The following is a 130,543-nucleotide window of genomic DNA, read 5'->3' on the forward strand; positions in this document are numbered from 1 at the left end:
TTCAGTGTCTTGGGATGGGACTGGACATGGAGGATGGTCAGCGGATGGGGCCGGGGCTGGGCACAGAGGAGGGTCGGCGGATGGGCCGGGGCTGGGCACGGAGGAGGGTCGGCGGATGGGCCGGGGCTGGGCACGGAGGAGGGTCGGCGGATGGGCCGGGGCTGTGCACGGAGGAGGGTCGGCGGATGGGGCCGGGGCTGGACACGGAGGAGGGTCGGCGGATGGCACCGGGGCTGGACACGGAGGAGGGTCGGCGGATGGGCCGGGGCTGGGCACGGAGGAGGGTCGGCGGATGGGCCGGGGCTGGGCACGGAGGAGGGTCGGCGGATGGGGCCGGGGCTGGGCAAGGAGGAGGGTCGGCGGATGGGGCCGGGGCTGGGCAAGGAGGAGGGTCGGCGGATGGGCCGGGGCTGGGCACGGAGGAGGGTCGGCGGATGGGGCCGGGGCTGGACACGGAGGAGGGTCGGCGGATGGGCCGGGGCTGGGCACGGAGGAGGGTCGGCGGATGGGCCGGGGCTGGGCACGGAGGAGGGTCGGCGGATGGGCCGGGGCTGGGCACGGAGGAGGGTCGGTGGATGGGCCGGGGCTGGGCACAGAGGAGGGTCAGCGGATGGGACCGGGGCTGAGCACGGAGGAGGGTCGGCGGATGGGGCCGGGGCTGGGCAAGGAGGAGGGTCGGCGGATGGGGCCGGGGCTGGACGTCAGGACACCTGGATTCTAGTCCCACTAGAGTTGGGCCTGGGAAGGTCTCAGGTTCGACAGCCTGTCAGGGGGTCGCAGGCCGGGGTCCTGGCAGACTGCAGGGCATCCTGGGCTCCCAGGCCTGCAGATCCGGGCAGCCCTGCCAGGCCAGGCCTTCCCGCTGCCTGCCGGGGAGCCGGCCAGCCCTGAAGCCCAAGCTCCCTGGAGGCAGAGTCTGGCACATGGCAGGGCCCCCAGACCCTGGCAGCCACTGCGTGAAACTGACACGATTCTTGTCAGTTTCAGTGTATGTATTCACTAGGGGGGCCCTGATTCTTGTCTGGGCAGTGCCCTGCGCAAGGGGGGGCTTGATCTCGGCCAGGGTCCGGGCAGAACAGAGCACAACAGGGTCGGCTCTTCTGGGAAACTCCCCATCAAACAACACGCTTAGGCTCCGTGCTGCAGCTCCCTGCACAGCAGCACACACTGTGCTGCAGGGCAAAGGAGAAACTGAGGTAGGGCCTCGCCCAGCGGAGAATGACCAGCTGCAGAGCTAGAGCCCAAAGGAGATACCGAGCCCCCACAAGCTGCCTTTGGGGAGCAGGGAAAAGCCCTGGGGAGGGGGACCCAGGCAGGTGTGAGAGGCGCCATCCGGAGTCTGCCTGTGTGGAACTGAACCTACTGCAAATAGACTCCGGTCCTGTTAATTTCTGAGGAACCCAGGCGTCCAAGGTGCGGAAAGCTGATGGAGGGAGACAGGCAACGAGAGGGGCTGAAGGAGGGGTGCAGAGGGTGACTAGGAGAGAAAGAACAGACACAGAGGGGGTGAGACAGGAAAGAGGAGGAGTGCGGAGGTCGCGTGGGATTTATTTATTGTTTCACTGACACAGTCTGGTCAACCAAACCACAGCGTCCTATCAGCCATGCTCAAGGCGCGAAGACCCGCAGGAAACGGAGTCATTTTACAGTCCTCACCGACGTGTGTCCTGGTTTGGGGCACGGAAACAGAGCAGAAGGAAGAAGGAGACAAGAGTGAACGGGCCGGGGTGGGGAGAGGGGTGAGGGGTGTGAGTGGGAGGAAGAGATGGAGAGAGAATGAAAGTGGGTGACGGAGGAAAAAGACAGTAACAAATTGTAGAGTGAGTCAAAGAGCAGAGAGTGAACGAGGCAGGGGCCGAAGGAAGGGGGCAGAGGGGAAGGGGGACCGAGGCAGGGGCCGAAGGAGGGGGACAGTGGGGTAGGGGGAACTGAGGCAGGGCCTGAAGCCGGGTTGGGGGGTTCACTCACCCAGCACCAGAAGAAGGCCAGTTAGCTCCATACTGGGTTGAACTGGCCGAGACTGGGAGCTGCATCCCCCACGCCCGGCCCTGGCTCTCTGCTGACAGCAGCCGGGGCCCCGGGGCCACTCTCGGTGCAGCAAGAGGAAGTGCTGTCCGAGGGACGCAGCCACCGCCCCGCCCCAGCACCGAGGCGTCAAGCGCTGCGGGTTCAGAGCCAGGCCGACCAGCCCAGCCTCAGGGCTCCCAGCATGCCTTGCAGCGGAGAGGGCTTTTTGGGGAGGGGGTCAGATCCTGTTACATCCTGTATCCCAGAAATGCAGCCAGCTCTGGGGTGGGGTGGCTGGGGAACAGCCGCAGGGTAACATTATCTAGGGCCCCCTCATTCCGGGGTAGCAGGCGGCGCTCCCTAGTGCCATGCTGGGGCACAGAGGGCAGCACTGACACCAAGGGCACAGTGCCCCCTACTGAGCCCCTTGCCCCTCCCTGCAGCACGGCGCCCCCTGCCGAGACCCCCCAGCCCCTCCCCCGAAGTGCCAGGCAGGGTCTCAGTCCAGCCCCGCTCCCCACTTCCTGCAGCGTTTCCAGGAGCTGCTATTTGGGTCCGGGGGACAGTACAGGGGTGACTAGCAGCAGGTCTCCCCAGCACCAGGCACCCAGAGCCTGCAGCCAGCTCAGCTGAGCTCTGTGGCTTGAGGTCGGCTCTCGGCTCAGTCGCGGCTCCAGTAACGGCCACATCCCCTCGGCCCGGCCTCCAAGTGTCCCCAGGACAGGGACTGCACCGGCCACGGCCCAGCCCCTGGCCCCAAATAGCAGCTCCTGGAAACGCTGCAGGAAGTGGGGAGTGGGGCTGGACTGAGACCTGGCCAGCGCCTGCGGGGAGGGGCATGGGGCTCAGTAGGGGTCACTGTCCCCTTGGAATCAGTGCCCACCTCCGTGCCACAGTGTGGCACCAGGGGGCGCTGTCTTTTACAGCAGAATGAGGGGGCCCTAGGCAGTGTCGCTCTGCGGCTGTTCCCCAGCCGCCCCACCCCAGAGCTGGCTGCATCTCAGCCCCCAGTGGGACAGCCTGTGCAGCGTTATGTGTGGCTGGAGCTGTCAGCCCGGGCGGTGCAGAGCGGCTGGTCACTGCAAGGCATGCTGGGAGACCCGAGGCTGGGCCGTGGTCAGCCTGGCTCTGAACCCGCAGCGCTTGACGCCTCGGTGCTGGGGCGGGGCGGTGGCTGCATCCCTTGGACAGCACTTCCTCTCGCTGCACCGAGAGCAGCCCCGGGGCCCCGGCTGCTGTCAGCAGAGAGCCAGGGCCGGGCGCGCGGGATGCAGCTCCCAGTCTCGGCCAGTTCAACCCAGTATGGAGCTAACTGGCCTTCTTCCGGTGCTGGGTGAGTGACCCCCCAACCCAGCTTTAGCTCCTGCCTCGGTCGGACTTCCCCTCTGCCATTCTCCCTTGGCCCCTGCCTCGGTCCCCCTTCCCCTTTGCCCTCCTCCTTTGGCCCCCCCTCGGTTCCCCCTTCCCCTCTGCCCCCCTCCCTCTGCCCCTGCCTCATTTCCCTCCTTCCCCTCTGCCCCTCTCCTTCAGCCCCTGCCTTGTTCCCCCCTTCCCCTCTGCCCCCTCCTTCAGCCCCTGCCTCGTTCCCATCCTTCCCTTCTGACCCCCTCCTTCAGCCCCTGCCTCATTCCCCTCCTTCCACTCTCTGCCCCCTCCTTCAGCCCCTGCCTCGTTCACTCTCTGCTCTTTGTCTCACTCTACAATTTGTTTCTGTCTTTTTCCTCCGTCACCCACTTTCATTCTCTCTCCATCTCTTCCTCCCACTCACACTCCTCCCACCTCCCCCTACCCAGCCCGTTCACTCTTGTCTCCTTCTTCCTTCCACTCTGTTTCCATGCCCCAAACCAGGACACATGTTGGTGAGGACTGTAAAATGACTCCGTTTCCTGCGGGTCTTCGCGCCTTAAGCGTGGCTGATAGGATGCTGTGGTTTGGCTTGATCAGACTGTGTCCACGAAACAATAAATAAATCCCACACGACCTCCGCACTCCTCCTCTTTCCTGTCTCACCCCCTCTGTGTCTGTTCTTTCTCTTGTCACCTTTGTTACCAGTTTTGCCCATTACTTTGGGGTACACTCATTTATTAGGGTTACTTTTCTGGGGGGGGACGTTCTGTATTTCTATACGGAGCTCTATTTCTCCCTGCTACAAGTCCCCTCCCAGTGGAGCCATCCTGCAGGACCTAGGTTCCCCAGGGCTAGGTTCTTCCAGCCCCAGAATCAGACGAACACACACAAACACACTAACAGAGCGCGTCTGAGAGGACCAGGTTAATCAGCACTCCCGAGCTGACCCCTTATATGTCCCTGGACTCAGCAGACTGGGTTGAGCAGCACTTCCAAGCTGCCACCCTCATGTGTCCCAGGTTCAGCACATCCCTATCCCCACTTTCACGTTACAATCGTTCTGGCAGTGACCCACTTGATGAGCAAACCCCGCAGGCTTTTTGCGCGCTGCAGGGATCTTTCAGCTTAGGTACAAGGAGCGTTGCTGCAGAGCGAATGAGGAAACCAAAAAAAAAAGCCACCCACGAGGGGAGAGAGAGACAGAAAGAGAGAGAAGCAACCAGCTTAATCATGAGAGTTATTTACTGCCAGGTAATAGCCATCGGGGAGCCAAACAAACAAAACAGTGATAATATTAAATCTAACTTAAACTTGATTATAAAAGTCAGGTTTACAAAACTATAACTGATCACACAAGTCAGGGTCAAAAGGCTACACTGAGAGAGAGAGAGAGAGCTGGGTTCTCACCACTCCATGAAGCTTGAATGGATCAGGGGTCCCAGGTGTTGGTGGTAGCTGAGGCTCCAGAGGGCTGGAGACAGGCAGAGCCCCCAGCACGATCAGTCCGGAGAAGATGAAGTCCCAGTGGAACTGATGCAGTTTGGATCCAGGCATCAGAAGATTTACTTGAGCATGGGTAGGGGGGTTTCTAGGGAAAGAACAATGGTTCAAGGGAGAAGACTAGATTTGTTTGTGTGTAAACTGATGGCTCAAGGGAGGATACCAAAGTTGTTTCGTTCAGGCTAGACAATGGGAGCTGATCATTCCTGACTATGGGCCGTGTTCCTTGGAGGGAGCTCACAGTGCAATTAGGGAGCTTCGCTATTTTGCATACCAATAAAGGATTTATTACTAGAGTTGGTCTGATAACCACTGAGCTGGGTGTGTGCAGGCGTGGGTCCATTAACATCTGGAGCAGAGATCCCCCATCGTGCACTGCACTTCCCTGCTTTTCTGGTCCCAGAGTTCAGTGCGGTTCTTGCCTTGGAATCTCTCTTCTTCATTCTGTAGGTTAATGGAGCCTCCCTGTCCCGTCTTCGATACGAATGAGCCTAGGGGAGTTTCCTTAATCCTGTCACCCTTTTCCCAGGGGTTTAGGTGCATCTCCCACGGCCTTTTCATTGCTTTTTGTAAGCCTTTCTTCTGATGCACATTTGGTTCAAGCAGAGGCTGGGGGGTGGTCGTTCGTGAGTCAGACAGGCTGGGTACTGCGCCCTGGTTCCCCAAGAGCACAGAGCTGCTAGGTAACACCTTCTGCACCCCTCCTTCAGCAGCTGTTTGATTCCCTCTTGTGTCTGTTCTTTCTCCCCTAGTCACCTTCTGCTCCCCTCCTTCGGCCCCTGTCTCATTCCCTGTCTCCCTCCGTCAGCTCTCCGCACCTCGGACACCTGGGTTCCTCAGAGATTAACAGGACCGGAGCCTGTTTTCAGCATGTTCAGTTCTACACAGGCAGACTCTGGATGGTGCCCCTCACACCCACCTGGGTCCCCCTCCCCAGGGCTTTTCCCTGCTTCCCAAAGGCAGCAACCCCTTCCTTGAGCTCATGGGGGCTGGCACCCCCTTCTGCAGTTGGTTATTCTCCACTGGGTGAGGCCCTGCCTCAGTTTTCCCATTGCCCTGCAGCACAGTGTGTGCTGCTGTGCAGGGAGCTGCAGCATGGAGCCTAAGTGTGTTGTTTGTGGGGAGTTTCCTAGAGCAACAGGCCCCATCAGGCCAGGCACTGCCCAGACCCTGGCCACGATCAGGGACCCCCCGTTGTGCTGCGCTCTGCACAGACATGGATCAGGGCCCCACTAGTGAATACACATAGTGAAACTGACAAAAATTGTGTCAGTTTCACACAGCTGGTCTGGGGGCCCTGCCAAGCACCCGGCTCTTCCCCCAGAGCTCCCGGGCTCCAGGGCCGGCTGGTTCCCCGGCAGGCAGCGGGAAGGCCGGGCCCGGCGGGGCTGCCCCACATCTGCGGGCCTAGAAGCCCGGGATCACCAGCAGCCTGCCAGGAGCCCGGCCTGCAACCCCCTGACAGGCTGTCGAACCTGAGACCTTCCCAGGCCCAACTCTAGTGGGACTAGAATCCAGGTGTCCTGACGTCCAGCCCCGGCCCCATCCACCGACATTCGTCGGTGTCAAACCCTGGCCCCTTCTGCCGACCCACCTCCGTGTCCAGTCCCGGCCCATCCACCGACCCTCCTCCGTGTCCAGCCCCGGCTCATCCACCGACCCTCCTCTGTGTCCAGCCCCGGCCCATCCACTGACCTTCCTCCATATCCAGCCCCGTCCCCGTCCGCCGACCCTCTTCCATATCCAGCCCCGGACCATCGGCCGACCTCCGTGTCCAGCCCCGGCACCGTTCACTGAATCAATCAATTTTTCTTTCTTTCCGCTCCTCCCGATAACATACCGGGAAGGACTGTAAATCCAGTATTCTGAGTCCTTTGCCCCACACCCCTCCATCCTGCCCCTTATCACCCATCCCACCACAGAGCTCTCACCCCCCTCTTGTCTCTTCTCTTACAGCCTGGCTACAAATCCTCCCCTGGCTGGTGTCATCTGAGGGGACCGAGGAACCCGGTTCATTACCTGGTCTGTGCATGGGGGTCTGTGGGTGTCGTAGTTAGACTGGCTGACTCGGGGGGGTGGGGAACAGGGCATGGGGCCTTTCCCTTTTAGGGGGCACCAGCTCCAATATGACCCCATGGGGAGATCTGGCTGGCTGGGGGGGTGCCATCTCTTGTCCCCTCCCCCCATTTCTCATCTCTCTCTCTCGAGCTGTCTCTTCTGACCACAGCCCCTGAGTCAGCCCCTTCTCTGGGACTCCCAGGTCATGGGGTGGGGTTAGTGGTGGGGATGGGGGAGGGGGGCTGGGCCCTCCCAGCAGAGCCAGGCCCCAGGATGAGCAGACTCTCTCCTGGGGATGTTGGGCACAGACAGACCCTGGGAGTCTCACCATCCTCCAGTCAGCAAACGGCTGGGGGAGCCATACCAGGACTGCAGGCTGTGGCACTAACTGGGTGCCGGCCTCTCACCATTGGACCTGGCACCACCTGCAGGCCATGAGTTCAAGGCCCATCCGGGAGGAAGGATCCCCTAGGAGCAGGGTGGGGGGCCAGGGCAGAGAGCTCAGACAGTGGGTGGAGATCCAGGGTGACCCTGCCAGCTGGACTTGAGGTGTCTGCCTTGGATTTACCTCCACCCGCTCTGTGCCCACAGATCTAACCCCACATCCCAGCCCCCACCCCCACCCCCCCAGACTCCTCTATGCCCGAGAAAACCTTATGGCCAACTCTGCGGCTGCACCCACCGGGGGTCCTGGTACCTGACAGGATCCTCCGTCACCCTGACGTGCTCGGCCCCGCTGCAGGCCGGGCGGCTGGGATTCTGGTTCTTCCATCGTATAATGTCCGTGTGTGATCTAAGGGCCACCCCTCAGGCCTCCCGCAGATACCAGATCCCCCGGCTCGGCCTGGAGCACGCGGCAAGCACTGGGTAGAGCAGGATGGCCAGGAGAGCCCATCCCCCAAGAGCTGCCCTGTCTCCATCACAGTGACCGGTGAGGCCCCGTTCTCCTGGCATGTGGGGCGAGGGGGCTGGGAGGTCTCTGCTCGGGTCTCTCATGCCCACAAGCACCACCTGGTGCCCTAGATAAATGGTTTGGGGAGACAACAGACACCCCCCAAAACCACAGATACCCTCCCTTCCACCCCAGCCCCCAGTGGCAGCAGGTGGTACTGCAGCCCCAGCCCCACCAGGACCCCCAGTGGCAGCAGGCGGTACTGCAGTCCCCAGCGGTAGTGGGATGTCAGGGTGGTGGGGGATGATCTGTTCTGTGGGTTGTCTCCCAGGCTGGGGGATCGCAGCGGGCAGGGAAATGTGGCTGGTTTTTATCAGTTTTCAGGATCTCACCAGCTCCTTTTTCCCTCCCCCAACTCTCCCCCTCTGCCTCTGTTCCAGACCCCCTGCCGCCCCCCATACTCTCTCTGGGCTCCCAGGACCCTGTGTATTACCAGGGGGAGCGTGTTAACTTCACCTGCTCAGCTCCCAGTGGCGAGGCAGTGACGAGATACAGATTCTACAGGAGAAGAGGGGACCAGACCCTGGAGGAGCTCCAATCTCCCCCCGGAGCATCCCGGCTGGAGCTCAGGGCCGAGACGGGGAACCAGGGACCCTACACCTGCCAGTACTGGAGAAAGGAGTCTGGGCAGGAACTCCCATCCACGGAGAGTAACAAGGTCTATATAACCGTGCAGGGTGAGTGCCCTTAGGCCTGGTACATAAAGGGCTGTTACCCTCACCCAGGGGAGATAGGGCTGGCAGGGCTGATCCAAGGGGAAGGAAGAGAGGGGTCCAGACCGGCTCAGCAAGGCTGATCTGGATTATGGTGGGGCCCAGTGATTATACCAGAAGGTGCCTCATGCCGGTCTTAGACCTGGGAACCGGGTCCTGGGCCCCACAGCCTGCCCCAGTGATACCAAGGTTCTGAGGTCTCCCCCACAACTCACTTCCAAGCAATGTTCAGCCCCCCACCAGCTATTGCTCTCCGCAAGCCCCCCAGCGCTGCATCCTGCTGCCCCCCAGCATGGCTGGTGCTCAGAGCCCAGTGGGATGCTGCCCCACAAGTGCAGTGACTGAGTGCTTATGTCAGGTACACATGGGGGGCCGGGTGTGAAGGGGGTTATGGGACCATCAGTTGGAGGCACAGGGGCTGGGGGGGCCAGACTCACTGTGGGAGGGGGCAGCTTCCTCAATGGAGGGTGCCATTGGCTCTTCAGCTAGGTATTTCTCACTCCAAACTCTTCCTCATTTCCCCTCCCCCTGTCATCTCCTCTCTCCCTATCTCAGCCCCCCTGGCAGCCCCCACACTCTCCCTGCACCCCCTACACCCGTTCTATCTCCCAGGGGAGCGTGTGACCCTCAGCTGCTTGGCTCCAGGGGGCAAGAAGCTGCAGGGATACAGGTTCTACGGGGAACAGGAGAGGTTGATCCATGAGGAGGTCCCCGCTCCAGATGGGGGTGCCAGGCTGGAGATCGTCGTGGCCAAGATGGGGACAGCCGGGCTGTATACCTGTGTGTACTGGACCCTGCGATCAGGAAGACATATCCTGTCAGAGGCAAGCCGCCCAGTGTCCCTGTCAGTGCAAGGTGAGGCCTCTTTCCCTGAGGGGGATGTAATGGGATATGGGGGGGATCCTCTCCCCTGGGGTCTCTCCCCACCTCCTTAGCCTTGGATCCCCCCCATTCCCTGCAAACCTCACCCCCAACTAGCCACCTGCCTCCCTCTGCCCCCCATATGCATGGCAAGGTGTCCCCCTTCCCCCAAGGCAGCCACTTTCTCTGCTAGACCCTCTCTTTGTGCTTCCCTTCCTGGCGGGAGTGCTGCCTAATGGTTAGACTGGGATCTGCTCCACTCTCGGCTGCATCACATCCCCCCACCCCCAGAATCGGGACAACGCCCCAATCTCCCGTGTACAGTGCTGAGAGCTCTGCGGCTGGACGCTGAGGGCAAGGGATTGTTCCTCTCTCTTTCAGCCCCCCCGGCAGCCCCATCCCTCTCCCTGAGCCCCCTGCACCCCGTGTACCTCCCCGGGGAGTCCATCACGCTCACATGCTCCCCTCCGTGGGGGACGCCGGTGGCTGCCGGATTCTGCTTCTCCAGGGATGGGGGACAGAGGATCTCATCCGGAGGCAGCAATGCCCAAGCCCTGAGCATCACGGGGCCGGAGGACTCCAGGTCGTACACCTGTGCGTACTGGATATGCCCGTCTGGGCGGAGGATCCAGTCCCCGGACAGTCGCCTCGTCTCCATCAGTGTCACAAGTGAGCTCCATGTCCCCCTCCGACTCCTGGGACATGCGTTATGGGGAGATCCCCTTTCCAGCAGGGACGCCAGTCCCTCCAGCTCTTGGGAGGGATATTGACTCCCATACAGCCCCCTAAGGAGCCCCAAAGATCCAAAACTGAGCCGGGTTGGGGGATGCTGTCCCCATTGGGGTCTCCGGGGCCTGTACTGCCCTCTGGGGTGTTGCACAGGCTGGGGTGGGAGCTCTGGACCGGGAGTCAGAAGGGCCCCCCCATCTGCACAGGGAACTCCCCAAACTAGTTCCTGGGGGACAAAAGCAGATTCCTTCAGAACCCCACAAGGCTGGATTGAAACATGGCCAGGGATGGAGAAGCCCCTGCGCCCCTTGGTCAAACCCTGCCCCTAAAACCTGCACCTTGGTTCCACCCTAAACTCGTGCCCCTTCGACCTCTCTTCCAGCCCCCCCATCGGCTCCCACGCTCTCGCTGGACCCCCCGAACACCGTGTATCTCCCAGGGGAACGGGTCAACCTCAGCTGCTCGGCTCCCGGGGCCCAGGAAGTGACAGGCTACAGATTCTACAAGCGACGGTCGGAGCAGGGCTCCGAGGAGCTGCCATCGTCCTGGGGGGAACCCTGGCTGGAGATCCTGGCTGCGGTGGGGGAAGAAGGATTGTACACCTGCCGGTACTGGAGCAGGGGGCCTGGACGAGAGCTCCCCTCGGGGCTCAGTCAGCTCATCGCCATACATGTGATGGGTGAGGCTCTCCTGCTGGGTGCCGTCAGGGACGGCAGGTGGTACCCAGGGTCTGCATGGGTCCCCCACCGTGAGCTCTCCATCTGTCCTTCCATCAGGCCATGGCTGATCCCCAAAAATCAATGGAGGGGCTGTAGCACCAGAGACCCCCCCGCAAGCCACAGCCCTTCCTTCCCCCCCCGCCCCGACGTGACAGGGTGGGCCCCCACCTCTTGCGAGCCCCCCCTGTGGTTGGGTGGGTTTGTGCCCTTTCAGTTCTGGTAACCCCTTTCGGGGGCTCTCGGGATGTGTTTTCAGCCACTCAGCCCTATGGCCACGTCATGCACACGGTCTGCACGTGAACCAGAACAGATCCCTTCCGGGGTCCACCGTCCACCAGGGCCTGTCTCCGTACCCGTCTGGTGGTGTCTCTCTAGCCCTCCCTGGGCTCATCTTTAAGTAGTCCCAGCCCTGGTATGGGGCTGTAGGCCCAGGGCTTCCTCCCTGGAGACACGATCTTCCTGCAGCCTCCCCGGGCTCCTTCCCCACTCAGTCCCAGCATCCAGCCAGGAGCTCCTTCTAGGGCTGCCAACTTTCTAATTGCATAAAACCAAAAACCCCTGCCCCACCCCCTGCCCCGCCCCCTGTTCACTCCATCCCCCCCCATTTCTCGCTCTCTCCTACCCTCACTCACTTTCACCAGGCTGGGTTGGGGTGCAGGATGGTGGGTGAGGGCTCGGGCTGGGGGTCTGGGCTCAGGGGCGGAGACAGGGATGAGGGGTTTGGGGTGCAGGAGGGGGCTCAGGGCTGGAGAGCAGGAGGGGGATTAGGGCTCGGGCTGGGGGTCTGAGCTCTGGGGCGGAGACAGGGATGAGGGGTTTGGGGTGCAGGAGGGGGCTCAGGGCTGGAGAGCAGGAGGGGGGTTAGGGCTCGGGCTGGGGGTCTGGGCTCTGGGGCGGAGACAGGGATGAGGGGTTTGGGGTGCAGGAGGGGGCTCAGGGCTGGGGCAGGGGTGCAGGAGGGGGTTTGGGGTCCCAGTGACAATTACTGTGGCTCCCAAGAAGCAGCTGCCAGGTCCCTGCAGCCCCTAGGCATAGGGGCAGCCAGGGAGGCACCATGTGCTGCCGCACACTCACAGGCACCGCCCCCACAGCTCCCATTGGTCATGGTTCCCGGCCAATGGGAGCTGCAGGGCCGGCATTCAGGTCGGTGGCAGCGCGTGGAGCCTCCCTGGCTGCCCATGCGCCAAGGGGCTGCAGGGACCTGGCAGCCGCTTCCAGGAGCCACGCAGAACCAGGGCAGGTAGGGAGCCTGCCTTAGCCCCGGGCCTCCGGTCGGCAGAGCCAAACGGAGCCGCCAGGTTCCCTTTTCAGCCAGGCTTTCCAGCCGAAAACCGGACCCCGGCAACCCTGACCCCTTCATTGCTCCTCCAGTCCCTGCCAGCACTCCCCACCCTCCCCCAGCTGCCCCGTGACGGACCCGGAGCCAGACAGCAAGAGGCGCTGGTGTAACATGGTGCCCACGGGTGGGGACAGGCAGTGGGGCTCAACCCTGGGGTCTGACTCCACCAGCTCCCACAGCCTGACCCATGGCGGGTGGTGCTGATCATAGGGACACACCCAGCTCTGCGTGTGGCCTGGCATGGCTCGGGAGGGACGAGGGCTGTCCGGAGGGCGGGCGGGGCGGGGGGCTCTCACCTGGTGATCAAACCGGATGCTGCCGTGACACCAGCTCTGGCGCTGGCCACCCTGGGGAGCTGGGCTGCAGGGGGCAAATGAGGGGGGTTGGGGCACACACTCACTAGGGGGAAGGGCCCCATCGCTGGGCTCACTGGCTATGAGCTGGGGGGGTCTCATCTGAGCTGTCTCTTTCCCTCTCCCCTGCCCCGTTCTCTCCGTCTACCTCAGAGCCACTCCCCGCCCCCCAGCTCGCTCTGGCTCCCCTGCACCCCGTGTACGTCCCAGGGGAGCGGGTGACCCTCAGGTGCTTGGCTCCCCAGGGTGAGGGGGTGGCCAGGTACAGATTCTACAGGCAGCGAGGGGGGCTGATCGCTGATGGGGTCCCTGAGCCGACAAGGGACGCCCGGCTGGAGCTCACGGCTGAGACGGGGAGAGCTGGGCTGTACGTCTGTGTGTACTGGGCACTGCGCTCCGGGCGAGAGGTGCCATCCAGGGAGAGCCAGCCCGTCTCCATGTCCGTGACAGGTGAGCTCAGTCTGGTCTCTCACACCCCTCCCCCTGCACCCCTGCACCGCATCCCCCTGCACCACATCCCTCTGCACCCCTGCACCCCCTGCGTCCCTGCACCTTGTCACCTTCACCCCATCCCCCGCACCCCAACTCCTAGCACCCCTGCACCCTGTGGCCCCTGCACACCTGTGTCCCTGCACCCAGTCCCTAGGCTCCCCTGCACGCCGTCCCCCTGTACCCCATATCCCATACCTCTGCACCTCTGTTCCCTGTCCCCCATTCCCCCTGCATTTCATCTCCTATCACCCCTACACCCCATCCCCCATACCCCAATACCAGTCACCTCTGCACCCCATCCCCCGGTATCCCTGCACCTGTTGCCCTGTGCCCCCTGGGTCCCTGGCTCCCCTGCACCCCATCCCCCTGCACCCCTACACACTGAACCCCAGAGAGGCTGGGATGAACTGCCCCCCAGCTGAGCTCCACCGAGCCGGGTCTGGGGGGAAGGTGACCCCATTGGGCTCCCAGGGGCTGGCCGAGCTCAGCTGGAAGCCTGACTCCTGTTCTGGGCACCAATGTTGGGAGACGCTGGATCCCAGTTGGAGGTGGGCTAGGGAAGGGCTGGGGGAGGCACCCAGGGGCACGGCGAGCCGGTCCCAACAGAGAGGACTGGGGGAGCTGGGCTGGTTCACCCCAATCGCCGGCCGAGCGGGGTCTGATGGTGCTGTAACCATGCGGGGGGTGGGGTGCGAGCAATGGCAGCCAAAGGAGGCAAGAGAACAAAGGGGATGAGATGTGCCAGGCTGGGCTCGCTGGAGGACGGACCTGGGGAGAAGGTTTCTGACCATTGAGGGTGGGATGCCCTAGACTGGCCTCCAGTAGGAGCAATCGGGGCAAAGACCCACTGTCCTCAGCTCCCCCCTGGGCTGCTCTGAGGCTGGGGCAGGAGCCCGAGATTGAGGTACGTTTTCCCCCCAGATCCCCCCAGGAGGCCCTCAGTGTCCCTGTCGCCGAACTATCCAGCCTATGTGGCCGGAGAACGGGTGGACATTAACTGCTTGGCTCCCCCCGGTGCCTCCCCGGTGCAGTACGGGCTCTACAAGACTGGGGAGCTGCTAGGATCCCTGCTGGGAAACGCTGGGACTTGGCTGATGGATCTTCAAGCCAACGGCATCAGAAACGCCACCCACTCCTTCTCCTGCACCTACATGGAACTGATCCAGGGAAGGGCAGTGCCCTCCTATGCCAGCGACCCCATCTCCGTCTCCGTGTTCCCAGCGCTGGCTGCCCCGTCCCTGCAGCTCATCCCACCCCTCCCACTCTACGTGACAGGGGAGACGGTGTCGGCTGAGTGCATCATTCCCAATGGGCCCTACGTCCCCTGGGCCCACTGGGTGCTGCGAGTCGGGGAACCCCTTCCAGAACCGCCAGAGCCCCAGCTCCCCCTGAACGTCACCCCCAGTGACAGCGGGACCTACCAGTGTGGGTACAGCACAGAGCTCCGCGGGCGCCACCTCCACTCACCCCCCAGTGACCCGGTGCCACTGAGCGTGACTGGTATGGACACCCACAACGCCCGTTCTACATTATAGACAGCCCTCCCCCGCCCCCTGCTGCCTTACTGCCCATTATACAGTACAGCTGCCCCTTCCCCACCCTCTGCTGCCCCTAGTGTCCATTATACAGTATAGCTGCCCTTTCCCCACCCCCACCCTCTGCTGCCCCTAGTGCCCATTATACAGTACAGCCCCACTTCCCCACCCCCACCCTCTGCTGCCCCTAGTGCCCATTATACAGTACAGCCCCCCTTCCCCACCCCCACCCTCTGCTGCCCCTAGTGCCCATTATACAGTACAGCCCCCCTTCCCCACCCCCACCCTCTGCTGCCCCTAGTGCCCATTATACAGTACAGCCCCCCTTCCCCGCCCCCACCCTCTACTGCCCCTAGTGCCCATTGTACAGTACAGCCGCCCCTTCCCCGCCCCCACCCTCTGCTGCCCCTAGTGCCCATTGTACACTACAGCCGCCCCTTCCCCGCCCCCACCCTCTGCTGCCCCTAGTGCCCATTGTACAGTACAGCCCCCCTTCCCCGCCCCCACCCTCTGCTGCCCCTAGTGCCCATTATACAGTACAGCCCCCCTTCCCCGCCCCGCCCTCTGTTGCCCCTATTGCCCATTATACAGTACAGCCCCCCTTCCCCGCCCCACCCTCTGCTGCCCCTAGTGCCCATTATACAGTACAGCCCCCCTTCCCCGCCCCGCCCTCTGTTGCCCCTAGTGCCCATTGTACAGTACAGCCCCCCTTCCCCCGCCCCACCCTCTGCTGCCCCTAGTGCCCATTATACAGTACAGCCCCCCTTCCCCACCCCCACCCTCTGCTGCCCCTAGTGCCCATTGTACAGTACAGCCCCGCTTCCCCACCCCCACCCTCTGCTGCCCCTAGTGCCCATTATACAGTACAGCCGCCCCTTCCCCGCCCCCACCCTCTGCTGCCCCTAGTGCCCATTGTACACTACAGCCCCCCTTCCCCGCCCCCACCCTCTGCTGCCCCTAGTGTCCATTGTACAGTACAGCCCCCCCTTCCCCGCCCCCACCCTCTGCTGCCCCTAGTGCCCATTGTACAGTACAGCCCCCCTTCCCCACCCCCACCCTCTGCTGCCCCTAGTGCCCATTGTACAGTGCAGCCGCCCCTTCCCCGCCCCCACCCTCTGCTGCCCCTAGTGCCCATTGTACAGTACAGCCCCCCTTCCCCACCCCCACCCTCTGCTGCCCCTAGTGCCCATTGTACAGTACAGCCCCCCTTCCCCACCCCCACCCTCTGCTGCCCCTAGTGCCCATTGTACAGTGCAGCCGCCCCTTCCCCGCCCCCACCCTCTGCTGCCCCTAGTGCCCATTGTACAGTACAGCCCCCCTTCCCCACCCCCACCCTCTGCTGCCCCTAGTGCCCATTGTACAGTACAGCCGACCCTTCCCCACACTCATGACTGTGGTTTCTCTGTTCACCTCTCTCCTATCCTGCTCCCCTCAGATCCCCCTCCCCAGCCAAAGCTGAGCGTGGATCCCCTGTCCGGAGTGGTGAGCGAAGGGCTCCCCCTGCTCATCACCTGCATGGCCCCCGAGAACACCAGCGAGAGGAGGTTTCAATTCTACAAGGATGGAGCTGAGATCGGCCCTGGGGACAAAGGGTCTGAGATCAGCACCACAGAGCCCAGCACTGGCTCCATGAACTTCTCTGTGCTCAGCATCCCACGGGCCGGTCCCAGAAACACCGGGGAATTCAGCTGTGGGTTTGAGGTGAACATGGGCGGGAGGTGGATCCCATCCCCCAGGAGCCAGGCTGTGAATGTCACCATGACAGGTGAGGCCTGTAATCGCACCCCACAATAACCCCAGCACCTCAATACCTGCTACCCCTGGGGCAGACCCTGGAGCCAAGACACTGCATGTGTTAGCGGGGGGTGGGGGGGGGAGACAGAACCACACGCAGCCCCAAGCGTGCTGTATCTGAGCCTGACACCAGGACGCAGCATTTCACCACGATCGGTACCAAGAGCACCTGGCAGCCAAAAACTCCCTCCTTAAAGGGAGGGCCCAGATTGTCCCCTGCCCTAGCTGGGGTCTGGAGCAGTTAGTGGGTCCCCAGACGCTGCCCCCTCCCTTCTTCCTGGCTGTTAACTCATCCCCTCCTTTTACCAGCCTGGTCTCTGCCCATCCCCGTGGTGGCTGGGAGCGGTGGGGCTGCCACGGCTCTGGCTCTGCTGCTGTTGCTTGTCTGCCTCTGCAGGAAGAAGAAGGCAGGTGCGTAGGGTGGGGAATGGGACCCAGGCGTCCGGGACGGCAGCACAGGGCGTTCACCCCTAGGGGGCGCCGCAGCTCTCAGTGCCTGTGGGGGAATGGGACCCAGGTGTCCGGGACGGCAGTGTTCTCACCTTGGGGATGCCTTCAGCGCTCTCAGCCCCCACAAGGAGTGACCTGGGATAGCAAGAGCCAGTTGCAAAGGACTGTGGGTATCCGGCTAGAGCAGGACTGCCATGCAAGGGATCATGGGATCAAGGGATCATGTAGTTGGGTACCACAGGACTCTGGTGCAAAGGACTGTGGGTAACTTGGCACAGCAGACTCCCGATACAAAGGATTGTGAATGATTTGGCTTCGGGGAAGGGAATGCCAGGATGGGGCTGAGACCCAGCCAACTTCGCATGGGGGCAGGATGGGGGATGGGACCCAGGCATCCAAGAAGCAGGACAGTCACCTCACCCCTGGGGGAGCCGTTCACCTCCCAGATCCGGGGGTGGAAAAACTGGGACGGGGGCTGGGACCCAGGCATCCGGGATGGCAGGGTGCTTCCCCTTAGGGGGCACTGCAGCTGGGGAGAGATGGGGACAAGGGACTCCATGGAATCTGGCTTTAATTCAATCTCTTTCCCTTCCTTCCCCAGCTACCCACCGGCTCTCCACGTAAGTTCCTGCAGGTACCCAGGCCCCTCTGTGGGGCCGGGAGCCATTTGTCCCTCGGAGGCAAATCTGTTCCAACAGGTCCCTCCATCCCCTGAGATAGAACCCAGGAGTCCTGGCTCCCGACCACGCCCCCCCCCCGCCCTATAGGGCAAAATTCTCCAATTCCCTCCTATTCTCTCCTCCTGCGCCTCGCAGCCCCTTGGTGGTCACATTGGGAATTGCAGCCACCACCCCCTGGGCCCAGCTAATCCCAGCAGTGCCCCCCACCAGGCTCAGGCCCATATTGAACCCCCCACCCCCATTTCCCTTCTAGGTCCTACTGGAAGACCCAGGAGCTGCGCCGGTCGCGGATAATGAGACAGTATGTAAGGGTCACACAGCCTGGATGGGAGCTGGGCGTTGAACTCAAGTGATAGGGGCTCCCTATGGATCCACATGGCCGGGGGGGTCAATCTATGGGGGCACATGCCCCATAGAAAATAAAAGGGGGGATTTCTGTGGCTGGGACACTGTGAATGATAAGTAGGAGCTGGGGCCCGTGTGGGGCATTGGATCTGGGGTGGGTTTTGTTCAATATCTTCATTAATGATCTGGAGGATGGTGTGGATTGCACCCTCAGCAAGTTTGCAGATGACACTAAACTGGGATGAGAGGTAGATACGCTGGAGGGTAGGGATAGGATACAGAGGGACCTAGATAAATTAGAGGATTGGGCCAAAAGAAATCTGATGAGGTTCAACAAGGACAAGTGCAGAGTCCTCATTTAGGACAGAAGAATCCCATGCACCGCTACAGACTAGGGACCGCATGGCTCGGCAGCAGTTCTGCAGGAAAGGACCTAGGGGTTACAGTGGACAAGAAGCTGGATATGAGTCAACAGGGTGTCCTTGTTGCCAAGAAGGCCAATAGCATTTTGGGCTGTATAAGTAGGGGCACTGCCAGCAGATTGAGGGACGTGATCGTTCCCCTCTATTTGACATTGGTGAGGCCTCATCTGGGGTACTGCGTCCAGTTTTGGGCCCCACATGACAAGAAGGATGTGCGAAAATTGGAAGGAGTCCAGCGGAGGTCAACAAAAATGATTAGGGGGCTGGAACACATGACTTATGAGGAGAGGCTGAGGGAACTGGGAGTGTTTAGTCTGCGGAAGAGAAGAATGAGGGGGGATTTGATAGCGGCTTTCAACTACCTGAAAGGGGGTTCAAAGAGGATGGATCTAGACTGTTCTCAGTGGTGGCAGATGACGGAACGAGGAGTAATGGTCTCAAGTTGCAGTGGGGGAGGTCTAGGTGGGATATTAGGAAACACTATTTCCCTCGGAGGGTGGTGAAGCACTGGGATGGGTTCCCTAGGGAGGTGGTGGAATCTCCTTCCTTTGGGGTTTTTAAGGTCAGGCTTGACAAAGCCCTGGCTGGGATGAGTTAGTTGGGGTTGGTCCTGCTTTGAGCAGGGGGTTGGACTAGACACCCCCTGAGGTCCCGTCCCACCCTGAGATTCTAGGATTCTATGGCTGCAGTGGGGCTGATCTCAGTGGGGAACACCAAAGGGAGCAGGGATCGTTTGGAGGGTGGGGGAGACCGGGATGGATCTCAGGGGAAGATGGGGGGCAGGGAGACCAGGCTGGGGCAGAAGGGGGTCAAATAATGCACAGGACAAGAGGGAGGTTGGGGGGGAATCGGGGGAGGCTAAGGAAAAGAGAACAAAAGGAGGGAACTGGAGTGTGACCAAAGGGAACGAGAGAAGGGAATGGAGCGAAGTCAGGAGAAATCGATGGAGGAAATAGAGAGGAAAAGGAGGAGAGGAGGAAACGGGGGAGGGAGGCAGGAGAGAGAATGAAGGAGACGGAGGAGGACAAAGAGAATGAATGGCTAGGAAAGGAGGAGAGAGGAGAAAGTAGTGACCCAGAATCCTTTGCAGCAGCATGGGGCATTGGGGGTTGTATGGGCTGACCGGTCCCCGCCCCCATAGAGGACAGGAGCCCCCAGCAGCCTCCCGCCCCACCACTGACCCTCCGCTTCTGCCTTCGCAGGTCGACCGACATCTCCGGGGTCAATATATGTGAGTAACGTCTGCCCCACCCCCACTGAGGGCAGCCCCCTCACCTCTGGGCCTGGCGCCAGGGCCTCAGGTGCCCGTCCCAGCATCGACGGGCACTGTGGGGGAGGGAGGCACCGCCAGCCTCCCCTTTAAGAGGGGAATTTCTGACAGCCACGCCCTGGCTTCAGTGGGACACGATGTTGGCACCTAGAGGTGAAATGTGAGAACTGCACCCGGAGGGGGGAACATCCATGGGGAGACCCCAGGGTAAGGGGGGACCAAGCTGGCTGGGCCAAGGGTCTGATACGGGGGGGGAGGGGAGAGACAGGGCCAAGGGGCCAAGCCATGGGGCAGAGACGGAGCTGAGGGGCTGATATGGGGAGGCAGAGACGGGCCCAAGGGGGCGATATGGGGGTGAGGGGGGAGCTCACTCTGACCCCCCCTGTGGTTAGGTCTCCGGCAGACGACCGAGGGGGGCTGGCCCCAGGACTGGGGGCTGCTCCCCAAGCTCCCCGCGGAGGGGCCCAGGCCGGGGCGAGCAGCCGGGGGGGCAGCGCCCCTTAAAGACCAGAAGGAGGAAGATGACGCAGACTCCGGGGCTGAGTTTGAATTCCCAGTAAGGCCCACCCCCCTCTGCCCAGCCCCCCACTCCTTGCCCCATGGCACCCCTTTCCCAGCCCCCCACTCCTCAGCACCCCTCTCCTCAGCCCTGCTCCATGGCATGCCCTGCCCAGCCCCCCACTCCACAGCACCCCTCTCCTCAGCCCTGCTCCCTGCCCCATGGCATGCCCTGCCCAGCCCCCCACTCCACAGCACCCCTCTCCTCAGCCCTGCTCCCTGCCCCATGGCATCCCCTGTCCAGCCCCACACTCCCTGCCCGATGGCAAATCCCTGCTCATCACCACACAGCATCCCCTGCCCACTGCCCCACCTCCAGCCCTACTCTCTGCCCCACAGCCCCCCCCGTCCAGCCCCCCGCACAGCACTCCCTGCCCAGTCCCCATCACAGAGTGACCCCTGCCCAGGGCCCAACCCCCCACCCTGCTCCCCAGCCCATGGTGCCCCATGCCCAGCCCCCCAATCCTTACCCCTCTCCCCATCCCACAATGGCCCTGGCCAGTCCCCACTCCCACCCCACAGCACTCCCTGCTCAGCCTCCCTCCCTGTCCTGCTCCCTGCCCTGCAGCACCCTCTGCCCACACTGCTCAGTGCCCCACTCCCACCCCGCTCCCTGCCCCATTCCCCACTCCCTGGTGCCCCCTGCCTCCCCCCACCCCACAGCACCCCCTGGCTGCTATAACAGATCCACCTTCTCTCCACCCTTCCAGGACATCAATCCAACGTATACGCAACTCACGTTCTCCTGCTCCACCTTCCGCCAGGGCCAGGGGCTCTCGGCCTCCCTGGAGCACATGTGCAGCACCCCTGACCTGTGACCATGGCACCCCACAGCCCCGACCCCTGCCACTGGGGATCGCTCTCCAGCAACCTTCCTTCTGCACCCCCACAGGCCGCAAGGGGCCGAGGGGTTACAGCGGCTGGGGGCCAGGACTCCTGGGTTCTATCCCCAGCTCTGCAAGGGGAGTGGGGTCTAGTGATTAGAGCGGGGGGGCGCTGGGAGTCAGGACTCCTGGGTTCTATTCCCAGCTCGAGGAGTGGGGTCTAGTGGTTAGAGCGGGGGGCGCTGGGAGTCAGGACTCCTGGGTCCTATTCCCAGCTCGGGGAGTGGGGTCTAGTGATTAGAGTGGGGGGGGGGGCGCTGGGAGTCAGGACTCCTGGGTTCTATTCCCAGCTCGGGGAGTGGGGTCTAATGGTTAGAGGGGGGGCGCTGGGAGTCAGGACTCCTGGGTTCTATTCCCAGTTTGGGGTCTAGTGTGGGGGGGGGGGGGCGGGAGTCTGATCCATTGGAGTCTCTTCATCCACCAAAGGGGGGCATAACTGGGTTATCCCCACCCCCTGCCTTTCCTGGGGGAGCTGTTCATACCCCACAGGCCCCTTGTAACCGAGGAAGGAGCCCAGAGATCCGACGATGGTTCGGGAGCCGACTGACCAGTAGGGGCTACGCCACCAGCTGCCCCGGAAGCCGGCCTGGTGGGCCACTAATAAAAGTGTCTTTGCAATTTGATCTGGTTCCTCCCGCCGCTTAATGAAGGATGCGGGGGGGGCGCAGCACATGGGGCGCACCCAGCCTGTCCCAGCACTGGGGGATAGAGCCACCTTCCTGCACTCCAGAGAGCAGGGGGATGGGGCTGGGAGCCAGGATGCCCAAGTTGCATCCTTAGATCAGGGAGGGAAGCGGGGTCTAGTGGTTAGAGTGGCAGGGACTGGGAGGACTGGATGCCAGGACTCCTGGGTTCTCTCCCTGGCTCTGGGAGGGGAGTGGGGGCTGGTGGTTAAAGGGAGGGGTGGGTCTGGGAGCCAGGACGCCCTATCCCATCCCCAGCTGTGCCTCAGTTTCTCCCCTTACAACACAAGGGGGAGCTGTGGGGTCTAACACATCACTGGTGGTGGTGACCTCACATCCTGTCCCCGTACCCACCTCCCTCCCCGCCCTGCCCTGGGGGACCTTGGAGTTTGCCCCCCTCCCCGCTATGTGTCACCCTCCCCATTCCCTGCCTCTGAGCTCTGGAGTCCAGAGTCCAGGCTGGCTGGCGGCAGACGGACGGGGGAGCTTAACACCGGACAGACGCCCTGACCCCTAGGACAAGGACCCCCCCAAACCCTGCTAACGCCATGGACTACGTCAGCGCCCTGGCCCCCTCCTCCCTACTGCAGTGAGTGGGCTCAGACCCCCAAACTGGGGGTGTCACCGCCCCCATGGAGGGCCCCACCCCCACGACATAGGGTGTCAACTCCCCCTACCCCGAGGAACGGGCCATTCCACCCTGACACCCCCCCTTCTGTGATATGGTGCGTCCCTGCCTGACCCCCCCCCCAGCAAGGGACTGGTTTCTCCCCCCTCCCTCCATGGGGGTGGGCTCTCTCCTCCTGCTCCCCCCCAAGGAGAATGGTTTTAGCACCCCAAGAGGTAACCTGTGCCCCCCCAGGGATGGTACCCCAGAACAGGACATTGGACTCCCCCACCCCCTCCAACCATGACAATTGTCTGCCCCACCCCAAGCACCCCCCTCACCCCACGTGTGTCCTCACCAGGACAGTGCCCCCCACTCACCCCCTCACCCCCCAGGTCGGTGTCCAGCGCTGGCTCGGAGCTGACCCGTCGGGTCTGGACCCCCCGTGCCCCCCCCCAGCGCCCCTTCCGCGTCTGCGACCACCGGCACGGGGGCCGCACAGGGCTGATGGCCGGGACCCTGCAGGAGCTGCTGGCCAAGGTGAGCCCCCCCATGCTCCCCCTAGTACCCCTGACTACATCCCTCACTTCCCCCCCAACCTCCCCATACTCCCTCCACTCCCAACTCCCCCACCCTGCCACCCCGACCTGCCATATTACCCCCAGATACCCCCTGCTTCCCCACCCCCAACTATACCACACCCCGAGCCCCTCGCTCTCCCCAGACCCTCATCACTCCCCCGACCCCACCTGACTCCTTGTTACCCTGACTCCCCCACCCTGCTACCCCCAGACCTCCTTGCTCCACTCACTACGCTGACCCCCACTCGCTCCCCCTCAGCCCCCCATGATCTCCCCACCCCACTCCCCCAGCCCCCCCATACCACTCAGCCCCACCCTGCTGCACCTCACCCAGCCCTGCCCCACTGTCCCCCAACAGCCAGCCTGCTCCACCCCCCCCACCCTCAGCAGCCTGCAGGACCTGGTGGCCAAGCTGAGCCACCCCCACCTCCCTGCTCCCCACCCCCACCCCCCTGTTCCCCCTACAGCTCCTTGCTTCCCCATCCCCTGCTCCCCACACTCACTCCGCCTCCACCTCCTTTCCTGCTCCCCCACCCACCAGCTGCTCCTGTGCCCTACACCCCTCATTGCTTCCCCCCCGCACTCAGGGTGCCCCCCCTCACCGCTCTGACCCCCCCCAGGCGATGGAGGCACTTCTCGTGGCTGGGCTGGCGGGGCTGGTGCTGGAGGAGGATGGGACGGCAGTGGAGAGCGAGGCCTTTTTCCAGGCGCTGCCCCCCGACACGGCCCTGATGCTGCTGGGCCCTGGGCAGAGCTGGAGCCCCCCGCGGGTGAGTGAGCCCAGCCCTGCCCCACCATCCAGCCCCTGCAGGGGAGGCCCCACAAACACATCCCAACCCCCACAACGGAGACCCCATAAGTCCCCAGGGCCCCCCCCACACCCTGGTCCCCCGTCCCCCCCACAGGGGAGATGCTCAACACACCAACCCAGTACCTCCCCTAAGGAGACACCCCCCCCCACATACACCTCCAGGGGAGACCCCCCCACAGAAACCCACCATCCTGCCCCCCATACAGCTCTGCAGGGGAACCCCCACTTCACCCTCCCCACGGTGAGACCCCCCCTCATACAGCACACACAGGAGAGACACCCCCCTCCCAAAGTGAGAGAGATCCCCCACATCCCTACAAAAAGAAACTCCCTATACACATACACATCCCCAGGAGCCCCCCAGTCCCTCCTCCACCCCATGAGAGAGACAGACATCACACCTGCCCAAGATGAACCCCACCCATAGGACATCTGAGCCCCTGCACCCACAATGCCCCTCCCCAAGATCCTCCCCATATACCCCCCAAACCCTAGATACAGCCCCAGGGATACCCAACCCCATAGTGCACGCATCTTGTCCTCACAGGTGAGACACCCCATATGCACACCCCCACCCAACTTCCTGCCCATACACCCCCCAAGTGAGATCCTCCCCACCCCAGGATCCTGCCCCAGGGGCAGCAAAGGGGGATGGGCACCGCTCACCCCCTGGGACAGGGGGAGCCCCACAGAGGGAGGTGGACAAAGGGGGGAGGGATCCTGGGAATGGAGTGGACTTTGTGGGGCAAGTGAAGGGGCACAGCCAGAGCTGGAGGGGGGACTCTGACATCATTACTCCAAGGGGTGTCGCCAGAACTCATGGGGTGACATCACTACAGGGAAGGGATGGAGCTAATGGAAGTGGCCCACCCAGGGTGAAGGGAATGCTGACATCACTAGCCCCACCCCCACAGAGGCTGGGAGGAGTTGGGGGGCCGCTGGGGATCCCTTCGCCCCCTGACCCTGCTGTGCCACAGGGAGGGGCCCGGGCCTACAGGTGGAGCCAGGAGCGGCCGCGCCAGGGGCAGGACATCGCCCGCATCACCTTCGACGTCTACAAGCTGGGCCCCCGTGACCTCTTCGGGAGCCTCAACGTGAAGGCCACGTTCTACGGGCTCTACTCTATGAGCTGCGACTTCAAGTGCCTGGGCCCCAAGAAGGTGCTGAGGTGGGTGAGAGCCCCCCCTTTGCCCCGATCTCCCCAGCACCCTCCACTGCCAGGGACCCCGCCCTGCTCCCCCTGCACTCCCCACTGGCAGGGCACCTGCCCTTCCTCCCTGATCCCTCCCCCGCCAGCAGCCCCCCCCCCAAACCAGGCCCCTTGCCTCTGTGCCCCCCAAACCCTCTGCTGGTAGGGCCAGCCACCTACCCCATCCCACTCTCCAAAGCGCCTCCTGCCCTGTGAGGTTGCTCCCCATTCCCAACCCAGGACATCCCCCACTGGGCAAGGCAGGGGCTGCAAAAATTTGGAGCTCCCGCCCCACAGGCGGCACCACCTCTTACTCCCTTCTCCCCCCACAGGGAGGTGTTGCGAGTGGCCTCGGCCGTGATGCAGGGAATGGGGCAGCTGCTGCTGGGAGCCTCCAGTTACATCCGGCGCCTCCTGGAGGGGGTGGAGACCTGGCACCAGCCTGCCCGGCTCAGCCACTATGAAGACTGAGGCCTGGACCTGGCCCCATCCCTACCCCGTCCCGGTGAACTCGGTGCACCCGTGGAACTGCTGCTATTACAATAAAAAGATGATTTTAGTCCATTTCTAGTCCCCCTCTCTTTCCAGGCATCAACAGGAGTTGGAGAGGGGGCAGCTAAGGGGGTAGGAGGGTTACCGTGGGGCTAAGGGGGCTGTCTCGGGCATGACAGTCCCCCTGATGGCTAATTGTCCCACACACACTGAACACGCAGTGAAGCATGAAGGGAAATAGAAACCTTTATAGAAAATCAGGGGTGTACCCACCTCCGCGCAGTTGGGAGCAGACAAGAGGGAGAAAGGGAGTCCAGAGCAGCCCCTACTGTGGGTGAGTCCTCCAGGATCTCTATGGTTCAGAACAAATGGTGGGTAGGGGCAAGGACCCCAACACAAACAGCCCCCCATCAGTCCTCCAATATCTCTACTGTTAGGTGCCAACAGGGACATAAAAATTCCACAGCACCCACTCTGGCATTCAGTGCTCCAGGATCTCTATGGTTAGGAGTCAACAGGGACATAAAGCCTACAACAGCATCCCCTCTGGTATTCAGTCCTCCAGACCCTCGGGTCAGAAGCAGATGAGAGTTTAACACCCCCACACAGCACTCCTTCTGGTATTCAGTTCCCCATAGTCTCTATGGTTAGGAGCCAAGAGAGGCATAAAAACTCCACAGCACCCACTCTGGTATTCAATCTTCCACAATCTCTATGGGGAGAAGTAGATGGGGGCAGCACCCACTCTGGTATTCAATCCTCCAGGATCTCTATGGTTGGAAGGAGAGTCTCTCCTGGTGCCAGAAGCAATCCCATTGCCGCCCCCCAGCGTTCAATCCTCCAGAATCTCAGCGAACAGCTCCCTGCGTTTGGTCTCTGCCTCTTGGTGCCGGTCCCAGTCCCGCCGGCGCTTCAGGAAATGGGTCAGGGCGAAGTTCCGCACCAAATGGTGCCCAAAGGCGTCATTACGCAGATGCTGCTCCTGTTCGGCTGGGGGAACAGATGGATTGGGGTGAGAGATGGGTGGGGCACGGGCGCTTATAACAGGACAGGAAGTGATCAAGAATCCTGTATCCAGTCCAGGGATTAGGATGAACTGGCCTGAACTGGGATTCAACCGGGACACCAGGGTCGGGAGAGAAGCTAGGGTTGGAACTGGGGTGATGGGAGAAAAGGGGGCTCCTACCCAGTTCCTGAGCAATCTGTCTCTTGGCTGGCAGGGTGGCCCGGCTCCAGATGGCGTCCAGGACTCTACTCCCGTGTTTGTTGCAAGCCAGAGACACGTAGTGACCCTGAGGACGAGGGGGGAGAGTCAGATGCATAGCCCGGGTGCTGCAAGCTTCCCCACAACAGTGCCCCCAGCCCTGCACTCACCTGGAGCGCACGCAACACCTTGCGCCTGGGCTTGCAGGGCACGGAGGGGCTGGCCAGGAGGGCATCATAGACATGGCTGCCGGCAGGGCTGCAGGCCAGGGTCACCAGGTCATGGGGGGGGAGGGTAGCCAGGCTGCGCAGCACAGGGGAGGGGTCGGCGAAGTGCAGCAGGTGCTGGAGCAGCAGGGAGCCATGGAGGGAAACCGAGGCCAGGGCAGGTGGGGGATCCGGCTGAGAGAGAAGGGGGGAGGGATAAGAGGGGAGGGCATCCCTCCCAGCTCCCCCCTCCAGTCACTGCTCCAGCAGTGATCCACCCCCTCCCAGCCCCACCACCCCGTTCCCTCCTCCCCTGATAACCCAGTCCCTCCGAGAGCCAGCCCAGCCCCCCACAACTCCACCACTGCCCCCCTGCTGCTTGATCACTGCCCAGGGGAGTGACCCCTGCCCCCATCTTTCCCCATACTCACCTGCTCTTCCAGGGCGGGCTGCACCTCTTGCCCCTCCCCCAAGGCATAGTACACCTCGTAGGGCAGCAGGGAGGCAAAGAGGGGGGCGCAGGCCATCCGCCGGGTGGGGGGCTCCCAGCAGTGGAAGGCCTGTGGGCAGGAAGGGGGAACCTGAGATGAGAACCAGGCGAGGGAGGAGGGGGGCAGGAGTGGGGGGAGGGCAGACACTCACCTCCATGAGCAGCTGCAGCACCTCCTGCTGGCCGGCCCCGCATCGCCGGCAGGCTCCCAGCAGCGCCGTGGCCACGCCCGTGTGCCCCTGGGCCAGCACCTCCTCCAGCCCCGGGCCCAACTCTGCCAGCACCTTCCCTAGCTGGGCGGGAACAGAGGGGCATCAGGGGGCGTGGCCAAGCCCCACCCACTGGCTGCCCCCCCATCAGGTCCAACCTCCCTCCATACGGCCCCCCATTCACCCCCTCTACCCCTCCCTACCTGAGGGCCCCCACAGCTCCACCCCACTCCCCACCATCTGCCCCATGCCCCCTCCCTCCCAGCCCCACTGACCAGCTTGGGGGGCGCGGCCCCGATGAGGCGCTGGAGGGTGAAGTTGGCCACCCCGTGGCCCGCCAGGGCCCGCAGCTGGCCCCGGAAGTGCTGGCGGTAGAGCACCCGCAGCGCCCGCCGCGCCGACACCTCCAGCACCTTGTCCAGCACGCGGCTGCAGACCGGGTCCTTCAGGAACACCAGCAGGGGGCTGCAGGGATCGAGGGGGCGTTAGCCAATCAGACAGCCCACTGAGAACGCACCCCCAACCACCTTACAGCCAATTAGAGTACATCCATCCAATGCACAGCCAATCACCAGCCATCTGGCTCAGTGTCTGGCAAATGGGAAAGCAGCTGCTCACAGCCTCAGCCAATCATGATCCAGGCAGGCACAATTACAAATCAGAAGCAAATCACCAATCACAGCCCACTTGCCCTTCTACTGACCAAACTAAAAAAAATACACAGCCAGCTTCTAGCCATCCACAACCCACCTAAGACAGCTGCTGACCAATGAGAAAGCAGCCTCCGTGCCCCATCATGACACACCTTGTAGCCAACTTGCTGGACTCCATTCCTGACCAATCAGAAAGCACCTGACCACACCTCAGCCAATCACAACCCACCTACCCAAGTACAAAGCAGCCACCTTACCAAGCCACACGCCATTCCCCCATGGCCAATCAAAATGGGTCCAACCCACAGCCAATCGCATGTCCCCAAACCTACCATCCAGCGAATCAGGAAGTACCCACTACTCTGAGGAGGAGGGCCACCTCCACACCCAATCAGAGCCTACCCAAATAGATCCCACAGCCAATCAGACCCTCATGGCCATAGCCAATCACAAGGCTCACCTGCATCCAGCGGAGGGGTTGCGCGAGCTCAGGTAGCCAATCACAGAGCTGCACAGCTCAGCACAGGCCTCAGGCAGCTTCCTGTGCAAAACCTCCAGCGCCACCTGCAGGCAGAGGCTGGCCACTCTGTGGGTGATGAACTCTGGGGAGGGGAAAGATGGACAGGGTGAGTTGGGGGGACGCCTCCAGCAGCTGCAGCCCTGGCCTCTCCCAGTAGGGGTCGCTGTGGGGAGTGGGGCAGGAGTGCCAGCAGCTGCAGGGGTGCTCCCAATCCCGTGGGGGACGCTGGGGTCAGCTCACCTGCAAGGTTCTCCTGGAAAGCAGCAATGAACTCCTGCAGGAGGGCCAGGAACGAGTCCGGGACCTCAAACTCCGCCGGCCCCTCGCTCTCGGCTTCGGCCCGTTTCTTCCGTGGAGGAGGGGGCCCTGGAGGGGCAAGATAGGAAGAGCAGGATGAAGGGGACCATCAGGCAGCAAAGGGGACGATACTGTGAGTCGTTAACCCACAGAACTCACGACCAAAGGATATTCAGAGGGCAGAAACGATGAAAGGCCAGAGATGCGAGGGATCAGTTCTCCCATTCTTTCACACCCCCTTGTGCTGGACCCTCATACCCCTTACATCTATGTGGGGCATCCTGCCACCCCTCTTCTCAGTCTCAAACCCCCCACACACAACGGGTCCCATCTTACCTTCCCCCTCACAACCTCCCCTTCCCACCTGGACCCCACTGTCCCCCGCAGCTGTTGTACATCTCCCCACTACTGAGTCCCTTGTCCTCTGCCCCATCACAATGTGCCCCCCCACGTTTGTTCTCTCTCCCCACCCCCCCAGGTCCTTTCCCCCACAGTCCCCCACTCCATTTCCTCCAATCTCTACCTCCTCTTGAGTCTTCCCCCTGCCTCCTCATCCTCCCTGCCCAGTGCCCCCATCCTGCTGCCCAGTCCCCAGTCCCATCCCTCCCAACAGTACCCCCAGTGGTAGTGTGTGGAAATGACACCAACACTGATCAATACTCACCTGACCCCAAGAGCCCCCGGGCCGCATCAGAGCGGACACGGACCCCCCCAAGCACCTGCAGCAGGGTCCTCACCACAAAGCTGGCATGGGGGTCCCAGGCAAAGGTCCCCAGCTCCTCTCTCACAGCCCTCCCCAGCTGCAGCACCAGCTCCTCCAGCGTCCCAACATCCTCCCTTCCCAGCAGCCGGGGAGCCCGGAGCAGGGCAGCCTCCAGAATGTGGGCACCACAGGGGTGGCAGGCAGCCTGGCGCAGGGCAGGCAGCAGGGGGCACAGGAGCTGGGCCAGCTGGGTGGGCGAGGCCTCAGGCAGCAGGGCCTGGAGCAGCAGGGAGCCAGAAGGGTCCAGGGCCAGGGGCAGCGCGGAGCCCACTGCCTCCTCCAACACGTTGGTGACGAACAGATCTGGGGGGGAAGAACAGAGTGAGACGTACAGCACCATGCACCCCGCAGCGACCCCACTACCCTCCATTATCCCCCCGCCGCCGCCGCCTCCTCCAGCGCCTTGGTGACGAACAGACCTGGGGGGAGGATACAGAGAGAGACATGCAGCACCGCGGACCCCACTACCCCCTTTATCCCGCCGCCGCCGCCTCCTCCAACGCCTTGGTGACGAACAGACGGGGAGCACAGTGAGACACGTACAGCGCCGCGCACCCCGCAGCGAGGCCCCCCACTCACCCCGCTCGCTGCCCGGCCCCAGCCCGGCACGGAGGCTTTCGGCGGCCCGGCGGAAGTAGCCCGCGGCGTCGGGATCCAGGCGGGGTCGCGCCCCCAGCCCGGAGGGGTCCGACCCGGCCCGCCGCCGCTTGCGCCCATCGCCGCCGCCTCGGGGCGGGTCCGCCATAACCGAGCCCGGAGCGCACGTGGGGCCCGCTAGAGGGGCTCAGCTACGCCGGCACGCCCCGCCCCCGTCCCAGCATGCCCCGCGCCCCGCCCCACCCCGCCCCTATCCCGGCATGCCCTGCACGCTAGAGCCATGTCCTATGGCTCGGGGCAGGACCACATCTAGGCTTGTCAACCTTCTAATGACACACACCAGAACACGCTGCCCCGCCCCCTGCCCAAAGCCCCGCCCCTTCTCTGCGACCCCGCCCCCGCCCGCTCCATCGCCCTGCCTGGAGCAGGGGTGCAGGCTCTGCGGTCGGGCCGGGGATGAGGGGGTTTGGGTGCAGGAGGGGGCCCGGGGCAGGGGCTGGGGCAGGGGGTTGGGGGGGCGAGGGCTCCGGCTGGGGGTGCAGGCTCTGCGGTCGGGCCGGGATGAGGGGATTTGGGTGCAGGAGGGGGCCCGGGGCAGGGGCTGGGGCAGGGGGTTGGGCTGCGGGGGCCGAGGGCTCCGGCTGGGGGTGCAGGCTCTGCGGTCGGGTTGGGGATGAGGGGGTTGGGGTGCAGGAGGGGGCGCTGGGGTGCAGGGGCGGGTGTTGGGCGTGCAGGGTGGAGGGACTTTGGGTGCAGGAGGGAGCTATGGACTGGGGCAGGGGGTTGGGCTGCAGGAGGGGGTTCAGGTTCCAGGCAACGCTTACTGCGGCTGCCAGAAGTGGCCGCCAGGGAGGCTTCACATGCTGCCTTCGCACCCACAGGCACCACCCCCGCAGCTCCCATTGGTCACGATTCCCGGCCAATGGGAGCTGTGGAGCCAGCTCTTGGGGAGGGGACAGCATATGGAGCCTCCCTGGCCGCTGGGACCTGACAGCCGCTTCCGGGAGCTGCCTTAGCCCCAGGGCCCGCTTTGGAGCCACCTTGGTCCCTTTTCAACCAGGCGTTCCTGTCAAAAACTGGATGCCTGGCAACCCTAGCCTCATCCTGGCACAGTGCCCCCTGTGGCCAGGCCGAGAGGTGGGTCAGGGCTGGGACCCTGAGCCCCACAGACACCCACAGCCACGTCCCGTGCCCTGGGAGCACCCCAATGACTCTGGACTTTGACATCACCCAGCCCTTACTGCATTGGCTGTGCAAAGCTAATACGTCACATCTACGTATCCACCTGGGCCCAACACTGACTGTGCGTGGGGAGTCGGCATTCCCCGGGGCAGACGGGGAGGAACCCAGGTGTCCGGGTATGAGAGGATACTCAGGAATGCTGAGCTGGTGCCAACGGGACAGGCTTCCCTGCCCTGTGTGACTCACAATTCCCTTCCCAGCTGGGATGCCAACACCCACCGAAAGCAGCAATTAGGATGCGTTCGGCCTGAACACTCAGCCTGGCTCAGAGTGACAGGGCCAGGCGGGGAGGAGAACCCAGGACCCCAACCCACAGGTCCCCACTCCCCTCCCCAAGCTGGCATAGAACCGAGGAGTCCTGGCTCCCAGCCCTCTGCTCTAACCACTAGCCCCACTGCCCTCCCTGAGCTGGGAGAAAACCCACGAGTCCTGGTTCCCAGCCCCCTGCTCTAACCACTAGCCCCACTGCCCTCCCTGAGCTGGGAGAGAACCCAAGAGTCCTGGTTCCCAGCCCCCTGCTCTAACCACTAGACCCCACTCCGGTTCCAGAACTGGGGATAGACCCCAGGAGTCCTGGGCCCTGATTTCACGCACCAGCCAACTAGACCCCATGAGTTTTGAAACATTCTCCCCGCCCAACATTTACTCAAAACCTGCCCCTTTAAGAGTGAAGCAGCCCCTTTAAGAATGGGGACATTCTCTCCCGCTTGGCGGTCTGTTCTCTATGCTCTGCGCAGCGTCCTAGCTGGCTCTCCCCTCTCTGTGAGCGGTGGTTGGTATTGCCCGCAGGAGCCCTGCGCGCAGCCCACCGGACGGTTCCATCTCACGCCTGCCCCTCGCCCGCTTTGGGGGCATCTTGGTGCAGCCCGCCCGGCCCCCGTGGCCCTCCGCAGGTTGGTATCGCCGCATTGGGAGCCTGGCCAGTTTCCCTGGGAGAGACCATTCCATGTACTGGGCGGGGGGAGACCTCAGAATCCGTATCGGGGGGGAGGATGCCTCCGGGTTCAGCGCCCCTGGGGCGGGGCGAAGCGGGCGGGAGGTGGGGGGCATGCAATGGCCTGGTCCCGTGGCTACTCTGACTCAATCCCAGAATGCACCTGGGGAAATGATCTGGGGTTAGCATGAGCGGTAATGTGACCCCACTGGGCCCCCTCCCTCGGACGCCTGGGTCCTCGTGCACGCAGCCTCGGACGCCTGGGCCCCTCCTCGTGCAAGCAGCCCCAGGGCCCCTGGACGCCTGGGTCCTCCTCGTGCACGTGGCCTTGGGGGCCTAGGTTCCCTGAGTTTGGGATGGGCGCCCCGGGGCTCACTCAGTGCTGGGTTGGGGATCCCCCCTAACCCTCACCTCTCCTCTCCTTTAGATCCAGTCGGTTCAGAGTCTGGACCCTGATTTCTTGCCTTTGCCCCCCCCACAGCTGAGTCGCCATGGTGAGTGGGGTCCCGTCAGCTACCCCAGCCCCCACCCGTTGCCCCCTCAGGGGGTGATCCGAGTCCCCACTCCCCAGTTACTGCCCTGGGGTAACCGGACTTCTCCTTGTGCACAAAACCCCAGGGACGCTGCATGCCTGGGTTCCTGGCCCCGTGCCCAATAGAGGGGCAGTCCCCAGTGATCTCCCGGGGGATTACTGCTACCCCCAAGGGGTGTCCCTTGCCCCCTAGAGTTGCCCCCTGGGATCTGGTTTCCATATTCAAGGTTGTGGGTGAAATTGCGTGGCCCCAACTCCTGCCCTTGCTCAATCCCATAATGCACCTGGGTGGGGAGCATGGCATGAAGGTCTGGGGCAGCAGCCACCCCTCCCCATTTACACAGTCCCCCCCCCCCTCCCCCCAGCACGGCCGTCTGAAGGTGAAGACAACGGAGGAGCAGGCTGAGGCCAAGCGCCTGGAGCGGGAGAAGAAGCTACGTCAATACGTAGCTGCCACGACCGCCATCTTTGAGAAGGTGAGATGGGTCGGGAGCATGCCCTGCGCCCCAAAGGCTCGGCACGAATGGGGGGAGCTGGCTTCCTGCTGACCTTTCACCCTGACCCTTGCACTCATCCTTGCTTCCTGGACTGCAGCATGACCTTTGACCCTGACCATTATGATCGGTCACTACACATTGACCTTTGATCCCATGGCCTTTCCCTCACGCTGCGTGGTCAGGCTGTGCTGTAACCTTTGACCCCTTATGCTATGCCTTATTTGGATTGGTTGCACACTGATCCTTGAACCCTGGCCTTCCCCATCATGGGTGATTGGGGAGCATGCTGACCTTTGAACCTTGACCTTTTTTCCAATGGGTGGGGTGCGTGATGACCTTGACCCAGTGCCCCCTTAGCCTGGATCCCTCCTGGTCAGAGTGAACTTTGACCTGACATCTTCCTCTCCGGTTTGTGGGGTGTCCTCTGACCTTTGACCTTGGCTCATTGATGATGTAGTCACCCCCAAATTCTTCCCTTAGAGGCATGAATAGTTAAGGTGCATGACAACCTTTGACCTCTGTTGGAAATGGTTGGATGAATGTAAAAAAGAAAAGGAAGACTTGTGGCACCTTAGAGACTAACAAATTTATTTGAGCATAAGCTTGATGAGCGTGTGACTCTTGGCCCCTGACTGTTCCCCTCTGGGCCAGAAGCAGTTGTGTGCTTGGTGGCCTTTGACCTGTCTAGGATGACCTTTGACCCTGGTGTACTCCAACTGGGTGACTGGAGATAGCTGAGGTTGAAGAATTGGGTCAATATTGACCCTTGACCTTCTTCTGGCTCATGAGTGGTCATGACGTTATGCCCTTTGCTCCTGGCCTTTGACCCTTGATCAGAGGCAGATGTGCTCAGGTGACCCTTGACCCCTGCCTGTTGGTCAATTGTTGGCATGGGCGGTAGACTAGTTGCCCTTTGACCTCTGAGTTCAGCACCTCTGACATTTCCCCCCACTGCGGGAGAGACATTGATGTGAATGGTGACCCCGACCTCTTGATCCTTTGCTGGGTGAGATAGGTTGGCTCCAGACAAGGACGTGGCATGACCTTTGACCCCTTTACCTTTCCTCTCCCCAGAGGAAGATGGGGCAGCTGGACAAAGAGGCGCTGGAGCTGACCAATCAGATCTTGGGGGTCAACCCCGACTTTGCCACCCTCTGGAACTTCCGCCGGGAGATCATCCTCCGCCTGGAGGGGGAGGGGTGAGGGGCGAGGATGGGAGGTGGAGGAGGGTCTGGAGGGGGTCTAGGGGGAGGGGGCCAGAGGGGCAGGGAAGGAAGGTATGAAGGGGGAGGGAATGGGGGAGCTGGGGAAGGGGGTATAGAGGATATGGGGTAGAGGGGGGCTTGGAGGCCGGGGGAAGGTGAGGGGGAGAAGGGGTAGTTGGGGGGGGTTGCAAGGAACCTGGAAGAGGGGGAGTCTCGGGGTCCATATGGGAGTGAGCGTGGTTTGGAGGGTCCCTGGCTCTGACTCTCCCCCCCCCCCCATGGCAGGTCCCCGGGGGAGTCGGGTTGGGGGGGATCCTTGACTCAGACCCCCCTGTGGCAGGTCCCCGGAGGAGATGCAGTCACTATGCCGCAGGGAGCTCTCGTTCCTGGAGACCTGCCTGCGGGTGAATCCCAAGTCATACGGGACGTGGCACCACCGCTGCTGGGTGATGGGGCACGTCCCCCACCCCGACTGGGCCCGCGAGCTGGAGCTGTGCGCCAAGTTCCTGGAGAGTGACGAGCGCAACTGTGAGCTGGACCCCTGACCCCAGATCCCCACCAAATCCCTTCACCCCTGATCCACCCCAAAAAACCCTACCTTTGACCTGGATCCTCCTGACGTCTATCCCCAGATCCACCCCGGGTCCGCCCCCGAACCTCTGACCCCGGGTCCGCCCCCGAACCTCTGACCCCGGGTCCGCCCCTGAACCTCTGACCATAGATCAACCCTCAAACCCCAACCTCTGCCCCCAGATCTCCCTGAAACTCCCAGACCTCTGACCCCAGATCCTGCCCAAATCCCTCGACCTTTGACCCCAAATCCACCTTGAGCCCCAACCACTGACCCCGATCCATCCTGAGCCTCTTACCCCAGGTCCACCTCTGACCCTGGATCCATTCCCCGGACCCTGCTGCCCTCACCACAGATCCACTTCTGATCTCTGACCCCAGACCCACCCTGCTGCCCTGACCCCGGATCAACCCCAAACCCCGTTGCCCTCACCCCAGATCCACTCCGGCCTTTGACCCCAGATCCACCCCCTGAAAACCCCCCGACCTCTGACCCCGGTTCCACCCCTGAACCCTACCGCCCTGGCCTCTGACTCCTGATCCACCCCCGAACCCCGCTGCTCTGACCTCTGACACCAGATCCACCTCTGAACCTCACCTGACCTCTGACCCCAGATCCACCCACATATCCTCCACCCCAGATCTCCCCCTGACTTCTGACCCCAGATCAATCCCCAAACGTGTTGCCTTTACCTCTAATCCTGGATCCACCCCTGAACCCCCAGAATCCCACTGCCCCAACCTCTGAACTCTAGCCCCACCTGTGACCCCCAAGCCCTGATCCCTGGCATCCCCCCAGCACACACCCCAGGTGCTGGATGGTGCGAGGCATGGGCATGCGGCATCTCACGCCCCGCTCTCTGGTGTCCCCACAGTTCACTGCTGGGATTACCGGCGCTTCGTGGTGCAGCACGCCAGGTGCCGGCCACGGACGAGCTGCACTTCACCGACCACCTCATCACCCGCAACTTCTCCAACTACTCGTCCTGGCACTACCGCAGCCGCCTACTGCCCCAGCTGCACCCTGACCCCCGGCAGCCGGGCCGCCCCACCGAGGCCGTGCTGCTCAAAGGTCAGGGCGCCAGGCGGGGGCTGGGAGCTAGGGACTCCTGGGTCCTCTGCCAAGTTGGGGTGGAGGCTGGGAGGCAGGACTCCAGGGTTCTCTTTCTGGCTCTGGGAGGGAAGTGGGGGCTAGTGGGTACGAGTGCGGGGCAGGCTGGGAGCCAGGACTCCTGGGTTCCTTGCCAGCCAGTGGCCCAGCCCAGGGTGGACTCATTTATGGCAAAGCCCTCACCTGCTCAGAGAGATCACTGAGCCCTGCCCTGGAACTTGGCGGAGATGCCGTTCTGGAAGCTTTACCCAGTTGGACATCACTGACAGGTTCCGCATGCCAGAGGAGACACCAGCCCACCTGGTTCCCTGCTGCCCTTGGCACTACTTCCCCCAGCCAAGCGCTGCCAGCCTGAGAGACACGGGACGGCAACTTGGGTACCTGCCCTATGGCAACTGTTGCCTCAGACTGCTCATGGGGAGGGCCGCACCTCTATGGGGGACAGGCCCCATGTCCCATTCTGTGCCCCCCTGAGCCAGCCTGTCCCTGCCCTGGGCCCAGACCGGAGCCGGTGCCTCCCAGAGGAGACAAGGCCCCACGCCCCATCCTCCACCTTTCTTCTCTTGCCCTGCCAGAGCTGGAGCTGGTGCAAATGCTTTCTTCACCGCCCCAATGACCAGAGCGCCTGGTTCTACCATCGCTGGCTGCTGGCAGAGGTAGGCGCCTCCTTGCTGGCCAGAACGGGTACTGGAGGGGACAGGGATGCATCCCATAATACCCGGGCGCTCTTTGGTGAGCCGAGGATTGAGTGATGCTGCCGGAGTACTTGAGAGATCCCATCTGGAGTATCATCCGGGCTACCTGGCTGTGGAGACCAACTCTGGACTATACTCCATTGGTACCCAAGTACTGTGAGCAACAATAGCAGTCTGGGGTATTGCTCAGTGGTACCTCACACTGTGGGCACAGCCTGCAACTACGCACCAGTGGCACCCAATTACTGCATGCTGGAGGATAACGCCCCCTGGAGCCTGAGTATTCTTTTGTGCTATGGCTCTCCCTGCAGTATGATTGCATGATGCCTGAGTACTGCATGGGGCAAGGAAGCCATATCCCTTAGGGTATGGGCCAGCAATACACAACTACTGTTTAGCGAGAAGAGAGTATTGTCTGATGATAGGAGATCCGCTAGGCTGTACTCTGGATGAAACCTGAGTATACTATGCTGTGGTATACATCTCCTATTGTTACCCAGGTACTGGGTGCATTGGGGCAATACCACCCGGGGGTGTAGTACAGCAGTACTCAAGTAGTTTGTAATACTAAATTTCTCACTGGATTACAATCGGCTAATACCCGAGTATTGTATGAGGTAAGGCAATATCCTTGTGAAGGGTAGACCACTGATACCCAAGTACTGCTTAATGAGGGAGAATTGTCCCATGGTGCCTTAGTATTTGGGAGACTCCTCCCTGGCATATTGTCTAGTGATATCCAGGTACAGGAACTCCTCCCTTAACGTCGTCCCGGTTAACGATGTTTCGTTGTTATGTTGCTGATCAATTAGGGAAAGGCTCGTTTAAAGTTGCACAATGCTCCTGTATAACCTTCTTTGGCAGCCACCTGCATTGTCCACTGCTTGCAGGGAGAGCAGCCGGTGGAGCTGGGGGGCGGCTCGGAGCCAGGGTGGGCCAGCAGCCCCCCCATCAGCTCCCCTAAGTTCCCTGGGCCGCAGCCACCCAGCAGGCTACCAATTTCTGGCAGTTCAGGTGTCCCTCCCCCCACTGCCCTGAGCTGCTCCTGCCCTCTGCCTTGGAGCTGCTCCCTGGAGCCTCCTGCTTGCTGTGCAGGGGCGGGGGGGGGGCTAATATCAGGTGGCATAAATGTTAAAGGGAAGGGTAACAACCTCCTGTATACAGTGCTATAAAATCCCTCTTGGCCAGAGGCACAATATCGTTTTACCTGTAAAGAATTAAGAAGTTCAGCTAACCTGGCTGGCACCTGACCCAAAGGACCAATAAGGGGGCAAGATACTTTCAAATCTGGGGAGAGGAGGGGAAGGCTTTTGTCTGTCTGTTCTGTGTGCTTGCCGGAGAGAGATCAAGAAAGCAAGCAATCCAACTCCATTAGAATTAGTAAGTACTAGCAAGGAAATGCGTTAGTTTACTTTTGTTTTGGCTTGTGATTTTCTCTGTGCTGAGAGCAAGGTGTATTCCTAGTTTTCTTTTTGTAACTTTAAAGTTTTTGCCCAAAGGGAAATCCTCTGTGTTTTAAATCTGATTACCCTGTGAGATTAGCTTCCCTTCTAATTTTACAGAGGTTCTGCTTTTACATTTTTTCTTTCTAATAAAGTTCTGTTTCTTTTAGGAGCCTAACTGATTTCTCTATTGTCCTAAGACCCAGGGGTTTGGGTCTGTGGTCACTTTGTAACCAATTGGTTAGGATATTATTCTCAAGCCTCCCCAGAAAAGGGGGTGTAAGGGCTGTGGGGGATATTTTAGGGGAATAGGAACTCCAAGTGGTCCTTTCCCTGATTCTTTGTTAAATCACTTGATGGTGGTAGCGTACCCTCCAAGAGCAAAGAGTTTGTGCCTTGGGGAAGTTTTACCCTAAGCTGGTAAAAATAAGCTTAGGGGGTCTTTCATGTGGGTCCCCACATCTGTACCCTAGAGTTCAGAGTCGGGAGGGAACCCTGACATTGTCCCACTCCCCCCTGCTCCTGTATCCCATCTCCACAGAGCAGGGGGGTGGGGACGCGACAGGGCTCAGGACAGAGGGAGCTTGCTGGCTGCAATTGCTGTCTGAACTTGCTGATCTACTTAAAAAGGCAATGTACTTAGAGTGAGGCCAGTGTACTTAAAGGGGCAATGCACATCTCTCTCTCACACACACATACAGAGTGTGTGTCTCTCTGTCTCTCTCCACCATGCTGTCTCCCCTCCCTCCATTCGTGCTGCTTTATAGAGTGTGAGGCTACCTTAACAGCGTGTTAACCCTTGACGGCTCAGCCGAGTGCTAGTTCATCATTTAGCAGCAAGGCATCCCCTGGGAAATATCCCACCCTTTTCCACCCTCTGACTTCACCACCTCAACCAAGCTTCACAGTCATCATTGCTGTGGACGGTATTCAATTGTTTGATTAAAACTTATATTTGGTGTATGTCTTTTGTTTGCGAAAAAAATGTCCGTGGAACCTAAGCCCCCCTATTTACATTAATCCTTATGGGAAAATTGGATTCGCTTAACATCGTTTCGCTTAAAGTCACATTTTTCAGGAACATAACTACAGCATTAAGCGAGGAGTTACTGTATAGTAGAAGGTTACTACATAGTCTAGGGCTGGTATACTGCATTGATACCACAGTACTTCGTGCAGAACAGTAGTACAGGCCTAGGGGAGAATGCAGCTATTACACAAGTATTGTATGAAATCTGCTACGTCCCCAGAGTTCAATGAGATACCTGAGTACTATGTAGTATTGTCCAAGAGCGTAGGTGAGTGTTCGCTGTGATGTATTTGAATACTGATTGGTACAGCAGGGCTGCTTCCTCAAAACGCCCCTTGATGTTATCTGAGTACTGTGTGGTACTGGTTTTACTCAAGTGCTGAGTAATATTGCTCCAGAGTTTCCTCTAGTGGTACTCGAGTACTGCTTGATCCATGGAAATGTTTCCTGATGGTACCCGAGTACTGTTTAGTACTGGCGAGCAACGTCATTGCAGGGTGTTGTCCGTTTGACCCAAGTGCTGTGTGATGCATGCAGATTCCTTCCCCAAAGTATACCATGATGGTACCCGAGTAACCCGATAGCACTGGTAAGGTTGTAACCCTGAGTTACTCCAGAGCATTGAGCAATGATACTGGAGTATTATATGAGTCTTTGAGATCTCCCCGAGCATACCCTAACAGTGCTCCACTGCCCGGATAGCATGTACGATACTCAAGTTCTCAGTAACGTTACTGCAGAGAATTGGCCAATGGCACTAGACCCGTATGCTGTCTCCCCCAGATGGCACCCAAGTGCTGCTGCTACTCAAGCACTGAGTAACGTTACTTCAGGACATGATCCAGTGATGCATGGGGATCCCCCCCACTCAAGCATACCCTGAAGGTACCCAAGTACCACACCGCACTGAGTAACGTTACTCCAGGACTTGGTCCCATAACCCTGACCCCCCTTCTCTCCCTGCAGCTGAGCCGGAGCCGACTATCCTGTGTGTTTACGTGAGCCGAGAGGACTCCTCGCTGGCGGTGGCTTTCTCCCAGCCCGTGGTGGTGAGTACCCGCGAGCTGGGGCGGAGGGAGGCAGTGCTAATCCGAGGCTCACAAGCTTCTCCTCCGGCAGGTGACGCCAGGATCCTGCGACCTGCTGCTCTTCGCAGACGAGGCCCCCCTGGCAGTGAATTGGTGCACACCCAACAGGAGAAACCGCCCCGGCCTCATGTGGGTATCCTCCCAGATGCCTGGGTTCTCGTCCCACTCAAGGAGAGGAGTGGAGTCAAGTGGGTTAGAGCCGGGGGAGGAGGGGCTGGGAGTCGGGACTCCTGAGTTCTCCGGGAAGTGGGGTCTAGTGGGTTAGAGCAAGAGGATGGTGGCTGGGAGCCTGGGCTCTCTGGATGGAGAGTGGGGTCTAGTGGGTTAGAGCAGTGGGGCTGGGAGCCAGGACTCCTGGGTTCTCTGGGAGGGGAGTGAGGTCTAAGGGATGTGGCGGGGGAGCCAGGACTACTGAGTTCTCTGGCAGGGGAGGGAGGCTAGAACCTTTTTCCTTGACCCCCCCACCCCACCCAGCTGTGCGACCTGCCAGCCTCGGCCCTCAACGAGCACTGGCCCCAGCACACCTTCCGGGTGCAGTGGGCGGGCAGGGAGTCCCAGAAGGAGTGTGTCCTCTTCAAAGGTAACCATACACCCCCCCAACAGCCCCCCCCCGAAAATCCTCCCCCCAGCTCCCTGACTCTCTGCCTCTGCCCCCAAGGCCGCAGCGACGGCTGGTGCCGGGACTCAGTCACCGAGGAGCAGGTGTTCAGGTAGGGGACCCCTCCCCACACCCTGGGTCATCTGCCTCTGAGAGGGCCTGTCCCCTGGAGAGAAGTCCCGCCCACTCCCCCAGAAGCTCCTCCCCTCACAGAGTAGCCCCTTTCCCTAGTGTGCATGTTCTAGACAAGCCCTCCCCACTCAGAAGGGCCCCACCCCAGGCTATCTAAGTAGCCCTGCCCCTGATATGTTCCCTACAGAGCAGCTCTGTCCCTTTCCATTCAAGACTAGCACCGCCCCTCAGCTAAACCACACCTCCTGATTGTGTAGGTGGATAGGCTCCTCCCCCGGGGGGTTGCCTCGCCCCCTTAAGTGCCTGTTTCACAGTAGCCCCCATCCATTGACTATCTTGAATAAAACATCCCCCCCAGGTGTGTAGTAAGAGCTAGCTCCGCCTCCCCCATTTGAGTGCAGAGCAGGCCCCCCCCCAGATTGGCCCTGCCCCCACCCATCTCAGGTGCTGGCCAGCCCCCTAACCTCCCCCCCACTCCCCCAGGTGCGAGCTCTCTGTGGAGAAGTCGACCGTGCTGCAGTCGGAACTGGAGTCCTGTAAGGAGCTGCAGGCCCTGGAGCCGGAGAACAAGTGTAGGTACCTCCCGGACGCCTGGGTTCTCTCCTGGCTCTGGGAGGGGAGCAGGATCTGGTGGTTAGTGTGGGGGAGGGTTGGATGCCAGGACTCCTGGGTTCTCTCGGTCTCCACAGGGTGTCTCCTCACCATCATCCTCCTCATGCGGGCCCTGGACCCCTTGGTGTACGAACGCGAGACCCTCAGCTACTTCGACACCCTGAAGGTAAGGGGCAGGGAGAGGGGAAGGGGGATTCTTGGGGGGAGGGGGCTCAGAGCTGCTCTTCCCAGCCCCCTCCACCCCGTCTCTCTGCCCCCACCCCCAGGCCGCCGACCCCATGCGCTCGGCCTATCTGGACGACCTGCGCAGCAGATTCCTCGTGGAGAACAGCATCCTGCGGATGGAGTACGCTGAGGCCAGGGTGGTGGACCTGTCCGGCCGGGTACGGGCCGGGGCAGGGCCAGGAGAACAAAGCATGGGGTCAAGAGAGGACTAGTGGGCGGAGCTGAGAATAGGGAGAGGCAGGGGGTGGAGCTAGAGGATTGACGGAGGGTAAGCACTAATGGGTGAGGCCAAGTGAGAAGGAGAACCTAGATACTTCAGAAATGCATAGGGGAAACTGAGGCACCCATACAATATTCAGAGAAAACATTAAGAACATTCCCACTTTGTCACACTGCAGGAGGGGCAGCTCAGTGCAGCGAGGGACGAAGAGAATAGGCTAGAACCAGGGAGAAGATAGGGACCCACCCTATGTGGGCAGGAGTGGGGAGAAGTGGGCAGGACTAGAGGGAGCAGGGGGCGTGGCTAATACAGGAGGTGGAGCTAGGGGAGGAGTCAGAGCAGGGGTGGAGCTACGAGAAGAGGGTGGGGCGAGAAATGCAGGGAGTGGAGCCAGGAGGGTGAATGTGCAGGAGGGGGCAGCTGGGGTGGAACTGAGGAAAAGTGGGTGGAGCCAGATGAGGTGGAGGAATAGAGGGCGGGGCCAAGTAGGTGGGTGGGGCTGAGGAGCAGAGACCCCCTCCCTCCAGCTCTCTCTGCCCCCCAGGGTCTGACCGTCCTCTGCCACCTGGAGCAGCTGGTGCTCATCACCCACCTGAACCTGGCGGGGAACCGGCTGCGCCACCTCCCTCCCACCCTGGCCATGCTGCGCTGCCTCGAGGTGAGAGATCCTGGAGCGGACAGGGACCCAGGCGTCCGGGCGCCCAACCCCCCTCCCCTGGTCTAACCACTAGCCCCACCCCTGGAACCATGAGGGCCCCAGCTCCCCTACCCTGTCTCACTTCTAGCCCCCCACCCATGGCGCAGGAGCAGGTGGAGGGACCCAGGCGTCCGGGCCAGGGGCGGCCCGTGTCACGACTCTCTCTGTCCCCAGGTGCTGGAGCTGGAGGGGAACCAGATCGAGACCCTGGAGGGGCTGCCCCCCCTCCCCCGCCTGGAGGAGCTCTCGGCCTGCAGCAACCGTATCCTCCAGCCGCCCGCCAGGGGCAGGGAGCCCCCATGGGCAGCGGGGCGGGGCGGGGGCGGGGCAGAGGAGGGCTGGGGTGGGGGAGGGACCGGGGGTTGGGCCCCTCCAGCCATGGCACCCTCCTTGACTCGGCTGTTCCTCCCCCAAGACATCCAGCGACCTTCTGACCTCCGACCTTTGGCCTCCTTCCCCAGGCTCCGCCTCCTCGCCCTACAGGGGAACCCCCTGGGCGGCCTCCCCAACGCCCAATCCCAGCTGGCTGCACTGCTGCCCCGGGTGGAGATCACCCTCGCCTGATTGGCTGGCAGGACTGGCCCCGCCCCCCCGCCCGGCCCAGCCCCGCCCACCCACCAGTTATTTATTGGACCTGGGAAATAAACGGTTAAAAACGCCCTGGTGTGAATTGAGTTATTGGGCGCCCCTCCCCCCCCACCGGTGCCCCTCACTCCCGACCCACAGCCCCTCCTGACTTCCCCGTCCTGCCGGTGCCCTACACTCCCAAACCGCAGCCCCCAGCCCAGCCAGCCCCCCCAGCCCAGCCCTGCCCCCACCCGCCCAACTGGTGCCCCTCACTCCCGACCCACAGCCCAGCCCGGCACTGCCCCCTGAGCTCTGCCGGTGCCCTTCACTCCTGACTCGCAGCCCCCCCAGCCCAGCCTCTGGTGCCCCCTTACTTCTGACCCACAGCCCCCCCAGCCCTGGCCAGCCCGGCCCCCCCCACGCAGCCGGTGCCCCTCACTCCCGACCTGCAGCCCCCCCCACCCAGCCCAGCCTCTGCCCCTCACTCTCAACCTGCAGCCCCCCAGCCCTGCAGGTGCCCCTCACTCCCGACCCGCAGCCCCCCATGCTCAGCCCTGGGCTCCCCCTTCCCCACCCTGCCTGTACCTCCACTCCTGACCTGCAGCTCCCCAACCCAGTCCTGCCCCCCTCCGCCCTGCCAGTGCCCCTCACTGTCGACCCGCAGCCCCCCCATGTCCAACCTTGCCCCCTCCACCCTGCAAGTACCCCTCACTCCCGACCCGCAGCTCCCCCCCGCCCTGCCCAGCCCTGCGCAGCCGGTACCCCTCTCTCCTGACCTGCAGCCCCCCATGCTCAGCCCCGGGCTCCCCCTCCCCCACCCTGCCTGTGTCCCCACTCCTGACCCGCAGCCCCCCAACCGAGTCCTGCCCCCCTGCCCTGCCAGTGCCCCTCACTGTCGACTCGCAGCCCCCCATGTCCAACCTCGCCCCCTCCACCTGCCGGTGCCCCTCACTTCCGGCCCGCTCCCTGGGCAGAAGGAATTTGCTCTGACGTCCCCCCTGGGGTGGGGCCCTGGCTGTTGCACCAAATTCCTCGCACTCGAAGCTCTGTTGGGCTGTTGCATCCCAGCGGAAGCCGTGACAGCCGCCGCTCGCCCGCGGTTGCCTTGTGGTCTTTGTGGGAACGGTGACACCCCGATGTGCAAGTGGAGCCACTGCAGGCATTACCACATCCCGGGTGTTTCCTGACCCATCAGGCCTTGAGTGATATGGGGCAACACCCGGCCGGCCCCTCCACTCCCCAGCCCCACGGTGCCACGAACCCTGGGATGGGAGCCAGGTTCAAGGGGGAGACACTTCAGAGCCTCCTCCCAAATTCCTGACGGGGCGGAGGGGGCGCCCAGGGCTGGGCTGGCAGGGGCTGTGGGTGGGGAGCGAGGGGCACGGGCAGGGCTGGGCTAGCAGGGGCTGCAGGTTGGGAGTGAGGGGTGCCGGTCGAGCTGGCGGAGGAGGCCCCGTGTCCCATTTTCAGCCCCCCTGAGCCAGCCAGGCCCCCACCGTGGGGCTGGCTCTGAGCCCTCGCCGCAGGGGGAGAATCCCTGGGCTCTGTGGGGCAGGTTGGGCTGGTTTTGTCTGTTCCAGCGTTGGCCCAACTGCACCAGGGAGGGGGGCATTTGGAGCCCTAATGCGCATCTCTGGGACTTGTGGGAAGAGGGGCAGGCTGGGGGGTTCTGGGTGGGGGAGATGCCCCAAGCCCCTCGCCCCCCACTGAGCCAACACCCGCCCTCCAGCCTCACTCTCTTCCCAGGGCCTGTCCCGATGCAGCCCCGTCAGCTCCTGGGGTTAGCACGTCCCGGATGCCTGGGTTCTGTCCCTGCTCTGGGAGGGGAGGGAGGTCCAGTGGTGAGAGCAGGGAGCCTGGCAGGCTGGACTCCTGGGTTCTCTCACAGCTCTCTTGGCAATGTGGGGAATGGTTGCTGGGGGCCATTCACCGGCTCGGCAGCTTCGGGGAGCAGGAGACGCTGCCTCGCCCTCAGGGAGCTGCTTACAGCAGGGAAGCCAAGGGCGTCAAGGTCCCCCCAGCCACCAGGGGACTGGGGGACTCCCCACAGCACATCCCCTGTGGAGTGGAGTGGGGTGGATGCATGGGGGAGGGGCGAATGGAGCTAGATTAGCTGGTGTCCAGCGGAGAGAGAGACTGGGGGGCGTGTACGGGGACAGAGGTAGGTGATAGACGGGGAGGTGGGGCTGCGGAGGGGGTGTCTGTGGGAGGGGTGCAGGGATTGATGGGGATGTGGGGTATGTAGGGGGTGGGGATGAACCGGGGGTGTGGGGTGGGGATGACCCAGGGGTGCAGGGTGGGGAGGGTGTCTTGGGGCAGGGTGCGGGGATTGATGGGGTGTGGGTATGTAGGGGGTGGGGATGAACCGGGGTGCAGGGTGGGGAGGGGTGTCTCGGGGCAGGGATGAATGGGGGTGGGGTATGTAGGGGTGGGGATGAACCGGGGGTGCAGGGTGGGGAGGGGGGTGTCTCGGGGTGCAGCATGGGGAGAGGGTGTCTTGGGGGAGGGGAGTGGACAGGGCATCTGTGGGGATGGAGACACAAGGGTGGGGGTGTCCCCGGGCCCCGCTAGAGGAAGCGCCTGGGGGCAGCTGAGATCACCCGGCTCCTCCCGCCCCTTCCCGGGTGACTCGCGGGTCGCTAGGTGGGGACCCTCCCTGACCCCCCGCCCCCCTGGGGCCCCGCCCCCGGCCCCGCCCCCTCCCCGGGCTCCTAGCTCCGGAGTGCGCAGCGCCTGGCCCCAGAACTCAGCGAGGGAGCGAGCGCCCGGCCAGTGAGTGCGGGCTCCGGGGCTGGGAGTTTGGGGGGCTGGGGGAGAGGTGCTGGGAGTTTGGGGGGCTGGGATATTCGGGGGGCTGGGGAAGAGGTACTGGGAGTTTGGGGGCCTGGGGAAGAGGTGCTGGGATATTCGGGGGGCTGGGGGAAGAGGGGCTGGGAGTTTGGGGGGCTGGGGGAAGAGGTGCTGGGATTTTGGGGGCCTGGGGTGTTTGGGGACTGGGGAAGGAATGGGGTGGAATTTGGGAGTTGGGATGCTTGGGGAGCTGGGCGTTTTGGGGAGATGGGGTTGTGGGGTGCTTAGCCTGGGGGTGAGTTGGGCCCTGGCAGACTCTCCCGGGTCCTCAGTCACTGAAGGGAGGGGAGGGGTGTGCAGTGCCTTAGATGGAATTCGAGTAGGGGGGTGGCTGGGTGTCAGGACTCCTGGGTTCTATCTCCAGCTCTGGGAGGGGAGGGGGACTAGTGGCTAGATGGGGGGGCAGGACTCCTGGGTTCTGTCCCCGGGTCGGAGAGGGGAGGGGGACTAGTGGTTAGAGCACAGTGTGGGGGGCAGGACTCCTGGGTTCCAGCGGCGCCATCGAATTCCTCAAACCCCCATTAAATTTCCACTCCGTGAGCAGGTGGGACTGGAGCCCCCCACCATGAAATCACTGGGGCCTGCTCCCATTGGGCGCGTTGGGGTTCCTGGGGCAGAGGGTAACCCCTTCCGACCCCTCTGCCCCAACCCTGCCCTGCGCTCCCATTGGCTTCCCTGGGCCCTGGCCACGCCCCCACATCACAGCCCCCCCAGTGCCCGACCCGGGTACTGCAGCCTGGCTGCCTCTGGGCTCTCCTCGCACCCAGCGCCACTGCCATGCCTGCCCCCCGGCTGCTGGGGGACCCCCCGAACCCTCCCAGGGCCACCACAACATCACCTCCCCGGCTGTCTGTCCGTCCCCATACACGTCACTCCGTCCATCCATCCATCCCCCCCACAGCCCTGCCTGTCCGTCCGTCCATCCATCCCCCCCACAGCCCTGTCTGTCCGTCCCCATACACGTCACTCTGTCCGTCCATCCATCCCCCCCCCACAGCCCTGCCTGTCCGTCCATCCAGCCCATCCCAATACACGTCATTCCGTCCATCCATCCCCCCACCACCCTGTCTGTCCATCCCCATACACGTCACTCTCGTCCGTCGATCCCCGCCACAGCCGTCTGTCCGTCCGTCCATCCCCGTACACGTCACTCCGTCCGTCCATCCCCCCCACCACCCTGCCTGTCTGTTCCTCCTTCCTTCTTTCCCCATACCCGTCCCTCCATTCATCTGTCCCCCCATAGCCCTTTCTATCCATCCCCATATACGTCACTCCGTCCATCCATCCCCACCACAGCCCTGTCTGTCTGTCCCTCCTTCCGCCCCATACCCGTCCCTCATCCATCCGTCCACCACGCCACCCACAGCCTGTCTGTCTGTCCCTTCATCGTCTGTCTCCATGGCATCTCTCCGACTGTCCCATCCATCCACCCCACAGCCCTCCGTCTGTCTGTTCCATCTTCCCTATACCACATCCCTCCAGCACAGCCAACCATACCACCACCAGGTCGGTCTGTCTGTCTGTGTTTCCATCTGTCCATCCCCATACACATCCCTCGTCTGTCCATCCATACGTCCATCCACCACCCCCCACACACAGTCTGTCTGTCTGTCCATCCGCTCCATCCCCATATACACCCCTCGGTCCATCCATCTCCACCACAGACCTCCGTTCCTTCCACACATCAATCCATCCAACACACACAGTCCTGTCTGTGTCTGTCTGTCTATCCATCTCCATGCACGTCTCTCCATCCATCTATCCATCCACCCCACAGCCCTCTGTCTGTCCGTCCACTCATCCTCCCGCAGCTTCTGTCCATCCATCCGTCTGTCCCCTTACATGGCCCCTATGTCCATCCATCTACCCCACAGCCCTCTGTCTGTCCGTCCATCCCCATACATGCCCCTCCGTCTGTTATCCATCCATCTCCCCCTGCCCCCACACAGCTTCTGTCGTCTGTCCATCCGTCCCCATACAACACCCCTGTCTGTCTGTCCATCCCCATGCAACATCCCTCTTTCTGTCCGTCCACCCATCCATCCATTGCCATACAAACCCTTATGTCTGTCTGTCCATCCGTCCATCTCCCCATGCACAACCATCCATACCTGTATGCTTCCCTGTGTCTGTCCGTCCTTCCCCTACACAAACCCTTGCTGTCTGCCTGTCCATCCCCACACCCCCATCTGTCTATCTGTCCCCCACATCCGTCCATCTATCTAGTCCTCACACACATCCCTCTGTCTGTCTGTCTGTCCATGCCCCCGGCTGGCCCTGGGGCAGGGGCAGGCGTGGGCGCCTGGGAAAGGAAACTGATATTGGCTTAGGAACCGTCCTTCCCCTCCCAAAGGACAGGCCGGCACCCAGCTCTGCATGCCCACTCAGGACGCCTGGGTTCTCTGCGTGAGGACGTGCGCTCTAGTGGTTAGAGCAGGGCTGGGGGGTCGAGTCAGGACTCCTGGGTTCCCTCCCCGGCTCAGACTGGGCATTCTGACGCAGAACCAGGGTGGTGAAGCATCTGTGACTAGTTCTCACTGTCCCAAGGCCGATTTCCCCATCACTTGGTTCGTGCTGCCTGCCTGGCAGCCCTCCCCCCCAACACATCAGGAAGTGATGTGCCCAGTGCTGAAATGCAGCCACCTCTGGGGTGGGGCATGGCTGGGGGAACAGCGCATATAACAGCACCAGGGAACTGTGTTCACTGCTTGTCTCTCTTCCACCCAGGCAGGATGCCGGAGCCCGATACCCGGATGGACGTGGGGAGGTGGGCGAGTGCAAGCTACCGGGTGCGCCAGCCTGGCCCCCCAGATCCCCAGCCTGAAAGGAGGAAGCGATCCTTCTTCAGCAAATTTGCAGATGCTGCAAATGCTGCGCGGGGCCCAGGGACGACACGGACTGGGGGCCGGCCTGGGGAAGTGCGGGGGTCCCGGCGGCCCAGCCAGTCATCCGGGGTGAGGGGGGTTCCCCAGGGGCGGGAGGGGTCCCCCATGCTGCTGAACCAGCACTGGGCTTGATCCAGGCACCGCTGCAGGGAAGCTTGCAGCCCCTGGAGCAGGGGCTCCCCCAGGTGGGTGTTGAGGGCAGCAAGGAGTGGAGGAGAAACCGGATGCTACTCCCCACTGGAGTCCACTGGGGCCCCCCATGTCCCCTCATGGCACCCCAATTCCCCACCAGGAACCCAGCCTCTGCATGGACTCCCTCACTCCTCTTTTACCCCCCAGAGCAACCTGCCCCATCTGATCCCCTGTCCCAGGGTTCCCTTCCCCAGAACAGTCTTCCTGCTCCGGGGGGCCCTGCTGACCCTCCCCCCCATACAGCTTCTGGGCATCTGGCCCCTGCCCCACTTACCTCCTTCCCCTCCCCCAACTGCCACTGGGGTTCCCGCTGCATGTCCTGTGGTCCACATTCTGGACTTGGGGTGTCCCCTGCCCCTCCACCTTCTGGAGTTCCCCTTTCTAGGTCTGGGGGATCCCCTGCCCCTCCACCATTGGAGTTCCCCTTTAAGGGTCTCGGGGTCCCCTGCCAACCCTGCCCAACCCCTGCTGGGGTTCCCCTTTCTAAGTCCGGGGGGCTCCCCACTGACCAGAGCCCTGTCCCGCAGAGGGGATGCTTGTGGTGAGCAGTGTGGACCTGATGGGGCAGCGCTCGGGGGCAACACGCCGAGCCCACCACACGGACGAGTTCGAGTACGACGAGCTGATCGTGCGCCGGGGGCAGCCCTTCGACATCCGCCTGCAGCTGCGGCAGCCCTACGACCCCGAGCTGCACCGGGTCTGCCTGGAGCTGCTCATTGGTGAGAGACGCCCCCCCCCATGCTGCCCCAGGGCTCCCCGCTGCCCCGGAAGTGCCCCCCACTGCTCCCCAGCACCTCCCACTGCTCCCCCTACGACCCAAGCGCACCGGGTCTGCCTGGAGCTGCTGTTGGTGAGAGACACATGCTCCACCCCCCTCCCCCCCTCCCCCTTCGGGGCTCCCCGCTGCCCCCTGCAGCACCCCCCCACTGCTCCCACCCCCCCTGCTCCCCCGACGACCCCGAGCTGCACCGCGGAGCTGCAGTTGGGAGAGACGGAGCCCCCGCTTCCAACCTGCTGCCCCCTGCTGCTCCCCAGCGCCCCCGCTGCCCCAAGCCTGCACCAGGTCTGCCTGAAGGCCGCTCCCTTGGTGAGAGCTGATTCCTGGGCCCCCCTGCAACGTCCTGCTGCCCCCCAGCACCTCCTGGCTACCTCCCTGCTGCCTCTTCCTGCCCCCACTGTTCCCCTAGCACCCCATGATGCCCACAGTGCCACCCTGCTGCTTCCTGGCACCCCCAGTGTCCCCTCGCTTGCCCCAGCAGCCCCCGGTGCCCTGCAACTCCCCCTGCTGCTCCCCCCTTCCACCCCATAGTGCCCCCTGCCTCCCTGTGGTTCTCCCCAATGCCCCATGGGATCACCTGATGGGGGACAGGACCCCCGCACTGCTGGATCTCCAGCCCCACTCCCCACAGCCCCCCCTGCCTGAATCCTGCATGCAGGTCTGATCACCCCACCTCAAAAAATCTATTGGAATTGGAAAAGGTTCAGAAAAGGGCAACAGAAATGATGAGGGATCTGGAACGGCTGCTGTATGAGGAGAGAGTAACAAGACTGGGACATTTCTGCTTGGAAAAAATGACTCTGGGGGGGGGATATGATTGGGGTCTATAAATCATGAGGGGTGCAGAGAAAGTGAATAAGTGTCATTTACCCCTTCTCATAACACAACAACCAGGGGTCACCCAATGAAATTAATAGGTAGCAGGTTTAAAAAACAAAAGGAAGTATTTTTTCACACAATGCACAGTTAACCTGGGGAACTCCTTGTCAGAGGAGTTGTGAAGGCCAAGACTATAACAGGGATCAAAATAAAACTCCATGAATTTATGGAGGACAGGTCCATCAATGGCTATTAGCCAGGATAGGTGGCCCTAGCCTCAGGGGAGACAGGGAGGATCACTGGATGATCACCTGTTTCGTCCATTCCCTCTGGGATACCTGGCGTGGGCCACTGTCAGAGGACAGGACACTGGGCTAGATGGACCCTTGGTCTGACCCTGTCTGGCTGTTCTTATGAGAAGCCAAGGCTGATCGGGGGGGGGGGGCTGGGGAAGGAATTCTGCCTCTCCATGGGGCTGGCTCCAAGGTGTGGCCCATTCCCTTGGTGCCGGCCCAGCTGGCTTTGTAATTAACCCCCTTCCCACGTCCCACACCCTGGGGCCACAAACCCACCCCATCATTAGCGGCCGGACGGCACCGGCAGCTCCCCATATGTGGTAGCCACATTCCCACACCCCTCCCTGCTTGGCCAGACCCCGAGGCCACATGGCACCAGTGTGGGGAAGCTCACAACACTCGATTCTCCCACTGTCCCATCTGAGGGCACTGCTGGGGGGAAGCTTGCAGCCCTGGAGACCCCACTTTCCCAGCCAGGGGGCACTGCTGTGGGGAAGCTCGCAGAGTGGCAGTCCCAAGCTGGCTGAGAGACAGGCTGTGGGAGGCAGCAGGGTGTGTAAGGGAAGCGGGGCAACCGCACCCCACTGGGCCCCACCCCTGCTCCCCCACACTCGGGTCGAACAGGTTTGGGAGGGGCCTCTCCTGCCCAGACCTGCTGATGGAGCTGAGATCACACGGCTGGGACGGCCCGCCAGGCCTGTGAGCTTCCCCCCAGCAGTGGCCCCAGCCAGGGATATGCTGGGCCTGTGAGCTTCCCTCCAGCAGTGCCCCTAGCTAGGGACAGGCTGGGGCTGCAAGCTTCTCCCCAGCCGTGCCCCTCCAGTCCTATGCTATGTGAGATCAGATACCTCTGGGTGTCTGGGCCCAGGGATGGGGGCACATGGGGGTGACTGGTCCCTCCGTAGAGAATGGTGTGTGTGTGGGGATAGATGGACAAAGTGTGGGGGGATGGATTGTTGGTTTCTCCTGGAAGGGGCTGGCCAGAGGGGGGAAGAGTTGATGTGGGTCTGGCTGGCTGGTTGGGGGATGGGGTGTCAGGGAATAGAGAGGGGCTGGGCAGGGAGAGGCAGGGGTCTGGCCAGAGGGCTTGGGGAGTGGGGTGTTGCGGAATAGAGAGGGGCTGGGAAGGAAGAGATGGGGGGCTGGCCGGAGGGCTTGGGGAGTGGGGTGTCGGAGAATAGAGAGGGGCTGGGCAAGGAGAGGCGGGAGGCTGGCCAGAGGGCTTGGGGAGTGGGGTGTCGGGGAATAGAGAGGGGCTGGGCAGGGAGAGGCAGGGCGCTGGCCAGAGGGCCTGGGAAGTGTGGTGTTGGGGAATAGAGAGGGGCTGGGCAGGGAGAGGCGGGGCGCTGGCCAGAGGGCCTGGGAAGTGGGGTGTCGGGGAATAGAGGGGCTGGGCAGGGAGAGGCGGGGGCTGGCCAGAGGGCTTGGGGAGTGGGGTGTCGGGGAATAGAGAGGGGCTGGGCAGGGAGAGGCGGGGTGCTGGCCAGAGGGCCTGGGAAGTGGGGTGTCGGGGAATAGAGGGGCTGGGCAGGGAGAGGCGGGGGCTGGCCAGAGGGCTTGGGGAGTGGGGTGTCGGGGAATAGAGAGGGGCTGGGCAGGGAGAGGCGGGGTGCTGGCCAGAGGGCCTGGGAAGTGGGGTGTTGGGGAATAGAGAGGGGCTGGGCAGGGAGAGGTGGGGGGCTGGCCAGAGGGCTTGGGGAGTGGGGTGTTGGGGAATAGAGAGGGGCTGGGCAGGGAGAGGCGGGGCGCTGGCCAGAGGGCCTGGGAAGTGGGGTGTCGGGAAATAGAGAGGGGCTGGGCAGGGAGAGGCGGGGGTCTGGCCAGAGGGTTTGGGGAGTGGGGTGTTGGGGAATAGAGAGGGGCTGGGCAGGGAGAGGCAGGGGCCTGGCTGGAGGGGGGCTGACCACAGGGCCGGGGGGGTTACCCTGTGGGGGGGTTTAACTCCCTGTCTCCCCCCCACACCCAGGCCCCACACCCCAGGTGTCCAAGGCCACCCACATCCTGGTGCCGGTGGGGGCCCCACTGCCTGGGCTGGGCTGGGCAGCAGAAGTGAGGGACTCCAGCAACAACAGCCTGTCCCTGCGGGTCACCACCGCCCCCACCGCCGTCATCGGCAAGTACCGCTTCAGTGTCAAGACCCGGAGCCGGGCAGGCGAGTACCAGATGCCCTTCGACCCCCGCAACGAGATCTACATCCTCTTCAACCCCTGGTGCCGTGGTGAGCGGGGGGCACAGCAGCTGGGGGGAAGCACATGGGGGTCAGGCTCGCAGGACGCGGGGACACGGCCGGAGGGAAGCTTGCGCCGCTAGAGGTCAGGCTTGCAGGACGTGGGGGCACGGCCAGGGGGAAGCTCACAGTACATGGGGGAGCCTGGAGCGGGAGGGTTTGGGGGTGGAGCCATGGGGGAAGGGTGGGACTATGGGGCCGGTGTCAGACTGATGGTCCCTGCTCCCTAGAGGACTCGGTGTACCGGGTCAGGGAGGGTGCAGCGCACCTGATGTGGGAGGGGCAGAGGGCGGGGCTTTGGGCAGTGGGCGGGGCCTTGGTGGGTCTGACAGGATCTGCCCCCCCACCTCAGGGTGGAGTGGATCTAGGGGAGGCGGGGCCAAGGGGCAGTGCCTGGGGCAGTGGGCTGGGCTGATGGGCTCCTCCCCCCAGGGGCAGGAGTTGTGAGGCAGTGGGCAGGACCAAGGGGCTGACGGGCTCTCCCCGCAAAGAGGACACAGGCAGGAGGGGCCAGAGCCGAGGAGCTGTGGGCGGGGCTGTGAGCAGGGCCGAGGCCAGGGCTGAGGGGCAGTGGGCGGGGCCGAGGGGCAGTGGGCGGGGCTGACGGGCTCTCCGCCCCCCAGAGGATGCCGTGTACCTGCCCCGGGACGACTGGCTGGAGGAATACGTGCTCAACGAGAGCGGGCGCATCTACTACGGCACCGAGAGCCAGATCGGGGAGCGCACCTGGAACTATGGGCAGGTGGGACCGGGGACAGGGATGGGCGGGTCCTGGAGCAGGAGCAGGAGGGGGATGGGGCAGGGCATACCCCAGAGGAGGGGTCCTGGGGCAGGACGGGGAGAAGGGAGGGGAATGGAGGAGGGGGCACCCCAGGATAAGGGTCCCCGGGCCGGAGGGCGCTATTCGGCGCTGACCCCAGTCTCTTCCCCCCGCAGTTTGACCGGGGGCTGCTGGACGCCTGCCTGTACATCCTGGACCGGCGCGGGATGCCCCACTCGGGGCGCGGGGACCCCATCAGTGTCTCCCGCGTTGTCTCCGCCATGGTGAGTGGGGGAGGGGCCCGTGGGCGAGGGGGGCACCTCCACCCCCCCATCCCATCCTGACCTCCACCCTCGGCACCCGTCTGCCTCTGCAGTCCCCCCCCCTCACCACTCTCTTTCCCCCCCCCCCGCGTGGGGCAGGTGAACTCCCTGGACGACAACGGGGTGCTGGTGGGGAACTGGACGGGTGACTACTCGCGGGGCACCAACCCCTCGGCCTGGGTGGGCAGCGTGGACATCCTGCGGCAGTACCACCGCACCGGCTACCCCGTCCTCTACGGCCAGTGCTGGGTCTTCGCCGGCGTCGTCACAACTGGTAAACAGGGCGCGCCACTGCTGAGGGTGGGGGCACTGCCCCCCACTGGCCACTGCGGGGACACCACCTTTGGGGAGCACCAGGTCTGGCTGGCCACCGGGGGGCATTGCTGGGGGGGGCGTGCTAGACCAGCAGACCACTGCCGGGGGGACACCACCCCTGGCCAGCTGCCGGGGGACACCACTGGGGGGATGTGCTGCCTCCAACTAGCCATTGGGGGGCACTGCTGGGAGGGAACGTGCTGCCCCCACTGGCCACTAGGGGGCACTGCTGTGGGGGAACACGCCAGGCCTGGCTGGCCACCAGGGGGCACCGCCCCTTCTGGCCACCAGGGGGCACTGCTGGGGGGAGGTTCTGGTCTGACTGGTCACTAGGGGGCCAGGGAATGAAGAAATGGGAACAAAAGAGGGGACGCGGGAAGGAAAGAATGGGGGGAGAGAGAGAGAGAAGCACTGGCGGGGATGTAGGGAGAGGAAGAACAGAGGGAATGAAAAGCAAGGAGAGGAGATGAAAGCGGGGCTTGCGAGAAGGAGGGAATGGAGGAATGCAGAGAAAGGAGGACTAGAAAGAAAGGAGAGAGGCATGGGGGGTGGAAGGAGAGAGGGAATGAAACAACCAAGGGAAGGGACGAGAGAGCGAGACAGAGGGGATGGAGACAGATGGAGGATGAAGGAGGGGAGGGAAGAATAGAGGAACGAAGCGATAGAGGGGAAAGAAGAGGGAGGGAGGAAATGAAAGAATGAAGAGGCCGGACAGGGATAGCGCTGGGGGGATGCTGCAGGGGGTAGGGGAGCTGTGTCCCTCCCCACAGCCCGACACATCTCCATTCTGCCCCCCTCCCCAGTCCTGCGGTGCTTTGGGATCGCCACCCGCACGGTCACCAACTACAACTCGGCCCATGACACGGATGTCAGCCTCACCATGGACATCTACTTCGACGAGAACATGAAACCACTGGAACGGCTCAATGCCGACTCCGTCTGGTGAGGGGGCAGCCACCGCGGGGAGCTCCTGGCTACTCCAGTAGGAGGCGCTGTGGGGGGAGAAGGGGGGCTCTGATGCAACCGGTAACCCCCTCTCTGCCCCCCAGGAATTTCCACGTGTGGAATGACTGCTGGATGACCCGGCCCGACCTGCCCTCAGGGTATGACGGGTGGCAAGTGGTCGATGCCACCCCCCAAGAGACCAGCAGTGGTGAGTGGGGGGCAGAAGGGGGGAAGCAAGGGGGTGGGGGGCAGAGGAAGAAGGGGCAGGGAAGAAGAGGGGGAGCCTGAGGGATGTGGGGGGTATTGGACAGAGGGGTCCCCTTCTGCTGGAGCGTGAGAAGCCCCCTCCCACAATGCACCTTCCACAGGGCGCACTTCTCCTCTGGTGAGTGTGATCCAGTGTCGGGGAGTTCCCCAGGACACCGGAAACGTTGCTTTTGGAGCCCCGAGCCCCACAGGGGCTGTTGGGTGTGACTGTGTGTGTGTGTCTCCCACCCCCACTGCCTCTTCCCCCAATCCTGCCCGTACCTCACCCCCTTAACCTCTCCCCCCAGGTATCTTCTGCTGCGGGCCCTGCTCGGTGGAGGCCATTAAGAAAGGGCTGGTGTATCTGAAGTACGACGCGCCCTTCATCTTTGCTGAGGTATTGTGGGGGGAGGGCAAAAAAGTCTGCTCCCCCAAAGATGAAAATCAATATTTGGGGGAGGGCTGTGAAGGGGTGGGGGCAGGGTCTCTCTGTGGGACCCTGTGTTGGGGCAGGGTCTCTACGTAGGGGCTCTGAAGGGGCGGGGACAGTCCATGGGGGCTGTGAAGGGGCGGGGTCTCCGTGGGGCGCTGACCCAATCCCTGCCCCCCCCCGCCCCAGGTGAACAGCGACAAAGTGTACTGGCAGCGCCAGGCCGATGGCACCTACAAGATCATCTACGTGGAGGAAAAGGCCATCGGGCACCTGATCAGCACCAAGGCCGTGGGCTCGCACCAGCGTCATGACATCACCGATCTCTACAAGCACCCTGAGGGTACGTGTCAGGGACGGGGTGGGCAGCGTCGGGGGGGCCAGGCCCCCCGCCCACACCACCCGCCTGGCCTGCCCCTCAGCATCGCACCGCCTTACGCACTCGCATGTGCACGATCGGCCATACAGGCTTTCATACTTGCCGTGCACACTTGCTCATGGCACCTCGGCTGCATTTGCACACTGGCTCTGGCACGCATCACACACCCTCTTCTGCACAAGCATGCTCACTGTTGCATACTTCACATGCCCTCTTCTTCTTTTACACACTCACTCTTGCATGCTTCTTTGGTCTCTCTTACATATATATATATATACCCACTCACTGGGCACATTAATTCTTGCACTTGCACACACTCACTAGCACTCTTGCCCTTCTCTCTCACCATCCTGTTTGCACGCTCAAGTGTCAGTTTTCAGAGTAGCAGCCGTGTTAGTCTGTATTCGCAAAAAGAAAAGGAGTACTTGTGGCACCTTAGAGACTAACAAATTTAGTAGAGCATAAGCTTTCGTGAGCTACAGCTCACTTCATCGGATGCATTTGGTGGAAAAAACAGAGGAGAGATTTATATACACACACACAGAGAACATGAAACAATGGGTTTATCATACACACTGTAAGGAGAGTGATCACTTAAGATAAGCCATCACCAACAGCAGGGGGGGGAAGGAGGAAAACCTTTCATGGTGACAAGCAGGTAGGCTAATTCCAGCAGTTAACAAGAATATCAGAGGAACAGTGGGGGGTGGGGTGGGAGGGAGAAATACCATGGGGAAATAGTTTTACTTTGTGTAAAAAGAAAAGGAGTACTTGTGGCACCTTAAAGACTAACAAATTTATTAGAGCATAAGCTTTCGTGAGCTACAGCTATCCGATGAAGTGAGCTGTGGCTCACGAAAGCTTATGCTCTAATAAATTTGTTAGTCTTTAAGGTGCCACAAGTACTCCTTTTCTTTTTGCGAATACAGACTAACACGGCTGCTACTCTGAAACCTGTGATTACTTTGTGTAATGACTCATCCATTCCCAGTCTCTATTCAAGTGTCAGTGTTTGCATGCTCATGTCTGCATGTCTTCTGCACTACATTTGCATGCTTGCCTACTGGTTTTGTTTGCACGCTCGTTCTTGTGCCCTCACCCATCCGTGTTTGCGTGCTCCCGTCTCCCTGTGCTGTTCAATTGTACACTCCGTTGCTGGACCCCCACCAATCGCTGTCTGCTTTCTTGCTGCGCACCAGGAGGAGTTTGACGCTCAGTATGACCCTGCTCTCTGGGAAGCTGGCCCGTGCAGAGTTGTGACACTCCCCTAACAAGGAGGCTGGGCTCCCCGTAGTGCAGGAGCATTTCCAGGAGGATTTGACACCCTACCAACCCACCCTGTCATGCCAGTTCCCTTCGTGTTTGTTCTGGGTCTTGGCTCATCTCCGATTTGGAGAATGGCATTCCAGGGCCAGGCCGGCCCCTCCTCGGCACATACCGAGACCTGGAATGAGTGTGGCTGGATCTGGACACCTTTCCTCGCTGCTTGTGCCAAACACTGGGCTGGGCTAGTGTCGGGTGTGTGGGTGAGCGGAATTCATGGGGGAAAGAGCCCCAACAAGCTCCTGTAACAGCCGAGCGTTCATATACCGAGGTACACTCTAATCTGACACAGATGTGTTGGCTAGTTTTGCACACACAACCATGTTTGCACACTCACTTTTCCATGTGTGTACACTCACCTGTGCACCCCAAACACGTTTCCATGCTCGCTTTTTGGCCTTCCCACTCCCTCTTGTTCACTCACACATTTGTGTTTGAGCACTCACTTTTCTGTTTGCACTCATACGTTCATCTTCATGCTTGCTTGGTCATTGTTGCACACTCACTCATGCACGCGCACACGTCTGTTCACATGCTCCGTTTTCTGCACTTGAACTCTCTCATTCTTCCACAGACACATTTTGGAAAATCATTTTTCTGCATTTCCACACTGTCAAACACCTAAGCCTGCACCCTGATTTGCCACGTTAGCACACACACAATCCTGTTCATGATCCGTTTTCCTGCATTTGCACACTCATTCCTGCACACTCACAACTGCAGACTTTTGTTTCTGAATTTACGCACTTACACTCGCCCATTTCTGTTTGCACACTCACCTTCTTATACGCCCTGGTGTTTGGACACACATGCATGCTCAGGCACTGCTGTTTGCGCACAAGCGCCCACCCTTGCACAAGGCCGCTGGTCCCAGTGGGGGAGGCCCGGCTGGGATCCCCTCCTGCTCTCACTGACTCCTTGTGGCCCCCCCCAGGCTCGGAAGCCGAGCGGCAGGCAGTGGAAACGGCGGCACGGCATGGCACCAAGGCGCATGTCTACAAGAACAAGGAGTGGGGCGAGGACGTGTCGCTGAGCGTGGAGACCTCAGAGGCCATCATGGGCCAGGACGTGAGCATCCAGGTGGCCCTGAGCAACCGGGGCAGCAGCAGCCACAGCGTGGCCCTCAGCCTGCACCTAGCCCCCATGTTCTACACGGGCGTGACGGGGAGCACCTTCAAACAGGAGAGCCGGCAGGTGGAGATCCCGCCGGGAGGAGGTGAGCCCCGGCCCCCTGGACCCCGCGGCCCCCAACCCACCCCCCTGAACCCCGATCCCCCTGCAGCCCTGACTCCACCCCCCTGAACCTCGACCCCCTGCAGCCCTGATCCCCTGACACCCAGTCCACCCCCGCAAACACCAACCCCCTGCAGCCCTGACCCCCCGGCCCTAAGCCCCCACTCCCTTGAACCTCAATCCACCTGCAGCTCTGGCCCCCAGGTCCCTGAATCCTGGCCCCCTGCAGCCCTGACCCCCAGTCCACCTCCCCGAACCCTAGCCCCCTGCAGCCCTGACCCTCCACCCTCAGCCCACCCTCCCAAACACCAACCCCCTGCAGCCCTGACCCCCAGCCCCCCAAACACCAGCCTCCTGCAGCCCTGAGCCCCTGGCCCCATAGCCAACACCCCTGAACCTCGACCCCCTGCAGCCCTGATTTCCTGCAGCCCTGATACCCCAATCCCCAGCCCACCCCCCAAAGTGTCTGCAACCCTGACCCCTAACCCATCCCCTGAACCCCAACCGAAATCCTCCAGTTCTTGAAGCCACAAAACCACCCACCCACCTCCCAAACGCCTTGGAAGCCTGACTTCCTGGCCCCCAGATAATACCCCTGAATCCTGACTCCCTGCAACCCTGATCCCCTGGGCTCCATGTTCCCAACCTACCCCCAAATGCCTCTGAACCCGGATCCCCTGAAACCCTGGTCCACAATCCATTCCCCTGAGGCCGGATCCCAAATCCCCCCAGCTCCTAAACCCCCAAAACCTCAATCCACACCCCTAAATCTCCCTGAATCCCAATCTCCTGAGCCCCACAGTTCCCAAACTCTTATTTCCCCATCGCTAACCCGCAAATGCACCCCCACATCCCTGTGAACCCCAATCTCATCTATGCAGCGAAAACCCCACCTAGTCCCCCAAGTCACCCTGAACCTCCAGCTTCTGAACTCCCCAATCCCCTGCACACCGATGCCCAGCCCCCTAGAACCCCAAACTACACCGATGTGACCCAAAGCGACTTCAAACAGGACCAGCTCCTGCTTGCCAAAGGTGGTACCTCCAAACCCATCCCTTCCGGGTCCCCCAAACCTCCTCCCCCAAGTCTCCCTACCACTACATATCCCCCTGAACCCTCAAACCCAGCCCCCCCACCCCCATCCTGACCCATTGATTCTCTCAGCCCCGGCCCTCCATGACCCTGGGTGCCCCGGCCCTTGGGCAGCTGCCCCCTGCCCTCACCGGGCTCTCTGACCCCTTCCTTGCCCCCTGCAGCCCAGTCCGTCCGCATGGTGGTGTCCTATGCTGAGTACCAGCCACACCTCATGGACCAGGCCGCCCTCATGCTCAGCGTCTCTGGGAAGGTGGCTCAGACCGGGCAGGTACTCGCCAAGCAGCACAGCTTCCGCCTGCGCACACCGGACCTGACGCTCACGGTAAGGGGCCCGGACGCCTGGGTTCTCTCACTATGGGGGGGGGGGGGTCTGACGCTCACGGTAAGGGGCCTGGACGCCTGGGTTCTCACCTCTCTCTCTCAGGTGCTGGGCCCAGCTGTGGTGGGGAAGGAGACCCAGGTGCAAGTCGTCTTCAAGAACCCACTGCCCCAGACGCTGACGGGCGCTGTCTTCCACATGGAGGGATCGGGGGTGTCCAGCCCCAAGGCCACGGCCATAGGGTGAGTGATTCCCCCCCCCCCTTCCATCCTCCTCCTCTCCCACTCCTCTCTCAGAGCCAGGGATGGAACCCAGGAATCCTGGCTCCCAGCCCCACACCTCTAACCACTAGACCCCACTGTCCTCCCTGAACAGGGGAGAGAACCCAGGAGTCCTGGTTCCCAGTCTCCCCACCCCTGCCACTCTACTCACTAGACCCCCTCCCTTCCCCTCCCCTCCCCGAGCCAGGGATGGAACCCAGGAATCCTGGCACCCTACGCACTTCACCCTGCTCTAGACCCCCTTCCATGCCAAGGGCTGGGATGGAACTCAGGCGTCCTGACCCCTTCTTCTCTCCCCACAGGATCATCGGTGGGCACCAAACGATCTCCTTCCGCCAGACATTCGTGCCGCTCCGGGCCGGGCGGCGCCAGCTGGTGGCCAGCCTGGACAGCCCACAGCTCTCCCAGGTCCACGGGGTGGTGACTGTGGATGTAGCCCCAGCCGCAGGGGGCCAGCCAGCTCCCGCCCGCAGCTCCCCGGCACGGGGCTCCCCAGCCAGGGGCTCCCCGGCACGGGGCTCCCCGGCACGGGGCTCCCCAGCCAGGGGCTCCCCGGCACGGGGCTCCCCTTCGCGCCAGCCAGACCCCCGGAACTCTCCTGCCCGTCACCGAGACCCAGGCCGAGCCGGCCGGGCCGGCTGAGCCCCACAGGAGCCAAAGGGGTGCTCTGTGCCGCAGGCGGGAGCGGGGGCTGGGGGTCTGCCCACCCCCATCGCCCACACCTCCAGCCGTGTTGAAATGCGGCTCCATCCATCCACACTCCCCCTCCTCCTCCGTCCCCCGACACCTGCCCCCCTCTGTCTCCATCCACCCAGCCCCGCAGCCCCTCTCTGAAGTCCCCCAAGCTGCCGTCCTGCCCGCTGCTGACCCATCGCCCCTGCTTTCCACCCCCACCTCAGACAGACGGAACAGCTCTTCCCGGACTCCTGGGTTCCCCCCAGCAGGCCCCCCCTGCTCTCTGCGCCGCACCCCGGGGGCTCCGCCCGGACAGCGGAGGCGGATCCGGTCCGGGGTTGAGGGGGGAAGGGGGGGCAGAGCCCCAGCGCGGGAGCCCCCCCCCCCATGGCTGGGCCGGGTGGTTCCCGAGCCGGGGAGACCCGGGGGGGCCGCGGGCGCGGATCGTTATTTGCAATAAAGGGTTTGCCCCCAAATCCCGCTTCCAACTTTTTATCCGCGCGGGGGGGTCAGAAGCGGATCGGCGAAGCGGGGGGGGGTGCCGGGGGGGTCCCAGCACAACGGGGTGGAGCCACCCAGACGGGGGGCGGCGGGCACGAGGAAGGGGCGGGGTTTCACGGGGGCGGGGCCTCCCATAAGGGGCGGGGCTGCGGCGGGAGCCACGTAGATTCGGCCGCCTCCGGCCCCACTCGCGCAGCCCGACCCGGAAGTGACGTGGGAGAGCGGCCTGACGGCGGGCGGCGCGAGCCGGGAAGAGCCGCCAGCGCCGCGGGCCGGGGCCAGCCATGGCCGGAACTGACGTGGGAAAAAACGCGTGAGCGGCGGTGGGGGCAAGAGGGTCCGGGGTGCGGACACGAGGGGCGGGGCCAGCGCTGGAAGCGGGACAGGGGGCGGGGCTAGAAGAGGGGCGGGTCCAGAGGCTGGAGCCGGGCGGGGCTCGGCTATTGGGGTTGGCAGTTGGGCAGGGCAGTGGAGCTGGAGAGGGGCGGGGCTAAAGAGGGGGCGGGGCAATAGGGATGGAGGCGGGGGGAGAGGCTAGAGAGGGGCTGGGGCGGGGCCAGAGGGGGGCAGGGTAGAGGAAGGGCGGGGCAGCGGGGCTGGAGGTGGGGAGGAGGAGGGGTGGGGCAGGGCAGCGGGGCTGGAGGTGGGGCGGGCGAGGGAGGGGCTGGAGGAGGGGGGCGGGGCAGCGGGGCTGGAGGTGGGGCGGGCGAGGGAGGGGCTGGAGGTGGGGAGGAAGAGGGGCGGGGCGGGGCGGGGCAACGGGGCTGGAGCTGGGGCGGGCGAGGGAGGGGCTGGAGGAGGGGGGCGGGGCAGCGGGGCTGGAGGTGGGCGGGCGAGGGAGGGGCTGGAGGTGGGGAGGAGGAGGGGCGGGGCGGGGCAGCGGGGCTGGAGGTGGGGCGGGCGAGGGAGGGGCTGGAGGTGGGGCGTGCGAGGGAGGGGCAGCGGGGCTGGAGGTGGGGCGGGCGAGGGAGGGGCTGGAGACGGGGAGGAGGAGGGGCGGGGCGGGGCGGGGTAGCGGGGCTGGAGATGGGGCGGGCGAGGGAGGGGCTGGAGGGGCGGGGCGGGGCAGCGGGGCTGGAGGTGGGGCGGGCGAGGGAGGGGCTGGAGGTGGGGCGTGCGAGGGAGGGGCAGCGGGGCTGGAGGTGGGGCGGGCGAGGGAGGGGCTGGAGATGGGGAGGAGGAGGGGCGGGGCGGGGCAGCGGGGCTGGAGGTGGGGCGGGCGAGGGAGGGGCTGGAGGTGGGGAGGAGGGGCGGGGCGGGGCAGCGGGGCTGGAGGTGGGGCGGGCGAGGGAGGGGCTGGAGACGGGGAGGAGGAGGGGCGGGGCGGGGCGGGGTAGCGGGGCTGGAGATGGGGCGGGCGAGGGAGGGGCTGGAGGAGGGGGGCGGGGCAGCGGGGCTGGAGGTGGGCGGGCGAGGGAGGGGCTGGAGGTGGGGCGTGCGAGGGAGGGGCTGGAGATGGGGAGGAGGAGGGGCGGGGCGGGGCAGCGGGGCTGGAGGTGGGGCGGGCGAGGGAGGGGCTGGAGGAGGGGGGCGGGGCAGCGGGGCTGGAGGTGGGCTGGGCGAGGGAGGGGCTGGAGGTGGGGCGTGCGAGGGAGGGGCAGCGGGGCTGGAGATGGGGCGGGCGAGGGAGGGGCTGGAGGAGGGGCGAGGCAGTGGGGCTGGAGATGCTGCTAGGGGACCTGGAAGTGGGGTGGGGGGAGACAGCCTGGCTGCCCCTCTCCACTCTGACCTTTCCTCTGTCTCTCTCCCCCCAGGCGGGTGGCAGGGGGCAGCATGCCAGCCCCCCCCAGCCAGGACCCCTGCGCCCCCCTGCGGCTGGCCGCAGCAGCTGCCTGGCAGGTGGTGCGGGCGCGGCAGGTGCGCGACTTTCCGCGGGTGCTGGGGCTGCTGGAGGCCGTGGGGCAGGCGGCCCCCGACATCGTCCGCTTCCGCCACTACGCCCGGCTGCGCCTGGGCCTGCAGGCTGCGGTAAGGGGGGGCCGCTGCCCCCGCCCCCCCACCTCCCCCCCCAGCTCCGGCCCGCTAGCACAGTGTGCTCTGCTCCCCCGCAGGTGATCATGGGGATGCTGCAGGAGGAGCAGCCGGACGGGAAGATCTACCACGCCGTGGACACCTACTTCCCCGAGGGCGAGCACCAGCGCCACCCGCTGGCCGTGAGTCCCGCCCTGCAGCGGGGGATGGCTCTCCGGGCACCACACGGCACTAGGGGGCGCTGCACTGCAGGGAGCGGGGCGGGGGGATCATCAGGGGGCGCTCTCCCCTGGCCGTCCGACCTGGCCCCAGCATGGCACTAGGGGGCACTGTGCTGTGCTGCACGGAGCGGAGAGGGGCGGGTCTCAGTGGGGCACTCTCCCCCCACACTCAGTGCTGGCACTAGGGGGCGCTGCGGGGAGGGGCGGGGGTTCAGTGGGGCGCTCTCCCCCACACTCAGTGCTGGCACTAGGGGGCGCTGCGGGGAGGGGCAGGGGTTCAGTGGCGCGCTCTCCCCCCACACTCAGTGCTGGCACTAGGGGGCACTGTGTGGAGGGGTGGGGGCTCAGTGGGGCGCTCTCCCCCCCCACTCAGTGCTGGCACTAGGGGGCACTGCGGGGAGGGGCGGGGGTTCAGTGGGGCGCTCCCCCCCCACTCAGTGCTGGCACTAGGGGGCGCTGCGGGGAGGGGCGGGGGTTCAGTGGGGCGTTCTCCCCCCACACTCAGTGCTGGCACTAGGGGGCGCTGTGGGGAGGAGCGGGGGTTCAGTGGGGCGCTCTCCCCCCCACTCAGTGCTGGCACTAGGGGGCACTGTGGGGAGGGGCGGGGGTTCAGTGGGGCGCTCTCCCCCCCCACTCAGTGCTGGCACTAGGGGGCACTGTGGGGAGGGGCGGGGGTTCAGTGGGGCGCTCTCCCCCCCCGCTCAGTGCTGGCACTAGGGGGCACTGCGGGGAGGGGCGGGGGTTCAGTGGGGCGCTCTCCCCCCCCGCTCAGTGCTGGCACTAGGGGGCACTGCGGGGAGGGGCGGGGGTTCAGTGGGGCGCTCTCCCCCCCCGCTCAGTGCTGGCACTAGGGGGCACTGCGTGGAGGGGTGGGGGCTCAGTGGGGCGCTCTCCCCCCCCACTCAGTGCTGGCACTAGGGGGCGCTGTGGGGAGGGGCGGGGGTTCAGTGGGGCGCTCTCCCCCACCACTCAGTGCTGGCACTAGGGGGGCACTGTGGGGAGGGGCGGGGGTTCAGTGGGGCGCTCTCCCCCCCACTCAGTGCTGGCACTAGGGGGCGCTGCATTGCGGGCAGGGAGCGCTCTCCCCTGGCCATCAGAGCTGGCCCTGCATGGCACTAGGGGGCACTGCGTGGAGGGGTGGGGGTTCAGTGGGGCGCTCCCCCCCCACTCAGTGCTGGCACTAGGGGGCGCTGCGGGGAGGGGCGGGGGTTCAGTGGGGCGCTCTCCCCCCCTCTCAGTGCTGGCACTAGGGGGCGCTGCGGGGAGGAGCGGGGGTTCAGTGGGGCGTTCTCCCCCCACATTCAGTGCTGGCACTAGGGGGCGCTGCAGGGAGGGGTGGGGGCTCAGTGGGGCGCTCTCCCCCCCACTCAGTGCTGGCACTAGGGGGCGCTGCGGGGAGGGGCGGGGGTTCAGTGGGGCGTTCTCCCCCCACACTCAGTGCTGGCACTAGGGGGCGCTGCATTGTGGGCAGGGAGCGCTCTCCCCTGGCCATCAGAGCTGGCCCTGCATGGCACTCGGGGGCGCTGTGGATGGGGAGGCTGGTTCCCGTGCTGTGTTGCTGCTGGGCGCCGCGCTGCACCCTAGAGGTGGCTGCATTTCAGCAGCTGCTTGGACCCAGGGGCCTCACGTCCTGCTGCCCCCCGCCCAGACCGCCCGGGACCTGCGCCTGGTGGGAGAAGCCCAGGAGACCTTCCGGGAGCTGGTGCTGGGGCTGCTGAGCGACCGGCAGCATCGGGAGACCTACGTGGAGGTGAGCAGGGATGGGGCGTGGCCTGGAGGGGCTCTGGAGGATACAGGAGGTGGGAAATTGGGTGCTGCAATGTGGGTGTGTTGGGGGCACAGGTGGGGCTGGTGGGCTGTGCTGGGGAGCGCAGAGGGTTGGAGGCATGGGGGGCTATCCTGGAGTGCAGGAGGTTGGGAGGCTCAGGGAGTTGAGGGGCTGTGCCAGAGGATGTGGGGCACAGGGAGCTGGGGAGCTGTGTCAGGGGGTTGGGGGCACACAGCTGGGGGGCTGTGCCAGGGAGCACATGGGGTTGGGGGGCACACAGGGTGCTGTGCCAGGGAGAAATGGGGGGCTGTGCCAGGGGGGCACAGGAGGTTGGGAACACAAGAATCTGTGTCAGGGGGTTGGAGCGCACGGAGAGTTGGGGGGCTATGCCAGGGGGCACCCAGGGTTGGGGGGCCCGTGGGGGGGGCCCAAGGGGGCAGGGACTGTGGGCACAGAGCTGGGGGCCTGTGCCGAGGGCACATGGTGTTGAGGGGTCTCACGCTGACGTCTGTGCTCTCGCGGCAGGAACAGCTGGAGGCCGAATATGGGGAGCCCTTCCTGGGGGGGCTGGAGGGGCTGCTCTACGAGTATCTGGTGCGCCTGGAGAGCTCCCTGTCCCCGCCCCAGCTCCAGCAGGTATGAGGAGGGAATGGGGGGGAGTGGGAAGGAAGTGGGGGTCACTTCTGGATCCCACACTCTAATCCCCCCTTCCCTCAGCTGCAAGAGGCTGCCTGGAGCGAGTGCCCCCTGGCTGGGAACCCCCAGCGCCCCCCAGAGCTCAGCGTCCTGGCCCAGTACCTCACTGACATGGGCCACCACCAGCACACAGGTAGGCAGGGCTTTGGGGGGGCACGCCAGTGGATGGGGGGGCTTTGGCGGTATGGGGCACATGGCTGGGGGAAGTGTTTAGGGGGCGGGGTACATGGGTGGGTGGGAGCACCTAGGGGTGTGGCATGTGGCTGGGTGGGAGCGACTGGGGGGGGCAGGACTCATGGGGCAAGACATGGGGGGGCAGAACTCATCCCAGGCTCCACCCACTTCCCTTCTCCCCCCCCCCAGGCTCGGTGACCAGCACACCCTCCCTGCCCCAGCCGGGGGCGGAGCAGCCACTGTCCAGGACGCTGGGGTCCCACCAGAGGCAGAGCCAAGAGGGGGCAGCACCCGTGCAGGAAGAGTGAGTCTGTCCCCACCCCACTCCCTGTCCCCTCTCACCTTCCGCCCTGCTCACCCCCTCCCCTCTCTGCCCCCAGGATGCCCCCCAACCTTGGCCTGCACTGCCAGCCGCCCGGAGAGCAGGACCTGGGTAGGTATCGGCTGCTCGGAAAGGGGGGAACCCAGGCGGCCAGGTGGGGTCCCCCAACGCAGCGACCAGGACAGGGAGGAATCCCGGGTCCGGGGGGGTGGATGTTGTCATTCTCTGGCCTTTTTCCCCCCGCCCCCACAGGAGCAGGGGCCAGTGGTGAACCCAGGAGTCCGTGTGTATGTCCCCACCCCCATGCCAGGAGGAACCAGGAGCCTGGGTGTGTCCCAGTGGTGAACCCTGGGGGAGGGGTGCACATGTGTCCCCATCCCCACACACCCCTGCGAGACCGAGGATGGGTTGAACCCAGGCTTCCGGGGCTACATGTGTAACCCCCTGCTCCCCCCAGACACAAGCAGGGACATCGTGTGGGAGTCGGAAGAGGAGGAGAGCTGCTGCCCCCGCAGGAAGGTGAGCGAGTGGGGGGGCAGGAAATACTGCCAGCACTCAGGCTAGTGCAGAGCGGCTTGGGGGTCTGGGGGCTCAAGGGGGGCGGTTGAAGCTTGGGGGCGGTCAGGGGTCACTTGGGGGCCAGGCTCTCAGAGGGCTTCAGGGGTCACTTGGGAGAGTTCAGGGGTCACTCAGGGGGCCAGGCTCTCACACTGGGGTTCAGGGGCAACTTGAGGGGGCAGGCTCTCAGGCTGGGCTTCAGGGATCACTTGGGGGCTTCAGGGGTCACTCAGGGGGCCAGTTCCAGGCTAGAATTCAGGGGTCACTTAGGGGGTTCAGGGGTCAGTCAGAGGGTCTGGCTGTCAGGCTGGGCTTCCGGGGCCACTCAGGGAGGCCAGGTTCTCACACTGGGGTTCAGGAGTAACTTGGGAGTTCAGGGGCCCCTCGGGGTTCAGGGATTACTTGGGGGGCCAGGGTTTCAGGGGGCTTCAATGGTCACTCAGGGGGGTTTAGGGGTCATGTGGGGGGTCTGGCTCTCGGGGTTTCTGGAGTCACTCAGGGGGCCAGTTCTCACACTGAGGTTCAGGGGTCACTCGGGGGCCCAGGCTTTCACACTGGGGTTTAGGGGTAACTTGAGGGGGCAGGCTCTCAGGCTGGGCTTCAGGGATTTGGCGGGGGACCCAGCTGTCAGGGGTCACTCAGGAAGTCCAGGGGTCACTTGGGGGACCAGGCTCTCACCCTGGGGTTCAGGGGTCACTCAGGGGGCCAGGCTCTCAGGCTGGGTTCAGGGGTTACTAGGGGGGCCTGCTCAGACCCCCTCACTCACACACGCCCCCGTCGCCCCCAGGCCAGCTACCAGCGCACACGGCACAACACCCTGATCCCCACCTTCTCCAACCACCTGGACCCCCCGGGCAGGTGAGTGACCCTCCGTGTGCCCTGGGGACGAGGGACACTCCTGAGCCCCCCCACCCACTCTCCCTCTCTCTCTGCAGGTGCCCTGGCTGCTGCGCTCCCGGGGCCCTGCCCCCTCTAGGGGGGGCAGCTCCCCCACCCCACGGCACAGACGCATCAGCCTCCGGAGCGTGCCCCACAAAGCCTTTTATTGGTGACACCAAATAAACATGATTCAGCCTGGTCCCCCCCCCCTCAGTCTCCTTCATTTGGAGGGTGCCCCATAGCCCTCCTCTGGCGGAGCAGGGGGAGACACCCTTTGGGGGGATGGGACCCCTGGAGGAGACAGGGAGGGAATTACAAGTCCCTTCTGCCCCCCTTAACGTCAGGGGCTGCTCCGGGGAATGGAATGATCCGGGAAAATTCGGAGATCCCTTGGCTCTGTCCCCTTCATCCTGGGGGGGCAGGGCTGAGCGCTGCTGCCCCCATGCTTTCAGGAGGGAAATATTGGGGTGCCCAGAGCAGGGGGTTCTTCATGGCTGGGCCTCAGCCTCTCAAAGAGGAGGATCAATAGGCAAAACTCCTCAGGGTGGGGCCTGACCCTCGAAGTTGGGGTTCATTATGGGGCCCTGATCCCCTGGAGCTGGGATGCGCTGGGGGATCCCTGCCGCTGGAGCTGGGGTGTGCTGGGGGCCCCTAGTCCCCTGCCCCGAATGGGGGGGACCCTAGGGGTGATGCGGATGAAGGTGGTTCAGCGGCTCCTCTCCTTCAGCTTCGCTGCGCCCACATAGGAGCAGGTGGAGCGGAGCCCGCCCAGCATGTCCTGTAGCGTGTGCCCCACGGAGCCCTGGAATGGCACCTCCTCCGCCCGGCCCTCCGACGCCCTGCGGGGGAGAGCGTAAGAGCCCCACGGCGCCCCTCAGGAGGAGAGCATGAGAGCCCCCAGGCGCCCCCCGGGAGAGAGCCTGGCCTGCCCCACAGCGCCCCGGAACGGCACCTCCACCATCCGGCCTTCCGACGCCCTGCAGGGGAGAGCATGAGAGCCCCATGGCACCCCTCAGGAGGAGAGCCCATCCCCAAAGCCCCTCCCAGGGACAGCCCAGCCTGTCCCACCTCCACCTCCTGCCCCCAGTAACCCCCTGGGGAGATCCCAGCCCTCCCCACACAGGCCCTGCCCCACTCTCACAGCGCCCCCTGCAGAGCGAGGCTGGTCCATACCTGTACTCTGCCACTCCCCCAGCATATTTCTTCATAGCCACATCGGAGCTCATCCCATAGAAGAGTTTGTATTTCTTACCCCCCCAATCAGCTCCCCCCCCCGACTCCATGTGTCTTGCCAGCATCCCCCCTAGCATGACAAAGTCTGCGCCAGCACCTGCAACCACAAGAGGGGGGCTTGTGAGGTAACAGGACCCCCAGCTTGCTCAACCCAAGGTGGGAGGTGGGCTGCACTTACCAAATGCCTTACCCATGTCCCCTGGACAACAGCAGCCCCCATCCTACGGGAGAGAGACAGAGAGAGCAATCAGGAGGGGAAACTGAGGCACTCCCCTGCTCAGGCCAGCCATGGAACCCAGGAGACCTGGCTCCCAGCCTCCCTGCTCTAACCACAGGACTCCGCTCCCCTCCCAGAGCCGGAGAGAACCCTGGAGTCTTGGCTCCCAGTCCCCTGCTCTAACCACTGGACCCCCCTCCCCTCACCGTGCCCGATAGAACCCAGGAGTCCTGGCTCCCAGTCCCCTGCTCTAACCACTGGACCGCCCTCCCCTCCCCTTGCCAGATAGAACCCAGCCATCTGGTGCTGCTCACCGAGATGATGTGCCCGTTGAGGCCATGGGCTGCATCGGCACGTGCCAGGACAGCGCTCAGCTGGGGGTACCCCATCCCTGTCTTCTTCCGAGTGGTACAGACCGAACCTTGACACAGCAGCGATGGGCATCAGTGCCCACCAGTGGGCGAGAGCACCCCACTGATGGGGATCCCCTATCCTGCTGAGATGGTCCAGCCCCCTGTGGGGGGTGTATCCCCCCCTGCCTCCCCATCAAGCTGAGATGGTCCAGTCCTCCCATCCCCCGGGGTGTGTGTATCCCCCTCATCCTGCTGAGATGGGCCAGCCCCCACAGGGTGTGTGTATCCCCCATCACGCTGAGATAGTCCAGTCCCCCCCCGCCCCCCACTCCCTGGGGTGTGTGTATCCCCCTCATCATGCTGAGATGGTCCAGCCCCCCCAGGTTTTAGCCCCGCCCCTGGTCCGATGCCCACTATGAGAGGATCAGCTCCTCCACCATCTCCCGTCACCACGTTCCCAGCCTGCAGGGAGAGCAGAGAGTCCTCAAGCCCCCACAAGCCCAGGGGTGGGGGGCAGTGGAACGTACCATCATGGTGGGGAGGGCTGTACATACCAGGGGTGGGGTGTGTGTTCATGGTGGTGGTGTTCATACCATGATGTGATTGACAGGGGAGTATGTACCATGATGGTGGTGTTGGTCAGGGGAGCGGGGGCAACGGTGTGATTGACAAGGGGTACATACCATGAGGGTGGTACCAGCTGGGGGCAGTATGTACCACCATGTTGTGACTGGAAGGGATGGGGGGGTACGTACCACAATGATGCAATTGGTGGGGGAGAGGACAGTACGTACAATGATGGTGGTAATGGCCCGGGCTGGGCTGGTACATACTAACCCTGTATGACTGACGCGGGGGAGGTGGAGCGGTACCAACCATGACTGTATGACTGACGGGGGTGAGGCGGTGCGTACCATGATGGTGTGGTCGGGGAAGCGTTTGCGCACCTCCCGCAGGAACTGGACAAAGTGCTCCGAGTAGCCATTGGCCACGTCCAGGCAGATGTAGCACACCTGGGGTAGGGCCTCCAGGATCTTCTCCAGCTGCTCCAAGTCTGAGGGGCTGGTGCCTGAACTAGCCACCACGTGCTGGGGAGAGACACTGATGTGAGGACACTCCGAGACAGACCTCCAGAAGTAAGATCTGGGGAGGAGGGAGTTGGGATGGCTTCCTGGGGCAATCCGGGAAGAGTAGGGTGATCTGTGGGGGAAGGGAACTCCCTGGCAGTGGGGTACTGGGATTGTTTTCTGGGGAGAGAACATCCCCCCGAGGCAATAAGGAGGAAGTGGGGGCAGGATGGGATGGCTCCCCATAGAGCAGGAGACCCCCCTGGGGCAGTTTGGGGGAAGCGGGGGCTAGGATGGCTCCCAGGACAGCATCGGGGTTCATTCCCCTGGAGGTAGTTGGGGGTGTGGGGGTGGGGCCAACACCCCACCCCGTGCACCTGCAGGCAATCGGGCTCCCGGGCAGCAAACTCCTCCCACTCCTCCAGCTCGTAGTGCTTGTAGATGGCAGTAAAGAGTGAGAACTGGGGAGAGAGGGGGATATGGGGGTATGACACTGAGTACAGGGACACCCTCACCCCAACATCCCATCATAATGGAATGATCCACCAAGAGAAAAGATTCCCCCCCCCATAATGGAATTGCCAACCAGGAACAGAGATATCCTTGCACCCCATGTAACGGAGCAACCCACCAAGGAGATATAATGGAACAGAGAAAAGAAAATTCTTCCCTTTGCTATAATGGAACAGCCCAAAATCATAGTCATGAACTCCCCTTCGTATAGTGGAAGATTCCAGGGGAGATCCTAATTGTTGATTGGCTGTGCACTTAATCAGGTAGTTTACAGTGCTGCTTCAGCCTTGAGGGGAGGGGGGGGATCCCTCATGCTGATTGGCTGGGAAGTCAATCACATGGCTTATAATGCTGTGTGAGGAAGCGGGACTGTTCTTAATGTTTCCTCTGAATAGTGTGGGGGTGCCTCAGTTTCCCTATGGCAGTTCTTAAGTCTCTAGGTGGTGGGATAAGGGTGTATGATCGTTGCAGAGCCCTAGAGGGCAGGTGTGTGCAGGGGTCTGGACACAGAGAAGGGCTGACACCCTGTTTCCTGGCAGCTGATGGACTGGCCCTTCCCCCCTGCAAGGTGAGAGCTAAAGGGTTGGAGAACAAAGGAATCAGGTGACCTCCTGGCCCGGGAAAGGGACAAAGCCCAGAGGAGGGGGGACTGGAGGGGGAGTCAGTTTGGGGCCGGCTGGGGACAAGGAGTGTAGTGCAGATGTCTGGCTCACTGCTCCCCCAAAACGGACCCAGCTGAGGGGTCCTGTTCTCTACACCTACAAGCTCTGTTTTAGACCATGTTCCTGTCATCTAATAAACCTCTGTTTTACTGGCTGGCTGAGAGTCGCGTCTGACTGCGGAGTTGGGGTGCAGGGCCCTCTGGCTTCCCCAGGACCCCGCCTGAGCGGACTCACTGTGGGAAGCGCACGGAGGGGCAGAGGATGCTGAATGCTCCGAGGTCAGACCCAGGAAGGTGGAAGCCGGGTGAGCTGTGTGTCCTGCAGACAGTTGGCTCCCAGAGAGGAGACTTCCCCAGAGTCCTGACTGGCTTCATAGGGAGCAGTTCCAGAGCATCACCTGGGGACTCTGTGACCTGCTGCTACAATCCTGCAGGGAGGAGGGGGGAGCCCTGATGCTGAATGGCTGGGGCAGTTAATCACATGGTGTATGACTTGCCCCAGGGTTGGTTGGGGGGACCCCCAGTGCTGACTGGCTGGGAAGAAGAACACATGGGTGTGTGTGGATCCCCATTGCTGATTAGCTAGGGAATCAGTGATACAGGAAACGGCTGGGGGATCCCTGGGTCAGGTACCTTGCAAAGGGCTTTGGCCATCTCGAAGGTGCCCACAGTGTCCATGTTGGCAGCGATGATGGGGATCCCACTATACGTCTGGTGCAAGTTGCGGAAGGTGAACGATCAGAGGAGATCCACCTATGCCAGAGAGGTGGAGAGGCGCTAGCAGGGTACCCAGAGGAAGAACCCTAAGGGTGCACCATATCTGCCCCCAGGCACTCAGGGATAGGCTCTGGGTCTCCCCCCAGGAAGGCCTGGGGGCTCCTAGCAGAGCAAGAGATTTCAGTGTGCTGCTCTTGGGTCTCAGCAAGACGTCCTTGAAGTCCAGCTTTTTATCTATGTGCGGTAGGGTTGGGGAGGCAGAGACTGTGGCTCAGGACAGGCTGGGGAGACTTCTCCACAATCCCAGGGGACCTGGCGCCCTGCTCTAGGTGCCTTACGGGGACTGGGCTTGAGGCTCAGCAACCAGGCGTCCATCATGAATCCACTGTGGTGCTCTGAAGGAGAAAAGCAGAAGGGTGACTGGCTAATAATAAGACAACAAGCCCCCAGATCTGATGGCCTCACCTGAGGCGACTCCCCATGGTCTCGTGCACGGTGGGTCCTGGCTCAATGTGCTGGAGGGCAAGTTGCCAGAGATCCCAGAGTTAAGTCAAGTCTAACAGTCCCAATTTTGGGTCCTTATCCCCACCACAACCTCTGACCCCATCATGACTTCCGACACCACTGCTAACGACAGTTCTGCCTCGGCAGCCGACCCCCACTGTATCTCTGGCCCTACAATGACCCCCATCTAGTTCACGACTTCTGTCCCCTTCATAATCTCAGCCCCCGCACTGAAACCCCTGACCAGGGCGTAACCTCCATGTTGTGGCCTGCCACCTGTGACCTCTGACCCCTTTGGAACGCTGATTCAGATACCGCCATGACCTCTGACCTCTGACCCCCTCCCAGCCTCCTTCCTGCCGCGCAAACTGTCCTAACCGCTGACCCCAAGGCTGCCTCTGTGACCTCTGACCCCATCACCAGCGTCTCAACCTGGCCCAGCCCATCTCGCCATTGGGGGCTGAGCCTGGGCGCTGACCCCAGCACCACCCCCGCCAGGCCACCCCTTAAAGGGCCGGCATGACCAACGCCAACCCTGTGTCGCCACCCCTGCCCGCCACCCCCACTCTGCGGCAGGCCTGGAACCCAGACTGGCAACGCGGGGTTAATTTTGTGGGGGGCCCATAGGTGCGCCGGTGGGGGCCCCACTTCCGGTGCGCCCCTCCCCCTCCACTTCCGGTGGTGGCTACCAGCGCCGCGCAGAGATCGACAGTCAGCCTCAGCGGCGCGATCGAGCGCCCCGCCCCTTGCCCAGGCCGCTGCCGGGCGCGGTGCCTTGCGGGAGGGGCGCGGGCGGCCGGCGGGACTACATCTCCCGTGAGGCTAGGCAGCCATTTGTGTGCGCGGCGCCTCATGGGAAATGCAGTCCCGCCCCTTGCCGTTCTCCAGGACTAATGGGTGTGAGCGGACTACAACTCCCATCATGCACCGCGAAGGCGAGGCCCCCTCAGACCCGCCGGTTTTATTTATCATGCTCCTTTGCGCCTCCCGCGCTCTTAGCCCCGCCGAGCCGCTTTGCGTCATGGGAAATGTAGTCCGGTCCCCGGTCGTGCTGGGGTAACAGCTGGGCGGCCTCTGCGCTGCCGCATGGGAGCTGTAGTCTCTCGCCTTGTTCTGACCTGGGGGCGGGGCTGAGGGGACCACAGCTCCCGTCTTGCCCCGCGGGGCCGGGCTGGACCGGTGGAGGAAGTGACGTCAGGGAGAGGGCCGCGCGCGCGGAGGCTGCTGGGTAAAAGCCTCAGAACGGCGGGGGGCTCGGTTCTGGTTCCGGGTCAGAGGTGAGGAGTTGCCGGGACACGATGCTGATCAAAGTGAAGGTGAGCAGGGGACCCCGGCGCGGGGGCTGCTGGGAAGTGGGGGCGGCGGGTGAGCAAGAGTTGATGCCCCAGAGCATCCTGGGATAGGTGCTGCCCACTCCCTGCCCTGGTGCATGCTGGGAGAACAGGCTGACAGCAGGGTGTGACCCCCCCATATCCTTGGGGGCCAGGGGCTGGCCCTGCCCTGCCCTAGTGCATGAGGGGTGAAGGGGGGGCTCTCAGGGGTTTGCATGGGGAGGCAGAGCAAGTGAGCAAGAGTTGGTGCCCCAGTGCATGATGGGAAAGCCGGGTCCCCAAGGGCATTGTGGGAGAAGCTTGCAGTACCTCTCTCAGCTCTGGTGCACGATGGGCTAGAGGGGCAGGGAGCGTGGGGACAGTCCAGCCCCTGTGCACCGGGGGAATCCTGGGGGAGCTGCTGCTAACCGGGGCTTCCCCTGCTGCTTCCAGACGCTGACTGGGAAGGAGATCGAGATCGACATTGAGCCCACAGACAAGGTACCTGTCCTGAGGGGGTAGGGCTGGGGGAGACCCTGCCCTTCTGGAAACCCTTCCCCCATCCCATTCTCCTGGGATCCAGCATTCAGACCTGCCCCCTCCATCCCTTCCCCGCTCTCCTGGGATCCAGACCTTGGTCCTGTCCCCTCTGCCCCAGAAGCCCCTGGGGGAGGGAGTTATTCATGGGGGGGAGTTCTCCCAGCTTTCACCTCTCTCTCGTACCCCAGGTGGAGCGGATAAAGGAGCGTGTGGAGGAGAAGGAGGGGATCCCACCCCAGCAGCAGCGTCTCATCTACAGCGGCAAGCAGATGTGAGTGGGAGGGAGGGGCGCGATGGTCGATGCAGCCCAGGGCCATTCTGGGATATCGGAAGTGCAGCAGCCCCTGGTGCATTGTGGGATAGGTTCTGCTCCCACTCCCAGCAGAACATTCCCTAGCGCATTATGTGATAGAATCCAAGCGATCTGGCTCCTAGCCCCCTGTGCTCTAACCACTAGACCCCACTCCCCTCCCAGAGCTTGGAACAGAACCCAGACATCCTGGCCCCCACCCTCCCTCCTCAGCAGTAGCTTTGCCTGCCTCCCCTGCCAACCCCTCCAGGCTCTGCCCCACCCTGGCAGGTGCCGTCCATCTCCCAGACCCCCCAGTGGGATCTCCTGGCAGAGAGAGAGAGACGGAGGCCACAGCAGGGGGCTGGCCCCACTGAGGACGCACCCTCTGCGCAGAGCCGGTTCTAGGGGCACGGACCAGCTTTTCCTAGCCATCAAGCTGTTGGCATGGCCAACTCCTGGCACGCCGGCAGAGAGTCTCGCCCCGTTTGGGTACCCCGGAGACGCTTTACCGTGTATCCCCGTTGCCGCCGGGCCGGCTGCTGCCTCCGCTGGGCAATGGGTACCGTTGCTTTGCGTGGCGTGGATGGATATGTCCGTGCTCCAGGCCAGTAAAATCCCCATTCCTGCTGCCGGGGCCAGCTCGGTGGCCTGCTGCCTCCGGGACATGTTGGCAGCACCTGTGAGGAACGATGTGTTTGGGCTCTGCACCGTGCCACGCCTCTCAGGTCGCCAGGGGTTTCAGGGCACCTGACAAGAGGCTCTTGGGCTGAATGTTCACACTACGGGGAAGGGGGTGCCCTTTGCCAGCTGGCATAAAGGGCTGTTAGGGCCACCACCTCTAACCCACTAGCCCGCACTCCCCTGGGGTAGAACCCCGGAGTCCTGGCCCCACCCCCATGGCTGGCAACTGTGTGGTGGCTATGCCTGGCTCATGGCCCCTCTGTCTGTGTGTCCCTCCATCCGCCCTGCAGGAACGACGAGAAGACTGCGGCCGACTACAAGATCCAGGGTGGCTCCGTCCTCCACCTGGTCTTGGCTCTGCGGGGGGGGCAGCTACGGTGATGGGACCCCCCTCCTGGAGCAACAGAGCCCCCCACACGTACCCCCTGCTCTACTAGCGCTGTCCGGATGGCTGCTTCCCCCTCCCCCATGGACTCTCAGTGTGGGTGGCCGTCCGTGGGGGGCTGGGGTGGCGTGGCTGTAGCAGTGGCCGGCGCTCGGGGGTCGCCGTTGGTGTCTTGTTCCTTGTGTTTGGATCGCTGAGTGTTAATAAAGGTGTCTCAGTGCAGCAGGGTGTGGAGATGCAGCTGCTTCTGGGGTGGGGAGGTGGGGCTGTTTACAGGGAGACCCCTCGCCCGGTGCTGAGACATGGCCCCTCTGTGGGGAGCTGGTTATACAGGGTCCCCTTGCCCAGCATTGAGATGCAGCTGCTGGTGTGGGGTACGGCTGCTGGTATTTGGGGACCTGGTGCTGAGACGTGGCCCCCTCTGAGGTGGGGAGGGGCTGGTTATACAGTGAGCCCCACTGAGAGGGGCCTGTCTGGGTGGGCGGAAGGGCTGGTTATATGGGGTACCTGAAGAGGCGCGGTCAGGGCGCCATGGGCCACCCACTTTTTACCAGCGTAAGGGCAAGCCGCGGTGGAGGGGGCAAGGAGGAGAAAGCGGGGGCCAAGGACTTGCAGTGAAGAGAGGGGGCGGAGAGGTAGGGCTGTGGTTTGGGCACCAATGGGTCCCCTCCTCTGTTAGGGAGCTTCCCTCATTCCTGCGGGGACCCCTCACCTGGCCCTGACATGCAGCTGACTCTGGTGGGGCGCAGGAGCCAGTTACACGGTGACCCCTCGCAGGGTGCTGAGCTGCAGCTGACTCTGGGGTGGTGGTGGGGGGCTGGTTACAGGGAGACCCCTCGTCTGGTACTGAGCTGCAGCTGGCTCTGGGGTGGTGTGGGGGGGCTGGTTACATGGGGACCCCTCGCCTGGCACTGAGCTGCAGCTGGCTCTGGGGTGGTGTGCGGGGCTGGTTACATGGGGACCCCTCGCCTGGCACTGAGCTGCAGCTGGCTCTGGGGTGGTGTGGGGGGGCTGGTTACATGGGGACCCCTCGCCTGGCACTGAGCTGCAGCTGGCTCTGGGGTGGTGTGCGGGGCTGGTTACATGGGGACCCCTCACTTGGCACTGAGCTGCAGCTGGCTCTGGGGTGAGTCTCTGCACTGGGCTCTTTAGCTCTGTCCCCTGGCTGTGCCCTGGCACGGGCGGGGTTAACTGCAGAACAGCCCGTCTAGCCTGAGTCTCTATGGCCCAACGCGTGAGGCCCAGCTGGCACAGCCCAGCCCACTCCAGCAATCCGACGGGTCCGCCCCATCCAGCCCAGAGGCTCCCCCTGTTCCCCGTCTATCCCTCTCTCCGGCCCCCAGACACCCCCCATCTCTCTCTGTTACCCTCCCTCCGACAAAGGGGACCCGATGTGCCACCTCCCTGGGCTGGTTGTGTTTGACCTGGGTGAGTTTGAGGTACAGGGGGAGGGGTTTGGGGGTCCCTGTGTAACAGCGGCGGGGGGAATCGAACCAGGGACCTCTGGAGCTTAGTGCATGAGCTAAAAGCCAACTGCCTGTTAGCCAAGGCTGTGGCAGACCCATTTAACTCTCTCTAGAGGTCTCAGTGCCATTAGAGCACCACCCCCAGGGGATGTGTGGGTTACACGTGTCCCCCGACTCTGGCTGGGATGCTGGAGGGGCAGAGGGGAGGTTTCAGGGGGGTCTCCCTACCGCCCTGCCTTTGGGTCCTAGCTCTGGGTGAGTTTGGGGCAGTTGGGGGGGTGACTGGAGGGTTTGGGGAGATCCGGGGGGGTGACGGGGTGATGGGGTCTGTGTCCCCAGAGATTGGGCTGGGATCCTGGGGGGGTAGTGTGGGGCACCCCCCAGTGGGGCATTTGCTAGGTGGGGTCTACCCAAAGCCCTGGGTTTGGGTCCTGCTGACGGGGGTCTCCATGGAGGGTGACGCTCCTCCTTTCTTGTTACAGATTACACCTTGTGGCCCTTCTGGGTTGACACCCACGTGGACCCCCCCTTCCAGCGGGGCAGGTGGGCAAGGGGAACATGGGGAGGGGGCAGGAGGGAACAGAAGTTGGCCTAAGAGGGAGGAGTGTAGGGGTAAGGTGGGGAGGGGCCAGGGGGCTATGGATGGGGATATAGGGGTTGGGGGGCTATAAGGGAGGGATATAGGTCATGGGAGGGGCTTTAGCAGGGTTGGAGGGGAGGGACTATAGGAGGTCGGGGCCATGGGGTTCAGAGGAGGTTATGGGGCTAAAGCAGGTCTGGGGGGCTATAAGGGAGTGATATATGAGGTCTGAGAGGGCCTATAGGGGGTCAGGAAGGTTATGAGGGAGGGGTATATGGAGTTAGAGGAGGTTATGGGAGCTATGGGGGGTTAGGGAGGCTATAAGGGAGGGATGCATGGGGTCGAGGACGGGCTATGGGGATCAGAGGAGGCTATAAGGGAGAGATATATGGGGAGGGGCTATGGGGGATGGGGCTATAGGAGGTCAGAAGAGGCTATAGGGGGTCGGGGAGGGGCTATGGGGGATGGGGCTATAAGGGGTCAGGGGAGGCTATAGGAGATCAGGGGAGGGGCTATGGGGGTCAGAGGTGGCTATAGGGAAGGGCCCTACCAAATTCAGGGTCCATTTTGGTCAATTTCATAGTCATAGGATTTTAAAAATCGTTAGTTTCATGATCCGAGATCTTGAAATCAGAAATGTCCCCTGCGGTGACCAGGGGAGTCCCGACCCAAAAGGGGGCTGTGGGGGGGGGGGTTTACACGATTCTTGTGGGGGGGGGGTTGTGATGTTGCCACCCTTACATTTGTGCTGCTGCTGCTGGTGGCAACACTCCAGGCCAGCAGCCCCCGCCCCCCATAACCCCTTTAGGGTCGGGACCCCCAGGTTGAGAAAAGTTCCCGTCCCCCCGCACAGTAAAAGCACGCAAGAGACCAGCTTTCACGGAGGAGACCAGACTTCACAGTCTGTGATACCTTGAATTTGGTAGAGTCCTAGCTATAGGGGTCAGAGAGGCTAGGGGAAGAAGCTATGGGGTCAGTGGAGATTATGGGGGCTATGGGGCCAGAGGGAAGGGGCTATAGGGGATCGGGCTATAACGGAGGGATATATGTGGCTTGGGAGGGGTTATATGGGGTCAGAGGCAGTTATGAGGGTTATAGGGACTATAGGGGGTCAGGGAAGGGATTATAGGGGATCAGAAGATGCTATGGGGACTATAGAGGGTAAGAGGGGTTATGGGGGATCAGGGGCTATGGGGGTCAGAGGGGAGGGACTACAGGGGATTGGGGGCTATGAGGGTCAGAGGAGGCTATAAGGAGCCATAGGGTGTGGAGGGGAGGGGCTAATCAGGAGCCATGGGGGGCTATAGGGGATCAGGGGCTATGGGGGTCAGAGGAGGCTATGAGGGGCCTTGGGGGGGTCAGAGGGGAGGGTACTGGGGCTCCAAGGAGTCGGGTAACCCCATCTGCCCCCAGGGCTGGCTCGGTGCTAGATGCGCGCAGCCACCCCGTCCGGCTGTATGCCGAGGTGCTGGCGGTGCTGGAGCAACTGCAGGACCTGGGCGTCCCCATGGCAGCCGCCTCCCGGTGAGTGTCTGACCCCCGCCCCCTGCACCCCCCTGCACCCCCCTGCACCCCCCAACACCCGAGCCCCTCTGACCGCCCCCTCCCCCCCAGGACAGGTGAGACCCGCGGTGCCACCCAGCTGCTGGAGCTCTTCGGCGTGCGCCACTTCCTGCGCCAGGTGGAGATCTACCCTGGGGGGAAGAGCGCCCACTTCCACAGGTACCCGCTGCACCCTCAAATCCCTCCACTTCCACAGGTACCTGCTGTACCCCCAAACCATGCTGCACCCCCAAGCCCCTCCACTTCCACAGGTACTCGCTGCACCCCAAACCCCTCCACTTCCACAGGTACCTGCTGCACCCCCAAACTGTGCTGCACCCCCAAGCCCCTCCACTTCCACAGGTACCGCTGAACCCCCAAACCGTGCTGCACCCCCAAGCCCCTCCACTTCCACAGGTACCCACTGCACCCCCAAGCCCCTCCACTTCCACAGGTACCTGCTGCACCCCCAAACAGTGCTGCACCCCCAAGCCCCTCCACTTCCACAGGTACGCGCTGCACCCCCAAACCCTGCTGTGCCCCAAACCCCTCCACTTCCACAGGTACCTGCTGCACCCCCAAACTCTGATGCACCCCTAAACCCCTCCACTTCCATAGGTACATGCTGCACCCTCAAACTGCATTGCACTTCCAAGCCCCTCCACTTCCACGGGTATGCACTGCACCCCCAAACCCTGCTGTATCCCCAAACCCCTCCACTTCCACAGGTACGTGCTGCACTCCCAAACTGCACTGCACCCCCAAAACCCCACCCCTCCACAGGTACCTGCTGCATCCCCAAACCCCCACCCCTTCACTTCCACAGGTACCTGCTGCACCCCCAAGCCATGCTGCACCCCCAAACTCCCACCCCTCCACTTCCGCAGGTACCCGCTGCATTTCCAAACCTGCTGCACCCGCAAGCCCCCACCCCTCCACTTCCACAGGTACCCGCTGCACCCCCATACCCCCACCCCTCCACAGGTACCCGCTGCACCCCCAAATGTCCTGCACCTCCACTTCCACAGGTACCCACTGCACCCCCACATTCCGCCAAACCCACCTCCATGGGTACCCACTGCACTCCCCATGCCTCCAAACCCCCCAACCCCCACCCCACCTTCTTTCACAGGTACCCCCAAGTCCCCAAAGCAGCAGGCACCCCCTGCAACCCTAAACACCACTCCCCCGCTGAGATCCAGCCTAGGGGGAAGAGCACCCACTTCCCCAAGTAACCCCCCAAAACCCCAACCACCACTGCACCCTTAACCCCCCCTGAACCCCTATACTGCCAGCCCTGAGTCTGCCCCTCCCTCACCCAGGCTGCAACAGGACACCGGGGTCCCCTTCGCCCAGATGCTGTTCTTCGACGACGAGGAGCGCAACATCCGGGATGTCAGCAAGCTAGGTGGGGAAGGCGAGGTGACCTCAGATTGCACCCCCCTGGCGTGCCCCCAGCCCTCCTGGGCAGGACTCCCCTGCCAGCCCCACATGGGTGAATGTTGGGGGAGGGTCCTGGGAGGGAATGGGGGGAGGGGTCAGGGACTGGGATGTTGCGGGGGGAGGGGAGCAAATGGAGGGGTGGAGGTGAATGGTGGGGGTCACCCCCTGTCTCTTCTTCTCCTCCCCCAGGTGTCACCTGCGTCCTGGTCCCCGATGGAATGACCCAGGCGCTCCTCACCCAGGGGCTGGAGGCCTTCACTCGCTCCTGCCCCCCTCACCAGTGTCCCCCGCAGCGTCCCCCCAAGGGGCAGAATAAACTTCAGAGTGACTGAGCCTCTGTGTCCCTCCATGTGTGCGGGGGGGGGGGGAAATTACAACTGCAGGCAAGGGTGTGTGATAACAACCTGCTGTGAGGGTGGGGTGGGGGTGTCCGAGACAGATAACAGCCTACTAGTACTGGTGGGTGGGTGTGTGTGCGTGTGTGAGACAGAGAACAACCTCCTACTGCTGGAGGGGGGAGGAGGAGAGAGAGAACAACCTACTACTGCTCTGTGTGCGTGTGCGTGTGCGTGTGCGAGAGAGAGAACCTGGTACTGCTGGTGACAGGGGGTGTAAGAGTCTGATAACAACCTACTACCGCTGTGTGTACATGTGGCTAAGTGAGATAACCTACTGCTGCTGGCTGTGGGGTGGGGGCTACTCCCTGCCCCAGCTCCGCCCCCACCCCAGTCCCTCCCCGGGCCGGCCCTGCTCTGGATCACATGCCCAGGTTCGAGCCCAACCCATGCTGTGGGGGAGGGGAGATATCAACCCACTGCTGCTGCCAGCAGTGCCCTGCCACTCTGAATGTCCCCACCCCCGCAGCTGAGCCCCCCGCCCCAATCCTCCCCACTTGTACTGAACTTTGGGGGAGGGGCTGTGCCATCTCGCAAACTCTGGAGTGTTGGGGCCCCAGGGAGCACCCCTCCATAGGAGTGAACGCTAAGGGGGACTCCCTCTGCCCCCCACGCCTGTGGGGAGGAATTTGGGGGTGTCGCTGGGAGTATGGGAGAGTCCTGGCCCCAGAGATGTGAAGGTGGGGGGCTGCACCCAAAAAACAAAGGGTGGTAGAGAGGTCCCTCTCTCTAGGTGTGAACTTCAGGGGGGCTGTTCTGCCCCCTCTGTGTGGGGTCAGAGTATTGGGGTACAGTGTTGTGCTCCCCATTAGGTCCCAACTGCAACCACCTCAGGGTTCACAATTCTGGGGGGTTCAGCCCCAGCCCTCCTTTTCTAGCTGCCTTAAAATCAGGGTTCAGGTGGAAGACCCCAAAATAAAAGGTTGAGAATATAGAGTGGCATTCTTGACCCCCTTGGCACGGTGCCCCCAGGTCCCCGCCACTGAGCCCCCCTCTTTCCCCAGCCTCCTCACACTGCATCCCATAGGTCTGGGCTCTCTTTATTGGGGGTTCAGCTCCCCTTCTCTGGCAGCTTTGCCACCTTCAGCTGGGTCCCGCTGCCCCCCTGCTTCTTCTCACTGGGCAGGGGCAAGGAGGGGGTCCTGGGCAGCACCTGCCCCCCCTCAGCCTGTACCCCCCAGGCCGCCTCCAGCGCCTGCAGCTCAGCGTGGGGTCGCTCGCCCTGGAAACGCTGGACCCACGGCATCTGCAGCAGGTCCAGCATCGTGGGGCGCCGGGGCACCGGGCACAGCAGCCGGTGCACTAGGTCCTGGGGGGGCAAAGGGGAGCGTTAAGGGCCCTGCTGTCTGCCTGGCCCCCGTGGCCCACTTGCTCCCTCCACTGGGCCTAGCCCCTCTTGATCTGCCCAGCCCCCGTGCCGATCACTCCAGCCCCACCATGGTCCACCCAGCCCCCCCAGCCACTCCCCTCTCCACTGGGCCTGGCTTCCCATGATCCACCTGGCCCGCCCTCAAATGGCACCCAGCCCCCCATAGTCGGCTCACTCCCCCCCACTGGGTCTGGACCTCCTCGATCTGCACAACCCCCGGCCCCCGATCTGTCCAGCCCCCCGTGGTCTGCTTGCCTCTCCATGGGGCTCAGTCCCCCTTGATCCACCTAGCCCCCCCAACTCACCAAGCCCGCCTCAAACACTGCCCAGCCCCCCATGATCTGTCCAGCTCCTCATGGATCACCCAGCCCCCCCAGTGCACCCACCAGTGTCCAGCCCCCTGCTCTGTGTCCTCCATTGTCTGCCCAGCCCCCCATGATCCACCTAGCCCCCTACATCTGCCCAACCACACAAGGGTCTGCTGGGTGCCGCCTGCCAGACTGGCCCCCCAACCCACCATGCCCCCTGCTGGCCAGCTCCCCCACTCCCTGCCAGCCACTCAGCGGCCCCTGTTGGCCTGCAACCCAGTGCCCTCCCAGCTCCCAGCGCCCCCTGCTGCCCCTTCACCCACCTTGCACTGCTCGGAGACGGTCGGCTGGGGAGGGAAGGTCACCTCCTTCTGGGTCTCCCGCAGCAGGCGCTTGAGGTTGGTGTCGTCGAAGGGCAGGTGGGCCACGAGCAGCGTGTAGAGGATCACGCCCATGCTCCAGATATCGGCCAGGAAGGGGTTGTAGGGCAGCCCCAGCAAGATCTCGGGGCAGGCATAGGCGAAGCTGCCGCAGTAGGTCTGGCTTAGGGGGCTGGAGCCCACCAGCAGGGGGTACGAGGGACTGGCAGGTGGCTGGGCTTGCAGCACCACCTGCTTGGAGAAGCCGAAATCCGAGATCTTCACGTTCTCCCGCTTGTCCAGCAGCAGGTTCTCCAGCTTCAGGTCCCTGCAGGAGGGAGCAGAGGGTCGGCGGGGGTGCCCTAGGGGACGCCGGGAATGGGGATGGGGCACGGGGCCTTTCCCCTCTAGGGGGTGCAGGGCAGGGACTGGCTGGCTCAGGGAATGGGGCGCAGGGCCTTTCCCTTCTACAGGCACTGGCTCATGGTGCCAATGGGCAGAGGGGCCCCCAGGGGTCTGTGGGTCCCCCAGAAGGCCTGTGGAGTGTCCCCCAGGAAGCCTGCAGAGCACTCAGTGGCCTGTCTGGGGCTTGTGGGGCAGATCCAAGAGGTGGGATGCAGCATCGCTGGGACTCAGGGCTAGGAAGCTCTGGAGGGGTAGCGCTGGGGGGGGACAGCCTTGCTCAGCCAGGGTGGGGGCTGCTCGGTTTCATGGCGATGCCTGAGTGAGATAATATTCTCCCAACCCGCCGCCTCAAGCCACGTGTGGCACAGGTGGCAGAGGGGAAGCTGGTAAACTGAGGCATGCTCCACCCGCGGCGAGGCTGGAGATGGCAGAGGGACACCAGGAAAGGCGGTGGGACTGGGGGGCTGGTGGTGCCAGGGAGCCAGCCCCCAGCAGCCCCCAATAGAGCAGGACCCACTGTAATTCCCCAGTGGCGGTGGGCGCCCCCTACTGGCTGCAGCCTGCGGCTTGGCTCTGCGGGGGCTGGCGGGTGCAGCCCCTCACCGGTGCACGATGGCCTTGCTGTGCAGGTAGGCCATGCCCAGGGTGAGCTGGGCGAACCAGCGGCCGGCCAGGGGTTCAGCGCAGGGCCCCGAGTTCTGGATCCACTCGAGGATGTCGCCGCCGGGCGCCAGCTCCATGATGATGTAATGCCGGGACGTTGTCTCGATGGCCTGGTAGAAGGTGATCAAGTACTTGTGGTGCAGGCCCTTCATCACCTGCGGGCGGTGAGGGGTTAACGGTGCCCGCCTGCCCCCTGGTGCCCCTGGCCCCACAGCGCCCCCTGCTGATCCCCCCTGCCCCATGGCACCTCCTGCCGCACAGCGTCCGCTGTCCTGCCCCCACAGCATCCCATGACCATCCCGCCTGCCCGGCTCCCCACCCCACGGCGCCCATGGCCTGGCCCCCCCACCCCACGGCACCCCCAGCTACCTGGATCTCGCGGGGCAGGAATTTGTTGAGATAGTCATTGGATGCCTTCTTCTTGGAGATGATTTTGATGGCCACCTTGGCCTTCTGCTTGGCGAAATACGCCTCGTAGACAATGCCGTAGGAGCCGTGGCCGATGATCTTGCCCAGCTGGTAGCCGTACTGGTCCATGACGGACAGGTTGGGGGCCAAGGGGGCTGTCTCCACCATGGCAGCCTCTCGCCCCTCTGGGGGCGCTGGGGGGCTCAGTGCATCTGATGCCAGAGAGTCACCCCTCTGGGGGCGGGGCAGGCAGTTAGATCCTAACTGGGACCCCCAATGAAACCCCTGGACTCCAGTGGGGCTGGGTCTCCAATGAGCCAACCCATGGGGCTCTGATCCAACTTAATCTCCCTCCCTACATGGGGCTGTGACCTCCAGGAACCCTCCCACTTCCCACTGGGGCTGTGAGCCCCCCCAAGAACCTCCTTGACCTCCCCCAGCTCCCCACTGGGGCTGTGACCCCCCCAAGAACTGCCTTGGCCTCCCACAGCTCCCCACTGGGGCTGTGACCCCCCCAAGAACTGCCTTGGCCTCCCACAGCTCCCCACTGGGGCTGTGACCCCCCAAGAACTCCCCAGCTCCCCACTGGGGCTGTGACCCCGCTGACCCCCCTCACCTGCTTTGCTCCGTCCCCCTACCCGGTGACCAGAATTGCCCCCCGACTCCACGGTTCCGCCGTCGCCCCAGGGTTCCACCGGCCCCCATTGGCCGATGTCTGTTACCGGGGCTACCCGGGGGGCGGGATCCACACTGGGAGCGGGCATAGAGGCATGGGGGGGCCCTCAGCATTTGGGGGATACTGGAATATTGGGGGACACTACGGAGGTCTTTATTGTAGGAGGCAATGGGGCCTTGTTTGGGGATCATGGGGAAAGGTGGAGCATTGGGGGACTTATTTGAGGGGCCCCAAAAGATCCTCATTTTGGGGGAACCACTGAGGCAGTGGAGGGCCACTAAGGAATTTGTGGGGGTCTTAAATTGAGGCGGTAATGGGGCAACTGAAGGGCTCATAAATGGGGGTCTCAATTTGGGGAAGCACTGAGAAATTGGGGGTCCTTATATGGGGGTCACTGTGGTATTTGGGGTTCTTAATTTGGGGGGCACTGGGGGTTTGGGGTCTCTTAATTTGAGGGCCATGGGGAGCAACTTGAGGAACACTGAGAAATTGGGTGCTTTGGAGGGCCATTGGAATTTGGGGGAGTCAATTTGGGGGGGTCCCTGAGAAATTGGGGGGTTATATTGGGGCCAATGTGGAATTTGGGGCTCTTAATTTGTGGGAGGCCTTAGGACAATGGGGTCTGTAGGGAACCCTTATTTGGGGGAGACCAGCTGCCCCCTCCCCATTTGCTGCCCCGCACACCCTAACATTGACCATCCTGGAAACAGCTTCCGGGCCCTTTAAGAGACTGTCCGACGGCGGGGCGGGGCCCTCTCAGGCGCTGGAAGTGCGTCACGCTGAGGGCACGAAGCCCGTTGAGGGCGCTGAGGGCGGAAGTAGGGGACGGACGTGGCTGGGGCTGCCCTGGCGATCGCCTGAAGGACCTCGACGCGTTTTGGTCCCTGGCTCCGCCCAGGGAGGGACCCCGGCAGTGGGGACTGCGCTTCCCGTTGGTGGGGACCTGGGGGAGCCAGCCTGGGCGGCGGCCAGCGACAGGGAGCGGGGTAGGGGGGGACCCAAGGATCAGGCGCCGGGAGGGTGTTCTAGAGCCGCGAGGCCCCCGGATGGGTCCAGTTGCCTGGATGCTCGCCTGCTGCTAGGGACACCCCGCTGCCGGGCGCGGGGCCACGGGACCTTCCACGCGGCAGGCGCGGCCCGGGCAGCCTCCGGTCAGCGGGGGCGGGTCAGTGGGGGGGCGTGAGGACCCCAGGCGGGCGGCGGGGCGGGGCGGGGCGGGGCTCCCAGGAGGGGGAGTCGGGGGGGCGGGGACCCTGCTCCCCGTGTGCTGGGGCGGGTTGTTTTCCATGTGTGGCGCGCGTGCCTCAGTTTCCCCGACGTGCTGCACGAAGAACGAGGGGGAGGGGCAGGCATCTGTGCGGCAGGCTCCAGAGATCCAGGGAAACTGAGGCACGTGCTCTCGCCACACTAAATAGTCTGAAAAACCCGCTTCGTCCCGCCGGGGCCCTCGGGAGCTCTGGCCCCGCGAGCGTGGGCGCCACGAGGGCGTTCGGGCCAAAGGCCGCCCCCAGCTGGCACCGGGGGCGCCTTGCCCGTCTGTCACCACCGGCACCAGGCGGGTCAGAGGAGCAAATCCCCGGCCCTTCGTCAAGGCTCGTTTGCCAGGGGATGTAGGCGCCAATTTCGGGTCTGGCTTGTGGGCGTCGTGAGTATGTCAAGCCTGGCACCAGGGCGTGCGTGCGGGGCAGGGGTCCCAGGAGCACGGCTCGGCCTGATCCAGGGATATCCGACGGCTAGAGCACTGCAGGGGCGGCTGGGGGGCTCTGCCAGTGGGTGCTGACCACCCCAGGTGGGAGAGAACCCAGGTGTCCTGAGGACCCGGCTTCACGCCCTCTTTTCCCTTGTCTCCTGCCTTCCTTCTCCAGACCCCACCCTGTCTCCCCCTTGCCTGCCCACCCCATGGCGCCCCACCAGCCCTGGCTGCTGCTCCTCCTGCTGGCTTCCTGGCTGCTCCCAGGATCCTCCGAGACCCACTACCAGCCCGGGGACCCTGTTGTGCTCTACGTCAACAAGGTGGGGCCATACCACAACCCCCAGGAGACCTACCACTACTACCAGCTGCCCGTGTGCTCTCCGGAAAAGATCCAGCACAAGAGCCTGAGCCTCGGGGAGGTCCTGGATGGGGACCGCATGGCCGAGTCCATGTACCAGATCCGCTTCCGTGAGAGCATGGAGAAGACGGTCCTGTGCGTGAAGATGCTCACGCTGGATCAGGTAGACTGGGCCCAGATGCCTGGGTTCCATCCCTGGATCAAGGAGGGTGAGCGTGGGCCAATGAGTTTAGAGCAGGAACTGGGACTATCTAGGTTCTGTCCCAGGAACAGAGCATGGGAGCTCAGGTCAGGAATCAGGACTCCTGGGTTCTGTCCCTGGCTCTGGGAGGGGAATGGGGTCTAGTGGTTAGAGCACAGGGAGCTGGGAGCCAGGACTCCTGGGTTCTGTACCCAGCTCTGGATGGGAGCAGGGGCTAGTTGGTGGGGGCTGGGAGCCAGGACTCCTGGGTTCTATCCTAGCTCTGAGAGGGGAGTGGGTACTAGTGGGATAGACCAGGAGGGGCTGGGCTCCAGGACTCCTGGGTCCTACCCTCCTCTGTTTCCTGGCAGGTGGAGCACCTCCGGCAGGCCATTGAGGAGCTGTACTACTTTGAGTTTGTGGTGGACGACATCCCCCTGCGAGGATTTGTGGGTTACATGGAGGAGAGCGGCTTTCTGCCCCACAGCCACAAGATCGGGCTGTGGACCCACCTGGACTTCCACCTGGAGTGGAACGGCGACCGCATCATCTACGCTAACGTCAGCGTGCGGGACGTCAAGCCACACAGCCTGGATGATGTCCACGGGCCCGGGCCCCTCTCCCTGACCTACACCTACAGTGTCCGCTGGTCTGAGACGGCTACGGAGCGGCGGGGGGAGCGACGGGGCCGGGGAGATGACGGGGGCTTCTTCCCCCACACCCTGGAGATCCACTGGCTCTCCATCATCAACTCCATGGTGCTGGTCTTTCTTCTGGTGGGCTTCGTGGTGGTCATCCTCATGCGGGTGCTAAAGAACGATCTGGCCCGGTACAACCTGGATGAAGAAGCTTCCTCCTCCTCCGGGGACGACTTCGACCAAGGGGACAACGGCTGGAAGATCATCCACACCGACGTCTTCCGCTTCCCTCCCTGCCGCAGCCTCCTCTGCGCCGTCCTGGGAGTAGGCAGCCAGTTCCTGGCGCTGGGCACCGGCATCATTGCCATGGCCCTGCTGGGCATGTTCAATGTCCACCGGCACGGCGCCATCAACTCCGCTGCCATCTTGCTCTACGCCCTGACCTGCTGTATCTCCGGCTATGTCTCCAGCAACTTCTACCGGCAAGTCGGGGGCGAGCGCTGGGTCTGGAACATTGTGCTGACCACCAGCCTCTTCTCTGGTGAGGCCCTGGAGTCCCCCATCTCTGCCCAGGTTCCCTGGGGTTCCTCTTGCCCAGGGAAGGCGGTTTGGGTGCATTGGGTGGGTCTGTGTGGTCCCCTCTGTCTCTTCATAGTGCCTTTGGTTCCTCACCCCTAGGACAAAATGTGTAGGGTCTCTATGGCCTCCTAGGGATGGTAGGTTGCACCTCTGTGATTCCGGTGGGAAGCAGAGTGTCTCTCTGGTCCCCCAGGGGAGTCTCTCTGATCCCTTGGGGAGGTGGTCTGGGTGTCTCTAGTCCCACTTGGGGAATCTCTGTGGTCGCCTGGGAGAGGTGGTCTGGGTCTCTTTGGTCCCCCTGACCTGCCCCCTGTCCTCCCAGCCCCCTTCTTCGTGACATGGAGCGTGGTGAACTCGGTGCACTGGGCTAATGGCTCGACACAGGCCCTGCCAGCCACCACCATCCTGCTGCTGCTGACCGTCTGGCTGCTGGTGGGCTTCCCCCTCACCGTTATCGGGGGCATCTTCGGCAAGAACCGGGCTGGCCCCTTCGACGCACCCTGCCGCACCAAGAACATTGCCCGCGAGATCCCACCACAGCCCTGGTACAAGGCCACGCTGGTGCACATGACCATCGGGGGCTTCCTGCCCTTCAGGTGAGCCCCACCCCCGCTTTCTGTGTGCCTGCCACCTCACTTCCTCCCCTTCCAGTGAGCACCCCCTCCACTTCCTGTCTGCTATGCTCTCCATAGGAGGTGCCACTGCTTCCTGTCTCACCCCTCCCTGCCATTCCCACCTCACAGGTTGGCACCTTCGTTTTCCCCGCTTATTCTTACCTAGATAGTCATGTCACTTTCTCCCGAGTACGCCACTTCCTGTCTCGCCCTTCCCACTTCCTGTCTTCTGGGCACTTGATGACATCACCATGTTGGCAAGAGCCAATCACATTCCTTCGCCTCTCCGGATGGCCTATTTCATCCCCCAAACAGTGGGATCCCATCTCTGCCCCCCTGCTGACCCTGTCTCTCTCTTACCCTCCAGTGCCATCTCTGTGGAGCTCTACTACATCTTCGCCACGGTGTGGGGCCGGGAGCAGTACACCCTATACGGCATCCTCTTCTTCGTCTTCGCCATCTTGCTGAGCGTGGGCGCCTGCATCTCCATCGCCCTCACCTATTTCCAGCTCTCAGGCGAGGACTACCGCTGGTGGTGGCGCTCGGTGCTCAGCGCCGGCTCTACCGGTGTCTTCATCTTCCTCTATTCTGTCTTCTACTACTCACGCCGCTCCAACATGTCGGGCGCGGTGCAGACCGTGGAGTTCTTCGGCTACTCCCTCCTCACCGGCTACGTCTTCTTCCTCATGTTGGGTACCGTCTCCTTCTTCGCCTCGCTCAAGTTTATCCGCTACATCTACGTCAACCTCAAGATGGATTGAGGGACCCTCTCCAGTTGGCTGTGGTGGCTGGCCAACTGGTGGGCATGGTCAAATTGACTTCCCTTAAAGAGCTCTCTCTGGGGCTTCTATGGAGTTCCTTTCCCATTGGCCATGACACTTAGCCAGCTGGTGGATAGAGATGGCGCTCTTAAAGATCTCTTCTCCCATTGGCTGTAATGTCCGGCCAGTCAGCGGCTATGGATCCTCCAAAGAGCTCCCCTTCCATTGGATGGGACTGCTACAGAGCTCCCCTCCCATTGACCAAAATGTTCAGCCAATTGGCCGGCATGACAAAAGATGGCAACCCTAAAAAGCGCCCCTCCATTGGCTGGGACCATTAAGGATCTTACCCTCCTATTGGCTGAGATGTCTGGCCAGTCACAGGGCATCATTAAAGAGTGTCTCACATCCATCATTGCCCTTAATTGGGTAGGATGACCAGCCGACTGACCAGTTCACTCCCATTGGCTGGGACTGTTGGCCAGTTCTCTTGTGCTGGGGGTCCAGCTACTCCACTCCTATTGGTCAGGATGACTGGCCAATCAGGTGATGGGAATGGACTGACTTGGGGGGAGGGGGCAGGTGTCCAGTTCCCTGGATCCCCATGACATTCTCTGGGGGGGGGGTAAGGCTTGAAAGTGGATCCCTCCCAAAGGGGGAGGCACAGGTAGATCCTGTTTGGGGCTGGGAGTGGATCCCCATGTGAGATCCCTGCATGTGGACAGGGCAGATTGTGGATCCCTGGTGGATCCCCATGGGGTTAAGAGTGGATCCATTGTGGAAGTGGATCCCCTGCAGCCCACTGAGTCCCCTCTTGGGGATGAGCCCCCCATACCTGATAGGGTCCCCCACAGGTAGCTGGATCCCCTGGTAGGTTGCTAGCAGAGGGAGGCCAGATTCCTTGTGAGTCTGGGAGCAGATCCTATGATAAGATCCCTGGTGGGGGGGAGTAGATCCCCCACGGGCAATTGGCTGGATCGCTGGGGGCTTCCCCAGATCAACTTGCTCCCATGTGGAGCTGGCAGTAGATCCTCCACGGCAAGCAGGATTGCCTGGTAAGAAGATCCCCTTGTGGTGGCACGGATCACCGCGGGGGGCAGGATCTAGTGGAGAGCAGATCCCATGTAGGGCTGGCAAAGTATCCCAGAGACCTCAGTCAGGAGGGGAATATACCCCACAACCCCCCACCTCCATTGCTGGCTGCGTGCAGACACCTGTAGTGCTATTGATATATATGGGGGGGGCAGTTGATTATTTTATTTGTATTTGATTTCGTTGGTTCTGATTATTTCTTTTTACGGATCTCGGAATAAAGTTTATTAATAAAAATTAGTGTGGGGGTGTCTATAGAACCCAGGAGTCCTGGCTCCCTGACCCCACTCCTCTCCCAGAGCCAGGGAGAGAACCCAGGTGTCCGGCTCTCAGCTGTGCGGCGCGGACGGGGTTAACCCCTGGCCTTTCCGCTGGGCTGCTCGAGTCCTCCTGGGCCACGGAGGGGCGGGGCACGAGGGGCGGGGCCTGGGGCCGCTCTATCTCCCGGAATCTGGGACTTGTCTGCTCCCCCCCACGTGCTGCTGTGCGGGACTCGCTGGCGGCTGAGCCCAGACCCCGCCCACCCGGCCTGAGTGCCCCCGTCCATTGCAGGGCCCCGCTCCCCGCTGCGGCCCCCCCATTGCAGGTCCCCTCCGCCCGGCCTGAGCCCTTCTCTCCATTGTAGGGCCCCGCTCCCCGCTGGGCCCCCCCCCGGCCTGAGCCCCCCATTGCAGCACCCCTCCCCCCGCTGCCCCCCCGGCCTGAGCCCCCCATTGCAGCACCCCTCCCCCCCGATGGAGCCCGGCGGGCTGGGCCGGGTCCTGTCCGACCTGCTGCAGCCGGACAACGCCTTGATCCAGCGGGTAGGTGGGGGGAGAACCCAGGAGTCCGGGGCTGAGGGGCTCGGACGGGGTGGGGAAGGAGGCGCTGGGGGGAGCTGGCCTCACTGTGGGGAGAGGGGTACTTGGGAAGGGAGGGCTGGGGGGCGCTGGGGTGCGGGGCAGGGGATCTTGGCCTCTCCGTGACAATCTCGGCTCCCCCCTGCAGGCCACGGCCCAGCTGCGTGAGGCCTTCAGACACCCCGAGGTGCTGCCCCAGCTCTGCCAGCTGCTGGCAGGGGCCCCGGACCCCCAGGTGAGTGACCCCCCTGGGGATCACCCGTCTCCTTGTCTGTCCCCCCAGGGGATCCCCCATCTCCCCCAAGGGGTCCCATCCCCTGGCTGAGTCCCCCCCATTCTCTGCTCCCCCCCCAGATCCGGCAGCTGGCAGCCGTGCTCCTACGCCGGCGTCTCACCAAACACTGGCGGAAGCTGAACCCTGAGGAGCAGGACAGGTGGGTGCTGGGGTGCAAGGGGTCCCCCCTCCCTGTCATCTGGGGAGCTGGGGTTTACCCTGCCTGATCCCTTCCTTCTCTCCTCTCTCCTCCACAGGCTGAAGAGCTTGGTGCTGGGAGCCCTGCAGCAGGAAGCAGAGTGAGTGTTGGACAGTCTCCCTCCCCCCCCCCGCTGCCCCATTACCCCCTCCGCAGCCCCTTTCCCCTACAGCAGGAAATGGAAGATTTGGGGAGGCGTCTCCTGCTCCCTCACCCTGGTCCTTGCAGCCCCCTAGTTCCCACTACCCCGTCCCCACAACCCCCAGAGCCCCCCTGCTCCCTCTGCAATTCCAAACGGTGTGGGTCCCCCCCAACCCCCTCCCAGGTCCCCCCTCTATCCCCTGCACCCATCCGACATGCTCCCCACCTGTGTCTTTCGCCCCTAGGCACCAGGTCTCGGTGGCCCTGGCCCAGCTGGCTGCGCTGCTCCTGCGGCACCAGGGGCTGGAGCGCTGGCCCCAGCTCCTGCAGCTTGTCCAGCAGGGGGTGCGTGGCCCCGACCCCCACCACCGCCAGGTAGGGGGGGCTCCGGGGGTCTGGCTGTCTCTCAAACCCGGTGGTCATGGGGCTCTAATCTGGGGGAGGCCAGTTGGGGTTTGAGGGTGGAGGGGGGGCGTCAGGGGACTGGTTGGTGGGAGGTGGGCTGGGGACTGTGATTGGGGGGAAGGGGGGTGGGGATAGGGATAGGTTGGGGGCTGTGATTTGGGGGATCAGAGGGGGCAGGGGACTGATCCACAGAGTCTCTCCTCCCACCTCCTTGCAGATCTCACTGCTGGTGCTGAGCTCAGCGCTGGAGTTGGACCCCGAGGCCTTCGCCCCCCACTATTCTGCCTTGCTGCGTCTCTTCCACAGCGCCCTGGGCCAGCGCGGCCAGCCGGGGGTGCTCTACTACTGCCTGCGGGGGCTGGCAGCCATGGCCACCGGGCTGGGCACCGACCATTTGGTGAGCCACAGCCCCCTGAGCCCCGGCCTGGCCCCACCCATCCCCCTGACCACCCCGCCTTCCCCATGTACCACGGTATGTCCTGAGCCCCATGCCAGCCCCCGAGCCCCTGCCCTGCCTTCCCGACATCTCCCTGAGCCCCTGCCTGGCCCCACCCAGCCCCCTGAGCACCCCGCCTTCCCCGTGCACCCCGGTACGTCCTGAGCCCCCCACCTACCCCTGCCTGCCTCACATCTTCCCTGAGCCCCCGCCCATCCCTGCCTTCCCCATGCGCCTCTGAGCCCCTCACCGACTCCACATACCCCAGAACTCATCGACCCCCCTGAGCCCCTCACCAAGCCCCCTGTGCACCAGAACCCCCTGGGCCTCCTGTCTGTTCCCCACCGTACAGTGTTCCCTAGAACCCACTGATTCCGAGTCCCCATCCCCTGGCTCCCCCAGCCATTCCCTTCTCTTGCCCCCAGTATCTCGGGAGTCCCCCCTCATCCTGTCTGTCTCTGCCCCCCAGAATCTCATGCGCTCCCTGGTCCCGAAGATTATCTCAGCCGTCAGGCAGCTGATTTCCGTTAACGAGGTGAGGGGGGGGAATGAGGGGTCATTGGGGGGCCCTGGTGTGGGGGAGGAGCTGGGGGGGTTGTCTGAGGTGTCAAAACGTGTCAAGGCTCCCTGACCAGTGTGTGTCTGGCCCCCCAGGTGCACGCCAGCGAGGCCATGGAGGTCTTTGATGAGCTGATGGAGAGCGAGGTCTCCGTCATCGTCCAGCACCTCTCCGACGTCGTCGGCTTCTGCCTGGAGGTGAGCTGGGGGACCCAGGTGGCTGCAAGACCCTTCCCCTCCGCGGGGGGGACCCAGGCCTGTGGGCAACTCCTTGATCCCTGACATTCCCCCCTGCAACTTCCCAGGTTACAGAGATCCCTGCTGGGGAACCCAGGCGTCCGAACAGCCGTGAGCCCCCCTACTCGGCGGGGGAACCCAGGCGTCCGGGCAGTTCCATGAGCCCCATTCCCCCAGTTGGGAACCCGGGTGGTCACGAGCCCCCTCTGCAGGGGAACCCAGATGTCTAGGCAACTCTCTGAACACACGCACCCTTCCCAGGGTTACAGAGATCCCTTCTGGGGAACCCAGGCATCCGGGCAACTCCATGAGCCCCATTCCCCCAGCAGGGAACCCGAGTGTCCGAGCAGTGCCAACGGTTGCTTCTCCCTCCAGGTGGCATCGAACCAAGTGCTGGGGGATGCGCTGCGGGTGAAGGCACTTTCCACCCTCAGCTTCCTCATCAAACTGCGGGGCAAGGTAGGGGGCTGGGGGCTCAGGGGGATGAGGATTGAGGTTCAGGGGGCGCTGGCTGGCTGGGAGGAACGAGGGGGAGATTGGGGTGGGGAGGGCAGGGATCGGGATTTGGGGGCAGCTGGGAGAGTGCAGGGTTAGGGGTGGAGCAAGGGATGGAGCTGTCTGGGGGGGCAGGTGGTTGGCGGATTGAGATTGGGGGTGGGCTGGGGCTTGTGGGGCAGACTGAAGGATGGAGGTTTGAGGGCGGGCTGGCAGATTGGGGCTTGGGGGGTTTGGGTGGTTGGGGTGTGGGGCTCAGGCTGCGGGATCAGGGTTCAGGGGTGCAGGCTCGGGGCTTGGAGTTCAGTAGGCTGGCCGGGGGGGTTGGGATTTGGGAGCGTCTAGGCTGGTTCCCCACTCTGGCACTTCGAGTGCGGAAGGTGGGGGCCCCCAAGGATTCTAAAAATTTAATCCTGGCCACTCCAGGCTGGTATTAAACTCCCAAGGTCCCAGCTTCTCTCTGAGCTTGGATGGGTAGATGCTGCCACCACCCCAGTGCAAAACGCCCTCCCCTCCTTTGAGAACCCAGGAAGGCGTGCTTGGGAATTCCTCTCTGTGGGGCACCCGCAAGCCCTTTCACCCCCACTCTGCAGAAGAGCTGAGAAAGAAAAACAACGGAAATCAGCTGTTGCCACTAGCTAATTAAACAACGTAGCACACGGAAATCCGATCCTGTTCTTAAAAAAAGGGAAATTGTATAAAAAGAAAAAGGGAGAAAATGCGTCAGGAACTTCGGCTCTTGCTAGATTGAAAAAGAGCAAAGACGATCACTAAGCATCAAGGCTGGTTTTGTTGGGGTCCAGCTTAAAGGTTACCAGCAAATCAAAAGCACCCGGGTTAGCACGGAGGCATCCACAAGCCCCAAAGAACCAATCCTCATGGCATTTCCCCAGCTGTCCCCTGGGCTGCTTGCGGGGTTCAGGTGCGTTGGTTCCAGGTCTGAGCTGCTGATTTTTCGGGCCTGGTTCACAGCTTCTTACAGCCCTGCTGCCCTGTGTCACCGCTCTGGAGAACAGACAGACAAAGGGAAATTTTCCCCAATTTTAAAACATTCTCCTCCCCCCCTCCCCGGCTCCCCCAGTTGGCTCTTTGGTCGGGTGCCCACTCACTTCCCTTTACCTGTGGGCTTGTTAACCCTTTACAGGTAAAGCAAGAAGAGAACAGCTACTAACAAGATCTTTGTAGCTAACTGCCTGGCTGGGTGTCCATAAAAGGGAGCTACCCCCGCCCCCCCTTTCATTTATCACACGGCCAGGGGCTTGGGGGGCTGGGGTAGGGCTCAGGGTGTGGGGGGCAGATATTGGGATTGGGGGGATGGGGTCAGGGATTGGGGGACAGCCAGGTGGTCAGAGATCAGGATGTAGGAAGCAGGTGGGGGGTTGGGCTGGGGTTCAGGGCTTGGGGGCAGCAAGGGGATTGAGGTTCAGGGCTTGGGGGGGCACGGTGTGGGGAGAATCCTGGGGGTCGGGGGAAGGTGGGGGATCAGGACTCAGAGTGTGAAAAGCAGGCCAGGGGATTAGGGATCGGGGGGGCCGTCCAGGGGATTGGGGTTTGGTGGGGCAGACCGGGGGTTCAGGGGGCTGGGGCAGGGGCAGGGCTTGTGGGGCAGGCCAGAGGATCAGGGGGTTGGGATTAGGGGGTGGGGTTCAGGGCTCAGGTTCTGCCCCCCCAGGCCATGCTGAAGCAGCGGCTGCTGCCTCCCGTGCTGGACGCCCTGTTCCCCATCCTGAGTGCGGAGCCCCCCCTGGGGCAGCTGGATGCCGAGGACCGGGAGAGTGAGGACGAGGGGGATGAGGACCAGACCCCCAAACACATGGCTGCCCAGGTGAGCCCCCCCAATGCCCTCCCGGCCTTACAACGCGCTGGGGGGTGGGTTGAGGAGCCCCGGGGGGAGGGGACCCGGCTGGTGTGGGGGGGGAATCCAGAGCCGTCTCCCCCCCCGTCACCTCCATTTCTCCCCCCAGGTGATAGACATGTTGGCCTTGCACCTGCCCCCTGAAAAACTCTTCCCCCAGCTGGTGAGTCCTGGTGGGGGGGGAGGGGTCGTGGCATGGGGGGTGGAGCCTGTGGCTGGCTGGAGGGCAAGGGGGGGTGGGGTTGATGGGCTGGAGCCAGGGTCTGTGGCTGGTTGTGGGGTGGGCCAGTGACATGGCAGGAGTGGGACCAGCTGGGGGTGGGGCTGGAATCGGGGCTGGGACAGACTGGCTCAGGGCAGGGCAGGGGTTGGGCTAGCAGGGGGCAGAGCCATGGGGGTTGGGACGGGACCTATGGCTGGCTGGAGGGGTGAGACTGGGGCAGGGGGCGGGGCCTGTGGCTTGTTGTGGGGGGCAGGTAACAACCTCTTCTGTCCACCCCCAGATGCCGCACCTGGAGCCGGCCCTGCGGAGCCCCCGGCCCTACGAGCGCAAGGCCGGGCTCATGGTGGTGGCGGTGCTGGCCGAGGGCTGCGGGGATCACATCCGCACCAGGTAGGGGGGGGTCATGGTGGAAGGACACACACTGTGGGGCGCTGACTTCATGCGGGGGGTGAATCCTGCTGGTGGGCCCCATTTCTGCTCTGGGGATCCCTGGACTCAGCAGCAGCAGCAGGGGGCTGGGTGCACAGCGTTGTCCTGTCCCCCAGGGGAATCGCCGCCGGTGGTACTACGGGGCATGGGACATGTGCTTGGCAGAGCCCATTGTGATCGGGGGAGGGAGGCTTGTTTTGGGGGCCCCCTGACTGGCCCCTTCTGCCCCTCTAGGCACCTACAGTCCCTGCTGGGGGTGATTTGCCGGGCGCTGGCCGACGAGAGCCTAGTGGTGCGGAGTGCAGCCCTCTTCGCCCTGGGGCAGTTTTCGGAGAACCTGCAGGTCGGGGGGGCTGGGGGTGGGAGCGGGGAGGGGCTGGGGCAAGGAGGGGGTACCATGGGGTCACAGGGTTATTGGGGAGATTGGGTGGCTAGGGCTGGGGTGAGGAGAGGGCACTGCAGGGGGTTACAGGAAAATCAAGAGGGAGGGTCTGGGTAAAGAGGCATGACTGGGGGGTCATGGGGTGATGGGAGGGGCTGGACGGATGGGAGGGGGGCTGGGGTAAGGAGGGCACTGCAGGGGGTTACAGGGAAATCAAGAGGGGGGGTCTGGGTAAAGAGGCATGACTGGGGGTCATGGGGCGATGGGAGGGGCTGGATGAATGGGAGGGGGGCTGGGGTAAGGAGGGGCGGTCACGGTGTGATTGGGAGGGCTCTGGCTGACTCTCACTGACCCCCCCCCAGCCCGACATCGCGGCCTATGCGGGGGAGGTGCTGCCGCTGCTGCTGTCGTACCTTGGGGGGGTGGAGTCGGTGCGGGGGGGCCACCTGGCCAAGGCCTACTACGCCCTGGAGAACTTCGTGGAGAGCCTCGGTGAGAACCCTGGCGTCCGGGACGGCTCCCCTTCCCCGTCTTGGCTGGGGGGCCTGGCGTCCGGGACGGCTCCCCTTACCCGTCCTGGCTGGGGGGCCTGGCGTCTAGGACACCCCCTTCTGTCTTCAACTGGGGAATCCAGGAGTCCATTCCCCTGCCGGCCTGCTGGAGAACCCAGGCGCCCGGGACACCCCAGTGCCCCTGACCCCCGGCTAAGGAGCCAATGTCCTACTTGCTGGGGGACCCAAGCCCGCCCCCCTAAACCCAGGCATCCGGGCAGGGCTATAACCTCCCCTCGCGCAGGGGCCGGGATCGAGCCATTCCTGCCGGTGCTGATGGAGCAGATGCTGGGGACCCTGCGCTCCCCGGGAGGGCCCCGCCCCAAGGAGCTGGCCATCAGCGCGCTGGGAGCAATCGGTGAGTGAACCCCCTGAACCGTCCCCCTTGGCTCCCCCCCACAGCCCCCTGGCGCCATGGGTGACTGACTCCCCAGAACCATCCTCCTCAGCTCCCCACCACGAATCCCGAGGCCATGGGTGACTGACCGTGACCCCCACAAACTGCTCCCCTTGGCTCCTCCCCCACAGCCCCCTGGCGCCATGGGTAGGTAACCCCCACGAACTGCTCCCCCCCGCTGCCCCCTGGCGCCATGGGTGAGTGACTCCTCAGAACCGTCCCCCTCGGCTCCCCCCCACGACTACCTGAGGCCACAGGTGAGTGACCCCCCCCCCCGCCCTGAACTGTTCCCCTCAGCTCCACCCTATGGCCCCCTGGGGCCATGGGTGAGTGACCCCCCCCTGAACTTAGTACTGCCTCCAGGCCTGCCCCACCCACTATCCCAGGGGCCACTGATGAGTGACTTCGAGGCCCCCCCTCGGGCCCTAGCCCCCCCTTGAGCCCTCAGCTTCAATCCCTAGCCCCCCTGCGCTCAGCGTCTCCCCTGAGGGCAGGTCCGTGTGTCCATCTGACCCTGTGTCTGTCTGTCCCATCCGTCACAGCCTCGGCTGCCCAGCGTGCGATGGGGCCATATCTGCCCCACGTCCTGGAGCAGCTTCACCGCTTCCTGCCCCCCGCCGCCCCCCAGGAGCAACGCGCTGTGCAGTGCCAGGCTGTGGGTGAGTGACCCCTAACCCCGCCCCCTAACCCAGCCTCCCCCCCCAGCCCAGCACAGTGCCCCCTGCAGTGCTAGGCCGTGGGTGAGTGACCCCTAACCCAGCCTCCCACCCCAGCGCAGCGCCCCCTGCAGTGCCAGACCATGGGTGAGTGACCCCTAACCCAGCCTCCCCCCCACCCCAGCGCAGCACCCCCTGCAGTGCCAGGCCGTGGGTGAGTGACCCCTAACCCCGCCTCCCCCCCAGCGCAGCGCCCCCTGCAGTGCCAAGCCATAGGTGACAGGACCCCACTACCCCCCCCCCGGCCGTGGCGTCTGACGCTCCCCTCCCCCACAGAGACGCTGGGGGTGCTGGTGCGGGCGCTGGGGCGCGAGGCCGTGGGACCCCTGGCGGAGGAGAGCTGCCAGCTGGGGCTGGGCCTAGCCGAGGGGCAGGACGACCCCGACCTACGGCGCTGCACGTGAGTGACCCCCCAGCCTCCCCCGGGTGGTGCCCCCACCCCACCTCCCCTGACCCCCGTCTCCCTCCCAGGTACAGTCTCTTCGCCGCGCTCTCCTGTGCCATGGGGGACGACCTGGCCCCCCACCTGCCCCGGATCACCACCCTGCTTCTCTACTCCCTCAAATCCACCGAGGGCCTCGTGGTGAGTTCCCTGCCTCCGCTCCTCCGGGGCCGGGAGCGTCGTCCCCCCCCCCCAACAGTGCCCCCCGGCCATGCCTCGGGGCCGGGAGCATGTCCCCACCCCAGCCATGCCTTGGTGCCTGGAGCATCAGTGCCCCCGGCCGTGCCTCGGGACCTAGATGTGGGAGGGGACCTTGAGGCTGCGAGCTTCCTGACAGCAGTGCTCACACAAGCCGGGACCTGGGGGAAGGGACTCAGGCTGGGGGGCACCAGGGGGTGTTGGGGGAAGGGGAAACGCTCCCAATCGCACCATGACGTGCCCCTATCCCCCCAGCCCCCTGCCGGGGACGCCAGCTCCTTCCTGCTATTCGAGGACGAGGCGGAGGGGGAGGAAGATCTGGAGGAGGAGGAGGAGGAGGAGGAGGAGGAGCTGTTCGGGTAGGTGGGGGGCAGAGCCTGGGGGGGCTTTGAGGTGGGGGAGCCTCAGGCCGGGGGAGGGGAGTCCTGGGTGGGGGCTGGAGAAGGGGGGCCGGTGGGGAAGGAGGGCGGATGGGAGGAGAAGGGGGCTGTAGCGGGTGGGGGAGGCGCACTTGGGGGAGGCCCCCCCATCTGACCCTGCCCCCCCCCCCAGACTGAGCGTGGAAAGCGCCTACGTGGATGAGAAGGAGGACGCTTGCGCCACCCTGGGGGAGATCGCAGCAAACGCCAGGTATGGGGGGGCTCTTGGGGCAGCGGGAGGGGGGCTGGTTGTCTGTATCTCTGGGGGCCCTAACCCGTCCGTCCGTCTGTCCCAGCGTCGCCTTCCTGCCCTACCTGGAGAGCTGCGTCCCGGAGGTCTTCCAGCTGCTGGAGGTAGTGGGGAGGCGGATGCGGGGGGCAGTTCTGGGTATTGGGCGAGGTTGGGGGAGGGGAGGATTTGGGGGGCTGCAGGGGGCTAGCGATAGGGGATGGGGGTGGGAGGCACAGGCTGGGGGGGCCATCAGGGTTAACCCTTTCCTCGCTGATCCGGCTCGATGCTCTGTGGGGAGCCAACGGGGTAATGTGGGGGGGGGCAGGGAGCTGTGACACCCCCAAATCGCCCCCTTCCCCCCAGTTCCCTCACCTGGGGGTCCGGAAAGCCGCCTACGAAGCCCTGGGTCAGTTCTGCATTGCGCTGCATCGGGTCTGCGAGCGGGACCCCTCGGAGCCCCACGCTGCCGGTGAGTTGGGGGAGGGACCCCCACCAGGCTGCAGGGGGGGAAGATCGGGGGGGTGGGGGAAGTCACAGCTCTGGGTTTTGGGGGTGTAGCTGGGCTGGGGCAAACATGGGTGCAGCACTGGGGCCAACTCGCAGCCCCAGGGTCGGGGGGGGAAGAGTTCGTGGGGGCCAGGGAAGGGGAGGTCACCACTGGGGGAAGCTCGCAGCCCCGGGGCCAGGGTGCAATTCACAGAGCAGGGGAGGGGGCACCGCTGGGGGAAGCTTGCAGCCCCGGGGCCAGGCTGCAGTTCACAGAGCAGGGGAGTGGGGCACCGCTGGGGGAAGCTCGCAGCCCCAGGGCCAGAGAGGGATACTTGTGGGGCGGGGGGGAGCTCATGGGGTTTGGGGGTCACCATGGAGAAAGCTTGCAGCCCCAGAGTCGGGGTGGGGGAGAGGGGAACGCGGGGGACTCTGTGCAGGAAGCTTGCAGCCCCAGGGCTGGGGAGGGATGCTTATGGGGTGGGCAGGAAGCTTGCAGGGTAGGCGGGAGCTCGCGGGCGGGGGGGGACGATGACACTGTGCGGGAAGCTCCAGACCCACACTGACCCCTCTTCCCCCCCCCCCGCCCCCTCCCAGCGCTGCAGCGGCTGCTGGGCCTGGTGCTGCCGGCCATGGCGCGGGGCGTGCACCGGGAGCGGGAGCGGCTGGTGGCCATGGCGGTGCTGGAGGCGCTGGGTGCGGTGCTCACCGCCTGCCAGCAGGAGGCGCTGCGGAGCCCAGGGCGCCTGGCCGAGCTCTGCGGGGCCCTTCGCGCCGTGCTGGAGAGGAAGGTACCAGCTGGGGGGACATGGGGCCTTTCCCCTCTTGGTGGGGGGAGACCGGTGGGGGGGGCAGAACATATGGGTCGGGGGGGAGGCTTGAGGAGGGGCAGGGCCATTGAAGTGGGGGGCCTTGAGGAGGGGCGGGGGAGGAGGGACTGGCTGGCTCGGGGTGGGGTGGGACACGGGGGATTTGGGGGAGGACCTGCTGGCTCGGGGGGGATGGGACGCAGGAAGGGGGGACATGGGGGGTTTGTGGGTCCCAACACTGAGCTCCCTTCCACCCCCCCACCCCACCCCCACCCCTCCAGACAGCCTGCCAGGATGACGGCTTGGACGAGGAAGATGAGGAGGATGAAGAGCAGGTGATGCGCGGGTGGGGGGCTCTGTGGGGGCTGCATGGAGCAGAGGGGCTGGATATTGGGGGGAGGGAGGAAGAAATGGGGACTGGGGGGGCTGCAGGGTGGGGGATTTGGGGATGGGGTCAGAGGGGTTATGGGGGTGGAGGGTTCTGGGTGTGCAGGGCTGGGGGTGACTGGGGATTCGGGGGGCAGGGGATTTGGAGATGGGGTCAGAGGGGTTGTTGGGGATTCTGCGGCCATGGGAGGTGCAGTGTGGAGGGATTTGGGGGGGCCTTGGGGTGCAGCAGGGCTCACCCCCGCTCCCCTCAGGCGGAGTACGATGCCATGCTGCTGGAGTACGCTGGGGAGGGGATCCCCGCTCTGGCCGCGGCCGCAGGGGGTGACACCTTTGCCCCGTATTTCGCCGGCTTCCTGCCCCTCCTGCTAAACAAAATGGTGAGTGTGTCATGTCCGCCCCCCCCGGGGACCCAGGCGTCCGGGCCGGTTCCCCCTTCTCCCCTCCCTTCCCATGGGGACTCAGGCATCCGGGTCGGTTCCCCCTTCTCCCATTGCCCCCCCCCCCGGGGACCCAGGGGTCCAGGCGGGATCCCGCCACCCAACTGAACCTGGGTGGCTGCGGGCTCCCCCCTCACCCCCTGCTGAACCCAGGTCATCTGGGCCCCCTCGCTCTTCCCCAGAAGCCCAGCTGCTCGGTGGCAGAGCGCTCCTTCGCCGTGGGGACGCTGGCGGAGACACTGGGGGGGCTGGGCCGGGCCACGGCCCCCTTCGTGCCCCGGCTCCTGCCCCCCTTCCTGGGGGCCGCCCGGGACCCCGACCCTGAGGTGCGGAGCAACGGCATCTTCGCACTGGGAGTGCTGGCCGAGCACAGCGGGGAGGCCCTGCTCCCGTATCCTGACCCATGGCAGGGGCTGCTGGGTGTGGGGGTTACTAGGGGTCAGCTAGGTGGATGGGTTGGGGGCTAAGAGGGAGTTGGGGGGATCATATGGAGGGGGTGTCTGACCTGGGGGTCTCTTTGGGGTTCAGGGGTACATGGGAGTGAGATTGGGGTGGATTGGAGGAAGGGCCCCATCTCCCCCTTGTTGTCCCCCTTTTCCTTAACACCCGCCCCTCCCAGACACTACCCCAAGATCCTGGCCCTGCTGGCGGGGGGCAGCGCCCAGGAGTCGAGTGCCCGCGTCCGGGACAACATCTGTGGGGCCATCGCCCGCATGGTCCTGAGCCAGCCCCAGGCCCTGTCCCTCAGCCAGGTGAGGGTGCGCGATGGGGGGCCTTCCCCGGGAGGCAGAGAATGGGGCGCAGGGCCTTGCCTCTCTAGGGGGCGCCGGCTGGCTGGCGGGGCAGGGCCTTGCTCCTCTAGGGGAGCTAGCTGGGGATCTCTAACGGGGTCTCCCCCCAGGTGTTCCCTGCCCTGCTCCGCTCCCTGCCCCTCACGGAGGATTTCGAGGAAAATAAAACCGTTTTCCGCTGCATCAGTTTCCTGTACGAAAACGCCCCCCAGCAGGTACTGCCCCATGGGGGGCCTGGAGGCAGGCTGGGAGGGTCCTGTTCCAGTGAGTGATGGGGGCTGTGAGGGGCCCCTGTTCCAGGAACGGGGGGGGGGTCTTTTGGGAGGGTCTTATCTGAGTATTAAATGCCCTTGACTAAGGGGGATTGGGGGTGTGAACCGCAATGGGGATCAGAACACCATGCAGAGGGGTGTCTCCCCTTCACGTGACTATGGGGGTGGTATTGGGGATGGGGGGGTTCTCTGGTGGATGACGGGATGAGGGTTTCGGAGGGGGATATCAGGGTCTCACCGCTGTTCCGTCCCCTCCCAGGTGCTGCAGCAGGTGGGGGAGGTGGTGCGGGCCAGCAGCACCGTCCTGGGGACCAACCATCTCCCAGCAGGTAAGTTTTGGGGAATGTCCCGAAGGGAGGGGGCTGGGGATCCCGCCATTGGGCAAGAAGGGGTGTCCCTGCCTTGGGGAGGGGGATCCTGCGGGTCTGGGGGTTCTCTCTCCCATCTAACCCCCCAGCTTCCCCCAGATGCCCAGGTCTCCCTTCTGTCCCTGCTGCGGCATCTCTCCGACCGCTGCCCCACGGAGTTCCAGGCTGCCCTGCTGGCCTTGCCCCCCGACACCGGCGCCCGGATCAGCGGGGCTCTCAGCTCAGTGTGAGGTGAGTGGGGCGGAACAAGGAGATGCGGGGTCCTGACGAGAACGACTCTCACCACACCTTCTCTCCCGTCCAGGGACACGGCCCCTCCTTGGTCAAGTGACCCCTGGCGAGGACTGTCCAGCTCCCTCTGCCTGTTCTCCCACCATTGGCCAACTGGACCCAACTCCACCTGTTCTTCCCCCCCCCAAATGGTCAACTCTGGGCCCCCCAGATTGTTCTCATCACTGGGGGGCCCTTCGGGGCATATGATTGAACTGTGTCTGCCTGTATCCAGCACTGTTGAGGGGAGAACTCAGTCTGTGGTCTTGAGTCTGCTTCGCCTGTCTTCACTTGCCACTACTGCGAAGGGGGGATCCGAGTACTGTTTGGTCACCAGTTGCCTGTAACTTTCACCCACGTGGAGGGGGTAGCTCCCGTCGTTCCCCAGGGCTGCCTCTAGTTTGATTTCCTCCACCAATGTAAGAGCAAATTAGAGACGTGGTATGAATGGATTCTACCTGTACCTGTCACCAGCGGGAGGAGGACTTCATTTCCGGTGTTTGATCCTTCTTCCACCTCTATGCAGCACTGGTGTGGGACGAAACCAAGTCATGTCGTGATCTGGTTCTGTCGGTGGTTAGAACTGGATCCTCCCGTGGATTTGAGAGGCAGTCTCACCTGTAATTGTTGCTGCCCTAAAGGGTATTAGTCTCATTGTTATCCAGTTGGCCTGTTGTTTTTGGATCCCGTTGCTTGCCTGTATTTATTCTTCCTCTGCTGATGGGAGTTGCATCACTAACTGGTTCACCTGTAGGGTTTTCATGCAGCACACTCATAGGATGACCATGTTCAGCTGCTTCACTGTTGCCAAGAGGGAGGATTTTGTCTGGCTGTTCAACCACTTTGCCTGTTCTTTCACCCACCATGGCTGCAGGGAGTCTGAATCCTGTAGTTACCCCAGTTCACTTGTTGGTTTGACACCCCCCTTCCTGCCCACCAAAACAAGAGGGGATTTCTTTGCTCAGTTTGCCTGTAGCTTTTCGCCAATCAGCATCTCACATGGAAGTCTATCTTCCTGTTACCCATTTCACCCATAGCTGTTACTCATCCTATGGAAGAGTTGATTTCCAAGTATGAACCAGTGTTCCTGTGTCATTCCCCCCCCTCACATATATATATACACACACACGCGCGCACACACTCTGCAGGGGCAAGCCTCAGTTGCATTGTCATTCAGGTCACCTGTATTTCTTCACCCCACTATCTACAGCAGGGTTTCAGCCTTGGCATTAATGTGTTGGACAGTATCTTCCAATGGCACGGGGAGAATTGAATCATGGGGTGAGTGGTTCGGCTGTATCTTCACCTAGTGCTCCGAGGGTGGTTTTACCTCAGTAACAGTCTGTTCTGCCTGTATGTTTTCACCTTGCGAGAAGTGGTTTCCATCCTGTTTCTTAATCAGTTCGCTTGTGATTTTACTTTTAAATACACCCGGTCGGCGGCAGGTGAAGTCTGGTTGTTCACTCAGCTGACATTCTACCCCTGCCAGAGCAGCCAACGCTCTTAGTGCTGGTGGTGTTTTGGGGTGGTTCTAGGTCTGAGCAATACCCCCCCCCCCCATTCCTGTATTTAACACCTCTTAGACAGTTGTGTTGTTTTTGATGAGAGAAAATCTATATTCTATACCTTTGGAATAAAATGTTTGCCTGAGGCAGTGGGACTCTTGGGGATTGGGGGGGGATGGAGACATGAGCCTCAAAGTTGGGGGAAAGGAGGGCATTGGGGGAAAGACCCATCCCATTACCAGGGGGAAGAGGGGACAGGGAGAGGGTGAGACCCCGTTCTACCCCCTCCTGCCAGGGGAAGGGGGGCAGGTGAGAAAGGAAAGGAGTGTGCTCAGTCCCAGGGGGTTCAGGAGCAATGCTTAGCCTCCCTTTTACTGGTGCCAGGGTGGGGAGATGAAAGGAAAAAGTACCTGCTCCTCCTCCCCCCCAATAATCCAGGGAGCAGATTCCTGGCAAAACACTTTAATTAGAACAGATTTGTAACGGGGGAGGGGGAGACAAACGTGCCCCATTCAGCAGTGGGGAGCCTCTTCTCCCCCCACCAGGGGCTCTAGCCTGTGCGGAATCGGGCCCCAGGTTTGAGGAGTATCGGCCCGTAGGGCTCAGTCTGGTGCAGCCGCAGGAACTGGAGCCCGCAGAGAACTGCAATAGAGGGGGGAGGAGTCAGGGCTGATGCCAACACACCCAGCGGTGCTCATCCTACCAGCAGGGGGCAGCAGGGCCCCTCACCCACCGGGGCCCCTCACCCCGTCAGCAAGTCGCCACACCCACTGGAGCCCAACCCACCGGAAGGGGGCAGCAGGGCTCTGCTCACCAAGGCAGAGGTAGAAGATGCGGCTGGCGATGCCACGTGAGGTCGTGGTGGGCACCAGGGCCCGGAAATCCATTTCCCCGACCTGCTCCAACTCTGCTGCCGTCAGCCTGGAGGGGAGACAGAGCCAGCGTAGAACCCAGGAGTCCGGCCTCCCTGCTCTCCCCTGCCCAGCACCGGGCCCTGGCCCACCTGCGGATGTACTCCAGCGTGATCAAGTCTCTGTCGGGGGGCAGCTCCAGGCTGATTTCAGGCAGCTCAGGGACGATGGGCAGGGCCTCCTCAGGCTCCGGCACCAGCCTGGGGGCAGGGCAGAGGGTTAATGGAGATCTTTGGGGGTTATACCCCTGCCCCCCATGTTGGGTCTCACCTTCTCTCCTCCGGGGTCACCAGGCTGGGGCGTGGCACCTCCTCTTCAGTGGTCTCCAGGGAGATCTCTGCCAGGGGGCCAGGAGCATGGGGGTCAGTGCTGACACTACCACCCACACTGCTCTTCCTGGGGTACGGGAGAGATCACCCCAGAGCCCCTCCCTGTGACATGGTGCCCCCCCAGCTCCCTCCCTTTGAGACAGAGCCCCTCCCTGTGCCCCGAGCTGAGTCCCCTGACCACATCCCTGTAGCTCGGCACGCCTGGCTGACCCCTCCCTGTGGCATGGCGCCCCCATCCGAGCTGCCTTTCCCCCCTCCCTGGAGCATGGTGCTCCCCACATGAGCAACTCACCTGAGGAGACCATTACAGGGATGCTAGGCTCTAGGGCTTCACGTGCAACCTACAAAAGAGGGGCACACTCAGCCCGGGGAGGGGAGTGGGGTCCAGTGGTTAGAGCAGGGGGCCTGGGAGGCCAGATGCCTGGGTTCTCTCCCCGGCTCTGGGAGGGCAGTGGGGACTAGGGAAGAAAGCTGTGGCGGGGGCTGGGAACCTGGACTCCTGGGTTCTCTCCCTGGCTCTGGGAGGGCAGTGGGGGCTAGGGAAGAAAGCTGTGGCGGGGGCTGGGAACCTGGACTCCTGGGTTCTCTCCCTGGCTCTGGGTGGCCAGTGGAGTCCAGGGGATAGAGTGGGGGGCTGCCAGGGGGGCCCCAGGTACCTCCAGTTCGCTGACCGGCTCTTCTTTTCTCTCCTCCTCGGCCCAGAGCGCCGCGTAGTCCATGGGCCGCAGGATGGCGCAGCGCTGCCACAGGGCATGCAGCTCAGGAGGCAGCCAGCCTGGGGGGCACAGAGAGGGTGAGGGGGGTAGGGACCCAGTGCGGGGACCGAGGGAGCGTGGGGGGCACTCACCATAGGTGGGGGCTCTTAGCAGCTCCGCAGGGGTCCTCCGCTGCCGGGCTGGCACCTGCACCACCACCTGGAGCAGAGACAGATGGAGTCAGGGGGCTGGGAGCCAGGACACCTGGGTTCTCTCCCAGCACAGGGAGGAGAGTGGGGTCTAGTGCTTAGAGCAGGGGGCATTGGGAGCCAGGACACCTGGGTTCTCTCCCAGCTGTAGGAGTTAGTGGTTAGTGCTAGAGGCCTGGCACTCACCAGGGGCCGGCACTGGGCCTGCACATCCAGGATCTGTTTCTTGAACTGGTCCCGTGGAATCTGGGTCACCTCGTCCAGGAAGCGGAGCTGGCGCCGGGGGGTGGGCAGGGGGGCCGGCTCGTACACGGCCAGCTCTAGCTGTGGGGCACAGAGGGCATGGGTGAGCCACGGGCACCCTGGCCAGGAAAGGCCATCTGCTGGCCCAGGCCTCCTACTTACCTTCGGGCTGTGGGGGGGGCGTCGCTTCACCTTGGGGGTCACAGCTGGGGAAGGGGGAGGGGGTGGCAGCCCTGGCTCCCTCGGGGGGCTCAGCTCTGTGGGGCAGAGCCCAGAACAAGGATTAGAGGCTGGAGCCCTGCCCCCCAACTCTTTCCTCCCCCCTCATGCCCCACACTCACCAGGGAGTGGGGGCAGCTCCTCCTTTGGTAGCCGGGCCAGTTCCTCGGGCAGGATGGGGGTCTCCACCTCGGCTGGGGGCTCCTCACCCACCCTGGGGGGAGAGACGGTGAGACCCCGACCCCAGCCAGCTCCACCCTGTCACGCCCTAGAGGGGAAAGTCCCTGTGCCCCATTCCCCACCCTCTGATCAGCCCCACCCCAATACTCTCTAGAGGGGAATGGTTCCGTGCTCCATTCCCTGCCCCCCAACTAGCCCCACACCGCCCTGGGGCCGGTGCACCCTAGAGGGGAAAGGCCATGTGCCCTATTCCCTGTCCCCAGCCAGACCCACCCCCACACCCCCTAGATGGGAAAGACCCCATGCACCATTCCCTGCCCCCCCAAGCCCACCCCACAGTGGGGAAAGGCCCTGTGCCCCATTCCCCACCCCCAGTCAGCCCCACCCTGGTCCCCATGAGAGGGGAAAGGTCCCCAGCCCCCCAGCCAACTCCACCCTGCCCTGGGGCTGGCATGCCCTAATGGGGATGGCCCACACCTGCCCCCTTACCGGGGTGGGGGTGACAGTCTGGCCGTGATCTCCGCCTCCCGGGCTCTTATCTCCTCTTCCAGCTCTGGAGGGGAGAAGGAGGCATGAGATGGGGCAGCGGGACAAGCCCCTTGCCCCCACCCCAGTCCTCCAGGATCCCTGCAGCCCCCCCACCTTCCATGGGGTGTCTTCTGGGGGGGGCGCGGGGTGAGGTGGGGGGCAGGACAAAGTCCTCCTGCTCGGCCAGCAGGTCGATCTCGCGTGCCGTGATCTCCGGGAGGTCGCGCTCGCCCTGGGAGGGGGGTGGGAGAAAAGGGGTTGTCACATTGTGGATGTGCCCCCCACTTCCCATATCCCCCATTATCCTATGCTGAGATCCCATTCCCCCAACCCTGGTTCCCCTAGACTCCCCCTGATCCCAGACCCCCATAGTCCCTAGATTTCCGCACATTTCCACCCAGATGCCAGCCCCCATGGCTCCCCCCACACCTCGATTTCCAGCAGTGTGATGGGCTCCACTTCCTTCATGGTGATAATTTCAGGGGACACGACCGTGATGGGGGGTGCTTCTGGGTGGAGTGAAAGAAGGGGTGAGCTGGCAGTTAACCCCCACCCTGATTCCCACCCACCCGCACAGAGCCCTGGGGAAATTTGGGGGGGCCAATGACATCAGACCAGATATTGGGGGCATTAGAAAGGGCGGTTCGGGGGGCTAGGGAGAGTAGCTGGGCTGGGCGAGCCTGCGGTTACTGGTTACTCTGGGATGAGCTGGGACTAGAGCACTGGGTGGAGTAAGATGCCTGTACTGGGGTTATACTGAGCCACTGGTTACATCAGAGGTGTGGGGGCCCTGGGTTTACTGGTTATACTGGCACAGTGGGTATACTGGTTACACTGGGATGCCTAATGTACTGGGCTACTGGCATTGCTAGCTTGCACTGATCGTGACAGGACGCTGACATCACCAGCTATACTGGGAAGCCAGGATGTCCTGGTTTGGGACACGGTGGTTATTGGTGATGCTGGAACATGGTGATTACTGGTTATACTGGGATACTGTGGTTATTGATTATACTGGGATTCTCTGTTTACTGGTTATGCTAGGACACGGAGGTTACTGCTTGTGCCGCAATACTGTGGTTACAGGTTACGCTAGGACACAGTGGTTACTGATTGTGATGGGACACGGTGCTTACTCGGATACTGTGGTTACTGGTTATACTGAAAGGTGGTGGTTACTGGTTATACTGGGATGTTCTGGTAAGGGGCTATACTGGGAGGCGGTGGTTACTGGTAGGGCTGGGACAAGTTGGTAAGGGGCTATACTGGGAGACGGTGCTTACTGGTTGTCCTGGGACAGGGTGGTAAGGGGTTATACTGGGAGGCGGTGGTTACTGGTGATGCTGGGACAGGGTGGGAAGGGGCTATACTGGGAGGCAGTGGTTACCTGTGATGCTGGGACAGGGTGGGAAGGGCTATACTGGGAGGTGGTGGTTACTGGTTGTGCTGGGACAGGATGGGAAGGGGCTATACTGGGAGGCAGTGGTTACTGGTGATGCTGGGACAGGGTGGGAAGGGGCTATACTGGGAGGCAGTGGTTACTGGTGATGCTGGAACAGGGTGGGAAGGGGCTATACTGGGAGGTGGTGGTTACTGGTGATGCTGGGAATCTGTTTACTGTTTAGAGTGGGATGCTGGTTGCACTGGGCCTCCATCCATACCATCCCTCCTGCCCCACAACCCACTGACTCACCTGGCCTCCTGCGCCGGGGGGATGGGGCGGGTCTCTCTGGGGGGGTGGGAGCCTCCAGAATATGTCGAATCTGGGGGGAGAAGAAATGTCACAGGTTAGCCCCATCCCCCACATGACTCTAGAGGGGAGGTCTGCAGATAGTCTTTGGAGGTACCTGTAGGATGTCAGTGGGGCTGGGCACGGGAGGAAGGGGGAGTACCTGTGGGATGTCAGTGGGGCTTGGCAGTGGGAGGATGGGCGGTACCTGTGGGATGTCAGGGGGCTAGGCAGCAGGATGACGAGGGGTACCTGTGGGATGTCAGGGGGCTGGGCAGTGGGATGACAAGGGTGCCTGTGGGATGTCAGTGGGGCTGGGCAGCAGGAGGACGGGGGATGCCTGTGGGATGTCAGTGGGGCTGGGCAGTGGGAGGACGGGGGGTACCTGTGGTATGTCAGGGGGCTGGGCAGTGGGAAGATGGGGGGTACCTGTGGTATGTCAGTCGGGCTGGGCAGCGGTGGCTCCATCACCCCGAAGAAGGGGTCGGGCGCGTCCTCTAGGGCCTCCATCAACAACAGGTTGTCAGGGAGGAGTAGCCCCGGCCTGTGGATAGATGTGGGTCAGAGCCCAGAGAGAGAAAGTGACCCCCCAAAGACACCCACTCCCCTCACAACCCCCCTGACCTCCACACAGCCCTCCTACCTCCCCCCAAAGTCCCCCCACCCCAAACTGATCCCCAAAATCTTACCAGGACCTTTTCCTACCCCCCAACCCGCTACTGAGCCCCCTTCCCTCTCCTCCCCCCCCATTAATCCCCTCCTCGGTACTGACCCCTCAGCACCACTAGGCTTCCCTCATGGCCTCTATCTTGCCAATTGGACTCCCACTCCTGGGGAAGGGGTTACAAGCATATCCTAAATGCTATGGGGGTTCAGGAGTGTCCCAGGGGTTATGGGGCATCCCCAGCATCCCCCCATGACTCACTGTTCGAGGTCCCCCATGTCGATGCGGATCTGCTGCTGGGCCCGGCTCAGGCGCTCCAAAGTATGTTGGATCTCCTCTGGGGGGCAGGCAGTGGGTGGAGGTGAGATGGGGGGCTGGATTTTCTTGGGGAGGCAGGCAGAGATGGGGGTGAGATTGGGCGGGCTGCTTCTCTTCTGCGGGGCAGGCAGGTGGTGGGGTGAGATGGGAGGCCTGGATCTCCTCTTGGGGGCAGGAAAGAGGGTGGGAGGTTGGAGGGTCTGCAGTTCCCCTAGGCGGTGGGGGTGAAATCAGGAGGTGGAGGGGATACCCAGCAGGAGGACAAATCTTGACCACCCCCAGGGCTTGTTTCAACAGTGTTTTAAACTGGTTCCGAAACCCAACCCAGACTCAGTTGGAAGTGAATTAAGAGTATCTACACCCCCTTCAGCTAAACCGCTTCAGCATCACACCCCAAACTCCACTGGCTGCCTGAATCTGCGCCAGTCACCTCGCCATTGATGGCTCTTCATCCAAATTAAGAGCATCCACACACCTATTTATCTATACCAGTTTTACACCAATTTCAGGCTGAGGCTAGAGTTGGATGGGAAATCAGTTTTGGAACTTTTTAGCAAATTTAAATATTTTTTGGAGCGGGGGTGGAAATGGGTGGGTCCGAGGGGTTGTTCCCCAAAGTCTGGTGCTTAGTGAGAGGTGTCTCACCAAGGGGGTGAGAAGTCGGAGCAAGGGGCCCTGAAATTGGAGTGGGACTCCTCTGGGGGACATATCCCCCACAATTGAGAGCTGTTGCCTTGGCAACGTCATACCAGCTGTCTCTCCATTCCCCCAATGTGCCCTCCCAACCCTCCTGCTGGGTTGAACTGGGGAATGGAGGCTGTGGGGCTAGCTGGGATGATGGAGGGGCACTCACCGATGAGGTAGTGGCACTGTCGGCTGTAGACCCGCACCACCCCATACTGCAGCTGGGCGGAGAGATAGAGGGAGAAGCGGGGCCGGGGGGCAGCAGGGGTGGGCGGCGGGGCCTGCACCAGAATGTAGGTCAGAATTTCTTCGCTGTGCCAACCCATGCCAATGGGGGGAATGAGAGAGAGAGAGTCAGTGCTTCTATCCATCTTCCTCTTCATCCCTCCATCTACCCATCCATCATCTTCATCCCTCCTTCCATTCCTCTAGCTACCCTCATCTTCATCCCTCCATCTGCCTCATCCATCTACCATCTTCATCTCTCCTTCCATTCCTCCGCCATCCTCTTTATCCCTCCATCTACCCCATCCATCTTCCTCTTCATCCCTCCTTCCATTCCTCCATTCACCCTCCTCTTCATTCCTCCAGCTGCCCCATCTGTCCTCCTCTTCATCCCTCCTTCCTTTCCTCCATCCACCTTCCTCTTCATCTCTCCGTCCATCCCCACCCATCCATCTCTCCCTCCCTCCATTTTCCATCCATCCCTCTCTTTCTCCCACCCATCCTCTAGATCCTACCCTCACGCATTCCCCCTCCGTCTATTCATCCTTCCCCCACATCCATTTCTCCTCCCTCCCTGCCTCCCTCCCACCACAACACCCACCATGTTTGGGGCACGTTCACTTTCAAATATTCCCTCTTCACCAGCTTGGTGCCACCCGTGGCTGCCAGCCTGGGGTGAGGGAGAAGGGGGTTAAAACGGATGTGCTGAGGTCCCCCTGCCCCAGATTGCCCCCAATCCACCCACCTGGATCCCCAGAGTAGATACCCTCCCGTACTCTCCCTTGGCCAGATCACGGAACAAGGACATTACCAGATGGTGGCAAAGCGGCCTGTATGGCGCTGCAGGACATTGGGATAGTAGAACATGGTGGTGCTGGGCTGGGGGAGCTAGGGGGACCCCCAAAACAGCCTCCTCAAAGAACCCACAACCCTGTATGAGACTCCTTCACTATTGAAATGGGATGTTCACAAATCCTACAGAGTCAATAGGACCCTGAAAAACCCTATAGCTTCAACTGAACCCCCAAATATCCTGGATTCTGCAGTACCCCAGGAATCTTATAGAATCAGTGGGACCCCAAAATATTGCAAATTGTGTGATGCCTTAATAAATCCTATTGACTGTTTTTGGGGGAGGAAAACAGATTTTTGTTCCACTGTTGAACCAAGACAAAATTCAGAGGCAGATTAATTAAATAAAATCAACTCATTAGCAGCTAACGAATGAATAGTTAATATTTTGCCTGAAGCATCAAGATTTTAAAACCTACCACATGACACAATATTATCTTACTTTTTATATAAAAAATAATTAACAAGTGAGGTTAATTAGGTCGGTTGATGAGACGAAGAAACGTTAAATATTAACAGAGGGGCTTTGGTTATTGAGATGGGTAAATTGGTGCTGGGGAGAAACCTGCCCAGGCGAAGGGAATTTGGCATCTAACTCGGAAGCAATTAATTAGGATATTAAAAATGAATGATGGGTGTTAATTAGAGAGATGAGGATATGGGGTTAAAATGAGGCTGGTGAAGGGAAATCAGATGTGGATTTCCGTGTTTAATAAAGTGGTGTTAAAAATCACGTGGGCAATTGGAAGCAGATTTGAATCCTTCTCCTAATAAGGAGCCAACTAATTAACTATGATGTTAAAAAAATGATTAACGACAAAGAACAAAGAATTTACCAACACTATTAATAAGAGTAAAAACACTTGAAAGGTATACTATGAATACATTAATTAAGGAGATGTGTAATTATTGGTGCTATTAATACATTAATGCTGTACAATTAAGAACAATAGAAAGTAACAGTGATATGAATAAATTAATTGGAAATTTGGACAATTAACAGTGCTGCCAATCAGTTAATGGTGTAGAGCAATTAACAATTTTTAATACATTAATTAGGACAATTAATAATTAAAGTTGCTTTTAATAAAGATGGGGAACAGAAAATTTTACAGTTATATTAGTAAATTAATGAAAAAGACTAGCTATTAACAGCAATATTATTAGTAATCAGTGAAGATAATTGTTCTTTATAACCGTTAACTTAACAGCAATACTAATTAACAAGGGAACGAACAATTAGAGGTGGAGAGAGAAGTGAGATACTGTTGAGAGAAGCAAATATTTCTTGAACTTGTACTGCTAGAGGTGCTGTTAATTAGTTAATTAGTAGTGAACAGTTTAAACTATTGACAGATTAGTTCAATGGACAATTAGAGGTGCTATTCATGAATTAATTAGTAAAAAAACAATTGGAGGCACTGTCAATCAACTAATTAGTCCAATAGTCAATTAGAGGCCCTATTACTTAACTAATTAGTTCCATGGACAATCAGAGGTGTTATTAGATGATATGTCCAATTGACCATCAGAGGTGCTGCTAATGAATTAATTAATACAATGGAGAAATAGAGGTGCTGTTAATTAGCTAATTAATCCAATGGATAATTGGGTGGGTTAGTCATGAACTAATTAATAACCAATAAAACCAATAATAGAACCAATAAAAGCTAGAGGCGATGGTAATTAGATAATTAGGATAGACAATTAAGGCTGATGTTAAATAATTAAGACAATTAGAGGTGCTATTAATAAACTTGGCATTGCCAGGGGCAACGGTTGCTAGGCTAAGCCCTCCCACCCAGGCCCTCCGCCCAAGCCCTCCAGACTGAGGCATGGTATGGCCGCAGCCCTCGGCCTTTATAACCGCCCTATGGTGCTTCCACCAATGGAAGATGGGCCTGCTCTCGTGCTCCAGCCAATCACCGGATTCTGGTGCCACGTGGGGATCTTCCCTCTGGCCCTGGAGACTGCGACTCTCCGGCGGCTGCTCGCGAGCTGGGGGGCTCCGGCCAATCAGCGGGATCTTTCCCACCCGGAGACTGCCAGGCCCAACTGCTCTCTCGCTTTAGCTCCCAACCAATCAGGGTACACCTAATAGGAGGCCGAACCACGTGGGAATCTAGCGTTTACCTCCACAGAAGACTCCCCCACAACCTGCCCCAACGACTGATGACCTCACAAGGGACACAGCCAATGATAGCCGTTCCCGCTCACCCACCGCGACCAATCGGAGGGAGGGGGTGGTTTTCCCGCCAAATTTGCACGGAGGTTTGTGCTCTCACGCACTAGAGTCGCTTGCCAGGGGAGTTGGTGTCAAGCCACGTCCCGCCCCGCCCCCGTCCCCGGAGCCAGCGGCCCCCCCCGTCAATCCCCGATGCCAACTGCCCCCCTCGTGTCAATGTCCAGTGCCAACTGCCCTTCCGTGTAAATCCCTGGTGCCAACTGCCCCCCGTCAATCCCCGGTGCCAACTGCCCCCCTGTCAATCCCCGGTGCCAACTGCCCCCCTCGTGTCAATGTCCAGTGCCAACTGCCCTTCCGTGTAAATCCCTGGTGCCAACACCCCCCTGTGTCAATCCCTGGTGCCAACTGCCCCCCGTCAATCCCCGGTGCCAACTGCCCCCTCGTGTCAATGTCCAGTGCCAACTGCCCTTCCGTGTAAATCCCTGGTGCCAACACCCCCCTGTGTCAATCCCTGGTGCCAACTGCCCCCCAGTCAATCCCCGGTGTCAGCTGCCCCCCGTGTCAATCCCCGGTGCCAACTGCCCCCCTCGTGTCAATGTCCAGTGCCAACTGCCCTTCCGTGTAAATCCCTGGTGCCAACTGCCCTTCCGTGTCAATCCCTGGTGCCAACTGCCCCCCTCGTGTCAATGTCCAGTGCCAACTGCCCTTCCGTGTAAATCCCTGGTGCCAACACCCCCCTGTGTCAATCCCTGGTGCCAACTGCCCCCCAGTCAATCCCCGGTGTCAGCTGCCCCCCGTGTCAATCCCCAGTGCCAACTGCCCCCCTCGTGTCAATGTCCAGTGCCAACTGCCCTTCCGTGTAAATCCCTGGTGCCAACACCCCCCCGTGTCAATCCCTGGTGCCAACTGCCCCCCCGTCAATCCCCGGTGCCAACTGCCCCCCCGTCAATCCCCGGTGTCAGCTGCCCCCCGTGTCAATCCCCGGTGCCAACTGCCCCCTCGTGTCAATGTCCAGTGCCAACTGCCCTTCCGTGTAAATCCCTGGTGCCAACTGCCCCCCGTCAATCCCCGGTGCCAACTGCCCCCCTGTCAATCCCCGGTGCCAACTGCCCCCCTCGTGTCAATGTCCAGTGCCAACTGCCCTTCCGTGTAAATCCCTGGTGCCAACACCCCCCCGTCAATCCCCGGTGCCAACTGCCCCCTCGTGTCAATGTCCAGTGCCAACTGCCCTTCCGTGTAAATCCCTGGTGCCAACACCCCCCTGTGTCAATCCCTGGTGCCAACTGCCCCCCAGTCAATCCCCGGTGTCAGCTGCCCCCCGTGTCAATCCCCGGTGCCAACTGCCCCCCTCGTGTCAATGTCCAGTGCCAACTGCCCTTCCGTGTAAATCCCTGGTGCCAACTGCCCCCCGTCAATCCCCGGTGCCAACTGCCCCCTCGTGTCAATGTCCAGTGCCAACTGCCCTTCCGTGTAAATCCCTGGTGCCAACACCCCCCTGTGTCAATCCCTGGTGCCAACTGCCCCCCGTCAATCCCCGGTGCCAACTGCCCCCTCGTGTCAATGTCCAGTGCCAACTGCCCTTCCGTGTAAATCCCTGGTGCCAACACCCCCCTGTGTCAATCCCTGGTGCCAACTGCCCCCCAGTCAATCCCCGGTGTCAGCTGCCCCCCGTGTCAATCCCCGGTGCCAACTGCCCCCCTCGTGTCAATGTCCAGTGCCAACTGCCCTTCCGTGTAAATCCCTGGTGCCAACTGCCCTTCCGTGTCAATCCCTGGTGCCAACTGCCCCCCGTCAATCCCCGGTGCCAACTGCCCCCTCGTGTCAATGTCCAGTGCCAACTGCCCTTCCGTGTAAATCCCTGGTGCCAACACCCCCCTGTGTCAATCCCTGGTGCCAACTGCCCCCCAGTCAATCCCCGGTGTCAGCTGCCCCCCGTGTCAATCCCCAGTGCCAACTGCCCCCCTCGTGTCAATGTCCAGTGCCAACTGCCCTTCCGTGTAAATCCCTGGTGCCAACACCCCCCCGTGTCAATCCCTGGTGCCAACTGCCCCCCCGTCAATCCCCGGTGCCAACTGCCCCCCCGTCAATCCCCGGTGTCAGCTGCCCCCCGTGTCAATCCCCGGTGCCAACTGCCCCCCTCGTGTCAATGTCCAGTGCCAACTGCCCTTCCGTGTAAATCCCTGGTGCCAACACCCCCCCGTGTCAATCCCTGGTGCCAACTGCCCCCCGTCAATCCCCGGTGCCAACTGCCCCCTCGTGTCAATGTCCAGTGCCAACTGCCCTTCCGTGTAAATCCCTGGTGCCAACACCCCCCTGTGTCAATCCCTGGTGCCAACTGCCCCCCAGTCAATCCCCGGTGTCAGCTGCCCCCCGTGTCAATCCCCGGTGCCAACTGCCCCCCTCGTGTCAATGTCCAGTGCCAACTGCCCTTCCGTGTAAATCCCTGGTGCCAACTGCCCCCCCCGTCAATCCCCGGTGTCAGCTGCCCCCCGTGTCAATCCCCGGTGCCAACTGCCCCCCTCGTGTCAATGTCCAGTGCCAACTGCCCTTCTGTGTAAATCCCTGGTGCCAACACACCCCCGTGTCAATCCCTGGTGCCAACTGCCCCCCCCGTCAATCCCCGGTGCCAACTGCCCCCCGTCAATCCCCGGTGTCAGCTGCCCCCGTGTCAATCCCCGGTGCTAACTGCCCCCCTCGTGTCAATGTCCAGTGCCAACTGCCCTTCCGTGTAAATCCCTGGTGCCAACTGCCCCCCCGTGTCAATCCCCGGTGCCAACTGCCCCCCTCGTGTCAATGTCCAGTGCCAACTGCCCTTCCGTGTAAATCCCTGGTGCCAACTGCCCCCCGTGTCAATCCCTGGTGCCAACTGCCCCCCCGTCAATCCCCGGTGCCAACACCCCCCCGTGTCAATCCCTGGTGCCAACTGCCCCCCCCGTCAATCCCCGGTGTCAGCTGCCCCCCCCGCGTCAATCCCCGGTGCCAACGCCCCCCTCGTGTCAATGTCCAGTGCCAACTGCCCTTCCGTGTAAATCCCTGGTGCCAACACACCCCCGTGTCAATCCCCGGTGTCAGCTGCCCCCCCTTCAATCCCCGGTGCCAACTGCCCCCCCTGTCAATCCCCGGTGCCAACGCCCCCCTCGTGTCAATGTACAATGCCAACTGCCGTTCCGTGTAAATCCCTGGTGCCAACACCCCCCCGTGTCAATCCCTGGTGCCAACTGCCCCCCCGTCAATCCCTGGTGCCAACTGCCCCCCCGTGTCAATCCCCAGTGCCAACTGCCCCCCTGTCAATCCCCGGTGCCAACTGCCCCCCTCGTGTCAATGTCCAGTGCCAACTGCCCTTCCGTGTAAATCCCTGGTGCCAAACCCCCGCCCCGTGTCAGTCCCTGGTGCCAACTTCCGGCCCGTCAATCCCCGGTGTCAGCTGCCCCCCCGTGTCAATCCCCGGTGCCAACTGCCCCCCTCGTGTCAATGTCCAGTGCCAACTGCCCTTCCGTGTAAATACCTGGTGCCAACACCCCCCTGTGTCAATCCCTGGTGCCAACTGCGCCCCAGACAATCCCCGGTGTCAGCTGCCCCCCGTGTCAATCCCCGGTGCCAACTGCCCCCCTCGTGTCAATGTCCAGTGCCAACTGCCCTTCCGTGTAAATCCCTGGTGCCAACACCCCCCCGTGTCAATCCCTGGTGCCAACTGCCCCCCCGTCAATCCCCGGTGCCAACTGCCCCCCCGTCAATCCCCGGTGTCAGCTGCCCCCCGTGTCAATCCCCGGTGCCAACTGCCCCCCTCGTGTCAATGTCCAGTGCCAACTGCCCTTCTGTGTAAATCCCTGGTGCCAACACACCCCCGTGTCAATCCCTGGTGCCAACTGCCCCCCCGTCAATCCCCGGTGCCAACTGCCCCCCCGTCAATCCCCGGTGTCAGCTGCCCCCCGTGTCAATCCCCGGTGCCAACTGCCCCCCTCGTGTCAATGTCCAGTGCCAACTGCCCTTCCGTGTAAATCCCTGGTGCCAACTGCCCCCCCGTGTCAATCCCCGGTGCCAACTGCCCCCCTCGTGTCAATGTCCAGTGCCAACTGCCCTTCCGTGTAAATCCCTGGTGCCAACTGCCCCCCCGTGTCAATCCCTGGTGCCAACTGCCCCCCCCGTCAATCCCCGGTGCCAACACCCCCCCGTGTCAATCCCTGGTGCCAACTGCCCCCCCGTCAATCCCCGGTGTCAGCTGCCCCCCCCGTCAATCCGTGGTGTCAACTGCCCCCTCGTCAATCCCCGGTTCCAACTGCCCCCCCCGTCAATCCCTGGTGCCAACGCCCCCCTACTGTCAATGTCCAGTGCCAACTGCCCTTCCGTGTAAATCCCTGGTGCCAACACCCCCCTGTGTCAATCCCTGGTCCCAACTGCCCCCCCGTCAATCCCTGGTGCCAACTGCCCCCCCGTCAATCCCCGGTGTCAGCTGCCCCCCCGTGTCAATCCCCGGTGCTAACTGCCCCCCGTGTCAATCCCTGGTGCCAACTGCCCCCCATCAATCCCCAGTGTCAGCTGCCCCCCCGTCAATCCCCGGTGTCAGCTGCCCCCCCGTGTCAATCCCCGGTGCCAACTGCCCCCCATGTCAATCCCCGGTGCCAACTGCCCTTCCGTGTCAATCCCTGGTGCCAACTGGCCCCCTCTTGTCAATGTCCAGTGCCAACTGCCTTTCCTTGTAAATCCCTGGTGCCAACACCCCCCCGTGTCAATCCCTGATGCCCACTGCCCCCCCCAGTCCCCGGTGCCAGCTGCCCCCCCTTTCAATCCCCGGTGCCAAAGCCCCCCTCGTGTCAATGTCCTGTGCCAACTGCCCTTCCGTGTGAATTCCTGGTTCCAACACCCCCCCCGTGTCAATCCCTGGTGCCAACTGCCCCCCCCGTCAATCCCCGGTGTCAGCTGCCCCCCCGTGTCAATCCCTGGTGCCAACTGCCCCCCGTCAATCCCCAGTGCCAGCTGCCCCCCCATCAATCCACGATGCCAACGCCCCCCTCGTGTCAATGTCTAGTGCCAACTGCCCTTCCGTGTCAATCCCTGGTGCCAACACCCCCTGTGTCAATCCCTGGTGCCAACTGCCCCCCGTCAATCCCCTTTTTCAGCTGCCCCCCATCAATCCCCGATGCCAACGCCCCCCTCGTGTCAATGTCCAGTGCCAACTGCCCTTCCGTGTAAATCCCTGGTGCCAACACCCCCCCCTTTCAGTCCCCGGTGCCAGCTGCCCCCCCTGTCAATCCCCAGTGCCAACGCCCCCCTCGTATCAATGTCTAGTGCCAACTGCCCTTCCGTGTCAATCCCTGGTGCCAACACCCCCTGTGTCAATCCCTGGTGCCAACTGCCCCCCGTCAATCCCCTTTGTCAGCTGCCCCCCCTTGTCAATCCCCGGTGCCAACGCCTCCCTCGTGTCTATGTCCAGTGCCAACTGCCCCCCGTGTAAATCCCTGGTGCGAACACCCCCCGAGTGTCAGTCCCCATTTCGAGCTGCCCCCCCGTGTCAATCCCTGGTGTCAGCTGCCCCCCCTTGTGAATTCCCGGTGCCAACACCCCCCCTTGTCAATTTCCGGTGCCAACTGCCCCCCCGTCAATCCCCGGTGCCAACGCCCCCCTCGTGTCAATGTCCAGTGCCAACTGCCCTTCCGTGTAAATCCCTGGTGCCAACACCCCCCCATGTCAATCCCCGGTGCCAGCTGCCCTTCCGTGTAAATCCCTGGTGCCAGCTGCCCCCCCGTGTCAATCCCCGCTGCCAACAGCCACCCCCCCGTAAGTGCTGATACTTGGTGCCAACACCCCTCGCCTACGAATGTCTCCGGCTGTGACCTTCCACCATGGGGCCTCTTCCTTTTCCTGGTTATGAGCCTCTGAGCCCTGACAGCTGCCCCCCATCGGGCCCTGAGATAACTTTGGGGCCTTTTCTGCACCGCTCGCCGCTGTCTCCCCAGCCTTTGCAGAGAGGGTTATGTTCATGCGCATGAAAAAGTATTTAAAAGTTATATCTGGAATAAAAAGTAGGTTGACTCACTGCATAGCTATTTAAACCACTGACACTAATTAATAAAGGTTAATGACATTTACAACATATTAATAAGATATAACCATGGCGAGAAACCACATTGATCCCTAATCCTGATAGTAAAGAGGAGTGAAGGTTAGTGAGTAATATTTACCCCACAGTAATCATTAATAATGGATATAAAAGAGATTGATCACTGAGACTGATGATAGAAATTAAAATATATTAATGCATCCGATGAAGTGAGCTGTAGCTCCCGAAAGCTTATGCTCTAATAAATTTGTTAGTCTCTAAGGTGCCACAAGTACTCGTTTTCTTTTAGCGAATACAGACTAACACGGCTGCTACTCTGAAACATATTAACCACTCATGCTGATAATAATTAATCAAGATTAATGACTAAATGTACAACAAATTTATATATATTAGCCTCTAATATTATTGCTAATTACTATTGGCTAATGGGAAAATACACGTGATTAATATATATTAACCACTAATATTTTTATATTTTATATTGAATGAGTAAATCTACACTAGATTAATATATATTAACACCTAATATTGTTGATTATTAATATTGACTCAAGACCAAATCTACACTAGATTAATCCATATTAAAAACTGATATTGCTGATCATTAATAATTGCTAATAGAAGCTATGTATTAACCAGTAATATTGTTGATAATAACAGGTAAGAAATATTAATGAGTAATGTTCACAAGAAATGAAGTAATACATCACAATAATGAGACTCGTAATTAGTAGATGTGACAAAATGGGAATGTTCTTAATGTTTTCTCGGAATACGGTGTAGGTGCCTCAGTTTCCCCAGTTCTGAAGTATCTCGGTGGTGGGATGAGCTGTGTGATTCCTGCAGAGCCTTAGCGGGCCAGCGTGCTGCTGCCTGCACAGAGAATGGCCGACACCCCGTCTCCTGGCCACTATGGCCTGGGGTCCCCCCCCGGCAAGGTACCAACTGAAGGGGTTGGAGAACACAGAGATCAGGTGGCCTCCTGGCCCAGGAAAGAGACAAAGGCCAGAGAAGGGGCTGGAGAAATGGAGTCTGGAGCTGGCTGGGGAAATGGAGGGGGGCCCAGACGGGGTTCTGGCCTCCTTGGCCCCAAGATGGACCTGACTTTGGGCTCCTGTTTCCTGTATCTACAAGCTCTGTTTTGGACCCGTGTTCCTGTCGGCTAATAAACCTTCTGTTTTACTGACTGGCTGAGAGTCCCGTCTGACTGCGGAGTTGGGGGGCAGGGCCCTCTGGCCCCCCCAGGACCCCGTCTGGGCGGACTGGCTGTGGGAAGCGCGCGGAGGGGCAGGGGAGGCTGGATGCTCCGAGGTCAGACCCAGGCAGGGGGAAGCCGGGTGAGCCTCTTGCCCTGGAGACAGGCTGCGCCCGGAGAGGAGGCTCCCCCAGAGTCCTGCCTGGCTTCGGATGGAGTAAACCCAGAGCATCGCCCGGGCACCCGTGACAGTATATAAACAAGACAGTTTCTGGCAGCTAAGTCAATAAAACTTTATTTAAAAACACAGACACGGTTCATAAAGTTTCTTGCAGTTAGGGATAAAGTGCAAAGGGACCTGAGCTTAAGATCCTAGCTATGGCTGCAAGGGGCGGGGGGCAGACGCAACCTTGCCAGAGGTCAGGAGGGCCTTTGGCATGTAAAAGTTTCTACCAACTGGAGAAGAAGCTTCCTTCTTCCATGGAGAGAGGGACGTAAAACTAGGACGTCCTGCCTATACAACATTCACCACAGGTCATTTTGGCACAACCAGATTGTGCATTGTGCATTCGGCACTACCAAGACAGGATGTCCCGCCTCTGTACAATAGGAAGTCCTACCGCTACATATTCAAAATGCCAGGAGCTCCCTCCCAAACAATGTGCAAAACAGGATGTCCCACCCCCCTACCCACTAGTCAAACCAGAAAGACCCACCATTGCACAAGCCAAATCCCTGGTGGTCCCTCCCAGCTCTACACAAGAGGCAAGACAGGAAGTCCCATCTCTTACACAATGCACATGACAGGAAGGCCAGCCTCCAACAGTTTCCAGTCCTCCAGGAATTGCTTCCCTGAGAATGCACCAAGTCAGGAAGTGTGTTCGAGTGTGGTCTCCAACCCCAGGAAGTCCCTCCCCTGGACAGTGAGCAAAAGGGGAAGTCCCACCTCAACAAAACAGGTGAGACTCGATAACCTGCCCCATCATGTACCACAAGCCAGGAAATCCCTCCCCATATAACAGACAAAATAGGAAGCCTGTTGGGGGTCATGACTTCTAAGTCCAGAAAGTACCTGTCCCACATGGAACAAGACAGAAAGTCCCACCCCTGGCCCCCTAAGTCAAGGCAGTGGCAGGGTCTGGAGCCTCTTGGGTCCCCTCACATTGGGCTGAAGAGACAGGAGGACTCCAGGGAGAGGAGGCAGACGGACGCCATCTCCACCTCGGGCATGTCCAGCAGCTTCCGGGCAAAGGTTTGCTCCATCTGTAGGGGGCAGGGAGAGCGTCAGGCCATGGGGGCCCCCCCACCATCCCACAATGCACCTCAGCTCCCCCTGCGCCCTCCCACAATAAACCACTGCTCTCACACATCATCCCACAATGCACCACTGCCACCCCCTACCCTCACCATCCCATAATTCACCACCCTCATCCCACAACGGACTTTGCCCCCTCACTGCCACCCCACAATGCACCACTGCCCCCCCTGGCTGCCCACCTGGATGATGATGAGCTTGTCCGCGGGGCCGTCCTGCTGCCCTAGCTCCTCGCCCAGGCATAGGGTGATGTGGGGCTCTGGCTGGGCGCCCAGGCCCTGCCGGTACAGCTGCAGCGCTGTAGGGAGAGCGCCGGGGGGGGCAGGGTTAGCGTGGGCCTGGCTCTGGGCGAGGCAGAGGGGGGACTCAGAGGCACCACAGAGGAGATTTGGGGACACTGATGGCTATTGGGGGTCACAGCAAGGGAAGGGGGGCACTCTGGGGGTTCGGGGAGCACAAGGGTGCGATTCAGAGGTCACAGCAGGGGGATGTGGGGGTCGCTGTGGAGCTGCAGTGCGCGGACTAGGGGTCACTATAAGGGGATGGGGAATTGGGGGTCCCAGTGGGGGAGATTCAGGGGTCAGACAAGAGGTGGATCAGGACTCAGGGGGTCATAGCAAGGGGGGGTTGGGGGTCATTATGGGGGGATGTAGGGTCAGAGTGGGCCATGGGGGTCTTTCCTTTGTTATGTTGTATGTGAGTCTTACTGTTGAGGCAATGTGAGTTTCACCGTTTTGCATTAATACTATGTGTGCCTCAGTTTCCCTGTGTGATGCACCAATACCTCGGTGGTGGGAACAGGGGTGTGTGACTTTGGCTGAGACCTCTGGGGGAGGTGAGGCTGTTCCATCTGTCTGCTATGACCGGTGCCCTTCGGAACCTGAGACCCAGGAGAGGGATGCAACCAGGTGACAACCAGATGCAACTCTTGGCCCGGGCAGGGAGACAAAGGGAAGGAGGAGAAGCAACGGGGGTGTCTGAGTCGGGTCGCTGGAAGCTGGCAGTCTGCTTGGGGGGACTGGAAGAGGGGGAGTCCAGGCCGCCTGGCCCAGGACTCCCCAAGATGGACTTGGCTGAAAGTCACTGATTTCTGTGCTAACAAGGTCTGTTCTATATGTGTTTTGTCAACTAATAAACCTTCTGTTTTACTGGCTGGCTGAGAGTCACGTCTGACTGCGGAGTTGGGGGGCAGGACCCCCTGGCTTCCCCAGGAGCCCACCTGTGTGGACTCGCTGTGGGAAATGCACAGTGGGACAGGGGAGGCTGAATGCTCTGAGGTCAGCCCCAGGAAGGTGGAAGCCGGCTGAGCCTCTGGCCCTGGAGACAGGCTGCTCCAAGAGAGGAGGCTCCCCCAGAGTCCTGCCTGGCTTTGTAGGGAGCAGTTCCAGAGCATCGCCCCAGTGACTGTGACAACTGGTGGCAGCGGTGGGATAAACTGCACCCCGTGGACAGAGCATCCAGTAAGTGACGGGAGCAGTAACACAGAAGGTTTTTTAGTCGACAGGAACACGCATAGAACAGACCTCGTTAGCACAGAAATCAGTGACTTTCAGCCAAGTCCATCTTGGGGAGTCCTGGGCCAGGTGGCCTGGACTCCCCCTCTTCCAGTCCCCCCAAGCAGACTGCCAGCTTCTAGTGACCTGACTCAGACACCCCTGTTGCTCCTCCTCCTTCTCTTTGTCTCTGGATCTGAGCGGGGATATGGGGGTCGGGAGGGTGGGAATTCAGGGTCCAAGTGGGGGGATGGGGGTCCAAGTGGGGAAATTTGGGGTCGGAGCGGGGATATGGGAGTCAAGGGTCCAAGTGGGATAATTCGGGGTTTGAGCAGGGATATGGGGGTTGGAGTGTCTGAGTTGGGCATACTGGGGGTCCAAGCAGGGAAATTCGGGGTCTGAGCGGGGATATGGAGATTGGGGATCCGAGTGGGAAAATTTGGGGTCTGAGCAGGGATATGGGGGTTGGGAGATCTGAGCGGGCAATACTGGGGATCCAAGCTGGGAAATTCGGCGTCCCAGTGGGGATATGGAGTTCAGGGCTCCGAGCAGGGGACACAGCGGGTTCGGGGCCAGCCCACTCACCTTGGCGGAAGGCTGCCCCACTGAAGACCTGCATGACGTCATCTCTCTCCAGTTTGCTGGGAGCGGCAGGGGGCACCCCAGAGCCCCTCCAGTACACCCGGCCCCGGCAGCGGCGCCAGACGAAGAGCCCCTGGGGGGAACTGGCCACCATCACCCCCTTGGCCAGTGCCCCCAGCAGCTCCTCCGTGGCCTGGCGCTTGTGGGGGTCCTGCACCCCCTCGGCTGGGGGCAGCAGCACCCGCTGCATAAAGCTGGGGGCATGGGATGTGGGCGCGGGCGTGGGGGTCACCAGGAAATCGCCCTGGGGCAGCCGCTGCTGCCACACCAGCTCCCCGCTGTACCACAGGGACAGCAGCACCGAGTAGTCTGGGGGAGAGAGAGAGAGAGAGAGGGAGAGAGATAGCGGTTATGGGGGGCATGGGGCAGAGGAAGGGGGTTATGGGATGAGTGGCACAAGGGGCATGGGAAGTGTGGGGCAGAGGAGGGAATTATGAAGTGGATGGGGCAGAGGGCATGTGGGTTTGGGGCAGAAGAAGGGGGTTATGGGAGATATAGGGCAGAGAGACTATGGGGGCTGTGGGATGGTGGAAGGAGGACGGGGAGGTGTGGGTGGGGAAGAAGGGTTGTGGGGGAGGTCTGGGGTATGAGGTGGGGGACAGGGTTATGGGGTGGCAGGGTGGGGGGCTGTGGGGTATGTGGGGCAGGGAGGAGTTGAGGAGGACTGGTTGTGGGGGAGGTATGGAGTATGAGTTGGGGGATGGGGTTCTGGGGTGGCAGGGTGGTTGTGGGCTGTGGGGTGTGTGGGATGGGGGGGTCTGGTCTTACCCTCCATGGGCGGCAGGAGGGCCCCCGAGTCCAGTGTGACGTTAATTACGATCTCATTCAGATCTGGGGCTGTGGGAGAAACAGGGCTTGAGTCCCGGACAGACGCCCCCTGCCCTGAACCCCGACTCCCCACTCACCTCCTCTCCCACCCCCAACACCCCCACTGACCCCCCGCCCTGAACCCCAATTCCCCGCTCACCCCGTCCCTCCCCGAACACTCCCACTGATCTCCCCTGCCCTGAACCCCGACTCCCGGCTCACCCCCATCTCTCCCCCAACACCCCCACTGACCCCCCCAGCCCTGAATCCTGACTCCCCGCTCACCCACCGTCCCTCCCCCAACACCCCCACTGATCCCCCCTGCCCTGACTGCAACACGCCGGACTGTCCACCCTGACCCCCAACCCTCCACTGACCCTCCGCCCTGCCCCCAAGTGCCCACTAACCCCCCCACTCTGCCCCCAACCCTGGACTGACCCCCTGCCCTGACCCCCGCAGCTCTTACATGGGACCCCGGCGTCAGGGCTGCGCTCGCTGGTGTCGATGCCGGAATCATCTGAACTGTGCGAGGCACCGGCCACGGGCTCTGACCCCGACATCACCTCCTGGGGGGGCAGAGAAAGAGATGGGGGCAGCCTCCTGGAGACACGTCCCACTCCCCTCCAGTCCCCCGAGACACCTCCCGGCCCCCCCAACCCCCACACTCACCATGCTGACCATATCCAGGGTGAGGGGGGCCTGGGCAGCCCCCCCAGTGCTCCCCACCTCGTCCCCCTCCGAGGAGGAGTCGGGGTGCTCCTTCTTCACCTGCTGGGGGACCCTCTGGGCTGGCAGCTTAGCTGAGGAGGGACAAGAGGGGGCTTTAAACAGGGAAAACAGGGATGCCGGGGCCCCTGGAGAGCTGTGCCAGGGGCTGGGGTGCCCGGGAGGACTGTAACACCGTGCGGGGGCCGCCCAGATGCCGGGATCCCGTGCCCGGGAGGGCTGTGACACCGTGCGGGGGCTGCCCGGACGCCGGGGTCCTGTGCCCGGGGCTGGAGTGCCCGGGAGGGCTGTGACACCAAGCGGGGGCCGCCCTGAGGCCGGGGGTCCCGTGCCTGGGGCCGGGGTGCCCGGAGGGCTGTGACACCGTGGGGGGCCGCCCAGACGCCGGGGTCCCTGCTCACCGGGG

At 62.4% G+C, this 130,543-nt stretch overlaps 14 protein-coding genes across 34 annotated transcripts in view; 9 read left to right on the forward strand and 5 right to left on the reverse strand.

Annotated features, from left to right (window-relative positions):
- The first annotated feature begins 3,221 nt into the window (after nt 1-3,221).
- On the forward strand, nt 3,222-21,106 carry LOC122456518 (Fc receptor-like protein 5). Its single transcript, XM_043495943.1, has 13 exons — nt 3,222-3,340; nt 6,811-6,876; nt 8,245-8,541; nt 9,133-9,432; nt 10,550-10,846; nt 13,992-14,570; nt 16,041-16,370; nt 16,709-16,810; nt 17,451-17,469; nt 17,783-17,830; nt 19,499-19,527; nt 19,959-20,122; nt 20,835-21,106. The coding sequence occupies exons 1-13, from the start codon at nt 3,310-3,312 to the stop codon at nt 20,940-20,942; spliced, it is 2,370 nt and encodes a 789-aa protein (XP_043351878.1). The 5' UTR covers nt 3,222-3,309; the 3' UTR covers nt 20,943-21,106.
- A 1,006-nt stretch (nt 21,107-22,112) lies between these two features.
- Nucleotides 22,113-25,443, forward strand: CIDEB (cell death inducing DFFA like effector b). Its single transcript, XM_038369720.2, has 5 exons — nt 22,113-22,280; nt 22,694-22,838; nt 23,500-23,649; nt 24,668-24,858; nt 25,212-25,443. Exons 1-5 carry the CDS (start codon nt 22,240-22,242, stop codon nt 25,348-25,350), a joined length of 666 nt encoding a protein of 221 aa, XP_038225648.1. The 5' UTR covers nt 22,113-22,239; the 3' UTR covers nt 25,351-25,443.
- Nucleotides 25,444-25,602: 159 nt separating this feature from the next.
- Nucleotides 25,603-31,810, reverse strand: NOP9 (NOP9 nucleolar protein). 2 transcript variants are annotated; one of them, XM_043495954.1, is made up of 10 exons: nt 31,596-31,810; nt 29,615-30,016; nt 28,894-29,019; nt 28,594-28,735; nt 27,756-27,945; nt 27,424-27,564; nt 27,213-27,341; nt 26,746-26,976; nt 26,558-26,663; nt 25,603-26,361 (listed from the first exon to the last, which is right to left on the reverse strand). In XM_043495954.1, the coding sequence occupies exons 1-10, from the start codon at nt 31,630-31,632 to the stop codon at nt 26,204-26,206; spliced, it is 1,662 nt and encodes a 553-aa protein (XP_043351889.1). In that variant the 5' UTR covers nt 31,633-31,810; the 3' UTR covers nt 25,603-26,203. The 2 variants fall into 2 exon arrangements, with proteins under 2 accessions (XP_043351889.1, XP_038225647.1); XM_038369719.2 differs by lacking the exon at nt 31,596-31,810 and adding an exon at nt 30,293-30,530.
- A 334-nt stretch (nt 31,811-32,144) lies between these two features.
- On the forward strand, nt 32,145-43,799 carry RABGGTA (Rab geranylgeranyltransferase subunit alpha). The gene is given in 19 exon segments (XM_038370391.2): nt 32,145-32,445; nt 32,914-32,980; nt 33,384-33,494; nt 34,590-34,714; nt 35,061-35,248; nt 36,166-36,201; nt 36,204-36,362; nt 36,977-36,992; nt 36,994-37,057; nt 40,540-40,617; nt 40,688-40,789; nt 41,131-41,236; nt 41,315-41,366; nt 41,870-41,958; nt 42,076-42,164; nt 42,265-42,381; nt 42,988-43,101; nt 43,315-43,402; nt 43,556-43,799. Coding segments are annotated over 18 exon segments (1,686 nt in total). The 5' UTR covers nt 32,145-32,445; nt 32,914-32,977; the 3' UTR covers nt 43,705-43,799.
- A 5,486-nt stretch (nt 43,800-49,285) lies between these two features.
- On the forward strand, nt 49,286-62,551 carry TGM1 (transglutaminase 1). Its single transcript, XM_038369732.2, is given in 15 exon segments — nt 49,286-49,407; nt 49,410-49,511; nt 50,162-50,353; nt 53,494-53,745; nt 54,378-54,496; nt 54,691-54,798; nt 54,937-55,111; nt 55,956-56,094; nt 56,202-56,305; nt 56,652-56,740; nt 56,963-57,116; nt 59,410-59,691; nt 60,965-61,125; nt 61,228-61,364; nt 61,706-62,551. Coding segments are annotated over 15 exon segments (2,472 nt in total). The 5' UTR covers nt 49,286-49,289; the 3' UTR covers nt 62,046-62,551.
- A 184-nt stretch (nt 62,552-62,735) lies between these two features.
- On the forward strand, nt 62,736-69,356 carry TINF2 (TERF1 interacting nuclear factor 2). Of its 5 annotated transcripts, none has more exons than XM_038370346.2 (11): nt 62,736-62,892; nt 64,334-64,547; nt 64,631-64,732; nt 66,420-66,521; nt 67,065-67,175; nt 67,257-67,368; nt 67,599-67,713; nt 67,790-67,842; nt 68,189-68,250; nt 69,077-69,147; nt 69,225-69,356. In XM_038370346.2, the coding sequence occupies exons 1-11, from the start codon at nt 62,864-62,866 to the stop codon at nt 69,349-69,351; spliced, it is 1,098 nt and encodes a 365-aa protein (XP_038226274.1). In that variant the 5' UTR covers nt 62,736-62,863; the 3' UTR covers nt 69,352-69,356. The 5 variants fall into 5 exon arrangements, with proteins under 5 accessions (XP_038226274.1, XP_043351901.1, XP_038226279.1 ...); XM_043495966.1 differs by having other exon boundaries at nt 69,077-69,139; nt 69,219-69,356; XM_038370351.2 differs by having other exon boundaries at nt 64,334-64,436.
- On the reverse strand, nt 69,316-74,247 carry GMPR2 (guanosine monophosphate reductase 2). 3 transcript variants are annotated; one of them, XR_006275447.1, is made up of 10 exons: nt 74,088-74,247; nt 73,846-73,968; nt 72,416-72,499; nt 71,886-72,059; nt 71,370-71,433; nt 70,933-71,039; nt 70,580-70,622; nt 70,342-70,498; nt 69,805-70,007; nt 69,316-69,771 (listed from the first exon to the last, which is right to left on the reverse strand). XR_006275447.1 is itself a non-coding variant. In XM_043495986.1 (9 exons), exons 2-9 carry the CDS (start codon nt 73,888-73,890, stop codon nt 69,875-69,877), a joined length of 807 nt encoding a protein of 268 aa, XP_043351921.1. In that variant the 5' UTR covers nt 73,891-73,968; nt 74,088-74,247; the 3' UTR covers nt 69,316-69,874. The 3 variants fall into 3 exon arrangements, 2 of the variants coding, with proteins under 2 accessions (XP_043351921.1, XP_043351922.1); XM_043495986.1 differs by having other exon boundaries at nt 69,316-70,007; XM_043495987.1 differs by lacking the exons at nt 69,316-69,771; nt 69,805-70,007 and adding an exon at nt 70,014-70,145.
- Nucleotides 74,248-75,110: 863 nt separating this feature from the next.
- LOC119842400 (NEDD8) lies at nt 75,111-77,863 on the forward strand. The gene is made up of 4 exons (XM_038370468.2): nt 75,111-75,749; nt 76,197-76,244; nt 76,472-76,554; nt 77,547-77,863. The coding sequence occupies exons 1-4, from the start codon at nt 75,732-75,734 to the stop codon at nt 77,635-77,637; spliced, it is 240 nt and encodes a 79-aa protein (XP_038226396.1). The 5' UTR covers nt 75,111-75,731; the 3' UTR covers nt 77,638-77,863.
- An 862-nt stretch (nt 77,864-78,725) lies between these two features.
- LOC119842399 (magnesium-dependent phosphatase 1-like) lies at nt 78,726-83,005 on the forward strand. 5 transcript variants are annotated; one of them, XM_038370466.2, is made up of 6 exons: nt 78,741-79,069; nt 79,590-79,650; nt 81,101-81,211; nt 81,302-81,409; nt 82,552-82,637; nt 82,862-83,005. In XM_038370466.2, exons 1-6 carry the CDS (start codon nt 79,033-79,035, stop codon nt 83,002-83,004), a joined length of 546 nt encoding a protein of 181 aa, XP_038226394.1. In that variant the 5' UTR covers nt 78,741-79,032; the 3' UTR covers nt 83,005. The 5 variants fall into 5 exon arrangements, with proteins under 5 accessions (XP_043351935.1, XP_038226394.1, XP_043351934.1 ...); XM_038370465.2 differs by lacking the exon at nt 78,741-79,069 and adding an exon at nt 79,140-79,362; XM_043496000.1 differs by lacking the exon at nt 81,101-81,211 and having other exon boundaries at nt 78,726-79,069.
- Nucleotides 83,006-84,118: 1,113 nt separating this feature from the next.
- TSSK4 (testis specific serine kinase 4) lies at nt 84,119-86,995 on the reverse strand. Its single transcript, XM_038369213.2, has 4 exons — nt 86,541-86,995; nt 86,112-86,326; nt 85,068-85,431; nt 84,119-84,376 (listed from the first exon to the last, which is right to left on the reverse strand). The coding sequence occupies exons 1-4, from the start codon at nt 86,745-86,747 to the stop codon at nt 84,119-84,121; spliced, it is 1,044 nt and encodes a 347-aa protein (XP_038225141.1). The 5' UTR covers nt 86,748-86,995.
- Nucleotides 86,996-88,004: 1,009 nt separating this feature from the next.
- Nucleotides 88,005-93,408, forward strand: TM9SF1 (transmembrane 9 superfamily member 1). Of its 6 annotated transcripts, none has more exons than XM_043495957.1 (5): nt 88,005-88,190; nt 89,121-89,469; nt 89,859-90,666; nt 91,027-91,300; nt 91,686-93,408. In XM_043495957.1, exons 2-5 carry the CDS (start codon nt 89,155-89,157, stop codon nt 92,077-92,079), a joined length of 1,791 nt encoding a protein of 596 aa, XP_043351892.1. In that variant the 5' UTR covers nt 88,005-88,190; nt 89,121-89,154; the 3' UTR covers nt 92,080-93,408. The 6 variants fall into 6 exon arrangements, with proteins under 6 accessions (XP_043351892.1, XP_038226261.1, XP_038226262.1 ...); XM_038370333.2 differs by having other exon boundaries at nt 88,145-88,406; XM_038370334.2 differs by having other exon boundaries at nt 88,172-88,420.
- Nucleotides 93,409-93,687: 279 nt separating this feature from the next.
- IPO4 (importin 4) lies at nt 93,688-108,072 on the forward strand. Of its 5 annotated transcripts, none has more exons than XM_043495941.1 (31): nt 93,693-93,974; nt 94,159-94,245; nt 94,365-94,444; nt 94,542-94,583; nt 94,870-94,999; nt 95,247-95,426; nt 95,935-96,000; nt 96,120-96,221; nt 96,636-96,719; nt 98,428-98,580; nt 98,720-98,773; nt 99,114-99,223; nt 99,497-99,605; nt 100,007-100,136; nt 100,440-100,553; nt 101,135-101,226; nt 101,500-101,524; nt 101,585-101,708; nt 101,780-101,891; nt 102,204-102,307; nt 102,501-102,578; nt 102,664-102,721; nt 102,963-103,068; nt 103,683-103,876; nt 104,176-104,229; nt 104,536-104,661; nt 104,904-105,112; nt 105,341-105,473; nt 105,623-105,727; nt 106,044-106,113; nt 106,457-108,072. In XM_043495941.1, exons 1-31 carry the CDS (start codon nt 93,906-93,908, stop codon nt 106,630-106,632), a joined length of 3,276 nt encoding a protein of 1,091 aa, XP_043351876.1. In that variant the 5' UTR covers nt 93,693-93,905; the 3' UTR covers nt 106,633-108,072. The 5 variants fall into 5 exon arrangements, with proteins under 5 accessions (XP_043351877.1, XP_043351876.1, XP_043351875.1 ...); XM_043495940.1 differs by lacking the exon at nt 101,500-101,524 and adding an exon at nt 101,440-101,462 and having other exon boundaries at nt 93,694-93,974; nt 101,135-101,228; XM_038370164.2 differs by lacking the exon at nt 101,500-101,524 and adding an exon at nt 106,252-106,383 and having other exon boundaries at nt 93,697-93,974; nt 101,135-101,251; nt 106,457-106,600.
- A 260-nt stretch (nt 108,073-108,332) lies between these two features.
- On the reverse strand, nt 108,333-115,818 carry REC8 (REC8 meiotic recombination protein). The gene is made up of 18 exons (XM_043496004.1): nt 115,673-115,818; nt 115,463-115,531; nt 114,806-114,948; nt 113,896-113,971; nt 113,400-113,514; nt 112,935-113,004; nt 111,671-111,750; nt 111,356-111,473; nt 111,203-111,266; nt 110,656-110,747; nt 110,258-110,571; nt 110,015-110,081; nt 109,824-109,942; nt 109,460-109,508; nt 109,109-109,175; nt 108,931-109,038; nt 108,742-108,848; nt 108,333-108,569 (listed from the first exon to the last, which is right to left on the reverse strand). The coding sequence occupies exons 1-18, from the start codon at nt 115,726-115,728 to the stop codon at nt 108,478-108,480; spliced, it is 1,806 nt and encodes a 601-aa protein (XP_043351939.1). The 5' UTR covers nt 115,729-115,818; the 3' UTR covers nt 108,333-108,477.
- A 9,615-nt stretch (nt 115,819-125,433) lies between these two features.
- Nucleotides 125,434-130,543, reverse strand: part of IRF9 (interferon regulatory factor 9) — a 6,487-nt gene continuing 1,377 nt past the window's right edge. The window contains exons 3-9 of the mRNA XM_038369142.2: nt 130,539-130,543; nt 130,081-130,211; nt 129,878-129,977; nt 129,373-129,441; nt 128,548-128,913; nt 126,652-126,767; nt 125,434-126,417 (exon numbers count right to left, since the gene is read on the reverse strand). The exon at nt 130,539-130,543 is cut by the window's right edge and continues 182 nt beyond it. Coding sequence (XP_038225070.1) covers nt 126,313-126,417; nt 126,652-126,767; nt 128,548-128,913; nt 129,373-129,441; nt 129,878-129,977; nt 130,081-130,211; nt 130,539-130,543 — 892 coding nt within the window. The 3' untranslated portion in view covers nt 125,434-126,312. The remainder of the gene's footprint in view (nt 126,418-126,651; nt 126,768-128,547; nt 128,914-129,372; nt 129,442-129,877; nt 129,978-130,080; nt 130,212-130,538) is intronic.

Source organism: Dermochelys coriacea, chromosome 13, assembly GCF_009764565.3.
Source record: "Dermochelys coriacea isolate rDerCor1 chromosome 13, rDerCor1.pri.v4, whole genome shotgun sequence".
Classification (NCBI taxonomy): domain Eukaryota; kingdom Metazoa; phylum Chordata; order Testudines; family Dermochelyidae; genus Dermochelys; species Dermochelys coriacea.

Coding starts and splice junctions, on each gene's coding strand:
- IPO4 (XM_043495941.1), top strand. CDS start 93,906: ATGGAGCCCGGCGGGCTGGGCCGGGTCCTGTCCGACCTGCTGCAGCCG. Junction 96,720..98,427: donor TCATCAAACTGCGGGGCAAG/GTAGGGGGCTGG, acceptor CTGCCCCCCCAG/GCCATGCTGAAGCAGCGGCT. Junction 105,113..105,340: donor AGCGGGGAGGCCCTGCTCCC/GTATCCTGACCC, acceptor CGCCCCTCCCAG/ACACTACCCCAAGATCCTGG.
- TSSK4 (XM_038369213.2), bottom strand. CDS start 86,747: ATGGTGGAGACAGCCCCCTTGGCCCCCAACCTGTCCGTCATGGACCAG. Junction 86,327..86,540: donor TCCTGCCCCGCGAGATCCAG/GTAGCTGGGGGT, acceptor CACCGCCCGCAG/GTGATGAAGGGCCTGCACCA. Junction 85,432..86,111: donor AGCAAGGCCATCGTGCACCG/GTGAGGGGCTGC, acceptor TCCCTCCTGCAG/GGACCTGAAGCTGGAGAACC.
- REC8 (XM_043496004.1), bottom strand. CDS start 115,728: ATGTTCTACTATCCCAATGTCCTGCAGCGCCATACAGGCCGCTTTGCC. Junction 111,751..112,934: donor CCCCCGGCGCAGGAGGCCAG/GTGAGTCAGTGG, acceptor CACTCCACCCAG/AAGCACCCCCCATCACGGTC. Junction 109,039..109,108: donor GTGACCCCGGAGGAGAGAAG/GTGAGACCCAAC, acceptor CCCTGCCCCCAG/GCTGGTGCCGGAGCCTGAGG.
- TINF2 (XM_038370346.2), top strand. CDS start 62,864: ATGGCCGGAACTGACGTGGGAAAAAACGC. Junction 67,369..67,598: donor GGGCCACCACCAGCACACAG/GTAGGCAGGGCT, acceptor CCCCCCCCCCAG/GCTCGGTGACCAGCACACCC. Junction 68,251..69,076: donor GCTGCTGCCCCCGCAGGAAG/GTGAGCGAGTGG, acceptor CGTCGCCCCCAG/GCCAGCTACCAGCGCACACG.
- GMPR2 (XM_043495986.1), bottom strand. CDS start 73,890: ATGGACACTGTGGGCACCTTCGAGATGGCCAAAGCCCTTTGCAAG. Junction 72,060..72,415: donor GGGAGCCCGATTGCCTGCAG/GTGCACGGGGTG, acceptor GTCTCTCCCCAG/CACGTGGTGGCTAGTTCAGG. Junction 71,040..71,369: donor CATAGTGGGCATCGGACCAG/GGGCGGGGCTAA, acceptor TGCTGTGTCAAG/GTTCGGTCTGTACCACTCGG.
- TM9SF1 (XM_043495957.1), top strand. CDS start 89,155: ATGGCGCCCCACCAGCCCTGGCTGCTGCTCCTCCTGCTGGCTTCCTGG. Junction 89,470..89,858: donor AGATGCTCACGCTGGATCAG/GTAGACTGGGCC, acceptor GTTTCCTGGCAG/GTGGAGCACCTCCGGCAGGC. Junction 90,667..91,026: donor GACCACCAGCCTCTTCTCTG/GTGAGGCCCTGG, acceptor CTGTCCTCCCAG/CCCCCTTCTTCGTGACATGG.
- NOP9 (XM_038369719.2), bottom strand. CDS start 30,458: ATGGCGGACCCGCCCCGAGGCGGCGGCGATGGGCGCAAGCGGCGGCGG. Junction 30,017..30,292: donor GGGGCCGGGCAGCGAGCGGG/GTGAGTGGGGGG, acceptor CTTCCCCCCCAG/ATCTGTTCGTCACCAACGTG. Junction 27,342..27,423: donor TGCTGCAGCTGCTCATGGAG/GTGAGTGTCTGC, acceptor TCCTGCCCACAG/GCCTTCCACTGCTGGGAGCC.
- LOC119842399 (XM_038370465.2), top strand. CDS start 79,293: ATGCTGGAGGGGCAGAGGGGAGGTTTCAGGGGGGTCTCCCTACCGCCC. Junction 79,651..81,100: donor CCCCCCTTCCAGCGGGGCAG/GTGGGCAAGGGG, acceptor ATCTGCCCCCAG/GGCTGGCTCGGTGCTAGATG. Junction 81,212..81,301: donor CCCATGGCAGCCGCCTCCCG/GTGAGTGTCTGA, acceptor CCTCCCCCCCAG/GACAGGTGAGACCCGCGGTG.
- LOC119842400 (XM_038370468.2), top strand. Junction 76,245..76,471: donor ACATTGAGCCCACAGACAAG/GTACCTGTCCTG, acceptor CTCGTACCCCAG/GTGGAGCGGATAAAGGAGCG. Junction 76,555..77,546: donor ATCTACAGCGGCAAGCAGAT/GTGAGTGGGAGG, acceptor TCCGCCCTGCAG/GAACGACGAGAAGACTGCGG.
- CIDEB (XM_038369720.2), top strand. CDS start 22,240: ATGGACTACGTCAGCGCCCTGGCCCCCTCCTCCCTACTGCA. Junction 22,839..23,499: donor TGCAGGAGCTGCTGGCCAAG/GTGAGCCCCCCC, acceptor GACCCCCCCCAG/GCGATGGAGGCACTTCTCGT. Junction 24,859..25,211: donor GGCCCCAAGAAGGTGCTGAG/GTGGGTGAGAGC, acceptor CTCCCCCCACAG/GGAGGTGTTGCGAGTGGCCT.
- LOC122456518 (XM_043495943.1), top strand. CDS start 3,310: ATGGAGCTAACTGGCCTTCTTCCGGTGCTGG. Junction 10,847..13,991: donor CATCGCCATACATGTGATGG/GTGAGGCTCTCC, acceptor TTTTCCCCCCAG/ATCCCCCCAGGAGGCCCTCA. Junction 17,831..19,498: donor CGGTCGCGGATAATGAGACA/GTATGTAAGGGT, acceptor CTGCCTTCGCAG/GTCGACCGACATCTCCGGGG.